The sequence below is a fragment of the Lepus europaeus genome, unplaced genomic scaffold, assembly GCF_033115175.1.
Source record: "Lepus europaeus isolate LE1 unplaced genomic scaffold, mLepTim1.pri SCAFFOLD_247, whole genome shotgun sequence".
Classification (NCBI taxonomy): domain Eukaryota; kingdom Metazoa; phylum Chordata; class Mammalia; order Lagomorpha; family Leporidae; genus Lepus; species Lepus europaeus.
The window spans coordinates 2,318-146,496 of record NW_026909130.1 but is presented as its reverse complement, the minus strand read 5'-3'; the positions used below and the strand labels follow the sequence as shown (position 1 = coordinate 146,496).

The 144,179-nt window shown below is 42.5% G+C and overlaps 1 protein-coding gene and 1 pseudogene across 1 annotated transcript; one reads left to right on the top strand and one right to left on the bottom strand.

Moving 5' to 3' along the window:
* Positions 1–80,688: 80,688 nt before the first annotated feature.
* Positions 80,689–83,986, bottom strand: LOC133754622 (Fanconi anemia core complex-associated protein 24-like; annotated as a pseudogene).
* Positions 83,701–143,327, top strand: LOC133754620 (centrosomal protein of 89 kDa-like). Its single transcript, XM_062185041.1, has 13 exons — positions 83,701–83,807; positions 83,898–84,120; positions 84,275–84,370; positions 87,119–87,225; positions 101,908–102,066; positions 106,247–106,427; positions 117,194–117,299; positions 124,431–124,459; positions 125,962–126,004; positions 137,820–138,038; positions 140,536–140,678; positions 142,901–142,951; positions 143,114–143,327. Exons 1-13 carry the CDS (start codon positions 83,701–83,703, stop codon positions 143,297–143,299), a joined length of 1,650 nt encoding a protein of 549 aa, XP_062041025.1. The 3' UTR covers positions 143,300–143,327.
* Positions 143,328–144,179: the final 852 nt, after the last annotated feature.

Below are 144,179 nucleotides of genomic sequence, written 5' to 3'. Positions count from 1 at the left end.
ATCACTATATTCCTAAAGCTGTACCTATGAAAATGCATTCATTAAATAAACTTAAAAAAGTCAACTGTCAAATGAAGGCAATTGTTCCATGTGTCACACAATATGCTTTTATGCAAACCTCATGCTATTAATTCAGACTGCAATTAGTTCCAGGAAATAATGCCTCAGTATACCACCACTCTGATCCAGAATATATGTGTGTGTGTGTGTGTATCCATTTTTTTCGGTCTTAGCTACAAGAACAACAAGCTGCCTAAGTCACTGGCTCTTTCTGAGGTTATATCCTGAAGTGGGTGACATGACACACACCAGGCAGCTTGTTTTCAAATCCCAGTCATCTCTTAAGAGCTGCAAAATGGGTCTGCCACTAGCTTCTCTGTGCTTCAGCTTCCTCATAAGCCAAATGAAGTTAGCAATTCTACTACTTAAGATTTTTGCTAAGCTTAAAATTATGAACTGGTAAACACTTCAAACAGTGCCTTGTGCCTATGCCATATATTATCCAGGCCTTTGATAAGCATGGCCCATTATTAATTCTATTCTCAGAACAATTACAAATCTACTGTATTTTCTAATAGCCCCTTGACCTGAAAATTTTATAAGGCCTAAGTCCCTATCTAGGCTGCTCACCTTTGCTGATTCTAACAGAATATCTAATATATGGCATGTTTTTAAAAGATATGTGAACTAAACAAAATAATGGGGATATGCACTTCACCAATGCCTAAAGCATATGAAATTTGACCCTCAAATGTGAACTATATCTAGAGAAGAAATGAACTCATACCAAAGTGCAAAAAGTGTAGACCATAAATACCAGGGAAAGAGACTATCTACCATGTTTACATAGTACTTTCAGTTTAGAATTAGATAAGAGGGGATAAATGAGAGTTTTTTTACTTGACATTAAACTAAGAAAAATTACTAAATAACAATTTTTCACGGTGAGTGATGCAGGCTGCAAAACTAGAACAAAAATTTCCGTGCCTAACGTGGTCTATGTGAAGAAATGGGCCTCAATCCTCTGCCTCCTGGTGCTGACAGCCTCGTGTCTACAAGGAATGTAGAATCCAATTACTGGCTATGTTTTAGGTGCTTCTTAATAAATATATTATAAACAATATTGTACATGTTCTACTATAAGAATTTGACAGTTTAAGTTTAGAAGCATTTTTCTTGGATACATTGATCCAAAGTTCAAATTTATCTTTGTTAATATAAATCATGTCAGCTAACACCAGGGTGAATCAATGGGGTTTCTAAAATGCAAAGGAAAAACCACCTTAAACGGTACATTCTCTTGAGATTTGACATGAGAATCAAATTGTCCCAAAGTTTTCATAAGCCATTATTGTTTACGTAGACACCATGTACATAACATTTTGTCAAAAGTTGGAAATAAGGCTTGGGATAGTGTCAAAATTATGTCTTAGAAAGCAGTATGGTGTTTAAGTAATTGAAAACAATCTCACCTTCTGCCCAGAGACTCGGCTCAGTGTGCTGTGTGGCAGGCATTTGCAGAGGTGATCCCATTCTATGTAGTGGAACGGACGGTATGTAAAGTAATGATGGAAAAACCATCACAAAGAACTGCACTGTGAAGATGAACTCTCCAAACAGTGCTGCCTTTGAAGGAAGCCATCCAGACTACAGGACAGACACACTAGCTCTGTGGTCAATAGGCACTGAAGAAATCAGACGTTCCTGATTCCAGTTATGTCTTTCTAATGTTCTATGACATTATGAAACTTGGCTGTTCACGGCTATGTTACTACGCTCATGTCGTGTGTTAATTTCACTTCTCTCCATTTCTCTGTACTGATCATTTCTCAAATTATAGGGCTGGAAGAAGGTTTATTTTTCCACCACTTAGCTTTACTCTGTTAGCATTCCCAATTATGATGTGATTTTGAGGATCATTCCAAAGTGATACACCCGTGATCTGACAGTTTTAGATATCTGAACTTTACAAATTATATGTTTGTTGTTCTTTAACATGAAATGAGAATAATTGATCTTTGTGGATTTTTTTAAAAAATGAACTTCCTTTTCCTATTTGTTTAAGGGCAAAGTTTTCCTCCCTCCTAGCCCTTTTTGGGCTTTGTTTTTTAATCAATAAAGAAATTGAAGGCCAGCACCGCAGCTCACTTGGCTAATCCTCCGCCTGCAGTGCTGGCACTGCGGGTTCTAGTCCTGGTTGGGGCGCTGGATTCTGTCCCGGTTGCTCCTCTTCCAGTCCACTCTCTGCTGTGGCCCAGGAAGGCTGTGGAGGATGTGGAGGATGGCCCAAGTGCTTGGGCCCTGTACCCGCATGGGAGATTGGAAGGGGGCACCTGGCTCCTGGCTTTGGATTGGCGCAGCACACCAGTCATAGCAGCCATTTGTGGGGTGAACCAACGGAAGGAAGAACTTTCTCTCTGTCTCTCTCTCTCTCACTGTCTAACTCTGCCTGTCCAAAAAAAAAAATTGAAATTGCCTAATATATCTTTTGAAACTTAGATCAGTAAGAAGGGGGTGAGCAAACACTTATGTGTATGTGTGTGGTGTGTGTGTGTGTGTATATATAATATATATATATGGCTTTGATTCTATATTAGGCATATACATCTGAAGATGTATACCCACCCACCCACCCACCCACCCACACACTAACAAAGCTTTGGTTGAATGTTAGGTACTGTCTTAGGAACCTTGTAGTATATGATGTCCTCTATTTTTATAACTTCTGAGCTTTGTGCTATTATCCCTACTTTATAGACAGAGGAAGGAAGCCTCACAAATATTACGGGATGTACCCAAGGCCTGAAGCCAGCAAATGGCAAGCAGACTTCCCTTTCAATCCCTGAGCTACCAACTCCACATTAGGACTTCCCCAGCATTCCCAATGTGCAGAAACAGGTCATGAGACGAACTTCATCCTAATCTATACTCCATTAACCTGGTACCACCAAGGAAATGGCCATTCATCCCAGTCTTAAGTGATCACCACATGTAACTCTCGCTTATTCTGTCCTCAAGAGCGTTCCTCTAAAAGAAGTTCATATAAGAAAACTGCATCCAGCAAGAGCAAGCACGAGGAAAATGATCAGGAATGAAAATTTTCTGATTCAATTCTCTGATTAAAATCTATGATGAAGAAGGAAAATTGTAGGGGTAGACACTTGGTACAGTGGTTAAAATGCCACAAGGGACGCTGGCATCTCCTCCTCAGAGTGCCTGGGTTGGAGTCCCACTTCTGCTCACTATTCCAGCTTCCTGCTAATGCAAACCCTGGGAGACAGCAGCTAATGGTTCATGCACTTGGGTCTCTGCCACCTGGTTTGAGTTCCCAAATTGAGGTGGAGACTTGGATTAAGTTCTCAGAAACCAGGTTTGGCCTGGCATAGCCCTGTTATTGTGGGCATCTGAGGAGTGAATCAGCAGTTGACAGCTCTCTGTTTCTGCCTTTCAAAATGAATAAATAAAATGTAAGAAAGATTTGTAGTAGAAACAACCAATAATAGAACCTGGAGAATTTTTGTGTCTCAACATCTCATCTCCAGTTCAACTTGATCTGTATGCAGAGTGAGTAAATACCATTCAATTTATTCTTTACTAGGGACATGATTATCTGCATTTTTAAGGTTACGTCATGAAAACCAAAGTTTAAAATAATTCAATGCCTTGTCCAAGGTCACACAACTGACCCTGAACCATAGCACTGCAAACCCTTTGTTTGAATTCTAGCCCTTTACTTTCAGTTCCTAAATCATTTGTTCTTTCCATTTTCACACTGTCATCCCAGGAGTCCCTCTTCATACTTCGTTTCATGATCAAAAACCTACTAGCAACTGAAAGTCTGCCTGCTGATTTGTCTTATCTTGATCTGCTCAATGATTCCACCCAGTGCTTCCTCTATTGGAATCATCTAATTGAAGAACTCCTTAAATCCTTCTCTTCCATAAACATTTTCCATTCACATAAACTGAAACAAGGCATTTCACATATTCATTGTAATGTGTATTTTCTCATGCAAATAGCAATACAAATGACAGTTATGTCTTTATATATTAATCCAATAGTCTATCTCATATTTGAATATGTTACTCACTTTGTTATTTTTGAGTTAAAAGCTTCTTGAGGCCAACAATTGTTTCTGATAAGACAACATGGCTCGAAGCCCCTCATACCTCACAGGGCCCCCCTCTTATGTCAATGATTAATAAATATGCCAAATTGCAAACTATACCCCATTTATCTGATAGGTGGAGCCCCAATGACATTGATGCATTCATTAAACACACATTATTTGGCACCTATTGTGCTTACAATTCTGTGGCTAAGTGCTCATGTCCTCAAAGTGAAGCACTAATTAAACACCACATATTTATTTGCCCTGGTTCTTCTTTAAGCTGAATCTGACTGCAAATATGACCATTTACTCCTTACTTTCTTCTTTTAAGCTGTGATAGATAGAGGATTATCTATCTATTTGCAAAGTCCCTTCAAATTCTGTGGGTCCATGATTCAATATAGTTATATCACTTTATAAGTTGAGAAGCCATATCTCTTAACTTGCAAATTAGATATGGTTTAATCTTCATAGTTATATAATTTAAGCAAACTTCTTTAAAGTGATACATGAATAACAAGAACTATTTTGGATGCACTATGGATTTCTCTCAATGGTATTTGGACTTAAGTATAAATGGTTCATAAACATGAGGATTATATTTCTCCTAAAATAAACATGCCTAAAATCTCACATGATATTTTCTTGGCAATATGCACTTGGATTTTATTAAACCCAAGACATTTGAAAATCAGATGAGATGCTGAGAACAAGATATTCATGCAAGATCTATACCTATGAAATGAAGTAAATTAGGGCAATTTGTTGGGTATTTCAAGCTAAGGAGGTCTACTGCCCTTATTCCTCTGATAGTAAATTAGGGGCTATTTATAGTACATTTCAAGGTCCAAACCACAAAGGCCTAACTACTCCACACATCCATTGTATGGACCTTTTAATCCACACTTAAGTAAATTCTTCAACATAGCTTGCTTCTCTACGGGCCATATCTTTCAGATTAGATAATGGGCCATAGTTCCTTTCCATAAATTCTTGATGTCCTCTCAAGTATAGATGCTCTTTCTTCCACATACTAAATATTCAGCATTTGCAAACTATATGCAGCTCATGGCTTTCCATCTTCATATGAAGAGAGAGAGAGAGAGAGAGAGAGAGAGAGAGAGAGAGAATGAATCTATTCCCTTGAAGCTCTTGACAATTGACTAAACATTATTTAGCTATTCCTGAAATTATACCTTATCATCCTCTTAAAATTTTCCCCTGATTCAATATATCCTTTAGCACCTGCTCAAATCATTTATTTCCTGCTACTCTATCAAATGACTCATCCAACCCTGAACACAACAATCTTCAAGATGCTATCTGACTTCTCCTTTCCTTCCCTTATTAAACATCCTCTGGCCTCACCCAGAAATGCTCCACTTCTGAAATTAGGAATTCCTCCAGTCTGCTCTGAGACAACAGCAGCCTTCTCTTTCTGCTCACAAAATCTTCAGTTCCTCTAGACTTCAATGGCAGATCCTTGTACTTTCTCCTTCATCAGCCATTGTGTCCCTTTACCACCACAGCTATGATCCATTGCTTCAAAATTCTCCTTCCTTGATATTGTCTTTGCAAGCATCTCAGTCCTGAATGAAGTCAAACAGGTTGTGAACAATATTTGCTATATCCCATAGTTGGATACCACACCAATAGTTGAGCTCTCTCTTCCCTTAGTGATCTGCTAACAAGAAGAGAAGCAATTGAGTAGCATTCTAATATCAACCACTCCTTTTTCAAGCCATTATTCCCATACACCTCAACTCCTAAGATGTCTCAAAAGAGAAAATAAAATCTCTCACATTTTATGAAAGAATAGAGAATGAGATGATTCATTTATATTTAAATATTCAGAGTATTACAAGTCCACTCTCTTCTATGGAGAGTTGGGGCATAGCATTTGTTAATTATTGTTCATCAATTTCCTTAGAAGCCTGTAAGTCCTATATGGTAGAGGGCAATACTCTCTTGTTCCCCTTTGTAAATTTAGAACTCAAAACAATGAATAACATATATAAAGAGCTCAAGCAATATTAATTTAAATCAAAGATAAATGAATAATGATCAGAGAATTTTGGACAAATATATTTGTGACCTGAAATCTCTAACTAATTACTTCAGTTACTATACTTATGTGGAGATGCCATTTTCTAAAACCATTTTAATGGATCTTTGGTTTAAATGTAACTCAAAATATACAATGCCAAGTATATTTCTCCTTAGATTTTAAACATAAGATTCTTTCATGGGAAATTTAATCCTAATGTTTATGATTCATCTACACTTCAATCATCAAAACAGCACTGCAAGAATTCCACTTGGCTATTTAATTTTGTGATTCCCTAATTGGATAATTGTTTGTATATTTAAAATAAAATTATTATTTGTCCTTAGTTATATAGATAATTGTTTCAATTACACACTTTTCTGTCTTGTGTGCAGATAATCCATAAACAAACTAAAGGACATTCTGATTTCAATATACTTAGGTCTTTATATTTTGGGATAAAGTTTTTGTTGAAAAGAATTGATACAACAAATGCATATTTTAAAAGTGGTCTTTTAAATAGAGGCCTATTTAGTAATTAATGTATAATCCATATAAGTCATTCTTAATACAGAAAAATCCTCTGATTGGTTTAACAGTTTTCACTTATCCTGGACATTTTCAAGGAAAAAGGAGTCTAGAATTACAAAAAGAAAATCAAGTTAGGACACTGAAAATGGTTAAGACCTTAAACAGATGGAAAACTAAAGGAAGAAATTATTTTCCTAGAATTTTGTTTTTCTTATCCTTTAAAAAATATTTTGCTGTACCACTTAAACCTTTTTTTTTTTCATTTCTCCTCTCCCTCAGCTCTAAGCATATTAACTGACAATTAAAAGTCACTGCTTCCTCACTCCTGTGTCCGTTCTGTCTCCTGATGTCCTCCTCCAGATGGCTGGCTCACTTCATTTCAGTGTCTTTTCCTTTGAAGAGAGACCTTGCTAACTTAGCCTAGGCAAAGTCGTCTTTCTCCTACTTAATCATTGTCTTCTCACTGGGCTTCACTCTTTTCATGACTCTTATTGATAACCTCACCACTTGGATCTGTATAAGCTTATTCATTTAGCTGGATGATGGTCTTTCAGTAAGTTTGTGGAAAAGGAGTTAAACGATGAGCTGATTTTGGTAATAAAAATTTTGAAATCTATGTATAGTTTTTTCATAACATGTATTTTCCAGGAACTTTTTTAAGACTGCACGTGTATTGTTAGGTCTCCCTCAAAAGAACCAGGAAACAACTTCTTCATTGCCATGTTCCAATATTTGTTGAGTACATGAATAAATCTTCAGTGTTACTATTCGAATTGTTCTTTTGCCATTTCACCTTTCTGAGTTTGATGGTAGGCTAGAGGAAAACATACATTATGCCAACAGTTCTGTGACAGAAAGATAATGCTATGTAATTTTTACTCTAGTCTAAATGTACAGCTAATGTTTCTTTTATTTATTTATTTTATTTGAAAGAGAGTTACAGAGAGGTAGAGAGAGAGAGAGAGAGAAAGAAAGAGAGGGGGAGTGGTCTTCCATCCACTGATTTACTCCCCAGATGGTCGCAGTGGCCGTAGCTGCACTTATCCGAAACTAGGAACCAAGAGCTTCTTCTTGGCCTCCCATGCAGGCGCAGGGGCCCAAGGTCTTCTACTGCCTTCTCAAGCCATAGCAGAGAGCTGGATTGGAAGTGGAGCAGACAGGACTCAAAGCGGAGATCATATGGGATGCCAGCACTGCAGGTGGTGGCGCTACAGTGCCAGACCCCAGCTAACATTTCTTAATTCTGTTTCATGGGTAGTCTCAATATATTAAAAGGTTTGAGACTAGGCACAGCAAAACCTTAGATTTTGGTGGTTGTTTGATAGAGAAATAAGAAGTTGAATTGTTTACTATATAAAAATGGAATGTTCTGGTCTGGATATACATCAAAACTAAATGAAAATTAGTTTCTTATTAATGCATTCATAATACAATTGTGGTGTCAGCAAAGCAGTATTTTCATTTTAAAGTATAAATAATTTACTATTTCATTCTAAAATATACTCTTATTTTTCTAAAACACTACAAAAATGATGCTATAAAATGGCTGTGGATAGTGAGAGGAGGTTGCCAAGGCTGTTTTAACTAACACTTTTTCTTAAAATTTAATGCAAATCATTATTATATAATTTTTAATTCACATTTAAATAAAGAGGTGGAATAAAGTAGCTAGCTAGCTTGAACATTTATTAGGTTCTATGAACTGTGGGCTAAATTTTTTTTTGTACATTCCCTATTTAATTCTAATCAAAAAAGGAATCTACTGCTTAGAAGGTTTAAGTAATTTGTTCAAGTTTACCCTGATGACACTGAGTTGAACTGGCTTCTTGGCCATTCTACAGTGATGAACAACTACACATCAACCCTCCATCTGTTTCCATGCTTAGCTTGACACTAATGCACTCAGAGACAATATGAGCCAATGCTTTAACTCTTCAAAACAAAGTTTTCAAATGAAATATATACACTTTACTAGTGTATAAGTAATCTGCAAGTCTTAAAACTTATATTCCTACCTAAGGAATAGAGGATGCTTGCAATGAACAGAACGAAAAATAGATTGTGAAGAAGAAAAATCTTTCTTCTCTTAAGTTGAGATACAGCAGGAAAGGAGCAGGCCCAGGTCTTTCCAGAACCATCTGTAGGAGGGTGTTCAACCTCATGATCTATCCACAGTTTCCATTCTCACTGTGCCTATGATGGTTATGTGGAGACCTATGTGCTACCTCCTGTGATTGCAACATCTATAACACATGTACACCAAGACTTGACATTTCCAAACCTACAGATGGACATGTCTAAATTATGCTTTGGCTCACTAGATGGCTTTTGTTTCAAATGACATGATCCTGGTTATACCTGAGTATAGAAACTGAATCACTGTCTAAAAAATTATATATTGACTGATTGCGTTTCCAACTTAACCATACTGTTATCTATCTTTCTCCAAACAATAAAGTTTTTCTAGGATAAAAGTTATTTGTTTGGTTGATTGGTTTTTAAGATTTACTTTATGCTTTGAAACAGATACGGAGAGAAAAAAAGACAAAGAATGAGAGATCTTCCACCTATTGGTTCAGTCCCCAAATGGGTGTGATGGCCAGGGTTGGGCCAGGCTGAAGCCAGAAGCCAGGGACATGAACTGGCACTCAGATGTCACAGGGGTGCCAATGTCACAGGGGTCTGCTTTACCTGCTACACCACAACACTGGACCCTAGGCTTAAAGGTTTTTTAAATTTGTCCATTCTCCTTTCCTGTGCTGCTATGTGATGCCTCCCTACGTGATGTCACCTATACTAAGAAGATGAAGAAGAAACCAATAATCTGTCAAGTGAGGCTTCTGAGTAAAAAGGAAGCTGAAAAATTATTTATGAATAGTCTCTCCACGTAATGTCTGACTTTCTCAGCTTTCCAAAATTAGTATGGGAATGCCCTGGGAATTCCTGGCATTGGGAGGACAGACAGACTTTCTGGCTCCTGCCTTGTCAACCAGGGCTGTGTAAACAAGAAAAAGGAACAAAGTTCTATGAGGGATCATGTGGTTTTCAACAAGTCATTTAAATGCCAATACCTCAGTTACCTGCTCCTTGTAATGAACACAATAAAACCAATGTGGTGGAATGAGAAGGCCATGCCAAGGTGGCTGCTGGCAAGCGAGCATCAGTTATTCAGCAATGGCTTTGAAACCCACCTGGCAACGGAGCCTGCCTGGCAACAGGCTGTGATTGGATGGGTTTGAATCCCACCTGGCAATGGAGTCTGCCTGGCAACAAGCTGTGATTGGATGGCTTTGAAACCCACATGGCAAACGGAGCCTGCCAAGCAACAGGCTGTGATTGGATGGATTTGAAACCCACATGGCAAATGAAACTGCCTGGCAACAGGCTGTGATTGGTTGGGGCACAGACCGCCCCTTGACCAGATTGGCTGGTCTTGGCTGTATAAGATGTTGTACCAACTGAAATAAACGAGTCTGCGGGCTGCTCGCCTCAAGCCTGCTTTTACCCGACTCCCGGGGTCTGTGTGGTGACTCTGTGCCTCTTGCCCCCACCACGCTCCTCCTCTCAGAAATGAATCCACTGCAACATTGTTGAGAAATCAACTGCAACATCCCAGCATGATTCCTCACTTACTTTCTCAAAAACATTTTTAGGAAAACCAAAAATAGATGTTCTATATGAGTCTTTTCAATTTTTTTTAATTAAAACATAATGTATAGCAAAATGCATAGCTATTACTTTTGAATAAATGTTGAGAAATCTATGAAACCAGATGCATAAAAACTTTTTAAAAAATGTTTATTTATTTTTATTTAAAAGTCAGAGTTATACGGAGAGAGAAGGAAGCAGAAAGAGAGAGAGGGAGGACTTCCCTTCGCTAGTTCAGTGCCCAATTGGCCACAAATGCTGGAGCTGTGCCAATCCTAAGCCAAGAGCCAGGAGCTTCTTCTGGGTCTCCCATGCAGGTGCAGGGGTCTGAGAACTTGGGCCATCTTCCACTGCTTTCCCAGGAAATAGCAGAGAGTTGGATTGGAAGTGGAGCAGCTGGGACTTGAACTGGTGCCCATATGGGATGCTGGCACTATAGGCGATGGTTTTACCTATGCCACTGAGCTGGCCCCAATTATAGATTTTTTCAATCAGCCCAAAATGCTGCACTCCGTTCAATCCTGAGTATTACCATTTCCAAACCCCTAGTGCAAAGACCACCATCATTCTCATTTCTTTCCCAGAGGTTGATTTTGCTTGTTTTAGAAATACATAGAAATGCACTTCTAGAGTAGACACTCTTTTCTTCAGGTTGTTTTTTGAGATTCAGACATACTGTTGTATGTCCATTTTATTGCTCTTTAATACTCCATTTCTTAATTCCTATCCCTTATTCTGTTCTTATTATTCCTTAATGACCCATTGCATAAAATACTATCATTCATTTACTTGTTTTCCTGCTAATGGACAGTTCGGTGGTTTATAGCACTTGGAACTTATGAATAATGCTACTACAAACATTTGAGTACAGCCTTTTTGGGCAAATATGTTGTCTTCATCTTGAGCTGATTAGGAGTGCAATTGCTTAACATATTTAACTTTGGAGGAAAACTGACAGCTTTTTGGAGTGATTGTACTATTTTACTCTTTCGTCAATTATAAATTGAGAAACCTGGGTTTCTCCACACTATTGCCAAATTTGGTATTGTCATTCTTTTTCATTCTAGCCATTCTAGTGGGTCAGAATTCATTATGATATTAATTTGCATTTTCCTAATACCTAAAAAGATTGAAAGCTTTGATATAAGATGGTTGATGGCTTATATATCATCCTTTGTAAAATGTCTGAAGTACATTTTTCTTTTTTTTAATAAGCAACAATTTTTTAAGATTTATTTATATACTTGAGAAACATATTTAAAGGCTCTGTTTACATTTTTATTTTTGAGTTATAAAAATTCATATATAGATAACAAATATTTTCCATCTGAGGCTTATCTATTTTCTCAAAAGTATCTTTTATGAAGCAGAAGTTTTTGCATTAATGAAATCCAATTTAACATTCTTTCCTTTTATGTCTAGTGAGTTTTTTTTTTTTTTTTGGTTTGAAGAAATATGTATCTACTTCAAGGTTCAATGATATTCTCTTTTTTTCTAGCATAAACTTTATAGCTTTGACTTGTCTGTTTCTCTCTATTATACATTCCAAATTTGTTTGCTTCTAGGTTGAGTTAGGAACTAAAGTTCATTTCTTCCACAGAGATATCAAGTTACATCAGCTGCTTTTGTAGGAAAATTTTTCTTGTCCTCATTAAATTGATTTGAGGAGGTTGTCAAAAATGTACTATTTGACAATAAAATTATGAAGTTGACGGCCGGCGCCGTGGCTCAACAGGCTAATCCTCCGCCTTGCGGCGCCGGCACACCGGGTTCTAGTCCCGGTCGGGGCACCGATCCTGTCCCGGTTGCCCCTCTTCCAGGCCAGCTCTCTGCTGTGGCCAGGGAGTGCAGTGGAGGATGGCCCAAGTGTTTGGGCTCTGCACCCCATGGGAGACCAGGAGAAGCACCTGGCTCCTGCCATCGGAACAGCGCGGTGCGCCGGCCGCAGCGCACTACCGCGGCAGCCATTAGAGGGTGAACCAACGGCAAAGGAAGGCCTTTCTCTCTGTCTCTCTCTCTCTCTCTCTCTCACTGTCCACTCTGCCTGTCAAAAATAAAAAAAAATAAAAAAAAAATTATGAAGTTGACTAAAATGTCATGAGATACTATGGCTATCAACAGAAGGTTTGGGTTTGTTGTGTAGTCAGGGAAAGAATAACTAGAAGTTTCAGGTATGCTGTGGTATACATTTTTTGGAGGGGGGATATGGAATTTGATAGATTTCAAACAAATAGATATTGCCTAATAAAAGATTTTGTTAAAGACAGATAAAATAGAAAAAAAAAGTCTTCAATGTAAAATAATCAGTAAGAAAAAAGCAATAACATTCAGTATGGGAACTAGAAAACAAAATATTAATGTGTGTAAATAAATTTATTGATCAAGACATGGATTTCCCAGGGATGGATCTGTGGTACAGCGGGTTAAGCCACTCTCTGCAGTGCCAGCATCCTATATGGATAAGTCTGAGTTCTGGCTGTTCCACTTCCCATCCACCTCTCTACTAATGTGCCTTGGAGAGCAATGAAGAATGGTCCAAGTGCTTGAGCTGCAGCACCCACCTGGGAGACCTGGAAGAAGCTTCAGGCTCCTGGCTTCAGCCTGGCCCAACCCAACTGTTGCAGCCATTTAGAGTGAAACAAGGATGGAAGATCCCTCTCTCTGTGTGTGTGTCTCTCCCTCTCTTTCTGCAATTCTGACTTTCAAATAAGCAAATAAACCCTTCTTTTAAAAAAGGCATGTGTCTCCAAATGGGATTTAAAAAATAATTTAATAATATGACAGAAACGATAAGAAAGTGTGAAAGGAGCGGCCTCTCCTCAACCCTCTCCTCCCACCCAGGGAAGCTGTAATGGAGACAAAGACTTCACTGTTCGTGTTCAATCACCAACAGCCTTACAATTCATAGCATTTCTTTTCCCCCTTCCACTACAAGGAACAACACCTTGAAACCCCATCCTGGCTCTATCCTCAGTCACAGGAAAATCCTGAAACTTCCAATATTCCCTTCTTGTTTACCTGCCATCCGAATCTGAGCTCTTCCCTTTGGAGATCCATTTGATAGTTGCTGTGTGAATAATACACACCATTTCCTATTACATTGGTGTTCTGTGTCCTTCTTGCCATTTTCCATAAATCCTGTGGGTAAGAGGTGTGCTAGAGGATTGCTTGGGCTCTAGCAGGAAATTTTGACTATGCAAATAAAACACAGGCTTTCAGGAGTACACTATCTAAAATTTCAGCCTACTCCCTACTTCTCCTTGACTGCTTTATTTTTCATAGAACTTAGAACCAATCGACATACAATATGCTTTTGTTTCATCAGTGTTTCTTAATTTATTATATAGTCTTTCTACTAAAAGAAAAGCTCCCAACAAGTAGGATTATCAAGTATTTCTTTGTATCTGGAGCCTAGAACATTGCCTTACGTTGAATATTCAATATTTGTTCAATACAATAATGAAAAAAATAACAGATCAATGTAAATCAAGAGCCTTGGAAGCAATTTTAATGTTAAGGGAAATAGATGTTTAAGACAAAAAAAAAACATAAGAAATAAAATTGACATTTGTAAACTGATAGAAGATTGGACCAAGAAGATACATCATGATGTAATTATGTGTCATTAGATTTATGGTCCTGAAATTAAAAAAAAAAAAGAATGAATTGCTGAAATGAATAGATATTAGTACCTTCAGTGGGAAAAGGTAACACATCCCCTTAAAAACTAATATGTTGAGTAAACAAAACTCAGCAATGAAATTGAAAGTTTGAATAATACAATAATTGATCTATTTTATATAGAGAGAGAACATTTTTAAACTCTGCAGTAAAGAGTAAAACAAAATATAAGCAGATGTGCAGAATTTATAATAAAGCATCACATACACTGTACTTCTCCTTTTGGTCCATGTTGGAAATTATGAATAATTTGTTTTAAAAGATTTACTTATTTATTTGAAAATCAGAGTTACAGAGAAAGAGAGGCAGAGGCAGAGAGTTCTTCCATCCATTGGTTCACATGGCCACAAACAGCCAGGGTTGGACCAGGCCAAAGCCAGGAGTCATGAGGTTCTTCTGGGTCTGTCACATGGATGCAGGGGCCCAAAGACATGAGCCATCTTCCACTGCTTTCCGAGGCCATTAGCAGGGAGCTGAATCAGAAGTGGGGCAGCCAAGACTCAAACCAGCACCCAGGCACTGTGGTGGCAGCTTTAACATCTGAGCCATGGCACAAGCCCCAGAAATTACAAATATTGTAGAAATAACTATAAAATTATAGAAAATGATCTCATGTACCTGAAAACTCTACATCTACAAAGTACTTCATGGGTTGGGAATAAATTTAAAATCAAATATTTATAGATCCTTTAAAATACACATAAAAATATAGACTATAGCAAAATAGTATTTTTAAGGTAATGAGTTTTTATACATTTATTAAAAACAAGGCATATTGAAGACAAATGGTTAAATTATTCAAGTCAATAAGCTAGGAAAAAGGAAGATGATACATTCAAAGAAATAAGAAGGAACAAAAGCAACATGAACCATTTAAATTGTTTGAATTGTTTAATCTGTAGCTTTTATACTGTTAAAGTTTTTAAAGGACAAATTATCTTTAATTGTTAAATAATTTTTGTTACTCTTCCTAGAGCTGTTTTTCTACCCAAATCCTTGGTAACATTTGATCCTTTTTCATCTTTTCACTAAAATTTTAGCAATATAGTAGTGTGAGAAAAAAAAGTCTAGGGGCTGGCGCTGTGGCTCACTTGGTTAATCCTCCGCCTGCAGCACCGGCATCCCATATGGGCGCCGGGTTGTAATCCTGGTTGCTCCTCTTCCAGTCCAGCTCTCTGCTGTGGCCCAGGAGGGCAGTGGAGGATGGCCCAAGTGCTTGGGCCCCTGCACCTGCATGGGAGACCAGGAGGAAGCACCTGGCTCCTGGTTTCAGATCGGCTCAGTGCACCGGCCATAGCAGCCATTTAGGGGGTGAACCAATGGAAGGAAGATCTTTCTCTTTGTCTCTCTCCCTGTCTATCTGTCAAATAAAAAAAAAGAAGAAAAAGAAAAAAAAGTCTGAAAAGAATCTATGAGAAAACTCCAAATAAACTTTATTTAGAAATTCAGACACCAATATTTAAATATGGAAATTAATTTAATCAACAGATTTAACTTATACATAGACATAATTTTAATTTAAAATACCCTTTCAGCAATGATGAGGTTTTCTAGAATTAGAAAGCATATAAAAATAAAAATATTTCAATGATGATCTAGGTAAATAGCTTGTGTAACAAAAGGATTCTGATGGAGTAATAATTCTTAACTGAATGTGAGTAGAGAATCTGCATCCAAAAACTAAGTATTAATAAAATTAGATGAAAAAAATAAGCTAGCTGAAAGACAGCTCTGACATAAAAATAAGACTAAAGAACCTACCCTGATTTCATGGAGTTCAGTTTTCAATCAGGATTTAGGTCATTGGTCTCCAAGTTCATTTACTCTTGGAAAAATAAAGCTTTCTGTTTTAAGAGAAAGGGCTCATGTTAAAGACACTGAGAGAGTACTTTTACACTACAACATGTTAATGATTTAAGTATAAACGAATCACAAATATATGGATTAAGTTTCCTCACAAAATCACATGGCTTGTAACTTAAAGGAAAACCCCCTTAGGCTACATGTTTTACCAAACCTAGACCAAACTGCAATAGTTTTAAGATGTTAAATATTCCCAAACTTTGGCCCAAAGTATCCATCCTTGAATCAAACAAAACATTGTGATCTATTTATACAATTCAGAGGAGAATAGCATGGGAACTCCAACAATTACCAGATAGTAAAATATACTTCTTTAGGAAATTCTGAGGTTAGTTATTCTTCCAGATATAATATGTGTATTTATAACATATTTTAAAAACTTCATGAAAGCATCAACAAATAAAATGTACCCAGGCACACAAAAAGAAATCACTCCACAATATGGTAGTCCACTATGAAAGGTAGAGGAGACTTGGTTCAACTTTGCAAATGCATATGCAATAACTATTTCTTTTTATGTTTATTTATTCTTTTCTTTTATTTTGGCAGGCAGAGTTAGACAGTGAGAGAGAGAAAGAGACAGAGAGAAAGGTCTTCCTTTCCCATTGGTTCACCCCCAAAATGGCCGCCACGGCCGGTATGCTGTGCCCATCTGAAGCCAGGATCCAGGTGCTTCCTCCTGGTCTCCCACACGGGTGCAGGGCCCAAGCACTTGGGCCATCCTCCACTGCCTTCCCGGGCCACAGCAGGGAGCTGGACTGGAAGAGGAGCAACCGGGACAGAATCTGGCACCCCAACCGGGACTAGAACCCAGGGTGCTGGCACCGCAGGCGGAGGATTAACCAACTGAGCTGAGGCGCAGGCCTCTTTTTATGTTTATTAAAGTATTCTTTAATTTTTGATTAATATTTTCCTGGTTGCTAACTGTAAGCAGTAGAAACCTAATATTTACTGGATCAAAAAGCAATCCAGTGAAGTATCCAAACACCAGGGAAGGTAGGAAAACTGTGAACCAGAAATGAGATACCAACTGAACTTTCATTGATCTCTAAATTGCTTTACTCTCTGTTTCAACTTTGTCTCTCAAACTAAACTTTTGAGAAAAAAAAAAAAAAAGGAACTAACTCAAGAAAATACTAGAGTTCCAGGATCTATTCACTTAGGTATCTTCCCAGAAAAGAAAGGGGTCTTTGCTTCAGGGGTCTTTAAAAATATGTTGATGGAGACACTAATCAACTTCCATGCCTAAGGTTCAGAAGAGGAGAGGTGTTAAGTACTAGCTGGCATATTCTAGTAGAATGACGAAAATCACGAAAGAGATGTATTTCCTCAATAAGAAAAGTTTTGATTGTCAGGAGAAGGCGGGGTGAAAGGGAGGCACAGAATTTGGAAATAAAATGATAGATAGCACTGGGTTGAACTTTATCATGACGTGAAAATTTCCTTCAAGTTTTTGCTTATTTTCTCTTACATTCAGAAATGTGCCATTAAACATGACATCTAGAATGGTAGGAGTATACATGGAAGGTCTGAGTTTATGGAAACTGAGCTTACAAAGGTCTGAACTAATGTCTTTTGGGTTCTGTTGATAAACCCATCTTGTAAAAATATTTAATCAGTGTATAAATCAGGCCAAAGATGTGTGCTGATAAAATTTTGGTCAACATGATTCTGAGGAGAGGAAATATGCTTGATGACAGGATCCACATCTAAAAACATATCAAAGATCCAAATAATTTACCAGAGTTAATCAGTTGGAAATCAGAAGTGACTTATAGAAGGACTTTAATTTGTGCCAAAACCAACCAACCAACAAAAAACAACAAAGTTTAAAATAGAGAAGTATTTGCTTTGTGGCAGTACCATAAGAAATTTTTAGAAAGTATGTTTTTACATATATTCTCCTCCTTTTTTCCATTTCTAATCTGCTATCTTTCTCTCTTTATTCAAATTATGTGGTTTAGGTTGAATTTAAGATTTCTTAAAATGAGCTATGAACAAACTCATAGTGCAGCAATAGAAATAGGGTATCAAAATAAGAGTGAAGATTCTTCCCAACCCTTGATTCTATAACCCCTTTAGTGTGTAAATTAAGAAATAATTTTTATAATTTCATTTCTGTGTATATTGTAAGAAATTTATGGGGGAAATATTCATTAATTTTAAAGACTTTTAGAATATTTCATCTATTGGTTCCATATAATTTTTAATATTCTATGTACACTATGTCTATAAATACATAAATTAATGACAAACATTTGCAGAGTTAATTCTAGTCTTATACTATATTCAGTAGACTAATGATCACTGATTATAAATTCATAATTAAGCCTCTTCTATAAAGTTCATTGTGACTTTTCTTAGAAGACCCTTTTAGCATGAATGTTTATGGCCCAATGTGCAAAGTATATACATCAAAAAGGAAGTGTTATTAGAGTTCTCAAACTATGTTGAAATACAGAACTGAAAATATTTAAAATCTGTGACACAAAGTTGAGAAACAACCCCTAGAAGGAGAAATCATTTGTGTTCTGACATATGTTCTAGTTTATGCTGATTCTTATACCCTAAAAGATTACCTCACTACCATCTGCTCACAACTTTCAACTCTCACCTCTGACATTGTTCAATGAGGCAATGAGAACAGGCCTGGACTTCCCAGATTCTGTAAAACTGTTATAGTATTGAATCTTGTTTGTAGACAGACATATATTCCAGAGCTCAAATCTCATTGGAAAAAGACATCACTTCAGAATAGATCTTTGGCAGAGTTTAAGAAAAATCTGGGTGAATACAAGGTCAAAGAGATAGCTACATATGTTAAGTAATAGAGCTTGAAATGAATATGAAGTTAAATATTACAATGAAACATGAGAGACATAGTCAAGGAATGATAATAAATGGAATAAATTGAAAAAGCAAAATGTAGACAGTATAATAATGATTAAGAGCTAATGATGCTATGAGAAACCTGAATGCCAGCAAGACTGAGCATTGTTATTAAATGATAGAGTTGAAGATAACATTGAACTGTGGAATAACATTATCTGCTTCTGAAGTTTTCTGCTGTGTTCTTTTGTTAAATTTCAATGTGATTCCCTCATTGTCCATTGATGCATTTCTGCTACATCATTTATTGTGTATCTGGGAAAACATAACTAACAGGAAGTAGAAGAAATAGAAAGCATAGTCAACATATTCTATGATATTCTACAATCTGGCATATGCATGTGTAACAATGTAACATAGTGTTCCCATAAATGCCAAAAAGACAAACATTAGACAATACGTGCTCTGGGAGTTCAAAGGAAGGGCATTTCATTAATTCATTTTCTGATACTATAACAAAATATCTGAGGGAGGTTGGGTAACATATAAACAAAGAGGTTTATTTGGCTCACAGTTTTGGGGGCTAAAAGTTGAAACAATATGGTACTGACTTGGGGGGCTAAAAGTTGAAACAATATGATATTGACTGTATCATGTCATCATGGCAGGAACACATATGAGAACGAGAAATTACATCATGAGACAGGAAGCCAGGGGTGTTTCAAAGCCACACTCACTCTTTCATAACAACCCTTGCGTGAAAACTAACCAGAGGTCCTGTGAGAACTACTTTAATCCCTTCTAAGAGCAGTGCCTCCAATTACCTAATTACTTTCCACTCATTTCCGCCTCTTACAGATACTACCACCTCTCATATTCCCACATTGCAGACCTAGTTCCAAGCACATGAATGCTTAGGGGATACACTTAAATGATATCAAAACAATAGCAGGCATTTTTGTAAATTTAACCCACAGAGGAAGGTACCATGGATGGTTAAGATATGACCTTGCCCCTAAAGAAAACGCATGCTGTGAATTTGTGATGGAATGGGTGTCAAACATTAAATCAGAAGTCCTCCAAAAGGAAAGAAATAGTTTCCCTGCAGACAGAGAGATGCTCCTAGACTCTTCCCAGCTTCCTTACCTCACACATCTTTTCAAGCAGAGTCCTGTTGATTTCATGTTGTAAACATGTCTGTGCTCACTTGTCTCTAGCCTTCATTTGTGTGAATCATTGAACCAACCCCCAAAGGTTCATTCTTCCAGTGTTCTCTCTATCATCAGCACCTTGGCTAGAGTGAGTATCCAAAAATAATGATCTGAAGAGAGCATAACTTCTTCAATTTCAGTGGTTTTCCTTTATGGTTTACAAGACTTTCTACCTAATCAATTTGTCCATGCCTCAATTTTTTGTCTCATTGTGCTTCCTCTACAGTCATATAATCATGTTCCAGTTGTTCACACCCATTCTCTATTTTGCCCCCAGGCATTTAGGGTAGAATCTATCTCTGCTTGCCATACCCCTACTGGTCTCAAATCTAAATACAAGCTCACCCTTCCCATTCCCTCTTAAGCATTACTTTCAAGGAAGACTACTCTTAACCTTAAAATATATGAGGTCCTTCTGTTAGGTGAATCTATGGTTCTCTGTTCTTTCCTGTAATAATACTACTCACAATATCTTGTTACTCATTCATAGTCTGTCTTCCTGGAAGATCATAAGCTCTATGAGGGCCAACTTTTATTTTTCATCACCACCTCCAATATTTTGCATGTTTACAATTTAATGGGTTCTCAATAATGACTTACACAATGAATGAATATGTGAGATCAATCTAACTGGAACAAGGGACTAATATTATGGATTTCTGGAAGCAGCCTCAGGTAAGTATGATGCACTCAGATAATGGAAAAGAGTATGCACTAGACAAAGGAGTTCAGATTTTATTCTTGTTTGAGAAAGAGATAAGGACATGCGTAATTTATGAAGATATATCATGTGCTGATCTATGAAATGGGTAGGGATAGAATGAACTAAGAAAAAACAGTTGTGAAATTTTTACATTAATTAACTTACGAGAAACTTGGAATCTAAACTAGGGTAGGGACTATGAGAATAAAAATAAAGGGTTAAATAAAAGACCAAATAAGATGTGTAGACCAAATGTATAAAATAAAAACTTAAAAGCATAAAAAATTCAGGTAAAGGAAAGGAAATTTTTAAAGAATATTAGATTATAAAGATAGAATACTATATTTTGTACTAAAACTGAGCTTATAATGGAGTTCTGCCTAAATACATCCTTTGGCCACGAGGAAATGGATTTGGAAGTATGGAATTAAAATATTAGAAAATAAAGGTGAACATTTATAGTAGGTATCAACATAGGCTAGATGTGGCCCTCCACTACCTGTTTTCATAAATTTTTTAACCCTGTCTATGGTTATTTTCATTCTACAATGGCAAAAATGAATAGTATCACAGAAAATGTTTTTGTACAGGTGAGCAGTTGCTGTAATGGTCTTTTAGGTTATATGCCTAAACTCTTCACTGTCTAACCCTTAGCAGAATATGTTTACTGAATTATAGTAATGGATCAGCTGCATAAATGATGGTAATGATCTTAAATGTAAATAAATGAATCATACTTGCATATTAATCTAGATCCACATACATATATAAAACTAACTTATTTATCCAAATTTATAAGAAATGATAAATAAGTAATAGCAGGAGACAGAGAAAAAGCAGGAAAAGAAAAATCTCCCTTGATTTTTTCCCTTGAAAGATGTGTGAATGTAAAAGTCACAGTGTAATATCATTGGCATGTTCCTTAAAGAAAAGCAAATTACATTTTCCTCTGTTTAAGAAATTACTAGTGACAAAAACAATGGCAGCCTGGGAGTTGAGCTGATTCTAACCATAATTGTGTTTATAATTTTTGTCTGCTTCATACTTTATGACAGCAAGGCCTTTTAGAGGAGCAGAAAATCCATGAACTTTATCTCATCATCAGAGTTTTGCATGCTGGATGATTATTTACCAGATAAAGCTAGCTTTTGACTTAACAGAACTTCTGCTGTCATTAAATTCACCACAAGAGAAAATTAAGCCTGGCAGTTCATCTTCAAAAACACCATCCATGCCCAATGGCCTAAAGAAATATAGGAAGTAGAAACTGCAGGGTATTTTGGGCATATAAAAAGTATTCATTACTTTCTTAAGGCAAATCATATGGTTTTGACTTTTACACACATGTTCAGATGAGGTGGAGGAAGGCATTTGATCACATCAGCATAGCAGTTGTAAGAGCACTTCAGTTGCAAGTAACAGGTATGGAAGTGGACTAGGGTTACCAAAAAAAAAAAAAGGATTTTGTTGACAAACATGACAAAATTTCATAAAGACAGGTGTGGAAACCGCCTCAGAGATGACAGACTTGAGTGCTAAAACCTGTAGGATCCTTGTTACATCTCTTTCCACTGTTGTCTTTGTGTGCTTAATTTTATGGACTATTTACTTTTTCTCTTTTTTATTTCACTTTATGGAATATTTTCTCCAAAAGGGAATTTCATAGCTTTATAATGTCAATTATAGAATAAAGGTTTATTCTCCTCTATACAGCATTAGGTTGGGAAATCCTGGGAACTTGATTGATCAATTCCTTGTACCAAAACAAGTAGCTATGATCAGCTGTGGCCAAGGGTGAGAAACTTAATGTATTGTTTTATGAAGAGAAGTGTAGAAGTGGTCACCACCTTCATCCAAATATCAAAAGCTATTTCAGATATCAAATATTTCTTTTCCTATGATTATCAATGGGCAACTTACTTGGTAACATTATTATGAACTAAATTGTGCCCCCCCCCAAATTTATATGTTGATGTACTAGCTTCTAATGCATTAGAATATGACACTGTTCGGAGATAGGGTCTTTAGAGAAATAATTATATTTCATTGAGTTCTCTTGGGTGGGCTTGAATACAATATGGCTGACATTCTTATAAGAAGAGGAGATTAGGACAGAGTTAAACCAAGATTAATGTGTCTGTAGTAATAACAAATGTCTGGTGAAACATTTTCCAATTTTCTCAGATTTGTCTAAGAACCCAAATGAGAGTAAATGTGCCAATTACCCCCACGTTATCAATCATAGATCTTTAAATGAGTGGAGCAAACCACCTTTCTACATAGCCTCCTGAGAGATGCCAGTTCAGTAATACTTGCCAAAAGTTAACTGTCCCCAAGTCAACTTCCAAGTTCATGTGAGAGTGAGACTAGGAATGGGGATGTTAACTTTTAGGGACACACAGCGGTCAGCAAGAGTGGTTGTTCTCACCCTGCCTTCCTGAATATCAAGGATGTCAAGACCCTCAAATGAATGCCTTCTAAAGAGGAGGTCCCCATAAGAAGGAAATACTAGTGTTTAAATCTGCCAACCTCTGCTTACCAAGGAAAAGAAAGCAAACCTGCCAAAAGTGGCAAATAATTTAGATTATTAGGAAGTTTCTCTAAACCTACCCATCCAATCTTTCTAAAATGTAAATACAGTTTCCACTTGGATAGATTTTAAGTCTGAGCTGCTTAGGTCACTGCTCTCTGTGTGGACCAGCAGTTTAAGCAGTGACTACTTTTGACCATTTTTATCCTTGTCATCACCATGTAGGTTAATTCATTGAAAATTATTTGCAGCTTCCATTAGAGCCAATATTTTGGCCTCCAATTCTGGAGAGACAGGCTCTAAAATAAGATATATAAACTCAGAGTAATTACATACTTAATACCAAATGAGAACAGAGCAGTCTGAACCGATGTTCCTTTCAAAGTGGGGAAGTATGAATGGACCCCAAACTCTCCTCAGTTTTATTCACATGCTGAATATTTCAGATCATTTTAATTGGCCCTACTACTTCCTGCTTTACTATTGAAAAGAGATTTTAATATGTATTTTATATTTGCTCATGACAAGGTTTATTTGTTTTGTTTATTTGTTTATTGGTTACGGTTGACTTTGTAGACAGATTTTCCTTCAATCTAGTTCTTCTAGGTCCTGTCCAAAAGAAGGTTTCATATCTAGGCAAAGCGAACCAAACCATCATTTTGGAGAACCATTTCTGTATACTGATTTGTTTAAAAAAAGATTTTAAATGAGTTAATTGCTATATGAGAGAAGATAGCTTGAAAACATATGTATTGCCTTGCACTTACTTTGCAAGGAAAACAAGTTTTGGATCTGTCTCACAGACATTTATATTGCAAATATTGTCAGAAAGCAAAGCCTAAAACACTTTGCACCTAACAACTAGTCAAAATAATCATTGAGACAAATCATTTATTTTAAATTTGCCTAGAGGTCATACAATGCATCGTTTTCTCTTGATAGTCTTTTTTTTTTTTCAGATTAGATAAGAATCCACACATTTAGGCATTGTATCATCCAGTATTCCCTCTACATTAAGGCAGCTCTAGTAGGTAGGCTGAATAACCACCTCCCAAAAGTATACATACTTTTATTCCCAAAAATATTGCATAATATGGCAAAAGGGACATGGGGATCTTGTGATGAGGAAAATCTCCTAGATCATCCTGGTGAGCCTGATTTAACTACAAGCAATCCCTATAAAACTGAGAGGAAACTTTCACTCGGAGAAGGAGCCCTAATGATGGAAGCAGAGGCCATAGAAATAGCTAGTAACCAGGAAATACAAGCAGGCTCTAGAAACTGGAAAATACAAGGAACACATTTTTCCCTAGAGCACAAAAAGAATCACATTGACTCTTGGTTTTTGATTTGACGCCTTGATTTTAGCACCGTAAGACTCATCTCAGATTTCTAACCTCTAGAATTCTTCAATAATAGATACATATTCTTTTAAGTCATTAAGTTTTTTTTTAAGTTGGTATAATAGCAATGTTGTTATATTAACAAGAAACTAATGGATAATGCTGAAAGAAAATAATATGTTAAACTTGTTTTGGTTCTGATTGAAATAGTATTGTTGAGTATGTTGTTCATTCAAGCATTGTCTTCTTTTCAGAGTTGCTCAAGGAAAATATTCTTTTGATGTCAGTACACAAATAACTGTGCTTATTGAGCTAATAAAATCCGTAGATGTGTCTCTGATTTTCTTTCTCATGAGGTCTTCACTACTAGAAAATTCCAACCCAACTCATTATTATGGGCATTAACGTCATCCCTGGTTCAGCTTTACCTTTCTGTCTTTGCTTTGTCTTTACCTTTGTTCTCATTGAAAAACCATCTTGATTTAGATGCATTTTTATGAAATTTCAAATCATATTCTGATGATGAGTACAAAAAAATCAACCATTAAGCAAATAAATTCTTAAACATTTTGTTAATTTCCTTATGCTTACATGAAGTCCTTTCCATGCAAATTGAAATATAGAGCCTACAAAGAGAGGGAATTTGAGAGGGTATTTTGTTAAAAATGTGCCCAGAGTCTCACTGATTTTCAACTTAGATTAACAGATGACATTTTCACTTTGACAGATTCAAGGTATGCCACCTCAAAATACAACATGTTGGCATTTGAGAAAACAGCAGATGCAAGATGGTATCTCCAGCCTCTGTTTTCCTCCCCTGAAGCAGGCCATAAAACAATTCTATGACCTTCCTCTAAAGTAGGTCATCAAACCATTATTCCTGAAGGGTCCTCCTTATACCCAGAGGAAAGGAATGAAGACAGAGGGACCCAGGGAAAAATCTGAACAAACAGGCTTTGCTGAGTTTCCCTCACCCCACCCAGTTCATTATCACTGAGTCATACCCATGAAAATATACTGTTTACTCATTTCCTTTGGGTCTATATTTCTGAAGGATCCTGTGTCAAGTAAAACTTATATTATATACATTGTATACCTTTTCTCTTGTTCATCTTTTATTTAAACATCTCAGCCATGAGCTCAGAAACAGGTGGAAAAACTCTTCTCCCCTGAAGGTTTATAAGCTTTTAGAAAACATCCATTGACATAAAATCTATTACACAGCCTGCATTCTGAAAGCAAAGTCATTGATTGTGTGACTTTTAAAACAATATAATTAACAATTATATTTATTTTCTACCTAGCTAACTTATAATTTTTATGTTTCTTCACATATGGTGATGATAGACTAATATTGGCCATTTTTAATAGCGTGTATCAAAATGGTTGGTTGTGTTTGACTAAATTGTCCTTTACAATTTGACAACAATAGCTCATTCTTTGGTTAAACCTACACAATCAGTAATATTGGCTTTCCCTGTTTGGAGAGCTCTTGTGTAAAGATGAAAAGCTGGTCTTCTCCCTTCTTCACCCAGTGACCCATGACTTTGAAATAACCTACTTCATTTGTCTGTTACAGAAATATCCTCATTTAGTAGTTGTCACAGGTCTCTGTTTGTTTGAGGAGTTCCACTTAGCTGTTACTCCATGTATACATTTCCTATAGTTAATGCTGATATTGGGGAATTAACCTTTCATGCCTCTTTCCATTTGATCCTACCTGTTGACATTTGTATGCCAAAAAAAGAATATGTCAGTGGCATGACAAAGAGGAGATATGAAGTTCCAAAGTGCTTGTCTGCCAAGCAGACAGGTTTAGCTAAGGAAGGTGACTGGGAAGAGTGTGAAGATCATGCCAGACACTGAGATATATGTTTAGAAACAGAAAAAAAACTAGTGGTAAAAGCTGGTGGGAGCAAAATTTCTGGGAAGTAGGCAGATAATGGAAGGTGACAAAGTGGACCACAAAGAGGTGAATAGAGGGGGATAATTCATAGAGATGCCTGCAGTCCTCAGCATGAACACTGGACAGCTGCACAGAGACAGCAGCCCAGTTGGTCAAAAGAACTTACGGGTTTGATTTTTCATGTCTTGTTATTGAGTGAGAATGTCTGCGGTCATGTGAGAAAGTCAGCAAAGCCAATGCTTAGAACACTCAAGGGAGCTTATGAGGAGAACGTGGGTGCCACCAAATTAGAAGATTATATTCATAGTTCTGTGGAGCCAACTATCAGAAAGCTCTCTCCAGGTAATGAATATCTGTGTTTTCTTATAGAAGGAATAGGAGAAAAAGATGCTTCTCCATGTATCTGTATTTGATGAAACACGTTGATAGTCATCTTATTTTCTAGCCCTCTATAATTATATGAGAGTACCTCAAAAAGTCCATAGAAAAATGGAATAATGCAAAAACATTTTTAAATCCATGCATAGTTTTTTCATGATATGCATTTTCCATGAACTTTTTAGATACCCCTCATATTTCATTCTTTGTTTTTTTTAAACATCTGTTGCCTTCAATGGGCTATGTGCTCCAAGAAGACAGGAATCATGTATTCATTATCCAGCAACAAGCACAATGCCTATAACACAGCAGGCACTTAGTATACATTTATAAAATAAATGAATGCATCCATAAATTAGCAAAACTCAATTTATACAGATGCCTATTAGTGTGTGTCCAATTAGATTGGTTTCTAGTTTGAAAACCATGAGTATGCTTGAAACATTCAAATAAGCATTTCTTTTTTCAGCCAATTGTTTCTCATTCCATATGCTGTATGAAAGAGCTCTTTTCTGGCTCTGGACAAGAAAAAAAAAAAAACTCTAAGTAGAGTTAGAGCCCACTTTTGGACTTTGGCTTTCTATTTTTTTTTAATTTCTAGAATGCATAGAAACTATGAAAAATATTAAACATTAAAAAGATAGAGAATTTAGATTAGTTTTACCATTAAACAGTAGCTTTAGTCTATCCTTCCTTTGGTCGTCAAGTCTCTAAATTCATGTTTAGAAGATGTTTGAATCTATTTGCCATTCCTTTCTGTTGATGTTTAGATTTGAAAACTAGATAGCACTTGGATAATAATGTGATTCAATTTAACCAGTGTCATATTTTAAGGAAGCAGTGAGATATATATAACTTTTACCCCCTGGAGTTAAAATGACCTCAGTATGTGCAATCTGTTAGCTTCTTTTCCTGGAAGAGACTCTAAACAAAACTTCTTTTATGGTGCTTTCGAAAGCAATGTGTTCCTTATTCACCAATGATGCTTGTCATGTCATACAAAAAACAGGTGCCCATGCATAAAGCTATCTGAGCTCAGAAGGTTCTGCTGAATCCTGTCCTTTTGTTGGCAACCCATACAAGGGATCTTCAAAAGTTTATGGAAAATGCATATTATAAAAAACTATGCAAGGATTTCATTTAATTTTTCAACAAGGTAAATCCAATTTAAATCCAATTTTGCATGAAATTTTTGAAGTGCCTATTGTACAGTTCCAATCACAGAAAGGAAATTTTGTGGAAAAACTTCCAAGTTCAAACCCAGGAGTAATCAAACACCAAACATAACTATAACACTACAGGTAAGGAAAATATAGAAAACGAGAGAACTTTGGAGGCACTGGCTACTCTGCAGTTCCTTTTTGGCAATCTCAAGCTCAAACTCTCACTGTAATTTACTTTCCAGACCAGGAAAAATAGACTTGAGCTCATTAAAGACTGAATATAGATCTTATTTTCAGAAATCTTCAATTGATTATAAGTGCTCTTGAAAAGAGCCTTTGGCCAAAGCCAAGATTCCTCTGCTTAGATTATGACCTTGTGTGGTGGGAACAAAGAGAGGAAGCCTGCAGAAAACCATGTTCTCTTCTAGGGAAGCAAGCCCTGCAGGACAACGACCAAGTCAGCAACCAGAGCTATTACCAAGCAGGCTATTTTATTAGACAAAATATTTTATTAGACAAAAGTGTCTGCTTTTTGTCAATGCTGGAAACTGATCTCCACTTCATTTATTGTTGTGTTTGCTCTTTTTTCTTCTAAGAGGTCATATCTATAAACAGTAAAAAGATTTAATTATGTATAAAGAAGCAGCAGCAGCACAGTGAGAGAGAGAGAGGAGAGACAGGCTGTTAAGGATTGGTGTAGTGCCACCTCCTCTATTTGTTACTGCTCAGGAAAAACATAAATACGGTATTAGCCTCAGCTTTGCTGAATGCAGGCTTGTGATGAAGATGCTGAGCTTTAAATTAGATACCCAGAGTTTAGGTCCACACCCACAAATTGATACACACTGATATAAGCAAGTTATTAAACTTTTCTAAATTTAATCTTAAAATGGTAATCTACTTTTCATATTATGTGAGTTTTTAGGATGATGGTGGTGTACACTTGATAAAAATTGCTAACAATTATTATCATTATTAACATTTGTTCTGAATGATGGTGTCTTTAAAAATTATTTGGCAGTAGAACATAAAGAACTATGTAAATACTTTTAAATGTGTGTGTGTGTGTGTTAGATTAATTTTGGGTTCACAGCAAAATTGTATGCCAGGTACAAAGGTTTCCCACACATCTCTCACCCTGCACATATGCTGCCTCCCCCAATCTCTTGCAGCAGAGTGTGCATTTGTTACAATTAATGAACCTGTGTTGGCACACCATCATCAGCTGAAGTCCACGTTTCACCTCTGGGTAGTATAATCTACAGGTTTGCATGTAAATTATTTTTTATTCCAAAATGCTGAGGAATGGTACATTACTGTAACTGTAATAAGGGCATCTTCCTTTCCCTTTTCATATTTTCACTAACAAAAACCAACTCCTAACATTGTGAATTTTCCATGACTAGTCTTGTTGGTTTCTTTAGTTGGAAAGAGCACATTTTGAATTGAGAGATAGCTCTTTTCCCAAGACTGACAATTTCTTGAAATAAACTCTTACTTTCACTCATCTACTGAATTGTCTATTCAGCATCCAGCAGCAAGAACCTACTACTAGTATATTTAATAATTCAGCAACAATGAAACAACTATTCTTTCATTAAAATGTGGCCAACTGGTATACAAGAAAAGTGCACTGAAAGACATATCTTTGACTGCAAAGATTTTGGTATTCTATTGGAATATAGTGGAACAGGGGACAGCAATGAAAGTAACTTAAATGTACATTCTGTCCAGAGTTTAAATCCTAGTCAAATAAAAAAAGCATGCACCTAAATAGTTACAACTGAAAGATAAAAGTGGCAAAAAGATGTGATTGAGAATTATTGGAACTCAAAGAAGGCAGAGATATTGCCTAATAACTGAGTTGTTTTAGTAACAGTTTTTGAACAAAGGCTATTAAATAAATCCATTTATTTATGGATAAGACAAGAAAAACCAAAGATAACAAGTCACGGGGAAGGGCCATCTATTCATTTCATCAACTCAGCATTATTTGGTTTATCCAGTGCCTATTAGAAGTCAGCCACTGTTGTTGGTGCTGGGGACAGAGCAGCAAAGAAAGGAGACCAGATCCTGTCTTTGATGTGTGCTCCATTGCAGGGAAGGAAAATTTCAGTTTGGTGTGAGCAAAGGGGACAAAAAACATTAGTTAGAGGGAGGAGAGGCAGAAACTATTTGGGTAGGTGCAATGGGCCGGGTCACAGAACATTTGGAAGGTCAAGCCAGAAAGGCTGACTTTTGTTGTTTAGATTTAGGTAAGCCATTAAATCTCTTTGAGCTGCAAAATATCCTAATCAGATCTGAACTTCAGGAAGATTAATTAGGTATCTAATTTGTAAGATAAAATCAAGAAGAGCAGAGTGGGTAGAAGGCAGAGCAGTTCTGAAAGAAATACCACAGCCCCACCGGTCAGGGGAGAGGTAAGTCAGGTGCTGGAGGAGGTACAGGAGTCGCAGGATGTGAAGCCAAACTCCCAAGGGCCAACAAGCGCATCTTCCAAATAAGGCAAGAAAGGCGGTTCTGCCCAGGAAAGATTAAGTTAGGGCAGCACCCACCGTTTGCTCTGGCAGGTGAATTCTCTTCCAAGTGGTCACCCGCTTTCCAAACACTTCCTTCTTTAGCTGTAAGCAGTGATCGCTGCGGTAGAAATGCATTGGCTCCAGAGAAGGGAACAGACCTCCCATCCCTGAAAGTCTTTATTCTGAGGATTTGGGAGAAAGGGGCCTTTTTGTTGGAGTTTAATCTTATTGTATTCCTGGTCACTCAGCTGATTAGCAAATGAAGAACGAAGTAAATGACCAGGAGGAATGAAAGGCGCAGGGAAATGTGCAGGCATTGTAACCTTAGGCCAATTCACAATTGTCTCCAACATGAGCTTGATGCCTATTTCCCTGGTCTTTAAACCTCTGCCTTTATTCTGGGGTTTTCTTTATTTTGCATTTGTTCTCACCAATGTACTGTGAGTGAATGGATAGCTGGCAGTGAGAGGGCCAAAGAGCTATGTATAACATTCCCAGCTCTGATCTACCAAAGTGAGATTTTCAAATAGTACCAAGATGGCTTACGAAAGTGACAGACACAAGCATCTCAGGATCCCAGGATAAAGCACAACTGTTTGAGCTCACAGGAAAATGGGAAAACACATTCATATAAGCACCAATGTACCCATATGCACAGCACACATACAGACACACACAGTACATCCCTTGGGCCATAATGGAAGAGAAAGGATATATTTGTCACCTAAATACTTTGTATATGATCTGCCCTACCCTGCCATGCATATGTCCCTACCTTTCACCTCCATCTCATCCCAAACCCATTGACAGCCTTATTCTAAGAATAAGAAAAAACAAATTATGGACCTAGGCACAAATTCATTTCACCATGTATGTTCTGTTTCCTTAGGCATTTTTTCTCACAGGTTCAAAGCCTCAATTTTCTCACCTGAAAACAGGACAAAGAATAGCACCTGTTCCTAGGCTGCAGTGTGCAGACATTGTAGACAGGTGATGAAAATGCTGGGTAATTAATGAGAATCAATAAATGACATTTACCACTTTATTATCATTGTCATTAGTGGTAAACCTCTTAGATAAAGATGCTTCATAAAGAAAAGGCACAATTCCTTGGACATATACTGCAATCAAAATCCCAACATGTCCAACAGGTCTTCAAAGTGCAAATTCACTTAAAACCCAGGCCTCCTAGGTCACCTACTATCACCCCTAAGAAAGGTGAGATACTTACAACTCCAAAGCCTAAAATAGCTCTGAAGTGTTGGCAAAGATATTCTGGTTGCAAAGGTACAGAAAGTGCCCTTGGTGAATTTCACTCCCCAAGTGTTAACTGACAAACAGCATGCAGCACTTGACAGTCTCATTCAAAAGCAGTTTACAAGAAAGTGCCTGAAATACAGAGAATTTGGCTGCTCATTATAGATACCACTTTGGCAAACATCATGTTGAGGCATCAAAGCTTTGCTAACATTGGAGGACCTAACTCAGACTCAGATAAGCAAAGCTGATAAACTGTCCCTGATTCCAGAGTACATCTGGTTAATATAATTGTTCTTACCAGCTGACATTACAGGCTGTATAAAAATTAATTTAAATTGTTCAAAGAGAAAATTTGTTTTTAAAAATTTCTGTGCGATTTCTTTTGTGCCTGGGTCATTTTGGAGTGGGAAGTGTGAACGTGGAAGGTTGTCACTGACAGAGCCAAGCTCTCCCCTGATGTGGGACCCCCTCTATTGATTGCAGCTTTCTTAGGAGTTCCTTACCTCCTAGCCTACTTGAGGAGTCAGCTCTAATATTGTGATAGGACAAAGGCTCTATTTTTCCTTGCAATGATGCGGGTTCTGTCTCTACTACTAAAATGAAGAGGAGAGGCAGCAGGCTAAGTGACAGCTTGAGATGCTTACATCCCATGTCAGAGTTCCTGGGTACAGTTCCTCACCACTTTCTAGCCATCTTCTTGCTAATGTGTAGCCTGGGAGACAGCAGCTCATGACTCAAGTCCTTGGGTTGCTGCCACTGACTTGGGTGATCTGGATGGGGTTCCTGGCTCCTGGCTTTGACCTGGCTTAATCCTGACTGTTGAGGGCATTTAGGGAATGAACCAGCTGATGGAAAACCTCTCTTTCTCTTTCTCTCTGTCACTCTGCTTTTCAAACAAGTGAAATAATAAATAAATACACATTTAAAATGAAAACAAGTCTCTACCAAAAACATAAAACTGTGCATGAGAAGTATCCTAAAGTTTCTTGAGTGCGTTATAAATGCATGGATCCATCAGTCGAGATCTATAGGTATGTTTCAGATACAGTGAGCTGTAGGACATGGATCCTTTTCTGAATAAGCATGCAGTACCTTCCCCTTTATGCAAGCTCACCATGGGGGCATCCTCCCTGGGAATCCCACTCCTGATTGCTGCGGCAGGAGGTTTCTCACTTAAACAAATCTTGCATTGCTAACAAAATAAAATAAAAGAGTTGAAAAAGCTTACCATGATGCCTATCAAGAGCAGAAATGTTCTGGGAAGGAGGTCTCGCTAGCTATCAATCAGACAATTCACTGGATTACTTAAAGCTGCTTTCCTCAGGACTGGTTTCAAGAAATCCTTTTCTCCTCTATAAATAACTCAAACTTTTCAAGCCCATGAATTTAGCAAACATTTAGAGCATTAGCTGTGTTCAGGCTCAGGACAAAACGCCAAGCCCTTCTGGTCCCTACTCCTGAGGAGCACACCGGCTCTGCAACATGATGAAAATATACACAGACTGTTTCCTGTGGTGCCAGAGATCCCACTACACAGACCAACTGAGGTTGGGCTGGGATGAAAGTGGAGCATGAGAGGAGAAATTCTTCATTTGGGAATAAGCATGGTGGGAAGTCTTCCTGTAGCAATGATACCAGTGCTGAGGATGCGAATAAATCAGGCCCTCTGCAGGGAGTGGAATGAGGGTAATATGTGGAGAGAAAGTGCAGCCTGAGGCAGAGAAGAGCAAGGCCAGAAGCCAGAGAAAGCGAGCTCCAGCAACACGGTCCTAAGCGGTTCAGAGTGCCTGGGGGACAGAATATCTGAAACATGGGATTCTCTTCCCCTAGACATTTGACTGGGTATTTTAAGTTGGAAATTGGAGATAGCAGAGTTGGACTAATCCCCATCTTGCCTTCAAGGCAGGCTGAAGACTTTGGACTACTTTAATTGCAACAGGAAGCTCTATTAGTCTCCCATTGCTAGAGTAACAAATTACCACAAGCTTACTGGTGTAAAACAACATGAATGTTATTATTTTATGGATTTCAAGTTCAGAAGTCCAACATGGGTTATCAGAGGTGGGCTCCTTTCAGAGGCCCAAGGGGAGAATCTGTTTCCCTACCTTTTTTCAGCTTCTAAGGATCACCCACATTTCTCAGCACATGGCCCTGACGAAAATCCCGCATTCCAGCCTTCTCCCTCATGCACTCATTAGGAACCCTGTGATGACACTGGGTCCACCCAGCTACAAGAGAATAATCGCCTCATATGCAAATCACATCGGCCAACTCCCTTCTACCAAGCAAGGTAACAAGAGCACAAGATTCTGGGCTTAGAAGGTGGACATCTTTGGAGCAGGTGCATTATCCATTCTGCCAAAGGGACTATTTCTGGTCATGAGCTGGAAACAGAAAGACCTGGGTTAGCATAAAGTTACTTGAGAATCAAGGGCATATTAGAACTCATAAGCATTCGAGCAACATGATGTCATCATCTTATAAAATACCTCACTCTTAGATATTTGATCATCTTATATCCAGTAGGTCTCTTTTCTTCTCTCTCTTCTCTGGTCAGGTGTGTGTGTGTGTGTGTGCGTGTGTCTGTGTGCGTGTAATCTACAGGGCCGATAACAAACACAAGAAAGTTTACGGGGATGTAGGCATCCATATAGCTTTAAAAAAATCATAGATGATTAATAAATGCATTTTGGCTCCATAACTCTAATCAATATTTCTGGCTATAACAAGTCAAAAGCAGGCCAGATCTGGATATGATTTTTTACCACATAATAGGTGTATGATCCTTAGACAAACAGCCTGAGGTTTTGTTGGCACCTGTTCTTCATCTGTTAGAGTGGCATAATGATGACTGAGAGTTTTGGAGAGAATTACATCATATATTTAAATATTGGCAGGTGATCTAAGTGGGAATATCATATGGAGACAATAACACACATAATACCTTGGCAGGAATATTTTGACATTGTGGCATTCAGTTTTTATGATGGAAAAGGTACCATATCCACATCCTTATTCCATAGCACCTTACTTCCCAAATACAGAAACTAGTCATAAATAATAGAAGCCATATATTTCAATGTGTGACAAAAACACCAGATAGAATTTCTCACATTGAGACTAACCAGACGAAATACTGAGCTTTTTAAGTAGATATGACTGTTACAATAATCAGCAATTCACAGACAAAAAAAGAACTGTGACATGTTTTCATCAGGGTTATTTTACCAAGTTGCCTTCAAATTAGCAATTTGGTGGGAGCCACCACTGGCCTGGAGCTGCCCAGTGCGTGTCCTCTCCCAAGTTGGCATCCTGGTTCTTCTTGTGATCATTATTCACAGCTGGTGAAGAATGGAAAGCAGTAGCATTCAAGCTCCCGGGTCCCAATTTCCAATGTTTTCTTCTTCCTCTAAGTTGTGGTTACCACAAGAGTCTGGGTACACAAGATATTGAAAAAGCTGTGCAACACCTTTTCCTTGAAATCCTGAAATGGTTTTCAGCACACACCAGCATTCAAGACGTTAAGAGGGTGTGTACCAAAAGCAAATGCCCAGGACAAGCAAAGGTAGGTTCTCGCTAAGAACAGATTTGGAGATGCTCATCTCATGGCACATATACAAATGAAGCAGCTTTTAGCAGTTGGGCATGAAACCACACCGGGCCTGAAGTCAGACGGCATTAGTGTTAATCCTGCAGCTGGAAGGGCATATCCAAGTCATTTATTCCATCTCCCTCATGCTGCTGATGCCTTCGCTCAGAAAGCACTCATCTAGGCCCTACCGTGTGCCAGGCACTGGCGCAGGCATCATCTAGGAAAAAATGAGCAAAGCAGGAAGTGGGCATGAAGCTAAGGAGACGCTCAAAGTACAGGTCCCATTTGTGACATAAATTCTTTTCTGCACTTTTTATTGGACTCCTTCATTCCAAGGTTGGTGAAATAATATGTTTTTAGAAAAAGATTTTCCAATATGTACAGAAATGAATAATAAAAATTACTTAAGTGTTTCTCCTTTGCTTTTATAGCTTAAAAGACCTTACTGATATCAACGAATCAAATGTTCATCTGTAACATCTTTCATAAAATTAAATATTTTATATTAGCTATTTGCTCCTTCAAGGTAAATTCTGCTTACTGAGAGGAAAAGAACAATATTGCACTATTCTGCAAATAATCTATAAATTAATAAGTGATTTTTTAATCAATTTTTTAAAAAAACATTTATTTTCACTTTATTTGAAAGGTAGACAGATGAAGGGAGCTATGAAGAGAAAGTAACCTTCCATCTGCTGGTTTACTCCTCAAATGCTCATAACAGCTGGAGCTGGGCCAAGCCAAGACAGGAGACTTGAACTCAACTTTGTCTCCCATGCAGGTGACAGAGACCCAAGCAGTTGGACTATTATCTGCATCCCAAGGTACACAGCAGCAGGAATCTGGATTCAAGAAGGGAGACAGGGTTCAAAGCAGGCACTCTGTCTGATACAGGATGGTTAAGATTCCAAAGCACCACCAAACACCAGTACCAATTCTTGTTCATTTTTTAAAAATCATTAGTTAACTATCCTATGTTTACCCTTTTCTATCACTGTCGTAGCATGCCTTTTGAGCCTAATACCTATCCACATCATTGTAAGTATCTTAATTAAAAAAAAAAAAAAAAAACTTGTGCTCAGTAAAATGAAGTCCTCTCTCTTCTGTTTTCTTGTATCTTGTGTCTTGTGAGCATTTAGCCCAGGTATCAGCCTTTGTTATGGATTGAGGGGAGCTTAGCTCTCCAAACTCCTGCAGCTGGTTAAATCAGTCTTATGTTAACAGTTAATGAATCAGTGCTTACAGTCCATGGATTAGGGTGGAGGTTTGATCTAATTACAGCGGCTAGGAGGTGGGGCCAAGGGCAGGTCTTCAGGTCACTGGGGGCTTGTCCTTGAAAGGGTGGGCTTTTAAGCCGAGCTTCCCTCGTCCCTCTCTCTGGCTCCTGGCTCACTCCATGATCAGTCCTCTGCATCTCCTCTGCCATTGCCAGCCTCCACGAGATGCCAGACCAGCGAAGCCACCTGGTTTAAACCGTGACCCTCCAAATGTAAGCTGGAATAACCCTTGTCTGTCTTGGGTACTTAAAGTAACAAATGGCTGATTATTACAGCCTGCCTAGGAGATTTTCAGCAGAGAGTTTTGATTATCTGTCATGTTTATTATAAATGCTGGTCTTATATTCAAACATCCAAAGTTCTGATAACTGGTCGTTTCTTTTCTACATAAAATCTATTGACCAGGGTTTTATGAGAAAGAGCTGACTTTTGGGTTGTATCACGACAAGAACAAGAAGGCACAACAATGTTGGAAAAACCCTTATTTTGCAATTATTCCGGTAAAGATTCAACCAGGAAAGAAATGTCACTAACGTCAATAAAAATGTCAGTAGAAGTCAATAATCCAGGGGAATATTTTTCTGAGGGGAGGATATTTTAGAGCCTTAAGATATCTTCCTACTTATTAGTTAGAAGGGGGGAAAGCAGTCATTACAAAGTAGAGAAACTGCTTGATGTCTTTCCCAAGTGATCAACATTAGTAGCTCCAATGAGCACCAGGTGTACATGACGTACTTCCAGAGCAGAGAGACTGCAACGGCCAGACCATCACGTGTGCCATGCTCTTTGGAGAATGCTTAGCCTGAATCAAATCAGGAGGCAACCCCAGACACTCAGGGTGAGGACTGTTCCAAATAAATGGTAATGGAGGGCACTGAGTTCTGTGGAAAATTCCAAGTTGAAATAGTTGAAAGAGACTTGACATCCAAATGCATTACCTGAGCCTAGGTTGAATCTTGTACTGGAAAACAGGGTGTGTGTACTATAGGAGACATCGTGATAATTGGTTTAATTGACAAAAATACAAGTGGTAGTATAGATAACATTGTTTCATCAATATTAACTTTACTCAAATTGATAACTGCTAGAGTCACATGAAAGAAAATTCTTTTTCTTGAGAAATGCACTCTAAACTAAGGTTAAAGGCCTCTAATGAATGGACCCTTAAATAACTCAGAAAAAACAATTCTGCAGAAGACAGATAAATTTGGGAAACGAATGAAAAAGAAAATGGCAGATGATACTGGCATTATGCAAATCTGAGAAGGAATTCTCTGCTACACCTGTGTTTGTACTACTATTTTTGCAGTTTTCCTGTTAGTATTTCAAACAAAAGTTTTAAATAACAACAAATGCATAAAGTGAAAGAGTGAGGAAAGTTAAATATCTCTCCTTTAGACCATCTTATCAATGTAAATTTCCCATTATTTTCTGCTGTTTCACCCTGCTAATTTCTTATGTGGTATTTAGGCAGTTTGTAGTCATCCACTTATGCATTATTTGCTGAGTATCTCCCTGAGCAACATTCCCTGAGCAGAGGACTAATGTTTGTTGTGGTCACTGCCATCCTAGCATCTAGTACAATGTGTGAAACAGTATTAGATAGGAGAAAACAAGAATTTTTATATAGTTAGTGTAATATTTTAGCACTTTCTATTTTATCTTTTGTTTCCAATTTTTCATAATGGGACATGTGGCACTTTCCATTGCACAGATGAGTGGAGTAAGGAATACATACAGTTAGTTAATTTACTATATATATACTGTACTGTGCAGCGTATTATAGAGTGTTATTAAAAGAATGTGATCTGCATTCAAAGAGCTTACAATTTAGTCAAGAATAAAACAGATTATTTATGTATTATGAGCTCTAGAATTAAAAACTTGGCCCAAAACTATACAATATTTATTAATCTCAGTAAATGAAAATGCTGAAGTAAAATGAAACTTGTATAAATACTTCTGGCTTAGTATCTCTATCCACACATATGGATTTTGAAGGACAGTGATATAATGAATCAATTACAGAGTTAAGAACCTGGAAATCCTCATTTTTAGAATAAATATTGAAATTATGACAGTTCTTTAAACATTCCAGTGGAATAGCAAATTTGAAACTTTAGAAAGAGAAATAAACCATTTAAAAATGACAGCATTACCCAAGCTATACTAATAATGACCTCACCTAATTTCTAGTGAATGACTTTAACATGTGGTTACTTGTAGTTATTCATCAGTTAATTCTGCCTCTCAAATATTACAAATATATCCATGGACATATCCATGGAAGATAATACATTTTTCAATGGTTTCATTTAATAACAGTAAAATGTATAACAATCTAGTTCTGATGTAAAGTTCTGAACAAGCAAACAAAAAAAAGTAGAAGAAAAAGTTGCTACTTATAAAAAAGCCAACCATTTAAACACCAGAATTACTTTAGATAAAAAATATTATAAAAGTAGGTTGTTTCCAACTTTCAGCCAAAGAGAAATCCAAATACAAAGTTGAACAAAACCGTCAAAAACTAGCATTTAACTTTGTTGATGCCACCAGAATGGGCTCCCTGGCTAGGAAGTGTTGACAGATGAAGTGACAATCTTGGTGGCTAGCAAAGAATCTCAACTAGTCTGAGGTTACAGTCCAGTATGAGGCGAGCAAAACCCTGGCAAATTAGCCAGAGATTTGATAGTTAGTTCTAGAAAATGAGACAGTCACAGGGGGCTTGAGTAATCAAAATTAACATTACCAACCTTAAACCGCCTATTAGTCACGACTCTAGAGTATCAGAATCTCAACCATCGCTTTTATAGAAATTGGTAAGCTTCTCCTTGAGATGCCCACGTCTCATATCAGAGCGCTGGTTGGAGTTCTGGCTACTCTGCTTCCAATCTGGGTTCTAGTTTATAAACACCCTGGGAGGTAGCCAATTATGGCTCCGGTGTTTGGGCCTTGACACCCACATGGGAGACGTTGGATGGATGAAGTTTTAGGTTCAGGCTGGTCCAGCCCTGGTTGTTGTAGACATTTGGGGGGTGAATCAGCAGACAGAAAATCAATCAATCTCGTTCTCTCACTTTCAAGTAAATGAAAAACATTTTTTAGGAAAGAAAATCAGAATGACATTTTTAAAACAATAAATTGATATGAAAATGCAAAGGACACAAAACAGCCAAAACAAGTTTTAAAAAGAATAAAGTGAGTGAAAATTACATGACTTGATTTCAAAATTTACACTAAAACTATAATTATTATTATTATTTTTTTTTTTATTTTTGACAGGCAGAGTGGATAGTGAGAGAGAGAGAGAGACAGAGAGAAAGGTCTTCCTTTTTGCCGTTGGTTCACCCTCCAATGGCCGCCGCAGTAGCGCGCTGCGGCCCGTGCACCGCGCTGATCCGATGGCAGGAGCCAGGTGCTTCTCCTGGTCTCCCATGGGGTGCAGGGCCCAAGCACTTGGGCCTCCTCCACTGCACTCCCTGGCCACAGCAGAGAGCTGGCCTGGAAGAGGGGCAACCGGGACAGGATCGGTGCCCCGACCGGGACTAGAACCCGGTGTGCCGGCGCCGCAAGGCGGAGGATTAGCCTAGTGAGCCGCGGCGCCGGCCTAAAACTATAATTATTAACAAAGTGTGATATTGGCTTAATTGTAGGCAGACAAAATAGATAAATGGAATGAACTTTATAGTCTGAACCTTATATTTAAGATCGATTTGTTTTCCACAAAGTTTCCAAGTTGGTTTAATGTGTGAAAGGACAATGTTTTCAAGAAAATGGTGCAGGGACAATTGTAGATTCATTAGCAAAAACCCTATGTATTCATCATCTTTTCATCACTGTTTTATTTTTTCATTTATTAAACTTTTATTTAATGAATATAAATTGTTAATAAAATACTTAAGCTACATACAGAGGAAGGAAGTTTATTTGGATCCACAGCTCTGTAGGTTCACAGCCCCAGGGGCTAGCCTCTGGGGATGGAGTTCCTGATGGCATGGTCCCTAGGCATGCAGAGCGCCTCAATGCAAGAAGGAGCACAAGTGGAGGGAGAAACACATTGCAAGCCAGGAAGCAAAGAGAGAATGGTTCACCTACATGAGCTGACTGAAGTTTATATAATCAGCCTTCTGGTGAGAACAACCTCCCCAGAGAACACTCCCAAAACTCTAGGACCTCCAACTAAGCCCACCTCCTAAGTCCCATAATTGGGTTAAGTTTCTTTCTCTTGGTACCATTCATTTTTTTGTATTGTTGTGGCTTCCTACCCCCCCCCCCCGCCAACCTCCCTCCCTCCTGTGGCCCTCCCCTCTCCCTCTCCTATCCCGCCCTTTATCGAGTTTCATTTTCAATTACTTTCATATACTTAGTATATACTAAGCAAGGATTTCAACAGGCTGCACTCACACAACCACACAAGGTATAGGGTATTGTTTGACTAGTAGTGTTTTTAGGTTTCATAGTAAAACACATTAAGAACAGAGATCCTACATGGGGAGCATGTACCCAGTGACTCCCATTGTTGATTTAACAATTGGCACTCTTATATATGACATCAGCAATCACCCGAGACTCTTGCTATGAGCTGTCTAGGCTAAGAAGTCCCTTGAGTTCACCGACTCTGAACTTGTTTAGTCAAGGCCGTGTCACAGTGGAGGTTCCTTCCTCCCTTCAGAGAAAGGCGCCTCTCTCCTTGATGGCCTGTTCCTTCTGCTGGGGTCTTGTTCACCAGGGTCTTTCATTTAGATTGTTTTTTGCCACCGTGTCATGGCTTTCCATGCCTGTGAGACTCTCATGGACCTTTTAGCCAGATCCGAATGTCCCAAGGGTTGATTCTGAGGCAGGAGAGCTGTTTTGTGTGTTTGCCATTCTATGAGTCTGCTGTGTGTCCTGCTTCCCCCGCAGGATCATTCTCTCCCTTTTAATTCTATCCTTCATTATTTGCTTACATTGGTCTTATTTGTGAAATCTCTTCGACACATACCCTATCTTTTTGATCGGTTGTGTATTTATACTTATCACTTTACCAAGTGCGCTGGCATTGGTACCTGCCTCCTTGGTAAGATTGATTTGAAATCCCCTGGCACATTTCTAGTTCCACCATTGGAGGTAAGTCCGAGTGAGCATGTGCCAACCTATATATCTCCTCCCACTCTTATTCCCACTCCTATGTTTAACATAGATCACTTTTCTGTTAATTTTAAATGCCTAAGAATGATTGTGCATTGATTACAGAGTTCAACCAGTGGTCTTATGTAGAACAAACAGAGCAACAACAACAACAACCACAACAAAAATACTAAAAGGAATAAAATAGTAAGTTGTTCCTCAACAGTCTAGACAAGGGCTGATCATGCCATTGTCTCTCATAGTGTCCATTTCACTTCAATGGGTATCATTTTAGATGCTTGTTTAGTTGCCATCGATCAGGGAGAACATATGATATTTGTCCCTTTTGGACTGGCTTATTTCACTCAGCATGATGTTTTCCGGCTTCCTCCATTTTGTTGTAAATGCCCGGATTTCATTGTTTTTGACTGCTGTATAGTGTTCCATAGAGTACATATCCCATAGTTTCTTTATCCAGTCATCTGTTGATGGACATTTATGTTGATTCCATGTCTTAGCTATTGTGAATTGAGCTGCAACAAATATCGAGGTGCAAATGGCTCTTTTTTTCTCCCCTTTAATTCCATTTGGGTAAATTCCAAGGAGTGGGATGGCTGGGTCCTGTGGTAGTGCTACATTCAGGTTTCTGAAGACTCTCCAAACTGTCTTCCATAGTGGCTTTACCAGTTTGCATTCCCACCAACAGTGGATTAGTGTCCCTTTTTCCCCACATCCTCGCCAGCATCTGTTGTTGGTTGATTTCTGTATGTAAGCCAATCTGACCGGGGTGAGGTGAAACCTCATTGTGGTTTTGATCTGCATTTCCCTGATGGCTAGGGATCCTGAGCATTTTTTCATATGTCTGTTGGCCATTTGGATTTCCTCTTTTGAAAAATGTCTGTTAAGGTCCTTGGCCCATTTTTTATTGGGTTGTTTGTTTTGATTCTGTGGTGTTTTTTGATCATTTTGTAGATTCTAGTTGTTAATCCTTTATCTGTTGTGTAATCTGCGAATAACGTCTCCCATTCTGTTGGTTGCCTCTTCACTTTCCTGACTGTTTCCTTCGCTGTAAAGAAACTCTTCAATTTGAGGTAATCCCATTTGTTTACTTTATCTCTGATTACCCGTGCCTCTGGGGTCTTCTCCAGGAATTCTTCACCTGTTCCAATATCTTGAAGGGTTTCCCCTATGCTCTCAATTAGTTTCATGGTGTCGCAGCGCATCTCTAGTTCTTTGATCGATGTTGAATGGATTTTTGTATAAGGTGTAAGATAGGGGCCTTGCTTCATACTTTGACATGTGGACATCCAGTTTTCCCAGCACCATTTATTGAAGAGGCTGTCCTTGTTCCAGGGGTTGGTTTTAGGTCCTTTGTCGAATATGAGTTGGTTATAGATGTTTGGATTGATCTCCAGTGTTTCTATTCTGTTCCATTGGTCTATCCCTCTGTTTTTGTACCATTACCAGGCTGTTTTGATTATAACTGCCCTGTAGTATGTCTTAAAGTCTGGAATTGTGATGCCTCCGACCTTATTTTTATTGTACCATTCATTTATGACTTTGGGAGTTTAAACATCCCTAAGTTACAAGAGCCAAATCTGTTCAAGTCATAACTATGCTATATCTCTCCATAGACAAACATTGCATCAAAACAGGTCAGAGACGCTGTAGGGCCTCAGGGTGCAGGGAGGACCTGCAGGTGTAGGCAGCTGTGGCCTAGAAATCTCAGGAAGTGCAGTAGCACAGCAAACTCAGCATCTGCCAAGACCACCTACAAACTGTTGCTCATCCAGCCGGAGAGCGCTTGGAATGCGGAGAACCGCTTGGACAGTAGTGCAGCCCTGAGTCTGTCTGAGAGAGAGGTGGTGCACAGGCAGGCAGATGCTGTCAGATGCTGGCTGTTAGTTTAACATCAGCTTCACTGCAGTGCAGAAGGGAGTGATTTGGACCCTCTACCACCCAGAAGTGACTGCCAGTCGTGGAGGTTTGGAGCCTCAGTGAGTGGTACTGTTGGGTCTGACCAGCCTTCACAAAGCAGATTGCACCCAATGAAGCAGACTGGTGCCAAGAATGGTACCAAGGCTTAAGTGGAGGTCTGGAGGTGCTCCTCTGATTTTAACACCAGCCCTGATGAAGCGAGCGCGACCATGCCTTCTACGGCAACATCAGGAAGGATTGCAGGTGGATATACTTCACTGAAGATAAGCTGCTCTCCTGTGAGAGTGTCATGGTCACTGTGGCCAGGGCTCTGCCCTTTTACAATGAACAGATCATTACCCATACCAAGAAGAGCTGTGCTGATGCAGCCCAGGCCACACCTTGAGAGCACTGTGAAACATCCAGAGAGTCTCTTTGCAGGAGCCATCAGGGAGCTGAACACACCCACTGGTATTACCATGGTCTATGAATTGAACAAGAACCTGAAGCCCATCCCTTCCAAGAAGTTTCTAGGGGCGGAAGACACTTTGTGTGAAGCAATGACTGCCCAGTGCAAGGCCATGAAGTGAAGACACACAGGCTTGATACCATCCAAGGGCCATCCTTCCTAGGCAAACAGTATTGCTAGGACCACTGTTGCCAGGCCAGCATTATCCAGGAATCACCTAACCCACGCAGAAATTATGCAAGAAACAGCCTCTCCCTGGCATCCACTCCTTAGCCCCTCTTCCCTGCACATGTCGCCCTGATCCCATCTGTGGGCATCTTAAATTGGAGCTACAGATGGGGCCCAGTGGCCCCATTTTCATGTGACCATTTTATCTACTTTATGCTTGTCCCAGAACCTAGGGAGAACAGTCCCTCCTGGGAGTGGGCTCAGCTCCTCTTATCCACGAGAGTCCAGAGGTTTTTGACTTGTGCTTTGTTTACTAAGGATCTGTTTGAGCAGAGGATAGGCAGGAGCCACCCTAAGGCCTGGCCAATAAGCAGTTGCAGCGGGTTCCAGGAGCCAACCCTGTACTCTGCTGTGTTCATGTTACTCTTGTTGGGGGGCAGGGAGGGGAGAAGCGGTGGGGTCCAGTCATTCCAGTGCAAGTTGAAAGTAAACTACATGGTGATTAAAAAACAAAAAACTGCTTCCTCCCTGACCCCCGGAGCAGCTGGCCACAGGGATCAATCCTGAGTTAAGTTTATGTGTTGCATTTACTTTTACAATGTATATATATAAACAAAAAAACCCTTCTGAGGTTTCTAGTGGCAGGAGAAATAGTCCCACATGTGGTCAACAGAAAATAAGCCATTTCTCAACCCAATAAAATATAAACTTCTTGATTTCTAAAGGGTAGGAGTGCATCCTGCTGTTTATTTTAGAATCCCACCCCCACCTTGTTTTGTGGCAGGGAAACACATGCTGACCATGTCCCAGGGTATCTTTCACTGTGTCCCATTTCAGAATCTTGTTCCAGTTCCTTGGCCTTGACACTTGGGCCAGTATGCATCTTAAGCACAAATGTCCTAAATCTTTTTTCTAGATCAGTATAATAAAGGAATATTGTGTAATTTTTTTATAAAAAGGATCATAAATTGAAATATAAGAACTAAAACTCAAAACTGTTAGAAACAAATACATTATGATAATTTTTGTAACCTTGGGTTAGGGCAAGTTCCAAGGGCAGGCAAAGTTCCTCAGATATGACAGGAAGTGTATAAGCCGTCTTAAAAATCCTGGCAAATTGGACTTCATCAAAATTAAAAACTTTTGTACTTCCAGGGGCATCATTATGAAATGGAAAGTATAAGCCACAAACTGAGAAAATATTTGAAAACTATATATGTGATAAAACTTGTACCCAGATGTATAAAAATTTCACACAAGTCAATAACCAAAAACAACCCTATTTAAAAAGTGGGCACAAGGAACCGGCGCTATGTCATAGTAGACTAGGCCTCCGCCTGTGGCACTGGCATCCTATATGGCCACTGGTTCACGTCCCAGCTGTTCCTCTTCCGATACAATTCCCTGCTGATGGCCCAAGTGCTTAGACCCTCATACCCCCATAGGAGACCTAGAGGAAGCTCCTGGCTCCTGGCTTCAGATTGGCCCAGCTCTGGCCATTGTGACCATTTGAGGAGTGAACCAGCAAATGGAGAACCTTTCTTTCTGTCTCTTCCTCTCTTTCTGTGTAGCTCTGTCTCTCAAATAGATGAATCTTTAAAAAATAAAAATACGCAAAAGGGCATATATTTCACCAAAAAAGATATATTGATTGCTAAATGAAGATTTTCAATGTCCTAAATAATTAGAGAAATGTTAATTAAAATCATTATAATAAAGTAAAATGATTATAATTAAAAGACAAACAATATCAATTGTTCACAAGCATGTGAAAATACTAGGGTCTCATGCATCCTGGGAGGAATATAAAGTGTTATAGCATCAGTGTAAAAATAGTTTAATCTTAAAATGCTACCAATAAATCTAACATATGAACTAGCAAGAAATCTAATGGGGAATCTACCCCAAAGAAATGAAAACATACATCCACAATAACACATCTATGTGAACATTCATAGGGTCTTATTTAACATAGCCAAATCTGAATTCAAATATCTTTCAACCAATTAATGGGAAAACGTGGTCTGTGATTCTATAAAATGGAATACCGGAATATAGTACAAACATATGCAGCAACATGAATGAACCTCAACAATGTTAGCCTCAGTGAAAGAAACTAGATGTAAGAGGCTAGGTATTATATGACTTAGGATATGGGGTATAGGAAATATCCTGAACGGGCAAGTTTATAGAGACAGAAAGCAGATCAGTATTTGACCAGTGCTGGGGTGGAAGCCAAGATTGGCTGCACAAAGGCTTTTGAGAATGTTTTGAGAGTGATGGAAAAATTCTAAACCAAAATTGTGCTGTAATTGTACAACTATATCAATTTACTAGAAATCATATAACTGTGTACTTATAATGGGTATATTGTATGTATGTAAATTACAGCATGAATTAACACATTGGAAAATGATCTTGAAATATTTTTTAAAAAAATATAACATATCTACCTGCATATACCCATCACCCACATGTTCATAAACTTACATTTCACATTTTAACCTTTCCCCATTAAAGTATATCATGAGGCAGCCATTTGCTTAGGGTAGGGTTATTTTAAAAAGTGTTGATAGGAAGAAATCTTACTGCCCACTAAACTTCACAATATACTTCTGAGACAACTAGGAAGGTATAATAACTTTGAGGATGTTCTCTCAAAAGGGATCTACTCCCTTCATACCTCACTCCACCTTGCCCTCTAGTCTGAACCAGGGGGGAGGGCAGCTGGGAAAATAAACCTGTGATGCTTTCTGTGAATTTAAGTGTCCGGGAACACTTAGCTCTCATACTTGGCATTTTGTTTTGTTTCTGTAGTGATTTGACTTGGTTTGTTTAACAGAGAGATAGAATGATGGGTAGATAGGCAGAGAGAAGGGTCTGGCACCATGGCTCACTTGGTTAATCCTCGCCCTGCGGTGCCGGCATCACATATGGTCGCCGGTTCTAGTCCTGGCTGCTCCTCTTCTAGTCCAGCTCTCTGCTGTGGCCTGGGAAGGCAGTGGAGGATGGCCCAAGTGCTTGGGCGCCTGCACCTGCATGGGAGACCAGGAGGAGGCGCCTGGCTCCTGGCTTCGGATCGCTCAGTTCTGGCCGTAGCGGTCATTTGGGAGGTGAACCAATGGAAGGAAGACCTTTCTCTCTGTCTCTCTCTCACTGTCTATAACTCTACCTGTCAAATAAATTTTTAAAAATTTGAAAAAAAGATAGGCAGAAAGAAATCTCCTATCCACTGGTTCACTTTTGAAACCATCCTGGGTCCTGTATTTGGATATAGTCAAGAAGAGGAGCAAAATCTTTGAATTCCTCAGTTCTAAAAAGGTATACCCAGTAAAATTGAGAGAGGCTCTGGGCTCCAGAGGAGCAGGGAAGTAGCCTATTTTAATCTGTGCACTAACAAGAGGTGGGGCAGCGGCTAAGAGTGAGGGCCAGCTCCACAGAGGTCCTGGAAATCAGTCTCGCTCCATTAGCTTCCCAGGCCACAGCTGTGACTCAGTGGGGGAAGCAGGATGGTGAGACCCTGAACTGGCTTAGATTGCGTGCATTCCTTCTGGCAGAATGGGAGCATGAGATAAAAACCAAGTTTGCTTACAGAAGAGAGAGAAACAAGACAATTACATTTCATCTGCACGAAATTTGTCAGCTGAGACTTACCCCTGCTCTGAACTGCTCTAAGACAGTGTTTCTCAAGCTGTTTCAGGTTTTATTATCCCGGTGAAGGTGTCTTTTTGGACATTGTTCCCTAGTTGTCCCCACTTCCCTACCCTCCAAAAGTGTAGCATCACAGCTATATTGCATGTATCTTTAAGTGCTGTGTTTTCTGTACATGTTATATTTATTTATATCTGTGTTTAGAGTAAGGGTTTATTTTGCCTCCACTATGAACCAATTTTTTTTTCTTGCATGGGAGTAATATTAACCTTGTTGGAAATACATGCTATAAAATTCCACTTACTAGGGAAGAGAAAATAAAGGCACAAGATGATTGATTATATTAATTTATGGATTGCATTTTGCCAAATACTTTCTTTCAACACATCTCCCTTGGCCCTGTATACAAACTTGTGAAATTATCATCCTCATTTTCACAGAAAGCTAGATGGCTTCGCTGCTAGGAAATAGTGGAGCTGGACTTGGGAGCCAGATATTCCAACTCAGATCCTATGTTGTTCTTACTTGATGCTGCATTAGAAAATATTTTCTCTTGAGAAAAGTTAGGAAATTTGTTTCCTTTAAATCATACAACTGTTATGAGATGAAATACTAGAAAATGTACCAAAAAGAATCACCTAATATGGTAGGTATGCAAGCCAAATGGCTCTTGGTTTGTTCATTTTTAGCTACCAGCATTTTATTGGAGTAGCTGAAGAAGTATTACATATGTAAAATTCAATATGAAAAATGCTGTTCAAATCACTAGGAATCTGTGATGGATTTATCTTCCTATTACTGACATTTCCATAAAACTCTAGATATGGATATTGGCATTTTCAGCACGGAGAGTCTGGCAGCTGATATAAAGACACATACAAGAGACTAATTCAAAAGTTTTTGCTGAAAGAAGACTGAACATACATATGCAAACACACACAGATAAAAGGAGATTAGTATATATTCAGTGGAATTTATTGTTATTAGTGAATGACATCCTAGCCCACAAAACTGATTCTAAAACTAAATCCATAGTTTATTTATCATCTTTAAGGTACATATTAAAATTTGTAAGCGCTATTTAATGATAATGATATTGACGATCAGAATCTATGTATGTAAACCAAGTATTTTGTCATAGATGATGTTTAAACATTCCTTGCCAAATCCTTATGCCAGTGTTTATAAAGGAATCACTGCTGCACTGTTTCCCTAATCCTTAAGATTACCAAAGGATGCTACTCTCTGAGCTGTAATATATGATACACTGTTAGGGCTGGTTTTGAGGCACTCTTCCAGCCTTAGCCATGTGAACAAGCAACCCTTCCAGCTGTCTATATTACCACTGAAGACAGAAAACAAATTGCACAGCAGGTTTTGGCCAGCTGGTTAAGACACTACTTGAGATTCCCACATCCCATATCAGATTTCTGGGTTCACGTCTGGGTCCTGATTCTGGCTAACTGCTAATAGGCACCGTGCTGAAGTCCCTGCCACTTATGTAGAAGACCCCGATTGAGTTCCGGGATCCTGGCTTCAGCTTGGCCCAGCACAGGCTCTTGCAAGCATATGCACTTGAACCAGTAGAGGAAAGAGTTCTGTTTTTCATAAGAATAAATTTTTTAAAAAAGCAGATTGAGGAGCAAATAGCAGATGTCCTAGGAAAAACATCTCTACCAGTATGGATGTTTGTGCAAACAGTAAGGAAATTAGACCCAGGATTCCTCCTCTTCTAGCAATCTGAAACCTCTAGATACAAATCATGGTGAAACTCAGTCCTGGTAATCTTGAACATTGTGGGTTGAGCCTACACTTCAGGTGACAAAAGAGGGCCTCATTAGAGAAAATATGGTGAAAACTCCAAGGAGAAGGGCAGTAAAAGACCCCCTGGAGGGGCCCACAATCTGGCATAGTAGGTTAAGCCTCCGCCCATAGTGCCTGCATCCCATACAGGCCCCTATTTGAGTTGCAGCTACTCCACTCTCAGTCCAGCTCTCTGCTAATGGCCTGGGAAAAAGGTGGAATATGGCCCAAGTGATTGGGCCCCTGCACTCATGTGGGAGACCCAGAGGAAGCTCCTGGATCCTGGCTTCAGATAGGCTCATCTCCGGCCATTGTGGCCATTTGGGGAGTGAACCAGCAGATGGAAGACCTTTCTCTCTGTCTCTCCCCCTCTCTGTCTGTAACTCTGCCTCTCAAATTAAAAAAAAAATGATCCCCATAGAAGAGAAGATTCTGTACATTCTCAGAATCAAGAGAACTCCAATATGCTATCAGTCCTGTTTGGGTTGGCAGGACTATTCTTTGTGGAAATAATGTGACATATTTTAATTACTATGGTATTTCTGTTTCTTTTTGATGTAATACAAATGATGAAAAAATAATCAATAAATGGCAGTGATTAGTAACCAAAAAATAGTAGAGAAAAACATGTGGATGGTAGTATACCAGCTTTAGATCTATGCAAGTTGTTAGGTACACAGAGCTGACATACCGAAACACCTCTAAGTTCTAACTCCTTTCAGAGCAGAAGGCATAATCCATCACAATCCTTCAAATTCAGGAAATTCTAATATAACTGTGGTTTAGAGGGGTGTTTTAAACTTACTTGATTTTTAAAACAATGTTTTTCTTTAATATCATGAGGAAACATTTAGATTAGAAGATGGTGACCCAACTCTTTCCAAAATATATAGAAGAATGCACTGAATTTGAGGGAATAGTATTGAGATACAGTGGCAAATCAATGTGACGACAGTCCAATATTTTCAAATGTTATACTTTACCTGGATGAAGGAAAATTAGATTATCTACCTACATGTTACTGAATGTCGCTGTCATCTGAAGTCTAAACAAGGCCTAAATCAAACGTCTGTGGTCAGTTTGCATTTAATATAGTCTTCACATACTCTACCTTACCAAATTGTGTAAATTAAGTAGGAGAGCTGCCTTGGTGTGCATAGCAAGAAGCCAAAACTATTGAATAAATTCTAAGAATCACAGAAAATTATTGTCAAAAATTGATTATAAATAAAAATGTCTCAAAATGTTAGTGAATATGTACTATCAATAAAAATAACAAATTATTAAATATACAGAATCAAATACAAAAGAATAAAACACAAATTAAAATGTCATTCTCAGGTTATGGTGTCATTAGAGAGGGGGGAAAGCTTTGTTAATGTAGAAGTCTAACACTTTTTTTAAAAACTTTAATGAATATAAATTTTCAAAGTACAACTTCTGGATTATAGAGGCTTTTTCCCCCATAACCTCCCTCCTACCCACAACCATCCCATCCCCCACTCCCTCTCCCATCCCATTCACATCAAGATTCATTTTCAATTTTCTTTATATACAGAAGATCAACTTGGTATATACCAAGTAAAGATTTCAACAGTTTGCACCCACACAGATACACAAAGTATAAAGTACTGTTTGAGTACTAGTTATAGCATTAATTCACATTGTACAACACATTAAGGATAGAGATCCTACACGGGGAGTAAGTGCACAGTGACTCCTGTTTTTGATTTAACAATTGACACTCTTGTTTATGGCGTCAGTAATCACCTGAGGCTCTTGTCATGAGCTGCCAAGGCTGTGGAAGCCTCTTGAGTTCACCAACTCCGATCTTATTTAGACAAGGCCATAGTCAAAGTGGAAGTTCTCTCCTCCCTTCAGACAAAGGTACCTCCTTCTTTTTTGGCCCATTCTTTCCACTGGGATCTCACTCGCAGAGACCTTTCATTTAGGTCTTTTTTTTTTTCCCCCAGAGTGTCTTGGCTTTCCATGCCTGAGAAACTCTCATGGGCTTTTTAGCCAGATCTGAATGCCTTAAGGGCTGATCCTGAGGCAAGAGGTCTAACACATTTTTATATAAAGGATCTAGAGTGAATATTTCAAACTTTGTAGGCCTTATATAATCTCTTGAACATATTTTATAAAATAGCATTTAAAAATATAAAAGTCATTCTTGGTTAAAAACAAGGAATAGGTGGGGTTTTTTTGTAAAAGATTTATTTTATTTATTTGAAAGACAGAGAGAGAGAGAGGTCTTCCATCTGCTGGTTCACTCCCCAGACGGCTGCAATGGCCAGAGCTGAGCTGATCCAAAGCCAGGAGTCAGGACCTTCTGCATTTTCCACATGAGTGCAGGGGCCTAATCACTTGGGCAATCTTCCACAGCTCATGCAGGCCATAAGTAGAGAGCCGGATCAGTAGAACACAAACCCACACCCATAAGGGATGCCAGCTCTGCAGGCTGGGGCTTTAACCCACTGCATCACAATGCTGGCCTCAGGGCTTATTTTTATACCCCACCTAGTTAGTGATGTACCACAAGTGCACAAATGGATTGAGAGATGATGGGCCTAGTTTGCCACTTATTTGAGTAATGAAACTGTCAAAATCAAGAGTACCTTTGCAAAGGCTTAAAAAGAGGAACATTTTCCTGAATAATCTTCCCAGTACAGACACTTGTATAAGTTGATTCCTCAATTCTGCCATTTTTTTCGGCAAAGTACTTCATCAAACACAAATCTTGACTACATTAATCTGACCACTATGCAGAGTGACAATATGCTTTGAAAAAATTCTAGCAAAATCTCCAACCTAAAGCTGTCTCTGGTAACTACCTTAGCTGAATGATGGCTGTGGCTTCGAGTTAGCCAGACATTGCCCACGTCTTTGTGCATCCCTTCATCTCCTCTCTATGAAATGCCAAGGATGCCCTAAATTGCCTAGGTTGAAGGACAGTTTGAACCAGGTATAGGATTAAGAAAAATATTTAAGCCTGAAAACCTGGTTTATTTCCCTGTCTGTGAAATGGGATGAACAGAGAACGGAGGGGAGTTGATGGAGCAGTTTATATTATCCTACCTATTCCTTGGTTTATTATTGGGAGAAAGAGATAGTACCACAATAAACAGCCCTCCCAGAAAACTAAGAAAAATTCTAGCAACTATGCCTTAACTGCAGTTGCTTAAAGCAACACTGATAGTATGTTAATTCACTGTTGGTGGGAATGCAAATTGGTACAACCAGTATGGAGTTAGTATGGAGATTCCTCAGAAAACTAAAAATGGACCTACAATATGACCCAGCTAGCCCACTCCTAGGAATATAGCCATAGTGAAATCAGCATATGAAAGAGATATCTGCACTTGCATGTATATAGCAGCTCAATTCTCAATAGCAAAGATGTGAAATCAATCTAGATGTCCATCAACTGATGATTAGATAAACAAAATGTGGTACACATGCATGATGAAATACTACTCTGCCATTAAAAAGAATGAAATCCTGACATTTGCAACAAAATGGATGAAACTGGAGATCATTGTGCTAAGTGACATAAACCAAACCCAGAGGGGCAAACGTCACATGTTTTCTCTTACTTGTGAAAGTTATATGCAGAGTACCAAAATTGTGTGGTTATCATATCATAGAGTTAGAAATATTGCTTCACTGAATCATTCCATGTACGTGAAAGTACACCCCTTTCTCCCATGTTATGATCATTGTCTTGAATCCCTCAATGTATATTAATATCTCAGCTTTCAAGAAAAATAATATACATATGTATGTATATAATGTCTACATATAATGTGAATGTGGCAACATGTTAAAAATTATTACATTTTAAAACCAAAAAATAAACTTATCAAATGAAAAAAGAAATCAAAGAAAAAAGCAAGACCTACAGATCTACGCAGTGAGAGTTGTAAATGATAAGGGCAAAGAAATATCCAGGCTTAAAAGGACCAGGGCTATTTAATTTTCTTTGAAACTAAAGATGATGCAGAGGAGAATCTTAAATTCTTTGTGGGCTTAAAAGAAGTTATATACATAAGCTGTGCCAAGAAGGACTTTGGCATGAATGACATGGAAGATGGAGAAGAAAGGCAAAGGACCTTTCATACCACCACATTCCATGAAGGCTCAGGTGGGCACCCCAACTCCCCAGTACGACACACCTACCACCAGCATTGCAGTCACTTCTCCTGGGAGGGCATTAACAACTGGTCGCCATCAAGTTCCGTCTCAGCAGGAACCGGCATAAGCTACCTCCGGGACTGTTTGAATTCCTTCAAATGGGCAATTATATACTCGGAATCCCTTCCTCTCTCCCACTAACTCCTAATGCTTCCAGCATCTTAAGAAATGAGAATCGGGAAGAAGTCATCAAAAAGCCTTGGAGGAAAAAGAATCTTAATGTGTATGAATAGAGTTTTGTACTGAACCATAATACCTAAATCTGTTTCAAGAAATTTTCGTATCAATCTAAATAGTTCTAGAATAATTTGAGCTAGATAGTACAGGGAACTTCTCTTAGGACAGTTCCATAGTTACAAAATGAGAGTTTTATTTTTGCTTCATCAACTTTTATGAATTACCATGGCCATGAGGCATTCCATCAGAAACATAGAAAAATGAAATGATTTTATTCTCAAATTGTACAAAATTAGAATACCAAAAGCTTCCCAAATCTATAAGAAAATGCAAATGTTTAGAAATGCAGGGACTTAGAGATAAACAAGAAATGTGAAGAGCAGATGGGACAATGATTTTCTGCTGAAAAATGAGAACAACAAGTCTAAGGATGCCCCTATAGAGTATGAGGATGTCTCTGATAGAATAAATTCAAGTTAATTATTTTTCTTAAAAAAAAAAAAAGATTTACTTATTTATCTGAAAAGCAGAGTTGGGGAGAAGGGAAGGAGGGAGGGGGGGAAAGAGGGAAGGAGGGAGAGGTCTTCCAAATGCTAGTTCACTCCCCAGGTGGCCATAGCAGGTAGAGCTATGCCAATTGGAAGTCAGGAGCCAGGAGTTAGAGTTTCTTCTGGGTCTCCCAGGTGGGTGCAAGGAGTTGGGCTATCCTCTACTGCTTTTCCAGGCCATAGCAGAGAGCTGGATCAGAAGTGGAGCATCCAGGCAGGAACTGACGCTCATGTGCAATGCTGGCACTGCAGGCGGTAACTTTACCTACTATGCTACAGAACCAGCCCTCAAATTAATTCTTAAAGAGTAAACATATAGATTTTGATGGAGACCAAATCAATTTTTCTCTCAGACAAAAACTACGGAACTATGCACAGTTAAGACATGACATGTGGGGAAGCTTCAGGAATACTTCAAACTGATAAATGAAGGATTAATAAATTAGCTGAAATAGCAGACAGCAAATATTAGACTATCAGAAATATCAGGGATGTATAGTGGACAACAAGTTCAATTATGTATCAACAGTCTAATGAAGATGGCCCAAATCAAGTACAAAGTAATATTAAAAAGAAGATATGATTAAGACTGTATCTAGAGGTTCATGGAGTACTTTCAGAAGGGCCACTCAGCATATGATGGCATAATAAGCATGTGTGGCAGATGGGGGAACCAAAGGCCTGGAGTCTGAGAAGGCTAAGATTTTGTACTGTATGTGACATCTGACTCTGTTTTCCAATAACCAAAGGCTTCTTGCAAGGTTACCTGGAAGAAAAATCACATAGACTTATCCTCCATGACTTCATAGGTGTCTGAAATCAGAACTGGCATTCAAGAACAGAATTCATTGCAGCTGGTGTGCAGTTTCTAATGGCATTTTCTCTAAGATGGTTCAAAGGTCTAACAACAGCGGCCACTCAGTAAAGGTGTCTCGTGTGGTAAGGAGCACTGCATCACTGAAAGCATTGCAAAGAATCCGCACTCAACGAAACAACTGAGACAAAACATATCTCTGGACTTAGGATGGATGGGATTATACGTCCTTCACTTCTAAGAATTCTCGGTTTCGTTATACTGTACAGACTTCTGGAGATAAAATTTTGAGTGTGGAATGTTGGAAAATGATTGCTTGATTTCTCATTTCCTTTTGTCTAAAATGTCAAGACTTTGTTTTCAACTTTCTGAATTTTATAACTAAGAGTACTCTTGAAATAGAGAAGTTAGCCAAGGATGAAATTATAGGGAAACCAATGATCTAAACTCTTTCCTTAAGAAAGAGATCTCAAACCCAAAGGCCTACAAGAGGTCAAGTAAGGATCGCAAATTATTGATGTGGGCAGGTGATTCTCTCTTCCACTTTTGAAACATACTAGCTTCTTGAATAATCATTTATTTTCCCCAGGTGTGGCTGAAGACATGATGTCTTACCTAAATTACTGCTAAATCTCAATTCAACAATCCTCTGCATGTGTTCATTTTCAAGAGATGCCTTTCTGGGGCTGGTGTTGTGGCATAGTGGGTAAAACCACAACCTGCAATGCCAGCATCCCATATGTGCACCAGTCCATGTCCCAGCTGCTCCACTTCCAGTCTGGCTCCCTGTGAATGGCCCAGGAAAAGCAGTGAAAGATGGCAAAAATGTTTAGGTCCCTGCCACCCAAATGAAGCTCCTGGCTCCTGGCTTTGGCCTGGCCCGGAGCTGGCTGTTGCAGCCATCTAGGGAGTGAACCAGTACATGAAATATTGATCCCCTCCCTGCCCCCGTCAGTCTCTGTCTCTTCCTTCCTCTCTGTAACACTGACTTTCATATAAATAAATCTTAAAAAAAAAGAGAGAGAGTGATGTCTTTCTCCCACATGGAACTCAAAGATCCAGTTTCCCTCCACATGTGGTTCTTAGATACTCCAATTCAGGCTTTAAAAGCAGGAAAAAGAGTGAGGGACTCTTTCAAAAATCTACTGTATGCAGTGCTGGCATCCCATATGTTGTACCAGTGTGAGTCCCAGTGGTTCTTCCAATGAGCTCCCTGCTAGTGCACCTGGGAGGGCAACAGAGGATGGCTCAAGGGCTTGGGCCTCTGCACCCACTTGGGAGACCCAGAGAAAGCTCCTGGCTGCAGATCGGCATAGCTCTGGCCATTGTGGCCATCTGGGTAGTAGGCCAGCAGATGGAAGATTTCTGTCTCTCCCACTCTTTCTCTCTGTGACTCTGCCTTTCAAATAAATAAATCATTCTTTTAAAAAAAAATGAGATCCATTACCTATGCTCACTTTCCATGAGTGAGAATTTGTTACATCACCTGGATAAAAAGGAGACTGTAAAATGTAGTGCCTGGTTGAGAAGGCAGTTTATAATTTTAAGTTCACTCTATGAAAGAACACAAGTAATTATTGGACAGCTAAGCTATTTGCCACATGTTGATCCAAAGATTTTTTTTATCTCTGTTATGAGAAAATCAACTGGCAAGAGTGGTGAGCACCAGCTACTAAGATGAGGTCTTGGTGAAGTGGTTTAGATTGTGTTACATGGGGATCATTCAGAGCCATCTTCAAGGGTATGGCTGCTGCCAGGTTCTGGGGCACCACCTCTGTGTAGCATCTGACACAGATCAGGCCGGAAAGAGTTGTAGATTAGCAGTCTTTATATACTTTTTCAAGAGATGTCAAGAATTTAAATTTTTCTGTAGAACCTAGTGAATTTCAAATTTTGGACCAAGTTGTTTTTAAGTTCTTGCTAGATAAACAAAACACTTTTGTGCCAATTTTGTAACATGGGCATCTCATTTTCAAGTTCTGTATAACAGATAGCAGAGAGCTTTGCAAAAATGCTCCCAACATATTCAAATGATTTACTCTATTGAAGAGATAATATTTTCTAAAGAGATTAGAAATGTTGGTTCATTTAAAAACACTTTTCCTAAGAATGTACAATCCTCATGGTTAAGAGTTCAGAACATTGTCTTCCAGACATAAAACTTGCTTAGGTATAATTTTAGATCCTGATGGGGATAAAAAAAAAGAATATAAACCAGAAAATATGGCTTCCCAGTTTAATTTTATGCTTGATTAAAGATGATGGAGGTATTGGAAAGACAGGGGAAACCAAATGAAATAGAAATGAACAAGAGACTGCAAAGTGTCCATGGGCGATTTGACTTTGGCACAGATCCGTGGGTCTTGTTCACCAGTTCTTGCTTGTTTGTTTTACCAATGGGAAAGATTGCTGGTTTCGCTCTGAACATTTTGCACAAGTTAAATTTGACATTTTCTTTCTCCTCTAATGCTGTTTCATCATATTGTTTCTGAACCAGTGATATCCCTAATGCTTTTTCCAAAAATGGAAGCTGTGGAACTAATTATTTTAAACATCAGTCATGAGAGTTGCTTCTCTTTGCTTTTTCTTGAAGATAGCTGGCTCCACGCAGTGCACTGAATTTAATATTAATTCTGTCCTCACTTAACATTCAGGTTTGGCCCAAATTGGTCTAAATACATAGCGTACTACATACAGCTCAACCAGATTCTTGCTTTCTATAGAGGAAAAAAATGGGGGTCTGGCTAGAACTTTTCAGTCACACATAAATGACCACACAAAAAAAGTTAATTAAAGCAGATAAAGTGGATTATATATAGTTCTGAAGGATCCAAGTTAATTTTTTCTAAAATACTGATCAAGCTTTCATTTCCCTAAATGTTTATCTGGGCATCTAAGCAAGATATTGGTACATTCTGATAAGGAATTTATTACTTTTCAACTTTGCTTCAACTAGTACCAGTAAGAGTCTGCTGATGCTTCCAACACTGTCTGTTGTGTGGGCAAAACTCTACCCTTAATAGACAACAGCTCTTACACCATTGCCTCATGACAGGGTCAAACACTGATCTGATAATAGCCTGATAGTAGCTCTGATGGGGGTTTAGCAGGCTCAGGAGCACCAAGATGCACCATGAAAATCCCAGTCAATGATGCTCCTTCTTAATGGCAGACCAGATAAAGATCTGTGTGAAAAAAGGATGGAAAGGGATAGCAATAACTGCAACAAGCTTCCAGATACACCACAGAAGACTTCCAACTACTGATAGAGGGACTTGTAATCTAATCTATTCATTTTAGAAGAAAATTGCTTTTTAAATATTTACTTATTTTTGAAAGGCAGGGTTACAGAGAGAGAAGGAGACACACACACACACACAAAGAGAGAGAGAGAGAAGAGAGAGATCTTCCATCTGCTGGTTCACTCCTCAAATGACTGTAATGACCAGGCTAGGCCAGGTCAAAGTCAGGAGCCAGGAGCTTCTTCTGGGTCTCCCACATAGATGTCAGGGGACCAAGCACTTGAGCCATCCTCTGCTGCTTTCCCAGGCACATTAGCAGGGAGCCAGATTGGAAGTGGAGCAGCTGGGACTTGATCAGGTGCACCTATGGGATGCCAGCATTACAGGCCATGGCTTTACCTGCTGCACCACCATGCCAGCCCTGAGGATGCTTTCTAATATTGACTTATATGCCTACTACTCTTGTCTCTTTCCACATATTTTCTCATCTCCTGAGGTTCCAAGCTAGAGATAATCATCCTCTCCCTTGGACTTTCCAGTGAAATTTATCTTTTCCCATCAAATCTGAGATGTCACCCATTGGGACAATCCTGAATTCAGAGATATTAAAATCAGGTGGCAGGGACAGAATGATATTACTTTCTGACTTGAGTTTGAGCTATATACGTGTTATCTTAACCACCCTCAGTACAAATGCTAATCATTTTGTACTGTCTGTTGTAAAATCTTAGCACTTTCTTTTTGGTGGCATTCAAAACATACTTAAAAATGAATGGCCAGTTCTTCAGGTTGACCTGATAGGAGACCAAGTTTTCTGAATCTCAATATAGTGCTCTTTCTGCCAAATAATGTCATAAATTCTTACTAAGCAGACATTAGAAACTCTAATACAAAATAATAATAATGAAAGAGCTTACAGTTAGAGAGCTAGTAAGAGTTGGGGCAGGAATTGCAATCCACTCATTTATTGATTTGTACAATAAAAGTGCATTGAAGGCCGGCGCCGCGGCTCACTAGGCTAATCCTCTGCCTTGCGGTGCCGGCACACCGGGTTCTAGTCCCGGTCGGGGCACCGATCCTGTCCCAGTTGCCCCTCTTCCAGGCCAGCTCTCTGCTGTGGCCAGGGAGTGCAGTGGAGGATGGCCCAAGTACTTGGGTCCTGCACCCCATGGGAGACCAGGAGAAGCACCTGGCTCCTGCCATCGGATCAGCGTGGTGCGCCGGCCGCAGCACACCTACCACGGCGGCCATTGGAGGGTGAACCAACGGCAAAAGGAAGACCTTTCTCTCTGTCTCTCTCTCACTGTCCACTCTGCCTGTCAAAAAAAAAAAAAAGTGCATTGAGCACTTAAGTTTTACCAAGCAATGTTCTGGCTACTAGGGATACAGTCTAGGCTCCTGCCTTAATTCAGATAATATAAAAAATGAGGATCTGTACAATTCAAATATGAAAATCACTAGGTATGAATACTTTGTGACAACCAGAGGGAGATGACAGTGACCAGATCTGTGAGAAGTTCATGCAGGATGACAAGGCACATAGAAGTGTCTTCATCTTGCCACTACTGACTCTTGGGAGCCAATGATTCCTTTTGTAGAGTTTGCCTTAAGCGTTGTAGCATGTTCACTAGTGTTGTTGGACTTTGCCCACCAGATTTCAGCAGCTTCTCCAAGACATGACAATTAGAATGTCTCCAGACAGTGCTAAATGTATCTGAAGATAAGATTGTCCCTGATTAAACACCCCTCACCTAGAGTAACGTTGCCCCTTGTTAAAGACCTCTGAAGTAGCAAGTGGAATCAGGCTTGAAAGCAAAAGAAGTTCCTGGTGAATAAGGAGAAGAAGCTAAAAATGAGCCTATAGAGTGAAGCTCACCCCACCCCTAACCCCCATGCACGGATTTTACGGCCAGGAAAGATTTCTGGCTTTATTGTGAGACTCCCAGAGGGCCGGCGGAAGAAGCAGTTTCAGCATGATGTGACCTTACCTGCATCACCCAAGGGTTACTCTGAATTCTGTGTAGAGTATGATTCAGGAGGAAACTAGAAAAGAGAGGGTGAGCTCACATACGAAGCTACTGCAGTAGTCCAGGCAGCAGAAGATAATGGCTTAGAAGAAAATGACTGGGATGGAAGCAGAAAACAAGAGACAGATTCAGAGGAAGTGTTGGAGCAGAGCTGATAGGAATTACTGACCAATTAGGTGTGGGAGATAAGGGAAAGAGAGGTTTAAGGGTGAATCCTTGGTCATGACTAGAACATATGGAGGAATGGTGGCGACATTAGCAGGAGAAGCAGGTGTGGAAGGCAGGGAGAGAAATCCAGACTTCCAGCTGCTCCACAGCCCACATTCCTGTTTGCCACACTGCCTCCCTGGAACTTCCCCTCTTAGCTCCTTGGGAGTTTAGTCACAGAGGATTTCCTCTTTCAGAGTTTGCTTATACTTAATCTCTCTAAGCCTTTGTTTCATGGTTTGACAAATGGAGTTAGTAAACATTGTAGTGAGAACCCACCTCGCTTAGACCAATGAGGTGGAGATCCAATAAATAAGAGTTTCTAGTACTATTTCCCAATTTTGAGGTGGAAGCACTCATTCTTCATTTGACTGTTAGAACTGAGTGTGTAAGGGGAGCTGAGAAGCCAGAGTGTTGTGGCCAGTGTGAATATGGAGGCAGGCTGACTAGACTGTGGCACCTAAGCCGAAGCCATGGTCCCTGATTTCCCTTCCTTGGATGGTGCTAGGTTAGGTCAGCCACAAGAGGAGTCTGCAGGCAAGGTGGAAGGCAGAAGTGAGGTAGCAGCCCTAACACACTCTGAAGTTAGGTGTAGGACAGGTGTTGTGATTGCCCATCTATATTGTCTCTGAACTGCAGGTTCCCCTTGTTTGCAAGGGCCACACCTTATCCTGCCTGTTTATGGGTTCCTCTGAACTCATCCCCCATCTCATCTGATTCCTAGACTGGGAACCAGTGCAGTTCTATAGAGCAGTATGCCAGCTCTTCCAGCAGGACACCTGTATCACTGACAACGTGGCTTGAAAGGATAAGAGAGGCGATTTCTAGACTTTTCTTTGTTCCCCCTCCCCTGCTTCATATTCATCTTCCCTTCTGAATACTGACCCTGCTAACTTTTGGCCTCAAGCCCATTACAGAGGTAGCATAATGACTATGTTGCTTTAACCAGTACCCATATAAACTGAGTAAGATGATCACTGTGATAAATTCCTTTCTGTACATTGCCTAGAGTGGTTCTGCACTCCCTGTCACATACAGTCGTACTGATATAGTAGGTGTTATGTCAACCGTCTGCGTTTTATTGTGCATGTGTCAATGATGCAAACCTCCATCATCAATCACATTTAGATAGTATATACTATGTGTCAACACTGTTCAATGTGTTTTACATGAACTCATATAATCCTCAGAGTACCACACTCACACTTCTCTGTATTATTCCCATTGGATAATGAGTACACTGAGATCTTGAAATCTGGCCTAAATATGCCTCTGTACTTTGTTTTTTAAAGTTTTATTTACTTAGGAGAGCGAGCATGAGAGAGCTCTCCCAACTCCTAGTTCACTCACCAGATGCCCTTAACAACCTAGGGCCGGGCCAGGTGAAAGCCAGAAGCCAGAAACTCAACCTGAGTCTCCTTGACATGGGGTGACAGAATTCCAAGTACTTGAGCCATCATCTGCTACCTCCCAGGGTATAGTTTAGCAGGAAGCTGGAATTAGGAACAGATCTGGGACTCAAACCCGGGCACTCTGATATGGCATCTCAAACAGCATCTTAACTCACCTCTGCTTCTGTAATTTTGAATTCTTACATAAAGAACTGCAACCTAACTTAGTATGCAAACACATTGCCACCTCACTAAGAGTGTATCCTGGTAACCAGTGGCTGCGTCCCAGCCAATCACAGCAGCCAACTTCAGCCAGTCACAGACTTCGCACTGAGCGGATGATATCTTTGCAAGGCAAATGCTGAGCTGTAGCCAATCAAGCTGTTGTGTGTATCATTTCCTTTTTCTGTCTATACATATTGCCTGCTACATGGCTGGGCAGAACCCTCTGAACCTCTCCTGGCTCAAGGTGCTGCCTGATTCATGAGTCATTCTTTGCTCAGATAAATTCTGCTTATTTTAATTTATCTAAAGTTCTTTGGAAAAAAAAAAAAGCGACCCAGAGAGATAAGTCGCTTTATTAAGATCCCATAGGAAGAAGACATCCATGATGCAAACAGATAGTCTGACCTCACAGACTGCTTGTACCTGCTCTGCCAGGCTGCCCTTGACTGGGCTGATTAGAAAATGCTGTTGTTGTTGTTCAATAGCCACTGATACTCTCTTCCTCTTTGTTTTCCAAGAGGTCTTAACCTTCAAGCCTTTCCATCCTTCACCCAGCGTCTCACGCTCTCCAAGTTTCCTGTGCCGCCCTCGCCGGTCCTGTGTTGCTTTCTCTCCCAAGTTCCTGGGGTTTGGCACTTCAGTTGCTCATGAGTCTTTTCCCGCCTTGATGTCTTGTCCCTCTGGCTCTTTGCCTGGAACACAATGTCCTGTCCTTCCCTCCTGGAAAAGTCCTAGTCACGCTTCAAGGGCTAGTTCAAGTATCTGCCTCTCCAGGGTGTCTTCCTCAACTCCTTCCTGCAGACAACTAGCGTAGTACATATGCTAGTGCACTATGCTTTGCTTTTTTTTGTCATCAGAATCAAATTCTTCACCCCATATGTAACTTCCCCAAGGGTGTGAGCCAAATCTTATTCACTTTTGATTTTCCAATGACTACCGGGTGCCTCACATGGATGTACAAGACATCTAATAAATGCTTTTATTCTTCAGCCAAAATATATTTTACTGAGGTTGAAGTTTCTTCCAAACATCACTCCTTCAGAAAAATTCTTGCTGTACTTCTAACATCTTTGAGAGATATAGAATTCAAGTCTTTTTTTTTCTTTGTTAAATATTGGCTGATATATTTTTTTTCCTGTACAAAACGAACAGATCTTGGCAGTACCTACACACACACTCAAGTTTAAACAGAAAATAAGTTGTACTTGTTGTAGGTTAGTCCCCCAAGACGGCTACCTAGCATATAGTAGACTTTTAGTTTTATGCTGAGTGGACCTAGATCAAAGGGCAAAAGTCATAAAACTGAGGATTGCAGGCATTGAGAGGGAGCTGAGCAACTGATAAGATTCAACTCCTCTTGTCCCACGCTGTGTGCATTAGAACCTGTCCTCCCTGTGAGGATTTAGCATCCAGTCATCTGGAGACAAAGATCAAGGGCTTTATAAGCCACAGGTCTCATAAAATCTCCTCTCACAATACATTGTTTTAATAAATGCTCTCAAAGCCAATGGTGCTGATTTTATGATGTGTATTCAGATAGTCAAGGAAAAGGCTGAGGAAAGAAAAAGCAACAATAAAAATCCACCCCTTGATGAGTCAAATTGTAAGCAATGTGCAGCATTGTAAACTTGGAGTGAAAGTGAGTATTGGACTAGCAAAAAGGATGCTTACAAATCAAATCTGATCCAAATCAGAACAAGCTTCTCATTTCACTTGGGACCAGGTTTTGAACCTTGTGGGTATTCAATAAACAGCTGTTAACTATACGAACCTATCAGTGGTACTTTGCCACTCACCTGTGGTCCTAATAGTAAAATATCTGCTAAGTTTAATTTTATACTTTTCACTCAATTCACAGGTGGTTTGTTTTCTTGTTTTTTTCTTGTTTATTTTTTGGCAAAAAGCAACAAATCCAGGCAGCAATGTTAGTAATCCATCCTAGAGAAAAAATGCAAGCAGAGTGTGTGGTAAACTTAGCCGTGTAATGAGACCATTAGAAAGGATTTTTCAGTTCCCCTTTCCTTCATTCTTTGGCTTTACACAAGTTTGTGACTCAAGAACTGACATGGACAGGGCAGAGCGGGTGTAAGCCTCTCTTTGGAGTGCTTGCCAGCGAGAATGAAAGGGCTAAAAGGAATCCAGAACGCTGCTCTGCCCACATTCTCTTAGCTACCTCTCATCAGAGTCACCATCATCACAAACGATTTATTGCAACTGATCCTAGGAACGCCGCAGGAAGGTCCTTTTTCAAAATGATTCTAGCTGCTGCTGTGTTGTTTTTTTTCTAACAATGCATAAATTTACCTAAAAAAAAGTACTGATTCAACCAGGCCTATTTTATCTTCTCAAACTTGGAAGCACATAATCAGAGATGGATTAGAGTTAGGTTAGGAAATTCTGTCTTTTTTTTATTAAAAACTTTTATTTAATGAATATAAATTTCCAAAGTACAGCTTATGAATTACATTGGCTTCCCCCCTCCTATAACTTCCCTCCCACCCGCAACCCTCCCCTTTAAAATAAGAAGAGTGAATTGGAAGGACTGGATTCTTATTTTCTTTGAAAAGAAAACTAAGGGCTTTTCCTTTTAAAAACAAAGACATCCAAGTTCCACTAATTAGTGTTAGATGTGTTTTTGATTTATTTCCTCTTTTCCCTAACCTTCCCAACTGTTTGAGTTGCAGTGTGCCTCCAGCCACGTGATTAAATAGGACGCACATATATGAACAGATTGTGCATCAGAGATCTCAGAGATCTCCAAAAGCTTTGGGAAAGCTATCGCCACCCTTGTAGAGCATTAGCCAGTGTCAACGTCGAATCCAGGTGCTGATCCATGCAAATGAAATGAGCTGCTCCACGGGATTTAGGGATGTGTAATACAGGCAATATTTCGCACAGCCCTAGTTAATAAAATATTACTTGTTTGCGTTGATGAACTCAATAAACATAGAATTTAAGGCTTCTTTTGCTTACATGATCTTAGCCTTTCCTTCCTTTTTCATTTTCCCCATCCTATCAGTCCCCAAGTTTGTGGCAGATTATGGTTTCTTAAGATGACCACCATAATCTCCTGTCCTGCATTTCTTTTAAAAATCTTACCACTCTCTTTACCAAGATACAGATTTTATGCTGCCTTCCCTTGAACCTAAGTTGACCTTTTCATTGCCTCAACCAATACAGTAGAAACCATGTTGTGTGTTGCTGAGGTTGTGTTATAAATATTTAATTCTTGGAAGTTAGACACCATACCATAAGGAAGCCCAAGCAGCCTGTGGATAGGGCCATTGTAAGTGGAACTGAAATCTCAGATACTCAGCCTTAGCTAAGCTTCAAAGTTACAGCCAATACCCAGTTAACAGTCATGCAGGTGAGCCATCTTAAAAATGGATGGACCCTGGCCGGCGCCGTGGCTTAACAGGCTAATCCTCCGCCTTGTGGTGCCGGCACACAGGGTTCTAGTCCCGGTTGGGGCGCCGGATTCTATCCCGGTTGCCCCTCTTCCAGGCCAGCTCTCTGCTATGGCCTGGGAAGGCAGTGGAGGATGGCCAAAGTCCTTGGGCCCTGCACCCGCATGGGAGACCAGGAGAAGCACCTGGCTCCTGGCTTCAGATCGGCGAGATGCACCGACCGCAGCGGCCATTGGAGGGTGAACCAGCGGCAAAAAGGAAGACCTTTCTCTCTGTCTCTCTCTCTCACCATCTACTCTGCCTGTCAAAAAAAAAAAAAAAAAAAAACAAAAAAAAACAAAAAAAAAAAACGATGGACCCTTTGGAATTGCACCAGATATTTCCATATTGGGTATAAACAAGTCAATTCTACTGATGCGCAACCAAATTGCAAATTTACAGGCAACGCAAATAAAGAGTTGTTGCTGATTTATTCTACTACATTTTGAGATGGTTTGTTTGGCAACTATAGGTAACTGATACATTCCCCTAGTGTCTGTATAAATATAGCTGTCTATTCTCATCACCAGTGTTCTAAATTTAGGTTCTCATCACCAGCCTAGAGTATTGCAAAGGATCACTTTTTGCTTTCTCTCTAGTCTCTCCCTGGTTTGTTTGCATTTCCACAATCCATCCTCTATCTTACCATTTTACATCTGTGTCTCAAAAATACAGAAAAGTTCAAACTGTGGTCTTACAAAAATTTTTCAACAACTATTGGTGATTCTCAATTCTGGCTCCCATTAAAATTGTCCAAGAGTTTATGAAATCAAGGCTCAAACTCCAACCTAGAGATTCCTATTCAGTTGGTCTAAGGTGGAAACTAGTCTTCGGTATCTTTAAAGCTCTCCAGATATCCTAAAGGGCAGCCAAAGTGAGAACAATTGAAGCTGTTGGGGGAAGAAAATAACATAGGAGAATGAGTACAGTGAGGACAGGGCCAACATCACTGTTCAAAATATAAATAAAGGTGAAGAGAGGACTGATTTATAGTTTTCAAAGTAGGAGGAAAACAGATCAAATTGTCAAGCAAAGGAAATGATGGGGAATAGAAAGGAAAACCTCAAAAAGATATTGAATACAGACTCCATCAATTTCTCTTTACCTAATTAAAAGCAAATTAGTATGGAGACCAGACATGAAGAATCCCTGAAGAGACAAATCAATAGGTCCCATAAGTGACTTCAACCTTGTTTGATTTGCAAACATTGAGAAATGTAAAACTATACTTGTGCCATTGGCCATTTCTTGCAAAGGCCTATTTTAAAGAAAAATTAAATTAAATTCAACCAAATCAGCAGATGCCAAGTAACTTACACTTTTGTAACTGCAGACTTTCCAGCAGGATAAACCACATAAGACAACTGTATAACTATACTATAACCAGCCACATTTTTCCCTTGTTTTTCTTCTCTGTTCATCTTGGAAAAGTCTTGCCTTTGAGTTTTCTTGTTGGAACCCCAAAACCATTTCTAATTTGGAGCTGCCTAACTGAAAATTGAATTGTTTGCTCAAATAAATTCCTCTTTTTTAGAGATTTATCTATTTATTTGAAAGACAGTTACAGAGAGATCTTCCATCCACTGGTTCACTCCCTATATGACTGCAATAGCCAGAGCTGGGCCAAGCTGAAGCAGGAAGCTGGAACTCCTATCTGGGTCTCCCACTTGGATGGCAGGGGCCCAAGCATTTGAGTCATCTTCTGCTGTTTCCCAGGTATATTAGCAGGGAGCTGGATCAGAAGTGGAGCAGCCAGGATTCAAAGTAGCCCCCATATGAGATACCAGCTTCACAGGCATCAGCATAACCTGCTGTGCCACGACACCAACTCTACAATTTTGTTTTAGCCGCTTACTATAATAAAATTATGCACATGGTCCTGATAGACTATGCAAATTACAGTTAACAGAAGACCAAATGAGCCCATGAGGACATGATTTCATTTCACACTTCATCATATTCCCCAACCTTGTCACAATCTGTTCACTGGCTTCACAAATAAAATATTGAGTGTCTGATGTTTATCATACATGGTGCTGGGGATATACAGGAAATGATATCAGACCAAGTTCTTGCCCTCATAGACTTTGCATTCTAATTGAATGTGGTAGACAACAAGTATAAGGGAGTGGAGTAAACACCTGAAGTTGTTAATAATATAAGGAAAAATAAAGCAGGAAAGGGGATAACTGGGGCAGTTGGACAGGAAGTAGGGATGGCACATGAGACAGAAAAGATTTTCCTGGTAAGATTTTCTCTGGGCACAGACCTGGCAGTAGTGAGTAGGCTGGTCATGTGATAGATGCCTGTGAGTGTTGAAAGAAGAACTAAAAGCAAGTGCGAACATGTTGAAGTTTAAAAAGTGCGCAAAGAGGCTGGTGTGACTTGGGTGGCGGGTCATAGGAGATGAGGTCCAGGAGATAACAAGGGCCAGAAGGAAGGGGGACTCAGGGTGGGGGTGGGGGTCCATAGAATTCTATGAATTTGCTCTGGGAGGGATGAAAAACTATACAATGTTCGCAATGAGAGAAGAAGCAAGATCAATATTCTAATTTGCTCACTCTAGCAGCTCTAAGTGAACCACCTTTTTTGTTTTTTTCAAAGTAAAAGTATAAAAGGAAAAGAGCTACTTCTCAAAAATTAATGAAGTTGTTTAATAAAGACTGACTTTGCTGACAAGGGGAATCTGTAGTATGCTTTGGAGAATGGACTGCAAGGAGCAAGGACTGATTCAGACCATGTATTTTTTTTTAAAGTTTTATTATAAAAATACATACTTATAAAAAAATTCAAATACAGAAATAAAAGCATAATATCCCACCTGGTATACAGACAAGCACATAAATCCCCTTCCCTCCAATCTCATTCCCCAGAGGTTATCACTGCGAACAAATTAATGTGTATCCTTTCAGACATTTTCCTTTGCATATACATGTATATATAAACACACATAAATACACACACATGATTTTTTGTCTTTTACAAAAATGAAATCACGTAAGTCTGTTACATATGATTCTTCAATTTTTTTTTGTTCATTCATTCAATATACGGAAAATTCCTAAAACACATTTATGTTCCAGTCATTTCTATACTGGAATGGCTAAAGATGAGACTAAGAGATGGGCAGGACATATATAATCAAGAGCTTTGCATTTGATGCTAATTAATATGAATTTTATATTATGGAAAATGAACTCAAGAGGATTTCTATTTGAACATTTTCTGTAATGAAAATGTGTAGTTTTCATATAAACACAATTTATCATTTAACACATTAAAATAAATTGAAAGAATATTTATTAACAAACAATATTCCATTCTATTAAAAATCTATTCCTTTAGACTTGTTTCTCAAGGAAAGATACTCATATGGGCAATGGATTGTGTATTATTTTGCTAGGGCTATCATAATAAAGTATCCACAACCAAGCTGCTTAAACAGCAGACATGTGTTATTGTCTCACAATTCCTGATGGTAAAATCCTCAATTCCAGAATCGGTAGAGCCATGCTCCCCCCAGCCTCCTGGCAGAATCCTCCCTTGCCTCTTCATAGCCTCTCGTGGTGGACAGCAATCACTGATGTTCTTTCCCTTGCAACCACATCAGTCCATGCCCTGTTTCTGTCATCACAGGGCTTTCTTCACATCATCTTCCCTCTGTGTGCCTTTGTCCAACTTTCAATTTGTAAAGGACAATGGTTATTGAATTAAAGCTCACTTTGATCACTTCACCTCAAGTCTGCAAAGACATTATTTCCCAGTAAGGTCACATTCTGATATTATATACTAACATCTTTATGCAAGCAACAATGCACAAAGAATAACATAGGAATTTTGTGCAAAACGTAAGATTATTGAATTATGGGTGGCTACCCTGGGAAATGAAATTTATGACATGTTTTTTATTCTCTCATTTTTCCAACTCCAGCAGACATTGCCCAGAGAATGACTCCAAACTCCATGAAAAAGACCTGGTTACTTTTTAAAACTATCATGCATGCATCTGTGGGTTTACATTTAAGACTGGATCCTTTCACCTTTACGGCCCCATAACTCCTAATGCAGGTTTCTTGGCATTCGAGAGGCACTTCCATCTTTCAAACTGGCTTCACAGTTCCAGGGGAGTGTGGATTACGCTTTTAATTATTAGGTCTGAGAGAGAATGGGCATCAGGCTATAAACATGTTTAAAACAAATCTAACTTGTTGAAGAACCTAGTTTTGTCTAATGAGGGTTTTTGTTTTCTGCCTCAGAATGAAAATTGCTAGACTGACAGATGAACTTTATTGAGCAGCTCAACTTGGTTGAACGCTGGGCTTGAGAGCCAATAACAAATCCCATAAAGAAAAATGTAAGCAACACACAATGCTTAGCTTCAAGATATCCTGCAGGCAAAGTACATTCTTATCAAAAAGGCCACTAGTGACCCAAGTACTGAAGTCTAACTGAAATTTATGTGTTGGCACACATGCTGTACAAAGAAAGTGAGCATTCTGTAATGGGACAGAAAGCAAAAGAAGATGAAAAACAAACACCTACTTCTTGATATATTATCAAACATCATGTTTGGAATTGCTCTGAAAATACACACAGTGAAGTATAAACTGCGTTTGACCCATCTATTATCTGGAAGTTAAATATCTCCAAATTCATTTATTTCCTCTAATCAGCTGCTACACATTTTCCCCCAGCTTCTGCCATCTGCTTTTAATTACCAGAACAATTCACAGTCCAAACTGAAATGATAAATAGTTAATCATCACAGACTTTCAGTTTACAGGTGCAATCAAAACTAAATGAAATATGCAGATTTATTTAATTTTAAAGAGAGTCAAACTTAAATGCAACCAGAACATTGTGAAAATTACCTTGTTTCTTTGACATTTTTGAGAGTTCATAAACAAAACCCACTCTAAGTAAACAGCCATAAATAAATTTTGATGAACAAGATTAACAAATAGTGTTATTTTGGGCAGGATGCTTGAAATCGAGGTTGAAAGACCCAGACTAGTAGATTTCATGGAAAGGAGTAAAAAATGATGAAGAAAAATAGCACCCCCTCCAATAACAACAACAAAAGCTCTGGGCATCTGAAATTAGAGGGCCTAAGTGTTTCAACAACTGGTAAGCTGGGGCTCGGACACAGGCACGCCAATCAGATAACCTCTCCACGTGTGAGAGAGGCTTCTGATATTTCAGCGGATTTCCTTTGGCCCTCATAAAACCCCCCCTGTAAGGCAATCTGTGTTCTGGGCATGGCTATTACGGAAGTTCTCTGTCTCTCGATGCACGGGCCTGGGGCATAACATGCTTCCCAATTGCAGTAGTCACATGTGATGTGAGGGATTCACAGTGAGAAGTGGGTTTGCCAAGTCACCTGCAGCAATAGCTTTCTGTCCCCCACAGCACCTCCCTGGCAGGCTCAGGCCCACCCTAACCACAAGGCCATCGGTGTCTAACAAAGGTACCCAGCACCGGCAGACTACACAGGAACGGCAGTACAGAAAGGAAACCTTGGAGAGGATGAGTGGCACCAACAAGACAGATCATAGCCCTCGACCTACAAGACGACCCTATGGCTTCTTCTATTGTTATTTTTTTAAGGTTTATTTATTTGAGAGGCAGAGTTACAGAGAGAGGGAGAGACACAGAGAGAAAGGTCTTCTATCCGCTGGTTCACTCCCCAGATGGCCGCAATGGCTGGAGCTGAGCTGATCTAAAGCCAGGAGCCAGAGGTTTCTTCCAGGTCTCCCACGTCGGTGCAGGGGCCCAAAGACTTGGGTCATCTTCCACTGATTTCTCAGGCCATTGCAGAGAGCTGAATCGGAAGTGGAGCAGCTGGGTCTCGAACTGGCGCCCATATGGGATGCCAGCACTGCAGACGGTGGCTTTTTTTTATTAAGATTTATTTATTTATTTGAGAGGTAGGGTTGCAGAAAGAGAGAAGGAAAGAAAGGTTTTCCATCCACTGGTTCACTCCCCAACTGGTTGCAACAGCCGGAGCTGGGCCAGTCCAAAGCCAGGAGTCAGCTACTTCTCCTGGGTCTCCCCCACGAGTGTAGGGGCCCAAGGACTTGGGCCATCTGCTACTGGTTTTCCAGGCCATAGCAGAGAGCTGGATGGGCAGTGGAACAGCCAGGACTCAAACCAGTGCCCATATGGAATGCTAGCGCCGCAGGCAGAAACTTAGCCCACTGTGCCACAGTACCAGCTCCGTGGCTGTGATTTTGATGGGCGCATTAAGGAAAGGAAAAAGTGATGTAGTAGGATACCTGGGTCGGAATGGTGAGGAGGAAGGAGCCTACTGAAGAGGGCCCAGGAGTGCATCCTGGGCAGTGGCACTGAGAGACCTTGGGGCAGGAGTAAGCTTCTGCTGGAGATGGGGAAAGGAGGGCTTCCAGGGAGGGCTGCAGGAGGGAGGTGAGAGGAAGGCAGGGTGTCGCCAGCAGTGCTGGGGTTGGAGGCCATTGAACTGTATAAGAACTGGGGCTGACGCTGTGGCATACTGGTAGGGCCACTGGCTGTACTGACACCATCCCATGTGGGTGCCTGTTCAAATCCTGGCTGCTCCACTTCCAATCCAGCTCTCTGCTATGGCCTGGGAAAGCACTAGAAGATGGCCCAAGTGCTTGGGGCCCTGCCAGGAGACCTGCAAGTGGCTCCTGGCTTCAGCCTGGCCCAGTCCTGGTCATTGCAGCCATTTGAGGAGTGAAGAGGGTAGAAGAACTCTCTCTCTCTCTCTCTGCCTCTGCCTCTGCCTCTGCCTCTCTGTAACTCTGCCTTTCAAATAAATAAACCTCTAAAAAAGAAAAAAAAAAAAAAAAAGGAAACAGGGGTCGGCTGTGTGGAGGCTGGCTGTGAGGTTGTCCAGGCCAGTGCTCTTGAAGGCTTAGAGTAGGAGTGGCAGAGAGAGCCGGATGCACCCGGATGCACCTGAGACATTTTGGGAGGGATTCACGGTGGGGATTTATGAATGCCTCACGCAAAAGGGTGGTAAACAGGGAGAGGCTGCCCCAATACTTGGCTTGAACCCCTGCGTGGGTGGTGGCATTTGTTCATAATGGGAGGGGGGTGTGGGGGTGCAGACCAAAGGGGGAAGAAGGTGAAGGAGAGAGCGCTTTGGGTATTTCAGGTGCCATCAACCCTGAAATACCAGACGTCAATGTAAAGTGGGCAGTGGGGCATTCAGGGGAAGTTGAGAGGTAGAAATACGTATTTGAGAGTCATCAACATAGAGATATTTAAAGCTGGGAGACTAAATGGAATCACCTACTAGGGGCTGAGGGCCCAGTACTGATCCCTGAGGCGCTCTCAGCTGGAAGAGGAGCGGTTCAGAGAGGTCAGCTACGAGCTACTGAAATGAAGACCCTTCTGCAGCAAGAGTGGTCACGTGTGTTGTATCCGGTGACCGGGTGGAGGAGGAGGGAGGCCATAGCTGGCAGCAGGACCAAAGGACACTTTTCAGGTAGAATTAGCACCAGAGAGCAGGTTAGAGAGGGCTGGGGAGTGAACAGGTTGCAGGATTCGATTCCATGGACAGAAAAGGCCCAGAATAGGCAAATCCACAGAGACAGATAGCAGATGGGTGATTGCCAAGGGCTGGGGCCCGGGGAATAGCATGTAGGGAATAGCTGAATGGAAGTGCTTTGGAATTAAGTAGTGGTCAGGGTTGCACAACTTAGAAAATTGAATTGTAGAACGTGGTTATTTTCTGATATATGAATTATATATCTCAATTTAAAAAAGATTTGTTTTAATTTTTTTTAAAGATTTTATTTATTTGAGAGATACAATTACAGAAAAAGAGAGAGAGAGAAAGGTCTTCCATCCAATGGTTCACTCCCCAATTGGCTGCAACAGCTGGAGCTGTGCAGAGCCAGAGCCAGAGCCAGGAGCCAGGAGCATCCTCCAGGTCTCCCACACAGGTGCAGGGCCCAAGGACTTGGGCCATCTTCCACAGCTTTCCCGGGCCATAGCAGAGAGTTGGATTGGAAGAGGAACAGCCAGGACTCAAACCAGTGCCCATATGGGATGCTGGCGCTTCAGGCCAGGACGTTAACCCACCGTGCCACAGTGCCGGCCCGTTTTATTTATTTATTTTAAAAGATTTATTTATTTATTTGAGAATCAGGGTTACATAGTGAGAAGGAGAGGCAGAAAGAGAGATCTTCCATCTGCTGGTTTACTCCCTAATTGGCTGCAACAGCCGGAGCCATGTCGATCTGAAGCCAGGAGCCAGGAGCTTCTTCCAGGTCTCCCACATGGGTGCAGGGGTCCAAGGACTTGGGCCATCTTCTACTGCTTTCTCAGGTCATAGCAGAGAGCTGGATTGGAAGTGGAGCAGCCAGGTCTTGAACTGGTGCCCATATGGGATGCCTTCACTGCAGGCAGCGGCTTTACCCGCTATGCCACAGTGGTGGCCCCTGTTTGTTTATTTTAAAGGCAGAGTTACAGAGAGAGGGAGTTGTTCTGTCTGCTGGTTCACTCCCCAGATGGCCTCAATGACTGGGGTTGGGCCAGATCAAAACCAGGAGCCAGGATCTTCATCTGAGTCTCCCAAGTGGGTGGCAAGTGCCCAAACACTTTGGATATCTTTTCCTGCTTTCCCAGGCATGTTAGCTGGGAGCTGGTTTGGAAGAGGAGCAGCTGGGATTAGAACCAGCACCCACATGGGTTACTGTCATTGCAGGAAGTGGCTTAACCTCCTATGCCACAATATTTGTCCCCTATATCTCAATTTTTTTAAAAAAAAGAAAAGAAGATACAGAGGCTGAGGAACATGCAAAGCACCTTGGGAGAAAGGATCATAAGAAATGGTATTTTTGAGAGCATAATTAATGGAGTGTCCGGACTAGTGATTCATGGTCCCAGCCAGAAAGGGAAAAGTTTGGATGGATGGATGGAGGTTAAATAGAAGAGCTCTGTGTGGCCCGATGGGCTCCGCACAGGGCACAGCCAGGGACAGGCTCCCTTCACAGAGCAGCCTCTGGCCTGCAGAGATCCGCAGCTGTCTGTCCTGGAACCAGGCCAGCATGGAGGAGTCTACGCTCGCACTGCCTGGATTTGAACCCTGGCTTTCCATGTGGTGTGACCCTGGGCAAGTGTTGGGCAGCTCTGCTCAGGGAAACCGGGACAACCATACCTGTCTCCCAGGGATGTCACCAGGGTGCACGGAGCTGTTTATGAAAAGCCCTTCCACCCGCGCCTGGCACGGAATACGTTTGGAATTCGTGTGAAACGTTATCATCATGATTGTTGTGGTTATCCTTTTCTTCTTTCTTTTTTTTTTTTTTTTTGACAGGCAGAGTGGACAGTGAGAGAGAAAGAGACAGAGAGAAAGGTCTTCCTTTTGCCGTTGGTTCACCCTCCAATGGCCGCTGTGGCTGGTGTGCTGTGGCCAGCGCATCGCGCTGATCCGAAGCCAGGAGCCAGGTGCTTATCCTGGTCTCCCATGGGGTGCAGGGCCCAAAGACTTGGGCCATCCTCCACTGCACTCCCAGGCCACAGCAGAGAGCTGGCCTGGAAGAGGGGCAACCGGGACAGGATCGGTGCCCCGACCGGGACTAGAACCCAGTGTGCTGGTGCTGCAGGCAGAGGATTAGCCTATTGAGCTGTGGAGCCAGCAGTTATCCTTTTAACCCAGGTGATTTCGATTGTGATGATTGAGGGCTGTTTTTAGCTGCTGGATGCTTTTCTTCAGGCATAGTCGAGTCGTGAGACCAAGTGCAGCCCAGTGCCCTGGCTGAATGCTTGACCTGCTGCCCCTCCCTGTCTTAACTTCGGTGCAACCCCTGGTACCCAACCACGGCTCATATTTTGCAAACTCCTGGAATTGGGCCCTGGCTGCCATTAACAAGCCGTGTGTGACCTTCAGCAGGTTCATACCATCCCAGGCCCTTGGTTTCCTTATCCACGGAGTTTTAAGAGCTGGATTAGTGCCGTAGTCTGGGCCTGGCTCCCTGAAGCCCTTAGAATTCCAGAGAGGTGCCCCAAGAAGATACAAGGACTGGCTAGGTGTTGGGAGCACAAGTGAAGGGAGGGAAAGAAGGGAAGATTTCACGAAGGGGAGCAGAAGCCGTGGGAGGACCACGAGGGTCCTGGGAGGCAGAGGAGGATGAAGGCAGGCAGGCTTTTCACAGGAGGTGGGGTGGCCTGTGTGCATAGTGCCTGCGTAGGGACCACAGCAAGCTGTGTGTTGCTGGGAATGTCTGTGAGGCGGGAATGCAGGAGTGGGGTGGGGAGAGGAAATAGAATCAGGCATGTAGGAGGGAGGGCTTGGTCTTGGGGGTGGATGTGATGAAGCAGGAGGCCAGGACGGCAGGAGAAAATGTGGCAGCTTGGGAAGTGAGAGTCCAAGGCCAGCAGCTGGGCAGAGAGGAATCGCTTACAGGGGAGACGCAGGAGTGCCAGGTAGTGGGGTGCCTGGTAAGAGGTTAGAAGTCAGGGTTAGAATTGGAAGGGAAGCCGTAAATATCCTGGAGCCATGAGCTGCTATTTGCAACAGGTGCAGGGCAGGAGAGGCACAGGACAGGGTTTAACTGGAGTTGACATCTTGCCAGCAGAATATGGCAGGGAATTGAGGGTGTTTTCAAAGGAGTGGTTCTTTTTTTTTTTTTTAATTTTTTTATTTTTGACAGGTAGAGTGGACAGTGAGAGAGAGAGAGAGACAGAGAGACAGAGAGAAAGGTCTTCCTTTTGCCGTTGGTTCACCCTCCAATGGCCGCCTTGGTAGGTGCGCTGCGGCCGGCGCACCACGCTGATCCGATGGCAGGAGCCAGGTGCTTCTCCTGGTTTCCCATGGGGTGCAGGACCCAAGCACTTGGGCCATCCTCCACTGCACTCCCTGGCCACAGCAGAGAGCTGGCCTGGAAGAGGGGCAACCGGGACAGAATCCAGAGCCCCGACCGGGACTAGAACCCGGTGTGCCGGCGCCGCAAGGCGGAGGATTAGCCTGTTGAGCCACGGTGCCGGCCTAAAGGAGTGGTTCTAATGACACACAACAGACACTGAGCAGGTTAAGGCTGGAACATCTACCTGCTCAGATCTCCCTCCAGGATGGTTTATTCTTGGTTTCAGTGAAGGTGTGTGTGCCCTGGGAAGCAAGGTGGGATTAAGGGTCAGTTTTGCAGGAAAGGGAGGGTCGTCTTCATGCAGAGGAACCAAACTCTAAGGGGCATCACAACGGATAACCCCTCCTTTGTTGTCGTGTAGCTTCAATTCCTCCTCTGGAGATGTATGTTGGGAACGATGTAGCCCACCACTTGGGATATATCCTATATATGTTCTATAAACTGCCTGATCTTACTGCTTAATAAACATTTGGTGAAGGAAACAATCTCAATGCTAGTCCAATAATAGAAGCAAATTATAACTTCACAAGGAAGTGTTTAAAACTCAGGTTTTCTCAGATTTCCCATTTGAGCCCCACGTCCATAATTCTTTCCGAGTTTGCAGAGAATATTGAGTGGGGGTACTTCCAGTTGGGGAAGATGAAAGTTCTGTAGATAGTGCTAGTGCTTGCACAGCAGTGTGCATGTGCTTAAATGCTGCTGAACTGTGCCCTGAAAACAGCTAAAATGCCAAGTTTCATGCATTTTGTCACAACTATTTTTACAAAAGGGGGAAAAGTTAATATCTGCACCATGGCGCTGTATTATCTTTAAAGAGAATGAACTTGGGGCTGGCGTTGCAGTGTAGCACCTAAAGCCACTGCCTGCGATGGTGCACCAGTTCCTATCCTGGCTGCTCCACTTCTGACCCAGCTCTGCTAATGGCCTGGGAAAAGCACTGGAAGATGGCCCAAGTGTTTGGGCCAGTGCCACCCACGTGGAAGACCTGGGTGAAGCTCCTGGCCTCAGCCTGGGCCTGCATTTTCTCTTGCTGCCATTTGGGGAGTGAATCCAACAGATGGAAGATCTCTTTTTCTCTCTGCCACTCTGCCTTTCAAATCAATCAATCAATCAATCGATCTTTATAAAAGAGGAAGACAAATGGTCTTTCTACTTATATACTTATGTTCTTGTATATGCCTATTATCTCTAGAACTAACACAGCTGTTGTTAGAAGGGCCTGGAAGCAACGGTGGGCAGGGCACTGCTGTCCACTGTGTTTTCATTACTATATATGGACATACTTCACAGCATTCATGGGAAATGGAATTAAAAGTTTGTTTTGGTGTAAAAGTTTTGGAGCCATGCAGTTTTTTCCTAGGATGCGTCTTTCAGGACATTTTTAAAGGCCTGTTCTACTTGGGTTTCAAAATGTTTTGCACCAAAACAACCATCTTTTAATCCCATTTAAAAAAAAAAAGATTTGAAAGTCAGTAACACAGAGAGCGCGAGTGTGCTTCCATCCACTGGTTCCCTCCCCAAATGGCTGCAGAGGCTGGGGCTGGGCCAGGAGTCTGGAACTCCCTCTTGATCACCCACATAGGTGCAGGAGCCCTAGCACTTGGGCCATCCTCTGCTGCTTTCCCAGGCACATCAGCAGGGAGTGGGACAGGAAGTGAAACAGCCAGGGCTTGAACCGGTGCAGCTTCACCTAGTATGCCACAGCACTGGCCCTTTTAATCCCATTTTACACAAAATTTTTTTTTTTTTTTGACAGAGTGGATAGTGAGAGAGAGAGACAGAGAGAAAGGTCTTCCTTTTGCCGTTGGTTCACCCTCCAATGGCCGCTGTGGCTGGCGCATCGTGCTGATCCAAAGCCAGGAGCCAGGTGCTTCTCCTGGTCTCCCTTGCAGGTGCAGGGCCCAAGCACTTGGGCCATCCTCCACTGCCTTCCCAGGCCATAGCAGAGAGCTGGCCTGGAAGAGGGGCAACCGGGATAGAGTCCGGCGCCTCAACCTGGGCTAGAACCCGGTGTGCCGGTGCCGCAAGGCGGAGGATTAGCCTGTTAAGCCATGGCGCCGGCCTAATTTTTTGAAGTCCTAAAATGTAAGTAACAACCACTTGAGTTCCAGAATTAGCTCCACCTAATTTATAAGAGGGTCCTGTAAGCGTAGAACGTGAGTCTGCGATGACGTATTGGGTAGCCTGGAGTCATCCAATGCCCTCTTTCTCCCTTTTCTATGTGCAGCATAGTAAATGTGCCACATACTCGGTGGGAATGCAGAAGACTTACTCCATGATCTGCTTAGCCATAGAGGATGACGATAAAACTGACAAAACCAAGAAAATCTCAAAGAAGCTTTCCTTTTTGAGTTGGGGCACCAACAAGAACAGACAGAAGTCAGCCAGCACCCTGTGCCTCCCGTCCGTTGGGGTCGCCAGGCCTCAAAGCAAGAAGAAGCTCCCCGCTCCCTTCAGCCTCCTCAACTCCGACAGCTTTCTCTACTAATGCAGGGAAATCAGGCGGCAGACCCAAAGCGTCTCCAGCGCCGACGCGGCCTTCAAATCAGTGCCATGACAGAAAATGTCAGAATGTTCTCGAATCTCATTTTTCTGTGTAAACTTGCATTGGACGTGTTTTTATGAAGGAAGGTAACAAGAAACCTCTAGAAATTCGTGGAAAACAAACTTATTTGACAAACATTATTATATTGCTGCAAGTTATTTATTATGTTTTGTACATAGGCTAGTGTTGAGATTATGGCTGTTTTTATGGTTACAGTTAAGACTCGTGGTCCCTGTCAGTTGGGTTGGGGTTACCTGTGTTAGCACTGTTTGCCACGCTTTCCACGTTTGGGTAATAATCATTCCTCAACCTAGAACTCAGATGACCCCTGACTGAAGGTAGGTCAAAGGACTCTAGCGATAGACTAAATGAGTGGTTACTAAAAGCTGTTCCAATGAGCTGCTTAATTGGTCATCATTAACCTAAAATGACAGATGTTACTGTAATTTTACATTATATGAATGCTATTTCCAGATACTCTAGTGCCAAATTTGTCTAGTTAAATATAAAATTTAGGAACGGCTTTTCTTCTAAAGTTCGGTGTCATTCAAGAGTTGCTAACACAGTGGCAGTGTTAGGTGAAGATACTGTCTACAAGGTAGATAATATACTGTTTGATACTCAAAACATTCTTCATTTTGTTTAAAGTAGAAAGTACATAATTGTATATTTTAAGTGTTGGGTAAAAAAATAGTTTTGCATTTTATAAGGTAAAGATGTAAATGATTCAAGTGTAAAGCTCTATTTGGCTTTTAAACATGACATTCTTACCCACTGATTTCTCTTGCTATACGTTGGATGATACTGTGACTCTAGTAAGATTCACTGTTGACATAGTACAACTTACCTAGGTAAAAAATATAACATTGAAATCCAACTTTAAGAATGAGGATTTAAATATTTTCTGTTGTGCAATATCTTAAGGGAAGTAGCTGCCTTTGGGCAAGTGCAGCCATGGCTCCTGGGTCGTGTTTGTGTAAGTATTTAAATAAACACATTCATTTACCTAAGTGAACATTTGACTTTTACTTTACTTTCTCTGCTTGTTTCAAATCGTTTCTATCCTAAAGCACACAAAGCAAATGAGCTTTGAAGTTATGTCATCTTTAATTTTTTGAAGGGGAAATTGTACCATCTGATCCCTAGCCCAGGGGTTCCCTCACTGGACACAGCTGGCTCTGTTTCTTGTGTATTCTCCCTCTGGCAGGCCATGCATAAACACACATTCTTTTTTTCTTCACACACATCAATTTTGCATCTTTAAATGGGAACTCCAAGTTTTCTGTGTTCAGAAGACATGCCCAGTGATTATTAAAAAAAAAAAAAAAAAAAAAAAAACAGGGAGGAGGGAGCTGTTGTACAATTGTTTATTTATATTGGCAGCAGCCCCCAGAGCCCTGGACAGGAGCTGTGACACAGGAACCAGAGACTGGCAGTACACAGTGCTCCACTGTAGGTTTCTTTCCTCTTAGCTGGTCACACCCACCACCTGAACTTTCCAGAAGACTTTTCCGTGATAGATGCAGGTCAAGGTCACTCATTACAATCTGCCCTAATTGATTTTTTTGCTGAGCATGCAAGTCCCTGACTCTCTTAGGAAACTCAGGCCCCTTTGGTCTTAGTACAAAGAGGGCAGTGCCAGCTCTGGCCCACTGACATGCCTGAGCCGACAGCAAAGGCAGGACACTTCACAGGCTCGCTCCAGCTGTTTATTTCTTTGAAAGGCTGAGGAAGAGAGACCTTGCATCTGCTGGTCCACTCTCCCAAATACCTGGCAATAGCCAGGGTTGGGCCAGGCTAAAGCCAAGAGCCAGGAACTCCATGTGGGTGACCCAAGTACATGGGCCATCTTCTGCCTCCCAGGCACAATGGTATGGAGTAGCTGGGACTCACACCACGCATTCCAGTATAAGATTTGGGCCTCCTAAGTGCAGGCTTAACCTGCTATGCCACAACGCCTGCCCCTTCCTCTTGGTTTTTAAATATGAAAACAAGATCCCATTCTTCGTGATCTAAAGGATTAAACTTGGCCAGCTGTCACCTGGCCTGTGTGAAGAAGGCGTGGATCTGCTGTGCTACGGCTGGTCCGACGACTGGCTCCAGTTCTGGGATGGAAGCATTACTCAGCTGTTGGAGGGTTGGAAACTTCTGAAGCAGAAGGGGAGCTTTGACCTTTCCAACTCCTGGGATCTGCTGCACAGTTCGGAGGAGGTACGGCTCAGAGAACTGAGTCCGTTTCTTCCTAAGAAAAGGGTTCTTACTGGGCTCTTTGGTTTGCTCTTGAACCTGAATCGGAAATTAAAATAAAAGCACATGAGCGCCCTCTGGAAGGCTGGCAGTTTATTCTTAAAGTCTGGTTCAGCTAGACCTAAACCAGTTAAGGCTTGACTATTCTTATAGACCAAGTTCTCAGACATCAGCAAAAGTGTTGAAAGATCAGGCATATGACTACACAAAGAACAAGATAAAAATGGGTAGTTTAAAAAAAAAAACCCTAAGTTATCACAATGTTTAGAATAAAACTACTCTGAGGAATGCAAACATTTTCCTATGGATCATTTGGGTTATGCAAGATAAATGGATAAATACTTGAACTCGATCTGCTTCATGGAGGGCCTGCAAGAAACTGCCAAAAGAGAAACTGTTCTCAGGGAGTGGTGGTTACACGAAGGCTGATAAAGCTATTTTATTTAGGGACGGAAGGAACCGTGAAGCAAGGGGCATGGTGGGGAGGGATCTGTGAGCCATGCAGGGTTGCCTGCATTTCCAGTTTGATTTCCAACTCAAGCTGCACACCAGAGGGGGAAATTTAAAACACACAACTGATATTCAGGTTGTCCCTACCTCCTCTGCTGTTCTAATTTTTTAATTGGCCAGAAAGGAAGGCTCATTTATCATGGCTCAGTGGGTTAAAGCCCTAGCCTGAAGCACCGGCATTCCATATGGGCGCCGGTTCTAGTCCTGGCTGCTCCTCTTCTGATCCAGCTCCCTGCTATGGCCTGGGAAAGCAGTAGAAGATGGTCCAAGTCCTTGGGCCCCTGCACCCACGTGGGAGACCTGGAAGAAGTTCCTGGCTCCTGCCTCCTGGCTTTGGATTGGTGCAGCTCGGGCTGTTGCGGCCAACTGGGGAGTGAACCAGAGGAATGGAAGACCTCTCTCTCTGTAACTCTGTCTTTCAAATAAATAAAACAAATCTTAAAAAAAAAAAAAGCTCCCCAGGAAATTCTAATGTGTGAAAAATGAGGCAATCAGAGAACCAGTTTTTTTTTTGTTCGTTGACGTTCAATGAAGGACATGTGGGGATGAGGCAAAGTAGCTGCCAGGGGACATTTTCACCAGCCTAACAGCAGGACGGTGAATCATGGCAGTAATCAGGGTCTGGGAGTCTAAAGCAGGTTAACTCGTCTGCTCTGTGACACTTCCCTTGGCGGGGGTGGGGGTGTGTGCAAGGCCAGCTGGCCACAGAGGCAGCTTCTGAGCTTCCAAGTCCTCAAAGCGATTTTAGACGCTAGCGTGGCGGATGCCATGGGCTGGATTGATGGGTTGCAACTATAGCAGAGGCAGAGCTAGCGTATAGGTGAGCTGAGAATCTGCAGGACAGAGGGCAGCAACAAAGGAGCAGGAAGGGGTACTTACTAACTGGACAATGAGGCAGGACGCTTCCACCTGGCTGGCCACGGGAAGCAACACCATCCCAAGGTCCAGCACAGTAAACTTCTGTATGGCCGAGAAGTACTGTTCGCTCATCTGTGTTTTCTCAACTATCACAATCCCTTGTAGGTTATTGGACTGCAAAGAAAAAAAAAAAAAAAAAAAAAGCAGTCCACTTTGTAACAAGATGCCTTCTGAGGTGGAGAAAGCTATGGTTTTGTGTTTGGATTGGCCAGTGGTTTCATAGCAATTATTCCAAGGGATGGAGGGGTAAGCGTACAAATGAAATGTTCAGTTTCTTCCAGTTCAGTACTTACATTTCTAACCCGAACAAGCCTCTTTCTGTAGCCGTTTCCTGCCACCAAATCAGCTTCGGTGATATAAAGAATGCAAGATCTGTTAGACAGGTAAAAATCTACCGGTGCCAGGCCATCCTCAAAAACGAGCTTAATTTTCCCTTAAAATACAGACCAGAAAATGAGTTCCATGAAGTCTGGGAGAAAAGGCGCAACAGGGTGCAGCGCGCTCCAGCGCGTGGGGAGCCCACTCACCTTGCACCTCCTGCGCCAGCTGCGACCCCCGCCACTTCTCGCTACCACGTGCCCAAGTGGCACGTGCACGGGGCCTGGGCCGCCGGGGGGCTTCCCTTCCATCGATGGTCTCTAACGACGGCAATGCAGGTGGCACTTAGGCGCACACAGCCCCGCGTCCCGTTGAACGCCAAGCCCTCTGTGGCAAGATCTCCTCTGCAGAGTATTCTTTCAAAACCTGAATTATTAGCGTAAGAGCCAACAAATTCCTGCCCCAGTGCCCGCCTTTCTCACTTTTGTGACTTGCCTGGCCCCGGACGCGCCTCCGATCTCCATTCTAGTCCAGGGCCGGTGCGGAGCCGGCAGGACCCGCCTCCGCCTCCCAGTCTGGGGGTTCCTGTACCACCTGAGGCCGCGCCACTTCCGTGTACGTCAGCAGCGCGCGCCCAGTTTTTCATCCTGCCCGCCCTCCGCCCCCTGCAGCGTGGGATAGGCTGTGGCGTCAGGGATGGACACCTGCGCCGGCCAATTAGAGAGCAGACAGTTCAGCCGCCTCCCGCACTGGTGGGATTTGAACGGGACGCGCTGGTTGCCCAGAGCGACGGGTGTGGGAGTAACCCGGGAGCTGATTGGTTGAGGAGGAAACAGAGCCATTGGCCGACGGGGTTTCTGCGAGGTCTGTCGTGAAGAAAAAGCGTTGGGAGCTTGGCTGGAGTAGCGCGGGCTCCTGGCTGCGGAGGGACGAGGGACTTCTCTCGTAGGCTCAGCCCCGCAGCAGGCATGTTCCCGGGATTTCGGCCGCCAGGACCAGTTTGTGAGTAAATCCTCGCGCGTCCCGCGCGGGGCCGGGAACTGAGGAGCGGTTGGGATGAGGCCTGTGATGGAGGCCAGGCGGCGGCTGAGGAGAGAGGGGTTTTCAGTCGGGAAGCCCTGAGTTCGCGTGGGCCGCGGTCGCACGGGAATCCCTCTGTCTGCCCGGAGAGCTCGCTCCCGCTGCGCTGCTCGGTATCCCTGCTGGGCAGTCGCTCGTGGTTCCTTCCCCTGCCGCCCGCCACGTCCACCCCTCGAGCGGCTCCACCCTGGCCTCCAGCAGCTCCCTGGATTGGGTTCTTAGCGCCTCGCTAGTTCACGTTCTGCAGACGGCGCCAAAGGCGTCCTTTCATGTGCGGATCTGACCGCGCTGCCCTAGCGCGCAGTGTCGCCAGCATCAGCACCGCCACACACGTACCCCGCAGCCACTTGTACTCCCAGCCCCACTCCCTGAGCACTGCTCCTTTCCTACCCTTTGATGCAGGGGGCTGACTTCAGAAACCCGTTAACTTCCTCCCCTGCCACCTGCTGAGCCTGCCAGTCTTTTTAACCACCCGTGAATCCCTCGACCCTAACTTAGGCACACAGCACGCTGTCGAACATCACTTGGGCACCTTTTGGGGAGCTGTGGTTTGCTGCTGCCGCCCAGCATCTCCGGGAAGGATCTTAACAGCGTATCGCTAGCCTTGGAAAATACCAAAATTCAGATTTTGAAGTACTGCTTCTACTGACTAGGTGTTGCCTTTACAACACTGTTGAAAAGTCAGAGGGCAGGCATTTCTTCTAGTGGTTAGGACGCCAGTGGGGTCCCACAGCAGAATGCCTGAGTTCGATGCTCATCTCTGGACTCCAGCTTCACGCTAATGTGGATCCAGGGAGGCAGCAGGGATGGCTCGAGTGATTATGTTCCTGCTGCCTGCGTGGGAGACCTGGGTTGGGTTCCTGACTCTCAGCTTTTGCCCTAACTAGGGGCTATTTAGGGAGTAGGCCAGGAGATGGGAGCGCTTTCCCTCCCTCCCTCTCTCCCATTCTGCTTCACAAATAAATGAATTAATCATTTTTTAAAAGATGCATTTAAAAACATATATCCTAAGTTGAACCATTGTAAGCGGGTTCCATCTGTAATTACTGGGGAGTTGGCCAGAGGATTAGCTTTATTTATTTATTTATTTTTTTGACAGGCAGAGTTAGACAGAGACAAAGGTCTTCCTTCCATTGGTTCACTCCCCAAATGGCCGCCACGGCCAGCGTGCTGTGCTGATCCAAAGCCAGGAGCCAGGTGCCAAGTGCTTCTCCTGGTCTCCCATGTGGGTGCAGGGCCCAAGCACTTGGGCCATCCTCCACTGCACTCCCAGGCCACAGCAGAGAGCTGGCCTGGAAGAGGGGCAACCAGGACAGAATCTGGCGCCCCAACCGGGACTAGAACCCGGGGTGCTGGCGCCGCAGGCAGAGGATTAGCCTAGTGAGCCACGGCACTGGCCCAGAGGATTAGCTTTTGGGGATTAAGTACAGAAAGAGAATTTCAGCTGGAGAGTACAGCATATACTGAGGCCTGGTAAAGAATGAATTATTTGCTTTTAAGAAAAGGATGGCAATTCTGAGTGCTAAGGCATAGGGAATATGTGCAGGAATAAAGAGGGGAGCAAGAGAAGACTGTGGATCCATTGGTGGGAAGCAACCAGTGGAGACTTTCTGTGACATGCCGGACCATTTACCTGTCATCAGGGAGTGATGCTGCCCACTCTGGAATCAGAGCCCTTCAGATGGAGTCGTCTTTAGCCCGTCATTCTGGCTGCCCCTCCCAGATGTGTCTGCACTCCAGGACGCTGGAGTGGGTGCTACCTCCAGGAGCGCTGCCACCAGCGTCTTGCTCCATTCCGTTCTTCATGTTATTCCTTCTTCTTGGAGTACTTTTCCATCACATTTCCAAGTGAGAGCAGTGGTTGTCTTGGAAAACCCAGTCTAAGTGCCTGTGGGCTTTCCTCCAAGGTGAACATTTGAGGTCTCCTTGCTGGTCCCCAGATACGAAGGAGCCCTCCCCGCCTTCGACAACCTCAACATTTTGTTTTTACCGCTCCTTTGGCACTTCCCAGAATTCCGTGCTCCATTTGGGCGGTTTTCCCCAGGACTCTACCTCAAGGGTGAGGGCTGGCTTTCTTCATGATTCTCATGGTGTTCTGCCTCTAGTGGGGTGAAGAATGCTTGGTGCGCAGAAGATGAAGATTGGGCTAGCCTCAGAAACCTCCAAGAGCCTCCCAGTGCTCTAAAGCAGTGTGCTGTGCTGTGCCTCCCATTGTGTGCAGGAGCTAGTTTTCATTGCCTGCATCCTTGAGAATCTTGATGAAGTCTCTGCCAGGTGTGGGTTAGGGTGTCAGGACTGAGTTCCAGGGCTAGCAACTGAAGAAAGCAGCCTGCTTCTCAGGAAGTCTCCCTGCCCTGCAGAGGGAGGCACATGAGAGATCACTGGGGACGGTACTGGGGGATGAGTGGACGGGCTAGAGGGTGACCCTAGGGAGTGGTCAGGGAAGCTGCTCCGCGCATGGAGGGCCAAAAGGGGCCCCACAATGCTGCTCGCTGGGTGGCTGTGCTTGTCTGGCCAGATGGGGATTGAGGGTGTTAGGGAAGAGTGGGGCTCCTCAGATGGCTGGATCCCTGAGTGGACAGTGCAGTGATCCTGGGGGAGGGGTGGTGGTGGCAGGACCCAGGTGATTCCTCTTCATCCCAATGACCTCTGCTAATTTCATCTGTGCAGAAACACATCATCCATGGCCTTCTCCCTGCAGCCAGCATCGCCCCAAAGCCAGCTGTGCCCCGCACACCTCCTCCCCGCAGCCCCAACCCGTCTCCAGAGAGACAAAGGTGAGTCCCAGAGGAGCAGCACTGTACCTGCCGCCAAGCCCTGGATCCTGGAACTGTTTGAACTGTCTACACAGTCACGAGTGGGGGGGTTAGAATCCTGTGCATTGAGTTTTGTACCACAGTCCTGTAATGTACACTTACATGGGTATGAGATTCTCACATTGCACAATTGAATGTAATTAATATGTTTCAAAATATGAGCAGTCAGGCCCAAGTGTTCAGGTTAATAGTGCTTTAAAGTGAATTTTGAGTTGGTGCACGTAATTTTCTTTAAATACAAGTCTACCTTTTCCAGGAACTGCTTTGGGCAGGGAGAAAGAGCCCCTTCACTGCTCTCACCTGGATTCCCCATCCTCAGGTGCTCCCAACCCACCACCAGCTGACTTTCATTCCTAGATGCACCTGAGAGCCCTGCTGTGCCTTCCATGACTTTAGACACAGGAGAATTTTAGACTATTTTTAAGCCATTAAACGTTGGACAATGGGCAGACATTCAGCCTATTGGTTAAGACCCCCACATGCCACATTGAAGTGCCTGGATTTAATTCCCAGACCCTGCTCCTGCCTCTAGCTTCCTGCCAGCAGAGACCCTAGGAGGCAGTGATGTGTGGCTCAAGTAGTGGGTTCCTGCTGCCCCCATGGGAAACCGGACTGTACTTCCTGCTCCCAGGAGCAGTTGCAGACATTTGAAGAGTGAACCAGCAGATTTCCAAAATAAATTTTTTAAAAAATTAAAAAATTTTTAAAAGCTTAAACATTGCCAACAGTGAATGAGAGCTAACTTCATTTAGGGATGATGCCTCCTTGCCTGTGTTCTTTGGTGCTAGACCCTTGTATGCCTTCTGATAACACTCTGAAATACCTTGGTGTTTTGTTTCTTTCTTCAGTAGGAGCTTGGTAACTGGAAGAGCTGTTTGGGGATGTTTATTTTGTGTGAAGTACTCTGGAACCTGCTTAAGAAACATTGTTTCATTTCATCCTCTCAGTGACCCCATGGGAGAACTCCTCTTGTCACCTCTGTTTTGAGTCACGTGTGAGACTCAAGTGTTAGTAACTGGTCCCCAGTGGCCTTGCTGTGACCCAAATATGAGTCTATCCAGCAATTCAGTGTTTGTGTGAGCAACTTTTTGTTTTGTTTTTCAGATTTATTTATTTGAAAGACAGAGTAAGAGAGAGAGAGAGAGAGAGAGAGAGAGAGAGAGAGAGAGAGAGAGAGAGGTCCTCTATCTGCTGGTTCACTCCCCAAATGGCCACAACTGCCAGGTCTGGGCCAGGCTGAAGCCAGGAGCCAGGAACTCCATCCTGGTTTCCCATGTGAATGGTGAGGGCTCAAGTGCTTCAGACATCTTCCACTGCTTTCCTGGAAGTGGAGCAAGCCGGACTCACACTGGCAGGCTTCACAAGCAGTGGCTTAACCTGCACCGCCACATCGGCTCCTACTGTTGTCGTTGGTTTTAATTCTGTATGTAGAAACTCCATAATATGCTGTTATTGTTTGTGCATTAGTTAGTCACTTATCATTCTAAAAGTAGTTTTAGTGAGGTAACATATGTATAATTAACTATTTAAAGTGCATAATTTGACAAGTTTTGATGTATCCTTATACCTTTGAAACTATTATCACAATCAAGATATTAAATGTATCCATTGCTCCCAAAAGATTCCTTGTGCCTTTTGGCAGTTCTTTCCTTCCACCTTTCTCTGCCATTTCACTTTCACCTGATTTCCATCGCTGTATATTAGTTTGTATTTTCTAGAATTTTATGTAACTGATAATTATTGCTATGGCCTACATTGTGGTGCAGTAGGTTAAGCCACCACTTGTGACAGCAGCATCCCATATCAGAGTACTGGTTCAAGTCCTAGTTTGCTTTGATCCAGCTTTCTGATAATGTGCCTGGGAAAGTAGTAGACAGTGGCTCCAGTACTTGGGTCCCTGGCAGCCATGTGGGAAACCTGGATGGAATTTTTAGCTCCTGGCTTTGGCCTGGCTGTTGCAGCCATTTGGAATGAAAGATGAAAGATATCTCTCCCTCTCTCCCATCCTCCCTCCACTGCCTGCCTTTCAAATAAATAAATAAATCTTTTTAAAAAATTATTGCTGGTTTCTTTCACTCGGCATAATCCATTTTGTAAAAGTCCACACGTCCTTTTTATTGCTGAATAATATTGCATTATATGAGTAGGCCATCATTGTTTATCCATCCACTTGCTGATGAGATTTGGATTGTTTCCAACTTTTGGTTACTGGAATAAAGCTGCTGTGAGCATGTATGCACAAATCCTTGGATGCACGCTTCCATTTGTCTTGGATAAATATTTAGGAATGGAGTAGCTGGATCATACGCTAGGTGGGTACTTAATTTAATAAGAAACCGGTGAACTGTTTTCTGTAGTTGCTGATCTACTCATGTTTACTCCAGCAGACATGTTCCTTCATATCCTCACCAGCCACTTGGGTGGGGCAGTCCGTGTGTGTGTGTGTGTGTGTGTGTTTAAATATTTTATTTACTTGAGTTACAGAGAGAGGTAAAGCCAGAGAGAGAGGTTCTTCCATTCCATTGGCTCACTCCCCAAATGACCGCAATGGCCAGAGCTGAGCCGATTTGAAGCCAGGAGCTTCTTCCGGGTCTCCCATGCGGGTGCAAGGGCCCAAGAACTTGGGCCATCTTCTAACTGCTTTCCCAGGCCATAGCAGAAAGCTGAATTGGAAGAGGAGCAGCCAGGACTCAAACTGGTGCCTATATGGGATGCCGGCTCTGCAAGCTGGAGTTTTAACCTGCTGCACCACAGCGCTGGCCCCGTATTGTGTGGTTAACTTTATTTGACAATCAGTGGTTAGTTAACTTTTTTCTCTGATGACTCTCTGTATACAGATTCTTGAAAGTGGTGACAGGTGCACAGGTAGCCAGTGTTTAGTGCTTCTTGGGTGAACCTTCATCTTTTTTTGTGCTTTCTGTATATGTATGTGGGGTATGGAATATTCCTTTGGCAGCAACAGCTTTGTTGGGCCTCATGTCCATGTGCACACCCAGAGTTCCCATCGTCACGTTGAAGTACACTTGATGGACGTGCTTGTATGTGTCGATGGTGTCCCTGGTCCATGTTGACTTTCTCACCACCCTTCACTGTGGGAGTCATTCTTCCTGCCAAGGCCCAGGTTGAGAAGGAAGAGTACAGAGGCATAGTCTTGGCCAGGTTTTAAATTTTTAGACATGTAATGGGTGTGTAGTTCTGAGAGTATAGAAAAAAACAAACTCACTTTCTCCTATACTCTCATCCAACAGCAATCAACACAGCTCGTCTCTGACTCAAAATGTATGGAATTTTTTTTTTTTTCTGCTAGCAAGCAAATAATCAGTTCTGCACAGGACAGCAGTTAGGTGTCTTCCAGTTTGCTTCTGACACTGTCTACCTGAGGATAGCATCAAACCCCATAGTTTTAGGGCTCAGTTCTCAAGACTGCCCATGTCCCCCTTCAGATGCCAGTCACAAGCCATTTGTTTGACCTGCATTTCTGGCTGGCTGGCTGTAAATCAGGATCCCCACAGTCTCCTTTCTAGGTTTGAATAATTTGCTAGAGTGGCTCACAGATCTCAGGGAAACATGCTTATCTACATATTATAAAGAGTATCTAAAGGATACAAATCAGACAGGCAGCCAGATGAACAGCTCTGTAGGGCGAGGTCTGGATGGGCACTGAGCACGCGAGTGCTCCCTGTGGAGTTGGGGTTCTCCACCCTCCTGACACATGGGCATCTTGTGTTCATCTTCCTGGAATCTTTGATGTGTTCAGCTGTTTGCAAGCTCTCTGGACACAGTGTTTTTGGATTTTTATGGAAGCGTTATTACATCAGCATGATTGATTAAGCCATTGGCTAACAGTGATCAACTTAACCTTTTTTTTTTTTTAACTTTTATTTAATGAATATAAATTTCCAGTGTACAGCTTATGGATTACATGGCTTCCCCCTCCCATAACTTCCCTCCCACCCACAACCCTCCCCTCTCCCGCTCCCTCTCCCCTTCCATTCACATCAAGATTCATTTTCAATTCTCTTTATATACAGAAGATCAATTTAGTATAAAGATTTCAACAGTTTGCACCCACATAGAAACACAAAGTAAAACATACTGTTTGAGTACTAGTTATAGCATTAAATCAAAATGTACAGCACATTAAGGACAGAGATCCCACATGAGGAGCAAGTGCACAGTGGCTCTTGTTGTTGACCCAACAAATTGACATTCTAGTTTATGGCGCCAGTAACCACCCTAGGCTGTCGTCATGAGTTGCCAAGGCTATGGAAGCCTTCCAAGTTCGCCGACTCTGATCATATTTAGACAGGGTCATAAAAGACAGAGTGAGGATAGTAACCAATGATCCTAAGAGTGGCATTTACCAGGTTTGAACAATTATACAGCATTAAGTGGGGAAGAGGACCATCAGTACACACAGGTTGGGAGTAGAGCCATTGGTGGTAGAGTAGAGGTTATGATTACAAAGGAATGAGGCCCAAGTGTGCTAGACAGGGTCTAGAACAAAGGACAGAGTCATTATTAGGTGTGCTAAGAAAGGTGCTGTCTAAGCTACAATTAAGTTTTCTGATTGAGAGGCAAATAGAACCTGATAGAAGGGGCTTGATAATAATCTGGTGGGCTTTAGGCCTTGTAAGTTAAGAGGCCCAGACCTATCTATCTCTTCACATGGGGTATATCCTAAGGGAGGTGTGAACCTCCTAGGGGAAGGCACTCTGTTGACTTTCATTACTTGGCTGGGCTGGGAGGAGAGCTGGCCAGGTAAAGGCAGGGGGCATCTCTAACAAGAAATTTACAGTTCTGCCTGCAATGTTGCATACCCTACTTGACCATCCTCTCAGCTGCAGTGGTCACTTTGGAAGTTGGGCTGAGTGAAGGGCTTTTCAGCTTAGAGCCAATAAGATCTGTGGCTCTGACCTGGGCATCCTTCAACACCAGGGCAGGTCCATTTCCAGTGATCCAACTCTTGGCAGAGCTGCCAGGGCTCTTCACAAGCTGACTTCTGCTGAAGCCCAGGCTTACCACATTGAAAGCCACTGCAGTGGACTGGCCTGTTGGGTCTCCTTGAGGGCAGATCACTGTCCAGCCATTAATAAGCCTGCCACCCATTGCTTCTGATGCCGAGCTTTCTTTTCCTCCTGGTTTGTGTTAAAGCAGACCAGAGGATGCAAGTCAAGGGAGTGCCCATATCCCATCTCTAATCTTCGGTGGCCTGAACTACAAGTCTATAGTCACAGGCATGTTCTGTAGTAGTTTTTCTAAGGTAGACAATGCCCATGAGGAAATTATATTCTCACTTTAAAACTTTCTTTCCCCTTGGTCTGAAAGGGAGGCCTTTTCTACTTACTGTATACTTCGTGATGGCGAAGTGAATCTAGCTGTGAGATTATCATTTAAGTTCTTATTTTGGCTATGCTATTACAGAAAAATGTTAGCCATCTCTTTTATAAGGTCTAAAGATTAAATTGTGCATCCTACAGATTCCTTCATAATAGAATTAGTTTCCTACCTTGAAGAGAATAGAGAAATGAAAGAATAAGTTGGGCTTAGAATAGAGAAATGAGGGAGCAAGTCCTAGATCGCTTGCTGACAACAGCAATATTACATGAATACTTAGCTAACCGTTTCAACCATTAGATAACAACTTAAGAAAACATTTACCAGAAGGTCCAATGCCTTCTATAAATTTTAAGAATCATGTATTTGAAAACACCTCTTAAATATCTAACCTGGTGTAGTCCGTTCAACCAGTAAACTTAAGCACAACCATATAAAATGTTTTCAGTTTCTTTCTACCAACAAGTTTAAAACACATGATACACAGATTCAGGTCACACAAATTAAAATGTATCTTTGATTGATTTTAGCAGCTCAAATCTATGGACAATCTTATCTATAAGCCATTCAAAATAAAATTCTCAATAAAATTTCCTATGTGGACATACAATATGTACACACATATAACACAGCATAATAGACCAATATAGCAATCCCAATAATAGCCTTCAAAATCTTCAACTCTTTTTGTAGATTGCCAATTGATTTGAATTGCTTTTTGTTTTTAGATTACTTTAACACATTGCTTTAACAGAGCATCAGAGTTTAATTCTATGTCAAAGAGAAATTGAGCTTCCTGTGATCTTTTGCTGTGAGGTTTCCTTCCTTTACCTTCTTTCATATTGGTGACCATGTTTCTGTGTTTCTGTGTGTAACACATCTTTAAGCATCTTTTGCAGGGCAGGATGAGTGGCAACAAATTCTTTCAGTTTCTGTTTGCTATGAAAAGTCTTAATTTCACCTTCATTCACAAATGAGAGCTTTGCAGGATATAATATTCTGGGCTGACAGTTTTTCTCTCTTAGTGCCTGGGCTATGTCTCGCCATTCCCTTCTAGCTTGTAGGGTTTCTGATGAGAAGTCTGCTGTGAGTCTAATTGGAGATCCTCTAAGAGTAATCTGACGTTTCTCTCTTGCACCTTTTAGAATCTTTTCTTTGTGTTTCACTGTGATGAGTTTGATTACAACATGTCGTGGTGAGGATCTCTTTTGGTCATGTTTATTAGGGGTTCTATAAGCTTCCTGTACTAAGATGCCTCTGTCCTTCTCCAAACCTGGGGAATTTTCTGCTAGTATCTCACTGAAAATGCCTTCTAATCCTTTCTTCCTCTCCATGCCTTCAGGAACTCCTAGAACCCGAATATTAGGTTTTTTAATAGTATCCTGTAGATTCCCGACAATATTTTTTAGATTTCTAATTTCTTCTTCTTTTCTTTGGTTTGCCTGTTTCCTTTCCTGTTCTCTGTCTTCTAAGTCTGATATTCTCTCTTCTGCTTTGCCCATTCTGTTTTTAAGGCTCTCTAATGTGTTTGTCATTTGATCTATTGAGTTCTTCATTTCATTGTGGTTTTTTGTCACTATCACAGTTTCATGTTCTACTAGTTGTTTCATTTCATTTTGATTCCTCCTTAATATTTCATTTTCACGAGAGAGATTTTCTATCTTGTCCACTAAGGATTTCTGTAGTTCAAGAATTTGTTTTTGAGAACTTCTTAATGTTCTTATCAATTTTTTGAGATCTGCTTCTTGCATTTCTTTGATCTCATCATCTTCATAATCTCGAATTGGGGTGTCTTTTTCATTTGGGGGCGTCATAGTGTCTTCCTTGTTCTTGTTACCTCGGTTTTTGCGTTTGTTGTATGGCATGTTGGAGATATTTGGTTTCTTCACTGTGGTGTTTTTTCTTGTTACGCTATGGCTCTATATTAAGTGGACTGTCTGCTTTCGGTGGAGCCTTAGAGGCTTGAGATAAGTGTGGACTGAGAGCTGGGTTTGGTTCCTCAGGGTTGAGGGTGTGTCAAAGATGACACTCCCAGGTTAGGCGTGGTAAATCTCTCTTTCTTTTTTCTTTCTCTTTTTTTTTTTTTTTTGCTTCAAAAGGGAAGTAATTCCACACAGCTGAATGTAATTGGAGGTAGTTAGCAGGCAAATGATATACCCACAGGAGCCAGAGATCGGAAGCTCTTTCCCATTGACCACACAGGGAATCTCTGCTGCCCTCGGTGTGGGCTCCAATTCTCCTGCAGTCTCCCACTGGGTTGCCAAGTTAGATCCTAATCTCCTGTTATTTCACCCCTCCCCCCAGAGTCAGGTTTTTCTGCTAGGCTCAGGGCCGGTGCAGACCTGAGGTTGCCCTGCTTATGACGTATGTCCAAAATGGCGCCTGCTCTTTGTCTTGCTCCCCTTTGAGGGGTGAGTGGAGGGAGAGAAACTTGTGTCCGTATCGGTCACTTTTTTTCTTTTTTTTCCTCTCTCTCTTCTAGTTAGCCTGGTGAACTTTTCCCCACGGAGTTTCAAGCCTCGTTCCCTCTAGTCTCCTCTTTCTGCTTGCCCGCTGGTGTCTCGGGCTATGGAGGTTCGGCTCACCTCGCGTTCCAGCGCTGGTGCGTTGAGTCTGCCGCTGGTGTCCCGAACTTGGGCTCCCACGCTCTCCACGCAGGTCCACTGTGAATCACTAGTTCCGGAAGAGTTTCCTCTGCTGTTTCTTCCCCTACTCTTCCTTGACCCTGCAGTATCTCCACTTTTATTAACCTGTGTGTCTTGCTGAACTATCAATGTGCTCCCTTCCTATTCCGCCATCTTGCCGCTCCCGATCAACTTAACCTTTAGCCTCTCTCCCTTCCCCAGAATTTAAGGTTTAGGGCTGAAAATTCCTGACCTCTGCATGCCTGGCTGGATCCCCAGACAAGCGGGTCCCTATCCTGTGGTTATCTGTGAAGTTTCCAACAATCACTTGACGAAAACTCAGTTCTGAAGCTGTTCCAGGGCTACTCTGGAACCAAGGAGAAAAAGGCCGAAAAGTTGAACAAAAGATGCTCTTGCTGCTGTAATCACTTAAGAAATAGCAAGGGTTATGGGAGCCGTGAGCCAGGACAGAAATCTGTGTATATCATAATTTTGTTACTATCCAGATTGTCGGCCCACTTCCTATTGGGTTCAATCAAGAAATGCACCAGAGGCCGGCGCCGCGGCTGACTAGGCTAATCCTCCGCCTTGCGGCGCCGGCACACCGGGTTCTAGTCCCGGTCGGGGCACCAATCCTGTCCCGGTTGCCCCTCTTCCAGGCCAGCTCTCTGCTGTGGCCAGGGAGTGCAGTGGAGGATGGCCCAAGTGCTTGGGCCCTGCACCCCATGGGAGACCAGGATAAACACCTGGCTCCTGCCATCGGATCAGCGCGGTGCGCCGGCCGCAGCGCGCCTACCGCGGTGGCCATTGGAGGGTGAACCAACGGCAAAGGAAGACCTTTCTCTCTGTCTCTCTCTCACTGTCCACTCTGCCTGTCAAAAATAAAAAAATAAAAAAATTAAAAAAAAAAAAAAGAAAAGAAATGCACCAGAAGGAGCTGTCATGCAAATAATTGATTTAGAGCAAATGCAGAGAACCCTGGGCATAATGCCCAAAGCTCCCAAGCTGTGACTCCCAGAGTAGAGGAAATAGTTTATCTTTTATTTTAGAGGGAAATGAATATGGAAGAAGGAGGGTTCCTGTCATCACATGTAGGCGTGGTGCAAGCTCATGGCAGGCACAGTTCAGAAACATGCTCCAACACAAGTTACATGTTACGGTAATAAGGTGTAAGCTTCTCCTGGGGCAGAGATCTTAGTATTAAAAAGAAGCAAAAGGGGGCCTTTGGCTACTCTTTGACCCATCTCCACAGGTGTTGCTCTTACAGCAGGGTCTGGGCTGGTCCAGTGGCTGGGGATTGCATCTCTCATGGAATGTGACAGAAAACCTAGAAGGAAACTTGGGAGAACATCAGGTGCTTTTAAAGTCTTGAAACAGAAATGAGTCATAGTAAGGACTGAGCTGATTGGGCATCAACCTGTGCTAATCTCACAGTAGTTGTGTTTCCTGGTGGTTTTATTTTGCATTAAAAAAGATTTATTTATTTGAAAGGCAGAGAAACAGAGACATCTTCATCTGCTGGTTTATTCACAAAACGGCCAGTTGGGCCTGTGCCAGGCCAAAACCAGGAGCCCAGAATTCCACCCAGGTCTCCCATGTGGATGGCAGGGACTCAACTGCTTGGGCCATCATCCACTGCTTTCCTAGGTGTGTTAGCAGGGAGCTGGATCAGAAGCAGAGTAGCCAGTACTCAAACTGGGACTCTAATGTGTGATGCAGGCGTCAAAAGTGGAGGCTTAACCTGTTGTACTGTGTAGGCCCCTATTTTATATTTTTCTAATAACTAATGGTGCCAGGGACTTTTGCTTGTTTGTCATGTGTATACTTTTCTTATTTACAATTTTAATTTTTTTATATCAAGTTTTTTTTAATCATCTGTATAGTTTCTGAAGCAAAGTCATCTGTTCAAATCTTTCCTAAATTTTAAAAATTGGGTTGTGGAGCTGGCACTGTGGTGTAGAAGGTTAAGCTTTTTCTTGCATTGCTGGCATCCCTTATGGGTGCCGGTTTGAGTCCCGGCCACTCCATTTCTGATCCAGCTCCCTGCTGTTTGCCTGGGAAAACAGTGGAAGGTGGCCAAGTGTTTGGGCCCCTGCACCTACATGGAGACCCAGATGAAGCTCCTGGCTCTTGGCTTCAGCCTGCCCCAGCCCTGGCCGTTGTGGCCATTTGGGGAGTGAACCAGCAGATGGAAGCTATCTCTCTCTCCTTTTCTCTCTGTATTTCTACCTTTAAAATAATTTTTTTTTTAAAAAGTTGGGTTCTTTGTCTTTTATTGTATTCTGAATGTTCTTTATATGTTCTGGATACAAGTCTCTTATGAAATATGTGAAATGCAAACATTTTCAAACCAGCGCCCATATGGGATGCTGGTGCTGCAGGTCCCTTTATAGTGTCTTTGAAAGAGCAGAAATTCTTGATTTGTTGGAAATCTAATTTATAAATTTTTTGTCATAACTAAGAAATCTTTATCTACCCCAGGGTCACAAAGCCATTCTCCATATTTTCCTCTAGAAATGTCACAGTTTTAGGCTTTATATTAAGATGTGTGATCTACTTGGAGTTAAATGTGGGAGGTATATATCCAAGTTTGCTTGTTTTCCATGTGGAAATTCAGTTGTTCCAGCACTATTTTGTTGTGTGCATGGATGTGTGTGTGTATATATATATATATATATATATTTTTTAAGATTTATTTATTTACTTGATAGGATGACAGAGACAGAGCAAGAGAGAACACAAGAGAGATCTTCAATCTGCTGGTTCATTCCCCAAATGGCCACAATGGCCAGGGCTGAGGCAGGCCAAAGCCAAGAGCCTGGAGCTTCATCTGGATCTCCTATGTGGGTGGCAGGGACTCAAATACTTGCACATTCTTCTGCAGTTTTTTCCAAGCCATCAGCAAGTAGTTGGATCAGAAGTGGAACAGCCCAGACATGAACTGGCACCCATATGGGATGCTGGTATTATAGGCAGCAATGGTCTTACCCACTATGCCACAATGCGGGCCCTGGGCATGGCTATATACTAATCTTTTTCTAGGTCTTTGAAGATAAGAATTAAATGCAGACATTTATAAGGTGCACCAAGTTATAAGATTTATTCAAAAGATAAGAAAGTGAGCACATGTACACATGTGAGTATGGGTTGCTGCACACAGAGAAATATCCCTTATGAGTGGGCCAGAGGATTGCTGCAAAGGAAAAGGCGCGAAAGGGGAAGAGAGAGCACCCGAGTAGCACCTCCATCCTTGCTCCAAGGCAAAAGAGAGCTCTCCTCAGTTGCTGGCCTCTTTTGTGAGGTAGGGGGTGGTACCTCTACATGCATGAAACCACCTGGGAATTTTATGATACCTCCATGAATTCTATGTGGACCTTAATATCCATGTTTTTATGGCGTTCTCCCTTCCCGCTTCAATGTCCCAAGGTGCATCCTGGGAAAGGGTGCATTTTGATTGACAGGTAGAGGGATAGCATTATATTGGGGGCTTGCAAGGACTTCCAGTTATCTCAGACCTAAACTAGCCACCTAGTTACACCACATCAGTGTGGTGAGATATACTAATTATATATTGCTATGTAATAAAGTATGCCAAAACTTGGTGGTTTATAACATGAAACAATAGCATTCCAATTCCACTGATTTTTTTTTCCTATGCAGTATGCAATCTGATGTTAATCTTAGTGTATTTTTCATGACTGATATTGTTATTTTCATCTCCTGAAGTTCAGGTCTTTTTTTTTTTTTTTTTTAAGATTTATTTATTTACTTGAAATTCAGAGTTACACAGAGAGAGAGGGAGAGAGGAGAGAGGGAGAGGGAGAGAGAGGTCTTTCATCTGCTGGTTCACTCCCCAGATGGCTACAACGGCTGGAGCTGAGCTGATCAGGAGCCAGGAGCTTCTTCCGGGTCTCCCATGTGGGTGCAGGAGCCCAAGGACTTGGGCTATCTTCTACTGCTTTCCCAGGCCATAGCAGAAAGCTGGATCGGAAGTGGAGCAGCTGGGTCTCGAACCAGTGCCCATATGGGATGCCGTCGCTGCAGGCGGCAACTTTACCCACTACACCACATCGCCGGCCCCTGAAGTTCAGGTCTTTATAAAAAATTTTCCATATCTCTATGTAGCTTTTTGAACATATAAAATACCATTATAATAGCTGTCTCAGTGTCTTCTCCAAAAATTCTAACGTGTGTGTGTAATTTGGAATAGGTTTCAGTTGATTGATAGTCTCTTTATTATGAATGATGAAAGAAAAAATTCTGTGGCAGTTATTGTAGTACAGTGGGTTAACCCACATCCCATATCTCAGTGCCTAGGGTTAAGTCCTATCTCCACTGCAAACAAGCTTCCTGCTAATGAACCTGGGAGGCAGAGCTGATGGCTTGAGTACTAGGCTCCCTGCCACCTGGATACTGTTCCTGGCTGTGGTCTGGCCTAGCCTCTAGTGTCGTGGGTACTTGGAGAATGAATCTGAAGGTGGAAGATTGATCTCTCTCTCTCTCTCTCTCTCTCCCCCCAACCCCCACTTTCAAATAAATAAACAAATCCTGAAAAGTTCTGTGATGTCCTAAATTTAATTAACTCCCAGTATGTATGTAGAAATCTTGATTTAAATCCCATCCCTGCCCACCAGGGCCACTGCTTCGTGCTTAAAATTAATTTGTGGAACTGTTAACCTCAGTCAACCGAGATGCAACACATACTTCTCTTATCCCAAAGGCCCTTCACCCTTCTTGTTTTCCTGCCCCTTTTAGCTGAAGCTAATACAGGTTCAATGTAAATAACTTAGCTTTCTCCAAAGTTCATAAAAACACTCTCAGCTGTAGGCCTGGACATGTTTCCAACCCATCTGTAATGGTTCAGTGAACCCTCTTATTTCAAACATCTCAGTCTCAAGAGCTCTGGTTTAACATGGGTCATGTTTTCCTGACTCTGCGTGCTTCGTTATCTTGAATTGGTTATAAGGTGTTGTGAATTTTAGCTTGCTGAGTGCTAGATATTTTTGTATTCCTATAAATCTTCTTGGACTTTGTTCTGGGATGCGGTTAAAGGAAATAGTGTGACTGTCTGAGTCTTGTCCTTAGGACCTGTTCCATGGGATCTGGAGTGGTGCTCAGCCAGGGTGAATTTTCCCCCACTGTTCTGAGCCCTGTGCTCTATGTCCTGTGAGTGGTAAGTTTTAAAACATTTCTGTCTCGGCCAGCACTGTGGCTCAATAGGCTAATCCTCCGCCTGCAGCACCAGCACCCTGGGTTCTAGTCCCGGTCGGGGCACCAGATTCTGTCCCAGTTGCTCCTCTTCCAGTCCAGCTCTCTGCTGTGGCCCAGGAGTGCAGTAGAGGATGGCCCAAGTGCCTGGGCCCTGCACCCGCATGGGAGACCAGGAGAGGCACCTGGCTCCTGGCTTCGGATCAGCGCGGTGCGCCGGCCACAGCGGCCATTGGGGGGTAAAGCAACGGAAAAAGGAAGACCTTCTCTCTCTCTCTCTCTCTCTCTCTCTCTCTCTCTCATTCTCACTCTCACTCTCACTGTCCACTCTGCCTGTCCAAAAAAATAAATAAAGATTTAAAAAAAAACATTTCTGTCTGGTGGCAACAGGCACCGTTTAGACCATATGTAAGCACCTGTGCCTCTACTCCTTTCGGATGTTTTTCCCCTGAGCTCGGGTCATTTTCTCATATGTGTATACCAAGGAATGTTCTGCTGAACACCCGTGGGGACCTTCTGCAGATCTCCTGGGTTCTGTTTGCCACTCCTTCTCTAATACCCCTTCCTGCAAATTCTATCTGCCTGGGTGTCCCCAGACTGTCACCTCCATCTCCCTACCTCAGGGAGACTTCCTGAATCCACTTCATCTCTTGTCTCTTGCTGTGACCTGGAAATTGTCCAGGCAGTAAGTTGGGACAGTTGTGTTTTTGTTTTGTTTTGTTTTGTTTTTAAGATTTATTTATTTGAAAGGCAGAGTTTCAGAGAGAGAGGGAGGGAGGGAGGGAGAGATAGAGATCTCCCATCTTCTGGTTCACTCCCCAAATGGTTCCAACAACCAGATATGGGTCAGTCCAAAGCCAGCAGCCAGGAGGTTCTTCTAGGTCTCCTACATGGGTACAGGGGCCCAAGCACTTAGACCCTCATCTTCGGCTTTTCCAGGCCATTATTAAGGAGCCGAATTTGAAGAGGAGCAGCCAGGACTCAACTGGCACCCATATGGGATTCTGGCATTGCAGGCCGTGGTTTAACCCACTGTGCCACAATGCCAGCCCTGTTTTGCTCTTTTTTAGGCAGGAGGTAAATCTGTTGCTTTGTCTTCACTATGTTTTTGGAAAATTTTCAAGGGTTTTGAAATTCTTTTATTTTCTCTCTTTTTTTAAAATTTTCTATTCTGACTTTTTAACACAGTACTTGAATAAAGGCTCTAGAGTCGGACTGCCTGAATTAGAGACCTGGTTCCACTATCTGTTGGCTAGGAAATCTTTACAAGTCATTGGATTTCCATGAAAAATGAGACACCAGTAGTAAGTGCTGATGTAAGTGATGTGAGAATCAGATGAGGTTTTCTGATGGCACATAGACTGTGGGCACAGAGTCAGGGCAGGAGGCAAACCTCGAGTGATGCATATGTGTGGCTTCAGCCTTCCCCCACGGCGTTCACGGTTCACTGTCTCAATGATGTTTTTGTGCCTAGGTCTGCTCTGGCTGCAGCCATCCTGGCAACAACGTTGACTGGGCGGACAGTCGCCATTCCTCAGCCTCGCCAGAGATCCCAATCTGAGAACAACACGATCTGCGCTGAAAAGGACAGCTTCATTGAGCCCTATGCCACCTCCTCGGAGCAGAGACTTCGGTAGGGATGGGACCCCTGGCTCTGCTTCCTGTCAGGGCACAAGAGGAGCAGCCCAGCATGGTTTCTGTGTGTGTGTGTGTGTGTGCGCGCACATGTGCGTGTGTCTATGGCTAGAGGTCAGGTTTGCACCACCAGTGTCAAAGGGGCACTGTCCAGGGACCTTAGTTACTCTCAGATCAAAATTTTCTCCAGAGTGGATCTTGTTCAATTATGACTTGTTTTAAAAACATTGGTGCTTTTCATGGCTGCACAGAGCCAGTGATTTGAGTTACTTTATCCCTTAGAAGGATTCTGTGGGTCGCACCTCAACAGAGTTGTCACTCATCACCTCTCACATGGCTGTCCTCTGGATATAACTTACTAATTTTTCTTTCCTTGCCATCTGTCCTAAGCCTTTTTTCTTTAACATTTTTCCTTTTCAAGCTGGGTTGAGCTGACACAGGGCCAGGGGGCCAGGAAGGCTCCCTCCTGAGGAAGAGAAGGCCGAGGGGAGAGCTTGGGGGTGCAGGAATCAACCAGGGGAAGCTCGAGGGTTGCAGGAGGTCAGTGTGGGGCTGGGATGAGCACTACAGTTGGAGAAGAGAGGATATGACATAGGAGCAACTGCAGGAAGATCTTTGCATATGGGAGAACCCCCGTGAGCTGGAGAATGCCTGAAGATTGGGGTGGAGGACAGCACTGAGATGAGGGTGCCCTGGGCACCTTGAAAGGGTTGGTGTCTCCTTTATGAGTGGCGGCAAGATGCTGAAGGGCTTTTGGTGTTTGTGGGGTAGGAGCAGGGAATATCAAATTTGCCTTTTTTTTTTTTTTTAAGATTGATATATTTATTTATTTGAAAGGCAGAGTTACAGAGAGGCAGAGAAAGAGAGAGAGAGAGGTCCTCCATCTGCTGCTTTACTCCCCAATTGGCCGCAATGTCTGGAGCTGTGCCTACCTGAAGCCAGGAGCCAGGAGATTCTTACAGGTCTCCCACGTGGGTGCAGGGGCCCAAGGACTTGGGCCATCTTCTACTACTTTCCCAGGCCATAGAAGAGAGCTGGATTGGAAGTGGAGCAACCAGGACTAGAACCAGTGCCCATATGGGATACTGGCACTGCAGGCAGCAGTTTTGCACACTATCACAGCACCAGCCCCCAAATTTGCCTTTCTTAACTGTCGTGTGTGTGTGTATAATATATATATATATATATATGTATATATATATATAAAGGTAGGGCTTTAACCTGCTGTGCCACAGCACCAGCCCCATTTCTTTCTTTTTTTTTTTTTAAATCCATGCATATGATGGGTCTTTTTAAAGTTCATGGAAGAATGTGTATTATGAAAAATATAAGCATGATTTTTAATTTTTTGTGCCAAAAACATATTCTTTTTTCATAAACTTTTTTTTTTTTTTTTTTTTTTGACAGGCAGAGTGGATAGAGAGAGAGACAGAGAGAAAGGTCTTCCTTTTTTTTTTTTTTTTTTTTGCCGTTGGTTCACCCTCCAATGGCCGGCTGCGGCCGGCGCATCACGCTGATCCGAAGCCAGGAGCCAGGTGCTTCTCCTGGTCTCCCATGCGGGTGCAGGGCCCAAGCACCTGGGCCATCCTCCACTGCCTTCCCAGGCCATAGCAGAGAGCTGGCCTGGAAGAGGGGCAACCGGGATAGAATCCGGCGCCCCAACCGGGACTAGAACCTGGTGTGCCGGTGCCGCAAGGCGGAGGATTAGCCTGTTAAGCCACAGCGCCGGCCTTTTTTTTCATAAACTTTTAAAAATACCCCTATTCTTAATGCATTTTCTTTTAGGCCCTGTTTTGATTTTTATTTCTTACATTTAAGTCCTTGTTCCTTATTGTGATATTTGAATGTGGCCCATTTTTCTTCAGTTAAGAATTATGCTTAGCTGAACATGAACTAAAGATGAGGAGTGGGCATTTGACCTAGCAGTTACGACGCCCCCATCCCACGTCTGAGTACCTGGGGGCATTTCCCAGCTGCTGTTCCTTACTCTAGCTTCCCACCAGTACTGACCCTGCGTAGCAGCAATAATGACTCAAGAAGTTGAATTCCTGCCTCCCATGTGGAAGACTTGGATTGCATTCCAAGTTTCTGGTTCCAAACCCAGATTGTTGGCTATTGCAGGCATTACATTACACCTCTCGGAAAAAAAAAAAAAAAAAGAAAAGAAAAAGTAAGGAAATGGTCCAAAAATTCACCCAAAAGAATAAGCAAATAAAACTTTCAGAAAATCTGAAGGCCGGCGCCACAGCTTACTAGGCTAATCCTCCACCTGCGCCGCCGGCACCCCAGGTTCTAGTCCCAGTTGGGGCGCCAGATTCTGTCCCGGTTGCTCCTCTTCCAGTCCAGCTCTCTGCTGTGGCCCAGGAGTGCAGTGGAGTTTGGCCAAGGTCCTTGGGCCCCTGCACCCACATGGGAGACCAGGAGGAAGCACCTGGCTCCTGGCTTCAGATTGACACAGCCTTAGCGGCCATTTGGGGAGTGAACCAACGGAAGGAAGACTTTTCTCTCTGTCTCTCTCTCTCTCACTGTCTAACTCTGCCTGTGGGGGGAAAAAAAAAAGAAAATCTGGAAAGAATATTAGTTCCCTTGTATTTCAAAACATATTACAGAAGTGGAAAGAAGTACAAGTTCTAGGGCCAGCACTATGGTGCAACAGGTTAAAGCCCTGGCCTATAGTGCCAGCATCCCATATGGGCGCCGAGTCCCAGCTGCTCCACTTCTGATTCAGCTCTCTGCTAGGGCCTGGGAAAGCAGTGGAAGATGGCCCAAGTCCTTGGGACCTGAACCCATGTGGGAGACCCGGAAGAAGCTCCTGGCTCCGGATCAGCTCAGCTCTGGCTGTTGCTGTAATTTGGGAGGGAACTAGTGGATGGAAGACCTCTTTCTCTCTGTTTCTACCTCTCTCTGTAACACTTTCAAATAAATAAATAAATAAAATTGCAAGTTCTGGTGCAGTGGCAGCAAGGTGCCCTGGAATGCCCTAGAGTAAGCCCAGTGTGTACAGCATACTGCATCCATGATAAGATCAAAGGGGAAGGAAAGAATTCAGCAGTGCTGATCAGTGGTATTAAGAAACAACTCAGCTTCCAGCCTTGCCTAAGTCATACACCAGTATAAATTCCCATTGAATGACAAAGTTAGGTATGTACACACAGATAAGACCATAAATTCCAGTATCCAGTTTTAACAAATTTTCATGGCATGATGACTGCTATTTACTTCTAAGAATTTAGAAGGTTAAAAAAAGGAGTCGGGGGCCGGGTGCTGTGTCATAGTGGGTAAAGCCACCGACTGAGACACAGGCATCCTATGTAGGCACTGGTTCAAGTCCCGGCTGCTCCACTTCCAATCCTGCTCCCTGCTAAAGCACCTGAGAAATCAGCGGAAGATGGCCCAAGTGTTTGGGCCCCTGCACCCACATGGGAGACCCAGAAGTAGCTCCTGGCTCTGGATTGGCCCAGTTCCTGCCTTTGTAGCCATTTGGGGAATGAACCAGTGAGTGGAAGATCTCGCTGTCTCTCTCTCTGTGACTGCCTTTCAAATAAGTAAATATTTTTTTAAAAGAAAGGCATCTTAAAAAAAAAAAAAAAAGATTTACTTATTTGAAAGGCAGAGTGACAGAGAGAGGGAGGGAGATCCTCCATCCACTGATTAACTTCCCAACTCCCCAAAGAGCCACAACAGCTAGGGCTACACCAGGCCTACACCAGGAGCCAGGATCTGTGTCTCCCACCTGTATGGCAGGAACCCAAGTACTTGGGCCATTTTCCAGTCCTTTCTCAGGCACATTAGCAGGGAGCTGGAATTGAAAGTGGGGCAGCCACGACTAGAACCAGTACTCCAATACTGGAAGCCAGCATTACAAGCAGTGACTTAACCTGCTATGCCAACGACAGCCTCTCTATTTGATTCTTACCCTTTAAAATGTTGACTACGAAGGCAAATTATATCAAAAACAGAGATAACTATAAAAACAAACAAGAAAAACTACAAATGCTGAGTATACAAAGAGGAGTGACAGTGGGTGCTGCAGTCTTTTTGCTCCTGTATATGTTGTAGCACCTTACAGTACTTTTATGTTGAGGGTCCGGAGGCATGGCATTTGACACGTGTGTATACATGTTGATGTCAAGTTATGAATGGCTTGTTTTGCTTTACTGTTTCATGTTCTAACACAGGCAAAGTTGGCAGAGTGAAAGGAGAACTTCTTTACCATCCTTTGAGATGCTGAGCTGTGGAGAGGAAGAGGATGATGAAACAGAGCTCTCCTCCAGCTCCGAGGAGGTGGGAGATGGCAGTGCCCAGAAAGAAGAGGGAGGTTGCCATGATGCCGAGTATGCGAAGCCACACAAAAATCAGGTGATTTGCGCATGCCAGAGTTTCTTCTTTACATGTACCCTGATGGAGTAAGGATTTTCTTTTCTCTATTCTGCATTTGATGGCTTTTGCTCCAGTATTTAGTATCATTTTAACCTGGCTATTCTAAAATTTAAACTTCTTTCCTTTATGTTTCAAAGACAAAGAAAAAAAATCTTCATATTCTTACTGTAGATTTCCCTCAGAAGTTCATAATACTGTCCTTTTTTTTTTTTTTTTTTTAAGATTTATTTATTATTTATTTGAAAACCAGAGTTACAGGGAGGCAGAGCCCGAGGTCTTCCATCCACTGATTCACTCCCCAAATGGCTGCAACAGCCAGTGCTGGGGCAGGCTGAAGCTGGGAGCCAGGAGCTTCTTCCAGGTCTCCCATGCGAGTGCAGGGGCCCAAGGATTTGGTGCTTTCCCAGGCCATAGCAGAGAGCTGAATTGGAAGTGGAGCAGCTGGGACTTGCACCAGCGCCCATATGTGATGATGGCACTATGGGTGGCAGCTTTACCCACTATGCCACAGCGCTGGCTCCCTGTCCTTTTCTTTGACCCTCTAAACTAGTTTTCCTATCCCTTATCCAAGATCAGTCTGCACATTGAAACCTTTCTTCAAATTCTTGCCTGAGAAGGGGAATGTCACCCCATGTCTCTCAATAGTAGCTGACATTTTTTGATGCCTACTAGAAATGTGCAACTCCATCTGTAGCCCTAGGTGAGTTTAACTAAGCTGGCCTCTAAGTGTGAGGGGTTCCATTCATTGCCCTTATGATGCATGGAAACCCAAGGCACAGAGCGGTTGAAGGAGCTGCACTTTTCCATTGTTAGCCGCTCCACTAATCCTACATTGTTGTTTTTTATTTATTGTTTTAAATTAAAAACAGAGAGAGGTCTTCTATCTGCTGATTTACTTTTTTTTCTTGTTAAAGATTTTATTTATTTATTTATTGACAGACAGAGTGGACAGTGAGAGAGAGAGACAGAGAGAAAGGTCTTCCTTTGCCGTTGGTTCACCCTCCAATGGCCACCGCGGCCTGTGCGCTGTGGCCGGCGCACCGCATTGATCCGAAGGCAGGAGCCAGGTGCTTCTCCTGGTCTCCCATGGGGTGCAGGGCCCAGGCACTTGGGCCATCCTCCACTGCACTCCCTGGCCACAGCAGAGAGCTGGCCTGGAAGAGGGGCAACCGGGACAGAATCCGGCGCCCCGACCAGGACTAGAACCCGGTGTGCCGGCGCCGCAAGGTGGAGGATTAGCCTATTGAGCCACAGCGCCAGCTTTTTAATTTATTTGAAAGTCAGAGTTACACGGAGAGAGAAGGAAAGGCAGAGAGAGAGAAAGAGAGAGAGAGGTCTTGAAGCCGCTGGTTCACTCACCAGTTGACTGCAACAGCCGGAGCTGGGCTGATCTGAAGCCAGGAGCCAGGAGCTTCTTCCGGGTCTCCCATGTGGAGAACCTGGACCATCTTCAGTTGCTTTCCCAGGCCATAACAGAAAGCTGGATTGAAAGTAGAGCAGCCGGGACTCAAACCAGCACCCATATGGGATGCTGGCGCTGCAGGCTGCGGCTTTACTTGCTACGCCACAGCGCCAGCCCCTGATTCACTTCTAAATCCTTGTAACAGTTAGGGCTGGACCTGGCCAAAACAAGGGTCCAGGAACTCAGTCTGGGTCTCCCATTTGAGTGTCAGGGACCAAACTACTTGAATCATTACTGCTGCCTCCATGGTCCTCATTAGCTGGAAAGGAAGTAGAGCTGGGACTTGGATCCCAGCACTGTGATACGACATATGGGGCAGCCCAAGTAGTGTCTTGACCACTGCACCAGATGCTCAAACCCTATTCCTGAGTTTTAAGCTATGCGCCTATGGTTTTGGAAACTGGATAATGCCATTTCTTTAATAGCAGGAGGTAGTACCTTAATCTTTCTTCTTTTTTCACCTTCGTATATCATGTGTTATCCATCATGACTGGACATGCAGACTTCCTACATTAATATTATTTATGGACATGAGATGTTTATAAACTATATATTTTATATTGTATATTATATACACAATATATGTAATACATTAATATGATATAGGAATTTTATATATTATATTTTGTAAATATATTGTTATATATTCATACATAAACTACATTAATATATTGATTATCCTCTACTGCATTCAGTCATATTTTAAGGAATATGTATATTTCATAAATGAACTACTAATTTCCTTTTTTTAAGATTTAGTTATTTATTTGAAAGGCAGAGTGACGGAGTTGGAGGGCGGTGGGGGTGGAGGAGCTCAGTTGTCCATCCTCTGGTTTTCTCCAGGCTGACCAGGTTGAGTCAGGAGCCTGGAATTTCATCTGCATCTCCATGTGGATGTTGGGGCCATCGTCCACTGCTTTTCCAGGCACATTAGCACAGAGCTGGATTGGAGGCAGAGCAGCCAGGACTTGAACTGGTGCTCTGATATGGGATGCTGGCGTCATGGTTGGCAGCTTAACCTGCCAGCTCCTAAACTGTTAATTCTGCACATTAAAGTCTGTATATGTTAGAATGAAGTCTGTCTACACAAGGAGTGCCAGAACAAATTCTGCCCAGAGCACTGAGAGTGCTGCTGCACGGCTCTGGAACGCCTGGGTGAAGTCCTGCTGTTCCTTAGCTGTGTAGTTTCTGGCCATAACTTTGAACCAATGTCACACTGAGAGAAGAAAGATGTAGGATTGGCCCTACAGAGCCTCCTTTGTCATTCAAAGTACCAACTTTTTTTTTTTAAGATTTATTTATTTTTTTATTTATTTTTAAAGGCAGAATTGTGGAGGCAGAGAGAGGTCTTCCATCTGCTGGTTCACTCCCCAAATGGCCGTGACAGCTGGAGCTGGGCCGATCCAAAGCTTCTTCCAGGTTGCCCATGCGGGTGCAGGGGCCCGAGGACTTGGGCCATCTTGTACTGCTTTTCCAGGCCATAGCAGCGAGCTGCCTCAGAAGTGGAGCAGCTATGACTTGAACTGGCTCCCATATGGATGCTGGCACTGCAGGTGGTGGCTTTACCCGCTATGCCACAGTACCAGCCCCACAAACCTTTTTTTTTTTTTTTTTTCTTTTAAGGCAAATCTGTCATAGTTATTTTAAAATTTTGGAAGTAGAAAGTGATGTGAGGGTACTTAAGGGGACAGCGTTGTGGCACAGTGGGTTCAGCCACTGCTTGTAATGCAGGCATCCCATGTTGGAGAACAAGTTTGAGTCTCCAGATGCTTGGCTTCCAATCCAGCTCTCTGCTAATGCTGCTGGGAAGTGGTACGTACTGGTTCCTGTTGCCTTCCTGGAGACCAGGATAGAATTCCAGGCTCCTGGCTTGTTGTGGCCATTTGAGGAGTGAACCAACAGATGGAAGATCTCTCTGTCACTCTGCCTTTCAAATAAATAAATAGTAAAAAAGAAAGTTTGTGGGGATGAGGGGAGCTGGCATTTGGCTGGTGTTTAAGAGCAGTTGGCATAAAAGGAAGGAAGGTCTCTTTAGGTCCTATATCTCATACCAGAGTCCCTGTGTTCTAGTCCTGGCTTTGCTTCCAATTCCAGCTCCCTGTTAATGTACACCTGGGAAGCAGCAGGTGATGCCGCAAGTAATTGGATTCCTGTCAACCACATGGGGGACCCAGATTGAGTTCTGGGCTGCTGACTTTGCTCTAGCCCAGTCCTTGCAGTTATAGGTGTATGGGGAGAGAACTAGCAAATGGAAGATCTATTGTCTGTCTCTCCGCATTTCAAATAAAAATTTTTAAAGTTCGTGTACAATGGAATTAGAAATATGAATTTTGGTGCAAAACCATTTTGAAATCTGCAGTTTTTCATGTTTTTTTTTTTCATGAACTTTTTGAAGACCTCTTATGAAACATTAGTGTTTTCTTTCTCCAGAATGAATATTGACATTTTTCATTCTCTTTTTTATTATTGTTAAATAGAACATCACAGATTAGGTTAAAATCTTTATTTTTCACCCTGAACCTCCCTTGCCCCTTAAAAGCCATCTTCTCTTGGATTTGGAGTACATTCTAGAAGTCTATGTTTATTTTCTCTTATAACAAGTAAGTGTAAGTAAACAACAGTCCTGTATTTTTAAATTCTATAAAGGTCACTTTACTGAACCAATGATTCCACTTCTTTGCATTTTCTCTTAGCATTCCTGTTTTGACATCAATCCTTAATTTATTGACCTACTCACGTATTGATGGACACTTAGGTTGTTTCCTTGTGTGTGTCTGATGCATGTACCAGGGTGTGTTGGACCACGCTGGATGTTGCCAAATTGTCCTAAAAAGAATTGTTCCAATGTACTGTCAGTGTGTGTATGCTAATCTCCATGTTTCTCTACTACTACCCAGACAAAAGGAAAGTCCATCCCCCTGTATAGCCCAGGATCCAAAGGTTGAGTTGCACTGATTGACAGCCATTGAAAGATTTCATTATCACCTGCACATTATCCTTGCCAAGAACAGCTGGCATGAATGAAGATAGAAGGGGATTTCAGTTTGCCACAGTCTTGGTGTTTTTTGGTGGAGGAGATAATAGGAGAAAATGTGTTTATGCTATGTGAAGCAGTTTATATGTACCATCTCATCCACTCCACATACCTGAGACATGTATGTAAAGAATCAGGATGATTGACTCATCCAGCATCAGCCAACCAAGCATCCAGTGGCAGAGACAAGATTCAGACCAGGATGACCAGTGTCCCTGTTGAGAATTAAAATTTGTGTTTGTAGTTCTCAGGTCTAGCAAGAATATTTCTTAGACTTAAGTCTTTCATTTTTAATTGACCAAGTATCCCTGAGTTTGCTAGGGTATTCAAAAAGTTAATGGAACATGGAATTAAAAAATAATGTAGGGGTTGGCATTGTGGCACAATGGGCTTGGTTGCTGCTTGTGATACTGGCATCCCATATGAGAGTGCTGGTTCAGGTCCTGGCTCCCCCACCCCCAATCCAGCTTCCTGTTAATGTGCTTAAGAAGGCAATAGAAGATGGCCCAAGTACTCAGGCCCCTGCCAGCCCAGGGGGAGACCCAGATGGAGTTCCTGGATCCTGGCTTCAGCCCAGCCCATCCCTGGGTATTGCAACTATTTGGGGAGTAAGCTAGTGAATGGAAGATCTTTCTCTCCCTCTCCCTCTGTCATTCTGGCTTTTAAATAAATAAATACATCTCTTTTAAAAAGGTAATGAAAAATTTCCACGAACTTTTTGAAGCCCTTGATATAATATTATTTAAAATATATATCACTGGGGCCAGGTTGTGGTGCAGCAGGTTAAGCTGCCCCCTGTGATGCCAGCATCCCATATAAGCAACAGTTTGAGTCCCGGCTGCTCCACTTCCAATCCAGCTCCCTACTAATATGCATAGGAAAGCAGCAAAAGGTGGCCTGAGTGCTTGGGCCCCTGTACCCATGTGGGAGACCTGGGTAGAATTCCAGGCTCCTAGCTTTGGCCAAGCTGAGCCCTGGCTTTGTGGCCATTTAGGTAGTGAATCAGTGGATCAAAGATCTCACTGTCTGTCTCTTCTTTTCTCTCTGTCACTATGCTTTTCAAATAAAATAGAATAGAATAAAATAAAATAAAAATATAAAACATTAAATAAAATAATCCCTAAATATATCTTTGAAAAGGTTGATGTGTGGAGCATAAAAAGAACGGTATTTAATCACTAATCAATAGTACCAGCTCTGAAAGTGATGTTGCCCATGGAGGTTCATTTTAATTTCTTAAAAAATATGAGATTGTCTTTCTTATATTTATTGCAGATATTCTGTATTCTGAAGTAATTTATACTTTTAGCCTTTTTGTGAGGTCATTCATACTTCTCTGAAGCAGACAATTATTTACTATTAAGATAAGCAAAACTATATTAAGGAAATAGACCAACCATTCAGAGCCTGAGTTCATGTCCCACCTTCTCTACCTCTCAGACGTGTGGCTTAGGGAAATCAGGTAACCTCTCTGCACCTCAGTTTCTTCAACCCGTGAAGGACTATATCTGGGAGGAGCTGTCTGGGCAGATAGATAGCTCAGTATGTATTAATTGAGTGTCTAAGTGAGAACCAGGCATTGTAGTAGGTGCTGGAGACTCTGTGTGAGCCACACAGAATCCAGTTACATGAATGATCAAACTTTTTTTAAAGATTTATTTATTTGAAAGGCAGAGTTCTAGGGAAAGAGGGAAAGACAGAGACAGAGAGAGCCTCCATCTGCAGCCAAAAGCCTGGAACTCCATTCATGTCTCCCATGTGGGTGGCAGGGTCCCAAGGACTTAAGGCCATCTCTGCTGCTTTCCCAAGTGCATTAGCAGGGAGGTGGATCAGAAGTGGAGCAGCTGGGACTTGAACTGGCTGTGTATGGGATGCCAGTGTGTCAGGAAGTGGGTTAGCTCACTGTGCCACAGTACAGGCCCAGCAAGGATCGCAGGTATTAGAAAGGAAAGGCACAGGGTGATGTGGGACCATGCAGCAGGGACCCCACCCTTTTTAGGAGGCCGAGAGTGTACCAGTGAAAGGATAGGAAGTAGTTGTGGCCTGATCTTGTTCCCTCTTAGGTGACTTGATTATTGTACCTGACACTTTTCTAGGTTTTATTTTGTATCCTCTTAGGTTCAGTAACTTCACCAGAATTTATTGTGGTATTTATTATTTTTTATCCATTTTCCTCCTGAAATTTGTCTGTAATTTAATTCTGCAGACATAGATTTATCTCCCATTTTTGTTTTGAGGGGATTTCTTTCCCTATTTTATCTTTGCATAACTGAATAATTACATTATTTATTCTGTTCTCCTTTGGGAATATTAGTTGGATTGTCTTAATTTGTCTTCTATATGTCTAATATTTTCTTTGATAACTTGTCCCTCTTTTTTCTATGTCACTTTAAAAAAAAAGATTTATTTGAAAGAGTTACACAGAGAGCTCTTGCATCCCCTGGTTCACTGTCCAAATGACCTCAGCTGCAGTAGCTGGGCCAGGCCGAAGCCAGGAGCCAGGAGCTTCTTCTGGATCTCCTATGTGGGTGGCATGAGCCCAAACACTTGGGCTATATTGTGCTGCTTTCCCAGGCATGTTAGCAGGGATCTGGATTGGAAATACAGAGCTGGGGCTCTGCTGTGCCACAACACTGGCCCATTTATGTCACTTCTTGTGATTTTTTTTTTTTTGGGGGGGGAGGGTGTGTGTGTACTTCCTGCATTTCTCTCTGAGCACTTTGCTCACTGCATTTTATTGTTTCTAGTAACTCGTCCTTCTGTATTGATTGCACTTTTCCTTTTTTTAAAAAAATTTATTTTATTTATTTAAAGACAGTTACAGAGAGAGGTAGAGACAGAGAGAGAGGTCTTCCATCCGCTGGTTCACTCCCCAGATGGCTGCAACAGCCAGAGCTGCGCCGATCTGAAGCCAGGAGCCAGGAGCTTCTTCCAGGTCTCCCACGCAGGTGCAGGGGCCCAAGGACTTGGGCTGTCTTCTTTTTGTTACACAAGTAATACATGGATACACATTTCTTTTTCTTTTTTCTTTTTTCTTTTTGACAGGCAGAGTGGATAGTGAGAGAGAGAGACAGAAAGATCTTCCTTTTTGCCGTTGGTTCACCTTCCAATGGCCGCTGCGGCCTGCGCATCGCGCTGATCCGAAGCCAGGAGCCAGGTGCCTCTCCTGGTCTCCCATGCGGGTGCAGGGCCCAAGCACTTGGGCATCCTCCACTGCCTTCCCGGGCCATAGCAGAGAGCTGGCCTGGAAGAGGGGCAACTGGGATAGAATCCGGCGCCCCAACCAGGACTAGAACCCGGTGTGCTGGCACCGCAAGGCAGAGGATTAGCCTGTTAAGCCACGGCGCCGGCCAGATACATATTTCTTATAGAACCTTTGATACTGTACATAAACAAAAGTCCTTCCTGAAACTCTGTCCTCTCTATTCCAGTCCTCCCCTCTCCTGGAGAAGCCTCTGTTGTCAGTGTGATATCTGTTTTATTATTACTCTTTTTTTTTTTTTGGGCTGCAAGTAATGGAATAGATAAACATAAGGATTCAATAGTAGACATTTAACTCTCTGCCATCATAAAGCCAAGAGGCAGAGGACTAGAAAATTGTTTGAGCTGCTTCTGAAGCCTGGCATTGTAAAGTCCTTTGGCCTCCTCTTCAGGGTCACAGGTGTTTACCGCAGTTCCTGGCCCCAGAGCAGAAAGGAAGAGGTGGGGGAGGGTCTTCTCATCAGGCTGCTCTGTTTTTATTGTGATTGTGAGAAACATTTTTCCTGGAAACATCCCAGCATGCGGTTCACTGGGCACACTCCCATCCCTTAAACAACCATTGGCTTAAGGGGATAGAATTACCATGAATCAAGCGCTGAGGCTGTGCCCATTTGTAGTGAACAAAATCAGGATCTCTTAGCAGGAAACCAAGGAGGGAGCTGGTTGCTGGGAGGGCAGTGTAGCAGTGGCAGCCACAGCATGCATTCTTCTGCAATCTCTCCATCTGCATTTATATACCTACAAACATACATACGTGTGCAGGTAGAAGTTTCCACTGTCGGTTTATTCTACCAGTGTGAACATCTCTGTGTGAACTTGGCCCCCACTGGGAGCAATAGAAGGCCAGGATAGCAGGCGACGCATCAGGCTGTCACTCCAGCCAATGTATAATGACTTCTAACTTCTAGTGCTAGGGTCTCCTGGGCAGCAGGTGAGGAGGTGTGGATGCACAAACCCAGCTTATGCATCCTAATGTGACCAAGTCAGGGGGGAGGTCTCGCATGTCCTTGGACGTAAGAAGTTCCCAGTGCAGGCCCCAGCAGTCCCTCTGCCTTATGGATCAAAACCGCTCCTTGTAGACTTGGTCCTTGGTTCGGTTCGCTGCCCGTACTTCTTGGAAACTTTCCCCACAGTGGAGCCAGAGCCTTGTGTGCTACATCTCTAGTGACTGTGCAGTGGATTGTGTGTGGGAGGGGGGGGAGGCAGGTATCTGGAAAGGTGCTGTGCAGTTCTGGGCTGGATCCTGTGCGTCACTGGAGTTAATCACTCGGTGGCCTTACAGTCACATCACACATACAGTCACAAGATTCTGGACTCTGTAGCCTCTGTAGCGTCCTTGCATTTTTGTCAGGTTTCCCAGCATCTTGTTTTCATTTCCAAGTAATAGAAGGCTTCTGATATCAGATTGGCTTTATAAGCTCTTGAACTTTAAATGTGTGAAGTTATAGAATACATAGCCTTTTGCTTCTATGTTGTCAGTAGCATATGATTTAAAATACATACTATTGTCCTGAGTCCAGGAATAGATTCAGACTCTATAAGTGAGCTTAATTAATTTTGCCTATTCTGAAAAGGAGATGAATTTAATCAGAGTATGCATTCTTTGGGGTTCTAGAGAGTCTTCAGTTTCATGTGTAGCCATGTTGATTCATTTGTGTTTCTGTGTAATATCCCATTTTGCAACTATACCATTCAATTATTTGCCTCTGACAGATACTTGGTTTCCAGTTATAGGCTCTCAGGAGTAGTGCTACTGAGGACTTTGATGGATGTGTCCTTTGATGTCCATACTTCTGGTGGTGTACACTGAGGGTTGGGATATACATGAGCTACCTCAGTACCAGTAGGTTCTACCAAGTAGTTTTCCATACAGGGTGTCTTCAGGATGCCATTTGAGTCTCTGATCAGTGTTACATTTCCTCAATGATAGTGAACAGCTTAATATGTCTTTGACAGGGTGAGCAGGGAGTTTGTTTCTGAAAGATAAAAAGCCAGGGGTCATTTGTTTTCTTCCTTCAAATGATGACTAGATTGACAGACCTGTCTGCTGCTCCTGAGTGGGGTCACCTTGAAGGCCATGTGTGCAGGGCTTGGTGGACCTCGTGGCCTTAGCTGTTGGCTCTGAAATACCCCCTCTCACAGTTATATTGCTGGTGGTTGCCACTACCTTCCTGCCAGCCCGTGGGGTGGCCCTCCATTGCCTGTAGCACAGTGTAGTAAGCTAAGCAGATTGCGGAAGCAAGATTTTACCAAAGATTCAGGGTGGCAGACAGGAAGCCAACCCCAAGAGCTCTGATCCTAGTTTACCCTGATCTTCCTCTTGGGCAGCCTCTATCCCTGCTCCTTGCTGTTAGAAGTGTTCTTCCTTGTCAGTGACAGACCCATTCCTGCCCGGGGTCTCTGAGGGACACCTCTGTGGCTGTTACCATTTCCGACTCCCACATGGGAGTAGCTCACAGAGAGAGGGGTTCTGTTCCCAGGAAGCCACATGTACAGTAGACTCACCTGGTCAGCACACGTGATAGGCCTTGAGCCACACAAGTGCCTGGATGAAGCTTCTCCCAGCAGGTCAGCCATTCTTGTCCCATGGACAAGTGAGTAACAGTGTCAGTAGCACTGATCAGGTATTACTGGTCACTACTGCACCAGGTAAGATGGTGTTGGGTGCTGTGCTGAGCTCCCCAGCAGGAATGAGGAAGGGAAGCTTCCCCGGGCAGCAGGGGTGGGATGTGAAGCCTTGTACGGCCTCAGCAAAAGCTGGATGGCAATGCCTTTGCCAGCCAATCAGGCTTTTCCCAGGCCTGAAGGCTCATCTGGCCCCACCAGTGTAGGCTTTTGTGTCTCAAGGAGGAAAACACCTTAGTTGCTTAGGGCTAGGGATAGCAGTAGAAAGAATGTGAAAGAAGACCTTTGAGTTTGTTAGGAGGACATTTTATACTGGTGACATTTGCCATGTATTTACTCCTCCTTTGTCTTTTGTAATAACAGAAGGTGCTTTTGTCACAGTGGGTGGACAGTGACGACGATGAAAATCCGTGTGAGCCAGATGGATTTCCAGGCTCACCTCCTGCACCACAGTATGCACAACGGAAAGGTAAGCAACCAACCAAAAAGCAAATAACTTCAAAACGTAAGAGCAGTTTGTTGCCATAAGCAATGGTGACTTTGGGGGGATGCAGGCATCTCCCCTCCATACTGTGGCTCTATGATGTTTTAACTAGGATTATATTTTAAAATTTATTTTCATTGAAAATAAGCACTCAGTCAGTTGCCCCAAGTACAGGGTGCTCACAGCCCCTGTTGTCTGCTCCCTGAGCTGTGAGGGGACCCATGACCAGGGTGGGGGGAAGAGGGTTCCTGGCTCTGCCATGAAGCTCTGCCTGTACCTTTCCTCGGCTTCCTGGTGCCTGGTGCTCCCTGGAATGAGTGGATAAGATCATCTGTCCAGTCTTCCATGCTGGGCCCAGGGCGAGGGCTGTTAGGTGAGTGGGTGGGTGGAGGTATTTCCAATTCAGTTCTGTACGTGAGCATTACCAGTCCTTATGTATTTTATTTGGCACAATGAGAGAGAGAAGGCAGCACATTATGGCATGGTAGGACACAGTTTTCAGTTTCCCAAGAGGTACCTTACATCTAGGAAGTGAGAGAGCCTGACACATAGTGAGCAAAAGGAAACTCCTTTATCAGGGCCCTTGGAGCTGCCTGGGCTCCAGAAACTCTTAGACTTTGTGACTGGAAGACAGAATGCTAGCCTAGTAACACTGGAATATTGAATCCATGTAAAAAGTGTATCTCTTCTTTAATTAGAGAAGAAATATCTGTCTTTGCAAAAAAAAAAAAATCGAATACAAATCTTATACTCCCATAGATGATGATTTTTAGCAGTTTTAAGTATGTGTATATAAGATACATACTATTTTGTTACCTGCCTTTTTTCTTCTCTTCTTTTTCTTCCTTCCTCCCCCCCCCCCCTCTCTCATTTATATATTTGAAAGGCATAGTGACAGAAAACAGAAAAAGATCTTCCATCCACAGGTTCACTCCACAATGACCACAATGGCTAGGTGGTGGGCCAGGCTGAAACCAGGAGTCTGAAATGCCATCCAGGTCTCCCACATGGGTGGCAGGGGCCCAAGCACCTGAGCCATCTCATGCTGCCTTCCCAGGTGCAGATGCGTTAGCCAGAAGATAGATTGTAAGCAGAATAGCCAGGAATCAATTCAGCACTCTGATATAAGATGCAGGTGTCCCAAGTGATGGTTTAACTGACCCACTGTGCCACACAGTATCCCCTGTCTCTTTCATCTCACAGTGCATCCTAAAGATCTTCCTATGTCTGTGTGGCCTCTTCCTCTGTTTTCTTTCTTTCTTTTTTTTTTTTTTTAAGATTTATTTATTTATTTGAAAGAGTTATACAGAGAGAGGAGAGGCAGAGAGAGAGAGGTCTTCCATCCGCTGGTCCATTTCCAATTGGCCACAATGGCTGGAGCTGCGCTGATCCAAAGCCAGGAGCCTCTTTGTCTCCCATGCGGGTGCAGGGGCCCAAGGACTTGGGCCATCTTCCACTGCTTTCTTAGGCCATAGCAGAGAGCTGGATCAGAAGTGGAGCAGCAGGACTAGAACCAGCATATAGGATGCCGACACTGCAGGTGGGGTTTTACCCACTACACCACAGCACCGGCCCCCCTCTGTTTTATGACATCTCTGCTAGGTGGCCTGATGTGTCACCTATAAATCAGGATCCAGTCAAGAGACAGAACTCAAAAGTAACTAAAGAGAGAAAATTTAATGTAGGAAATCTTCAAAAAGTTCATGAAAACTGGACGTTAGGCTAAAACTCACAAGGATTTTAACTTTATTGCACCAAAATAAACTTATCTTTTAATTCAGTTTTCTGTGGATTTTTAAAGAATATTTATTTTAATTTTATTTGAAAGAGAGGCAGAGACACATCTTCATCTGCCCATTTACTCCCCAGATACTTGCAACAGCCAGGACTGGGCCAGGCCAGTGCTAGGAGCCTGGAAGTCCATCCAGGTCTCCCACATGGATGACAGATACCCAAGGACTTGGGCCGTGTTCCGCTGCCTCCCAGAGGGCAGGCACACATTAGCAGGAAGCTGGATCAGAAGCAGAGGAGCCAGGAGTCCAACCAGGCACTCTGATGAGGGATGAGGGCGTTCCAGTGGCGACTAATCCCTGTGTCAGCCATTCATGTCTTTGAACTTTGTGAAGCCTCCTCCAATAAAGAATTATTGATTACAGCAGGATTGCCTACTGAGAGGTAAAGAGAACACTCAAGAACGCAGCACCAGCAGCTGCTCCCTAGGCTGCTGATGCAGTCTCTGAGAGGAGAGAAACCCGGGAGAGCCTTACCCAGAGCTGGTGTCCAGACCTTGTTGGAGAGAGGGTAGCCATGGCCTGCCACAGGCAGTTAAGGTGCTGTCCTCTCAGGTAGGGTGTGTCAAGGGAAGCCACCCATGGGCAGCTGCTGCGGTTGCTGGCCACCAAAAAAAAAAAAAAAAAAAAAAAAAAAGCACAGGGAAAAGAAGTCTAATCCTGAGGCAAATTCTTCTCTCCTGTGTCTCTCCAGCGCCCTCTACCGATGAAGCGTCTGATGCCTCTGGCAGGGATAAAATGTTGTAACAAGCAGGCAGTGACAGGTGGATCCTGAAACATGAGCTTGGAGCACAGGTGCTGGCTGTGCGGGATTGCAGCTCTTGCAGTGGTCCTTGGTTTGTGGAAGGCATTGAAAGGCTCTGGTCACTGGTGGAAAATCTCCATATGTCAAATTCTAATTCTGTGGCCCCGGGCCAGGCCCTCAGCTGTCTTTGCAGCAAGTGCCTGGGGAGTCTGATGTGGGTGATCCACAGACAACATGTCAGGAACCTTTCTGTGGCTCTCAGTGTTCCAGTTTTCCCCTCTGTCATTTCCGGGTGACAAGAAGCATAGTGAAGTGACTGCACCCTTCTTCGACACCGTCTGGGACGGTCTCTCTTGTCAGGTTACAGTAAGGATAAGTGGAATGACACGTGTGTATCCCAGTGCCTTCCCTTAGTCTTCATCCACTCTGTCTTGGCACATGAATACAGAGCTAGATTGGAAGCAGAGTAGCTGGGACTTGAATCAGCACTCCAGTGTGGGACCAGGCATCCCAAGGGTGGCTTAACCTGTGTCACAGTGCCCACCCCCATTAAAACTTTTGACAACAGGAATGTATTTCTGTAAAGGTTGGGACGGTCCCTAGCATGATAATCTTTGCAATAGGATGCCCATGTGGAAGACTTGTGTTGTTTTAATTGTGTGTACTCCTAGCCCATGATAGCATTGCAGAAGGGAAGACTGTGGAAATCTGTGACGGATGAAATAAGGAAATGGGGAAGAAATGTGTACATCAGTCAAAGGAGCAGCACAGACGCACCATACCAAAGAGAACTTGGGTGATGGAAAGCGTAGCTTTGATTTCCATCATATTCTTTTTCTGATAAGTGATAACTAAGATACTAGAGAAATTATTAGTTTCTTGGGGAAAATATTTGAATTTTCCTTTTAAACCGTTTATTATAATTTTGAACATGGACAAAAGTAGAGAGAAGACTGGAATGAACTCCCACCTGCTTATCACCCAGCTTCTGGAACTGCCAGAATTTTCTCTCAATTTTTTTTAAAAGATTTATTTTTATTTATTTGAAAAAGAGTTACAGAGAGGGGTAGAGACAGAGAGAGAGTGGTCCTCCATCTGCTGGTTCACTCCCCAATTGGCTGCAATGGTCAGAGCTGAGCCGATCTGAAGCCAGGAGCTTCTTCTAGGTCTCCGACATGGATGTAGTGGCCCAAGGACTTGGCCATCCTCCACTTCTTTCCCAGGCGCATTAGTGGGGAGCTGGATCAGAAGTGGAGCAGTCAGGAATTGAACCGGCACCCTTATGGGATGCTGGTGCTGCAGACTGATGCTTACCCCACTGCACCACAGCACCAGCCTCAGCATTTTCTCTTTCTTCTTAATTTATTTCCATATTGGCACCACTCTATTTTGTGAAGAATTTAAAGAGGACCTAGAAAACTCCATTAAATTTATAGAAGCAATAAGACCCAATGTAGCATTGTAGGGGATGGTATCAAAACTGTTTTAAGGATGTTATTTATTTTAAGGATGTGAATGTATTATTTATCACTTGAAATGTTCACTCATCAGAAATTATTTAGCGTCCCTACTGTGTATCAGAGATGACAGAGCCATAGGCTCTTCCCCCCACATTCCAATAGTGGAGGAGGGTATGTTCAGCGGACTGTTCTCTGGAACACCAAGGAGTGGAGGTGGGCACAAAGACCAGGGGAGCAGTTAGTGTTGTTTGCCTTAGAGAAGGCGGCAAGGAGAGGAGGTTTCACTGTGCTGGATGTGGAAGAAAAGGGTAGGGTTTTACCAGTTGACAGTCTAAGTTGTCCCGGGACATTTGACCTGATAACAGTTTGCTTAAAAGCAGTTCATCAGGGCTGGCATGGTGGCACCGCAGCAGGTTAGATGCCACTTAGGACACCGTTATCCCATGTGGGCACTGGGTCGAGTCCCAGCTGCTCTGCTTCTGATCCAGCTCTCTGCTAATGCACCTGGGAAAGCAGAGGAAGATGGTCTAAGTACTTGGGCCCCTGCCACCCACATGAGAGACTTGGATGCAGTTTTGGGCTCCTAGCTTCAGCCTGGCCCAGCCTTGGTGGTTGTGGCCATTTGGAGAGTGAAGCAGAGAATGGGAGAGCTCTCTCTGTCTCTGTCTGTTTCTCCCTCTCTACTGTCACTGTGCCTTTCAAATCTTTTATTTTTAAGGATTTATTTATGTATTTGAAAGGCAGAGTTACAGAGAGGCAGAAGCAGAGAGAGAGAGAGAGAGAGAGAGAGAGAGAGAGGTCTTCAAGGACTTGGGCCGTCTTCCACTGCTTTGCCAGGCGATAGCAGAGAGCTGGATCAAAAGTGGAGCAGCTGAGACCCAAACAAGCCAAATAAGCTCCCATATGGGATGTGGGCACTGCAGGCTGGGGCTTTAACCCACTGTGCCACAGTGCTGGTCCAATTTTTTTTTTTTTTTTTAAGATTTGTTTATTTATTTGAAAGAGTTACAGAGGCAGAGGCAGCGAGAGAGAGAGGTCTTCTATATGCTGTTTCATTCCCCAAATGGCTTCAACAGCTGGAGTTGAGCCGATCCAAAGCCAGGAGCCTGGAGTCTGCTCCAGGTCTCCCATGCTGGTTCAGGGGCTCAAGAACTTGGGCCATCTTCTGCTGCCTTCCCAGGTGGTAGCAGAGTGCTGGATCAGAAGTGGAGCAGATGGGACTCCAACCAGAGTCCATATGGGATGCTGGCGCTGCAAGTGGTGCCCCAATAAATGAGTCTTTAAAAAAATCATATTTTAGTAAAAACAAAACAAAAAAAGCTCTTTAATGATTAACTGTTCAACTCTTGGTAATTGTAACAAATAAGGAAGTAGATTTAGAATTTTCATGTGTCTTTAATCATTTTTGCTTTTTTTGTGAATTTTTAAAAAAGATTTATTTATTTGAAAGGCAGAGTTACAGAGAGAGAAGAAGAGGCAGAGAGAGAGAGAGAGAGAGAGTCTTCTGTCTACTGGTTCACTCCCCAATTGGCTGCAATGGCCAGAGCTGCACCAATCCAAAGCCAGGAGCTTCTTCCAGGTCACCCATGCAGGTGCAGGGTCCCAAGGACTTGGGCCATCTCCTACTGCTTTCCCAGGCCTTAGCGGAGAGCTGGATTGGAAGTGGAGCAGCTGGGACTCAAACTGGCGTCCATATGGGATGCTGGCACTGCAGGCGGCAGCTTTACCTGCTACACCACAGTGCCAACCCCTGTTTTGTGAATTCTGTAGAGATTGTGCCCTTTGTATTTGGTACATTGGTTTCTAATGTATTTTCAGCCAGTTATTATGCTTTGTAAGCTAACAGTAGAAAGTTAAAGTCACGTCCAGCATTTCAGTGCAACAGAGTATACATCACCTTCATCATTTGAGCAGTTTTTTTCAAGGAACAATGATGAGGGGACTTCCAAAAGTTAAATGAAAAGTATTATTAAAAAAAATTGTTTTGGGCCGTCATTATGGCATAGCTGGTAAAACTTCTGTCTGTGACACTGACATCCCATATGGGCATCAGTTCAGTGTCCCAGGTGCTTCAATCCAGCTCTCTGCTATGGCCTGGGAAAGCAGTTGAAGATGGCCAAAGGGCTTGGGCCCCTGCACCCTGTGGGAGACCCAGAAGAAGCTGCTGGCTCCTGCCTTTGGCCTGGCACAGCCCCAGCCGTTGTGACTGTTTGGGGAGTGAACCAGTGGGTGTGGGATCTATCTCTCTCCCTTTGTGACTCTGACTTCCAAATAAATAAAGGAATCTTTAAAAAAAATTTTTTTAAGAAACACAACTATGGGCTGGCGCCGCTGCTCACCAGGCTAATCCTCCACCTGTGGCGCCGGCACACCAGGTTCTAGTCCCGGTTGGGGCGCCGGATTCTGTCCCGGTTGTTCCTCTTCCAGTCCAGCTCTCTGCTGTGGCCCGGGAAGGCAGTGGAGGATGGCCCAAGTCCTTGGGCCCTGCACCCGCATGGGAGACCAGGGGGAAACACCTGGCTCCTGGCTTCAGATCGGCACAGCGCGCCAGCTGTAGCAGCCACTTGGGGGGTGAACCAATGGCAAAGGAAGACCTTTCTCTCTGTCTCTCTCTCTCTCTCACTGTCCACTCTGCCTGTCAAAAAAAAAAAAAAAAAAAAGAAACACAACTATGTGGATTTCAGATTTTTCTTTCTTTTTTTGCACTGCAATAGACTTTAATTCATTTTCCATGAACTCTTTGAAATCCCATCCTATTTTTCTGGCCCAGTTGGATGCTACTTCTAAGCAGAGCCATGAGAGGAGTCAGCCTGAGCCCATCTGAACAACAGTAGGTGGATGTGTGGCGAGCACAGGGGGAGGGGCCCAGCACGGCAAGGACTCAGGGTTCCCGGTGACGTTTGGCCTTGGTTCCACAATCACGTGTGCCACCAGAGGTGCACGTGAACAAGCATTGTGAAGAGCCATGGGCAAAGCAGAGGCAGGCTCCCTGCCTCACCCGTTCCCCGCTCGCCACACCCATGTCCTCCTTGGTGCAGAAGCTGAGTTTCTGTGATTTAAGTCTTCTGAGCTGTCTGATTTATCTGCTTTTAAAAGTTTTTTTCCTTTTTTTCTTACTCAGATGATACACATGTGGTTCTAAATTTAAAGGTAAGATTTTTAAAAAACCTGATATTCTCAGTAGATAGAATTTCCTCCATAATTTTTAAGCATCTCCTATGATTGTGGGGGGAAGAAAATCTTCCCTTAAGTGTCCTTTCTTCTTGAATGTTTCTTTTAAATACTTTTAAGTCAACGAGGAAACTTTTGTTTTCCATACTTTAATAATGAAAGCAAAGTACTGAAAGGTTTAAAATCACATAATTTCTAGAATGAATACACAGTAACTACCTTGAAAACATGGAAATAGTTGCAATTTAAGTTTTTAATAATGTGATGTCATACTAATTTAAAAATTGAACATTTCTAGTAGAACTTATACACTTATCTGCTTTTTCAGCAGAAATTTTAAGCTTCCTGTAATACTAATGTGTAATGGAAAAATCAACAAAAGTTTAAAGGCTTCCTCTTCCTCTAAGTGTGGATTGAGAAGCAAGGTTTTTTATATTCTTTTGTCAGCATTTTTAAAACTTGCCTCACTGCATTTGGTGGGGTCCTTTTTGCACATGGCAAAAATGTGAAATGGCCCATTTGGCGTCTGCCTTGCGCATCTCTGCTCTGCGTTTGAGCCATATCATGCGCTTTGTTTGTTTGTTTGTTTGTTTTAGCAGCAGAGAGAGCAATCGAGAGGGAGATCCCATCTGCTAGTTCCCTCTACACATGCCTGCAACAGGCTGGGCTGGGCCGGGCCAGGATGAGGCTGGGAGTTGGGAACTCAGTCCAGGTCACATGTGTAGCGGGAACCCACTTACTTGAGCCACTGCTGCCTCCCAGGGTCCGTGTCAGTGGGAGTTGGAGTTAGGAGCTGGATCCAGGCACTGAACCCAGGTATTCTGATGGTGGGATGTGGGTGTCTTAACTGCTAGGCCAAGGGCCTCCTCTCACATGTTTTGGAAAGTAAACGGATGGCCTGTTGCTCCTATGACTGTGTGAAAGGACCCAGTCACTGAACTCACAGGCAAAAAGGCAGGTGGAGGGTGCAGATAGGACTTCCCTCGCTGCCTCAGAGAACCCACCAGGAAGAAAGACCCTGCAGGTTTGAGTCACTTATATAAAGCAGTAGAGGTATGGGAATCTGGCCTGGTGGTTAAGATGCATGGGTTTGATGCCTGACTCCAGCTTCCTGCTACTGCAGACCATGGAACATAGTGGCCGTAACTCAAGTGATTGGGTTCCTGACAACCCTGGAGGAGATCCAGATTCCATTCCTGGCTCCCAGCTTCAGCCCAACTCAGTCCCAGCTGATGCTGGTGTCTGGGGTGTGAATCAGCAGGTGGGAGTTCTCTGTTGGGCTCTCAAAAACAAAAGCAAAAAAACATTGGACACTCAAGTTTCTAAAGCAAAAACAAAAACAAAAACACACCAAACCACAGGAGGCAAAATGAAGGGGGAGGTGTGCTGATAACACCTGAAGAGTGACGTCCCAGTTGCCCGTGTCCACTTTTGGGAGGTGGGAAGCTCTGTGTTCATACTCTTGCGTTTTTCCTTCCTAGGATGAAGAGGTGTCGTTGTGTGAAAAGCTTTCACCCTCCCCAGGTATTGGCCTTTTGAATGTTGTTATGATTGAAGAGCTTACTTTTTTTTTTTTTTTAAAGATTTATTTATTTGAAAGAGTTACAGAGAGAGGGAGAAATAGAAATATCTTCCATCCTCTGGTTCACTCCTCAGATGGCCTTAATGGCCAGGACGAAGCAGGAGCTTCATCTGAGTCTCCCACGTGGGTGGCGGAGGCCCAAACAGTTGGGCCATCTTCCACTGCTTTCCCCAGGCCATTAGTAGGGACCCGGATCACAAGCGGAGCCTCTGACACATGAACCGGCATCCCATGTGGGATACCTGAATACCTGAGCCTGGATCACGCATAAAGCAAAGAGGCTGATTTAGCTCATAGTTTTGGAGGATAACAGTCTAAAGTCAAGTGGCCTGCTTTGTTCAACCTCTGGTCAGGGCTATGTGGCAGGCAGCATGTGAGGGAGTGGGAGCGGGGGACATGTGTGAGAGGAATCACACGGTGAAACAGGACATCAGAGGGCTTCTGCGGTCAGGCTCACTCTTCTGTAACAGCTCGCTCTCGCAGGAGCTGCCCGGGGCTCCTGTAGGAATTCTCTTGATCGCTTCCAAGGACGACAGCCATCCCCCCCCCCTTCACCACTTAAAGGCCCCACCACCTTTTCATATGATCACACTGGGGACCACGCCTCTGTCACGTGAGCCTTTGAGAGACAAACCCAAACCCTGTCTATACCCCCACCGTTCATCCTCCAGGTCAGATTGGAGTGATTTTCACCCTCTGTCTTAACATCTTTAGGGCCATACTCTGGGAGACCGCCAGAACTCTGGCTTCTGGTCCATAAGTTAGGTCCATTCTATGTTACAGGTATTCTGCTGTCTAGCCCATGACTTGAATTTATGTTATTAATCAAAATGTTGACTCTGGTGCGATACTGACTTGTATCTCTGAGAATCCTACTACACTCATTCCGGTGTTACTGTCTGGGCTGCAGCCCCTCTTTCCTTTCTTGTTTGACTTTGGTGCATCTCTTGGCTCAGTTACTTGATGCTTTATGGTGTAGGCACATCCTGGTCCCTAGAGGCCTGTCTAGGATGTTGTGTGTCCACTACAGGCTGCTTGGAGAGGGGAGACCAGCCAGACTGCCAGGTGTGCAGCTTGTCTCCTGTGACTGACAGGCAGGGGCAGGATGTACAATCAGCCAGGCGATGTGGGATCCCTCTCTTCCTCCTGGGCTTCTACAGACCCCTGACCTACCTTGCGTCTCTGACCTCAGATTCTGAATGTCCTGCCCGGGGAGGGGCCCACATTTTACTGGTGCTGCCCGGCCCAGGGAGGTGATTCCCTTGCTACTTCTGCTCTTGTGCTGTAACTAGCCCTGCCTCAGCTCTTTGCAGGCTGTGTGGTGTCACTGCTCCTACCAGGTCAAGGTGTATCCCTGCAACCACTCCCCTTTTTGTGACTCACCTCTTGTACTTTGTAGGCCGTGGCTTTGTCTTCAATCTAATCTCCTCTGTTTTCCCTCTGGAATTCCTTGTGGTTCCGTTCTTGTGTCCAGTGTAACTGTGGGATTACCCATTTCTTAGCCTGTCCTTTCGTGTTCTAGGGACTGGGTGTATGTATGTTGGGTCAGGAGAGGCTCTCTGAAGCCCCCAGCTCTCCCACTCTTGTCTGTTCACGGGACATCTGCCTCTACCTCTACTGGGAGGTGTGCCCTCCTTTTGATGTGGGAGAAGTAGGGTTTAATTTTATTAATCTAGGTCCTTAGCTCTTACTTAAAAAGTATTTCAAGCACAGGCACATATATAGTGCACAAGGTGATAAAGTTTATTCAGAAGGTAAGAAAGCAAACACACACACAGGCGTAGTTAGAGTGGGCCAAAGAGAGAAGAGGATGAGGGAGAGGAAGTAGAGAAGGAACACCCTCAACACCTTCTCTCTTTGGAAGAGAGCAAGCACGTTCCAGTGCCTTCTTTTATGAGGTAGTGTCATCACCCGGGAGTTTGTGACACCTCCCTGAAATTTCACGTGGAGCTTAATATGCATTTTTACTTGGCAGCCCTTCCTCAGGTCCCAGATGAAAATTGGGTATCCTTGGAAAGGGTCTGACAGACAAATAGGATAGAATTGCAGAGGGCAGGGCCATGTGGTTTATGACCTCCTGCACAGCTAACTATTTTACTCCATATTTAGAATGAGTGTCTCTCCATAGAATACCTATCTCTGTTGTCCTCCAACTTTTATTGCTATTCCTACTTTTAAAATTTTTTAAAGGATTTATTTATTTATTTATTTATTTATTTGAAAGGCAGAGTTACACACAGAGAGAGGCAGAGTCAGAGAGAGAAGTCTTCCATCATTGGTTCACTCCCCAAATGGCCCCAGTGGCCAGAGCTTGGCCAGGCCATAGCCAGGAGCCAGGCCAGGAACTTCATCCGAGACTCCCACCGGGGTGCAGGGGCCCAAGTACTTGTGCCATCTTCTGCTGCTTTCCCAGGTGCATTAGCAGGGAGCTGGATTGGAAGTGGAACAGCTGGGACTCAAACTCACTTGCATATGGGATGCCAGCACTGCAGGTGGCAGTTTAACCCACTGTGCCACAACACTGGCCTCTTAATTTTGTTTTTAATTTATTTGAAAGGCAGAGAGAGATAGTTCACTTCCCAAATACCAACAAGAGCTGGGGTGAAGCCAGGCTAAAGTCAGGAGCCCAGAACTCATTCTGGGTCTCCCAAGTGGATGGTGGGGACCCAAGTACTTAGGCCATCAGCAGCTGCCTTCCAGAGTGTGCAATAGCATCAATTCCTTGTTCAAATCCTTTCTGACTCTGTTTCTCTTCTGGTGCTGACAGCTCCTCACTGACTCTCTCCAGCTGAGGTTGCCCTTGGAGCTCTGGGCCCACATCGTAACCCGAGTTGCCTGCTCCTCTCCCTTCCATCCCCACTCTTCTCCTTCACTTTGTGTTCCTTGTCAGGGTCAGTGTCAAAGGACCAAATTACAACACCTTTAACTAAAAATCTTTTTTTTTTTTTAACTTTTATTTAATGAATATAAATTTCCATAGTACAGCTCATGGGTTACAATGGCTTCCCCCTCCCAAAACTTCCCTCCCACCCCCAACCCTCCCCTTTCCCGCTCCCTCTCCCCTTCCAATCACATCATGATTCATTTTCAATTCTCTTTATATACAAAAGATCAGTTTAGTGGAAATTAGGTAACGATTTCAACAGTTTGCCCCCATATAGCAACACAGATTGAAAAAAAAAAAAAATACTGTTGGAGTACTAGTTATAGCATTAAATAAGAGTGTACAGCACATTAAAGGCAGAGATCCTACATATTATTTTTTTAACAATTAATTAATTTTCTATGCCATTTCCAATTTAACACCAGGGTTTTTTTTTTTTTTTCATTTCCAATTATCTTTATATACAGAAGATCACTTCAGTATATAATTAGTAAAGATCTCATCAGTTTGTACCCACGCAGAAACACCAAGTGTAAAAATACTGTTTCAGTACTAGTTATAGCATTACTGCACATTAGACAACACATTAAGGACAGATCCCACATGGGATGTAAGTACACAGTGACTCCTGTTGCTGACTTAACAATTTGACACTCTTGTTCATGGCGTCAGTAATCTCCCTAGGCTCTAGACATGAGTTGCCAGGGCTATGGAAGCCTTTAGGGTTCGCTGACTTTGATCTTATTCCGATAGGGTCACAGTCAAAGTGGAAGTTCTCTCCTCCCTTCAGAGAAGGGTACCTCCTTCTTTGATGGCCCCGTTCTTTCCACTGGGATCTCACTCACAGAGATCTTTCATTTAGGTCTTCTTCTTTTTTTCTTTTCCATGGTATCTTGGCTCTCCATGCCTACAATGCTCTCATGGGCTCTTCAGCCAGATCCGAATGCCTTAAGGGCTGATTCTGAGGCCAGAGTGTTGTTTAGGACATCTGCCATTCTATGAGTCTGCTGTGTATCCCACTTCCCATGCTGGATTTTTCTCTCCCTTTTTGATTCTATCAGTTAGTATTAGCAGACACTTGTTTGTGTGATCCCTTTGTTTCTTAGACCTATCCATGCCATCGAATGTGAACTGAAATTGATCACTTGGACTAGTGAGATGGCATTGGTACATGCCACCTTGATGGGATTGTATTAGAATCCCCTGGCACATTACTAACTCCATCCTTTGGGGCAAGACTAATTGTGCATGTCCCAAACTGTGCATCTCCTCCCTCTCTTTTCCCACTCTGAGATTTAACAGGGATCACTTTTCAGTTAAAATTTAAACACCTAAGAATAATTGTGTGTTAATTACAGAGTTCAACCAATAGTACTAGAACAACAACAACAACAACAAATACTAAAAAGGATAAAGTATTACATTGTATATCTATAGTCAGGACAAAAGCTGATCAGGTCGTTGTTTCTTATAGTGTCCATTTCACTTCAACAGGTTTCCCCTTTGGTGCTCAATTGTCGCCGATCAGGGAAAACAAATGGAATTTGTCTCTTTGGGACTGGCTTAATTCACTCAGCATGATGTTTTCCAGATCCCTCCATCTTGTTGCAAATGACTGGGTTTCATTGTTCCTTACTGCTGTATAGTATTCTATGGAGTACATGTCCCATAATTTCTTTATCCAGTCTACTGTTGATGGGCATTTGGGTTGGTTCCAGGTCTTAGCTATTGTGAATTGGGCTGCAATAAACATTAATGTGCAGATGGCTTTTTTTATTAGCCAAATTAATTTCCTTTGGGTAAATTCCAAGGAGTGGGATGGCTGGGTTGTATGGTAGGGTTATGTTCAGGTTTCTGAGGAATCTCCAGACTGACTTCCATAGTGGCCTAACCAGTTTGCATTCCCACCAACAGTGGGTTAGTGTCCCTTTTTCCCCACATCCTCTCCAGCATCTATTGTTGGTAGATTTCTGAATGTGAGCCATTCTCACCGGGGTGAGGTGAAACCTCATTGTGGTTTTGATTTGCATTTCTCTGATTGCTAGTGATCTTGAACATTTTTTCATGTGTCTGTTGGCCATTTGGATTTCCTCTTTTGAAAAATGACTATTGAGGTCCTTGGCCCATCTCTTCAGTGGGTTGTTTGTTCCGTTGTTGTGGTTTTTCTTGATTTCTATGTAGATTCTGGTTATCAACCCTTTATCTGTAGTATAGTTTGCAAATATTTTTTCCCATTCTGTCGGTTGCCTCTTCACTTTCCTGACTGTTTCTTTTGAAGTACAGAAACTTCTCAATTTGATGCAATCCCAAATGTTAATTTTGGTTTTGACTGCCTGTGCTCCTGGAGTCTTTTCCAAGAAGTCTTTGCCTGTACCTATATCTTGCAGGGTTTCTCCAATGCTCTCTAATAATTTGATGGTTTCTGGTCGTAGATTTAAGTCTTTAATCCACGTTGAGTGAATTTTTGTGTAAGGTGAAAGGTATGGGTCTTGCTTCAAGCTTCTGCACATGGAAATCCAATTTTCCCAGCACCATTTATTGAATAGACTGTCCTTATTCCAGGGATTAGTTTTGGATCTTTGATCAAATATAAGTTGGCTGTCAGTGTTTGGATTGATTTCTGGTGTTTCTATTCTGTTCCATTGGTCTATCCATCTGTTTCTGTACCAGTACCATGCTGTTTTGATAACAACTGCCCTGTAGTATGCCCTGAAATCTGGGATTGTGATGCCTCCGGCTTTGTTTTTGTTGTACAAGATTGCTTTGGCTATTCGAGGTCTTCTGTGTCTCCATATGAATTTCAGCATTATTTTTTCCAGATCTGAGAAGAATGTCTTCGGTATCTTGATTGGTATTGCATTGAATGTATAAATTGCTCTTGGGAGAATAGACATTTTGATGATATTGATTCTTCCAATCCATGAGCATGGAAGATTTCTCCATTTTTTGGTATCCTCTTCTATTTCTTTCTTTAAGGTTTTGTAGTTTTCATCGTAGAGATCTTTGACGTCCTTGGTTAAGTTTATTCCAAGGTATTTGATTGTTTTTGTAGCTATTGTGAATGGGATAGATCTTAGAAGTTCTTCCTCAGCCGTGGCATTGCCTGTGTATACAAAGGCTCTTGATTTTTGTGGATTGATTTTATATCCTGCTACTTTGCCAAACTCTTCAATGAGTTCCAGTAGTCTCTTAGTAGAGTTCTTTGGGTCCCCTAAATAAAGAATCATATCGTCTGCAAAGAGGGATAGTTTGAGTTCTTCCTTCCCGATTTGTATCCCTTTAATTTCTTTTTCTTGCCTAATAGCTCTGGCTAAAACTTCCAGAACTATATTGAATAGCAGTGGTGAGAGTGGGCATCCCTGTCTGGTACCAGATCTCAGCGGAAATGTTTCCAACTTTTCTCCATTCAATAGGATGTTGGCCGTGGGTTTTTCATATATTGCTTTGATTGTATTGAGGAATGTTCCTTCCATACCCAGTTTGCTTAGAGTTTTCATCATGAAAGGGTGTTGTATTTTATCAAATGCTTTCTCTGCGTCTATTGAGAGAATCATATGGTTTTTCTTCTGCAGTTTGTTAATGTAGTGTATTACGTTGATTGTTTTGCAGACGTTGAACCATCCTTGCATACCAGGGATAAATCCCACTTGGTCTGGGTGGATGATCTTTCTGATGTGTTGTTGCATTCTATTGGCCAGAATTTTATTGAGGATTTTTGCATCTATGTTCATCAGGGATATTGGTCTGTAATTCTCTTTCAATGCTGCATCTTTCTCCGGCTTAGGAATTAAGGTGATGCTGGCTTCATAGAAAGAATTTGGGAGGATTCCCTCTTTTTCGATTGTTCTGAATAGTTTGAGAAGAATTGGAGTTAGTTCTTCTCTAAATGTCTGGTAGAACTCAGCAGTGAATCCATCTGGTCCTGGGCTTTTCTTTGTTGGGAGGGCCTTTATTACTGTTTCAATTTCTGTGTCAGTTATGGGTCTGTTTAGGTTTTCTATGTCTTCCTGGCTCAATTTAGGTAGGTTGTATGTGTCCAAGAATCTGTCCATTTCTGATAGATTTCCCTGTTTGCTGGCATACAAGTCCTTGTAGTAATTTCTGATGATTCTTTTTATTTCTGTGGTGTCTGTTGTTACGTTTCCATTTTCATCTCTGATCCTATTGATTTGGGTCTTTTCTCTTCTTTTTTTAGTTAGTTGGGCCAATGGGGTGTCAATTTTGTTTATTTTTTCAAAGAACCAGCTCCTTGTTTGGCTGATTTTTTGTAATGTTTTTTTTGATTCAATCCTGTTGATTTCTTCTTTGATTTTAATTATTTCCCTTCTTCTACTGGGTTTGGGTTTGGTTTGCTGCAGATTTTCTAGATCCTTGAGGTGACTTGAAAGCTCATCTATTTGGTGTCTCTCCAATTTCTTGATGTAGGCACCTATTGATATAAACTTTCCTCTTAATACTGCTTTTGTTGTATCCCATAGGTTTTGGTATGTTGTGCTGTTATCCTCATTTACTTCCAGAAAGTTTTTGATTTCTCTTTTAATTTCTTCTATGACCCATTGTTCATTCAGGAGCATGTTGTTCAATCTCCATGTGTTCGAACGTGCTCTGGGGATTCCCGAGTTGCTAATTTCCAATTTCATTCCTTTGTGGTCTGAGAAGTTGCATGGTATGATTCTAATTCTCTTGAATTTGCTGAGACTTGCTTTATGGCCTAGTATGTGGTCAATCCTAGAGAAGGTTCCATGCACTGCTGAGAAGAATGTAAAGTCCTTAGATGTAGGATGAAATGTTCTGTAGATATCTGTTAGATCCATTTGGGCTATAGTGTCATTTAAATCTGCTGCCTCCTTGTTGATCTTCTGTCCTGTTGATCTGTCTATCTCTGAGAGTGGAGTATTGAAGTCCCCCAGTACTATTGTATTGGGGTCTAAGTCTCCCTTTAAGTCCCTTAACAAGTCTTTTAAATAAGCTGGTGCCCTGTGATTAGGTGCATATAAATTGACAATCCTTATATCTTCCTGTTGAATGGATCCCTTAATCATTAAATAGTGCCCCTCTTTGTCTCTCCTGACAGTTTTTGTGGTAAAGTTTATGTTGTCTGATATTAAGATGGCTACGCCCGCTCTTTTTTCATTTCTGTTGGCATGGTATATCTTTTTCCAGCCTTTCACTTTCAGTCTGTATGGATCATTGTTGGAAAGATGAGTTTCTTGTAAGCAGCAAAAAGATGGGTTTTGTTCCTTAACCCAGTCAGCCAATCGGTGTCTTTTAACTGGACAGTTCAAGCCATTAACATTCAATGTGACTATTGAGAAGGAGTAACTTTGCCCTGCCATTTGCCAAAGATATTTTCTAATATCTGGTTTGAGATTCTTGTGGTCTTTTGCTGTGAGGTTTCCTTCCTTTACCTTCCTTCATATTGGTTACCGTGTTTCTGTGTTTCTGTATGCAACACATCTTTAAGCATCTTTTGCAGGGCAGGACGAGTGGCGACAAATTCTTTCAATTTCTGTTTGCTGTGAAAGGTCTTTATTTCACCTTCATTCACAAATGAGAGCTTTGCAGGATATAATATTCTGGGCTGGCAGTTTTTCTCTCTTAGTACCTGGGCTATATCTCGCCATTCTCTCCTGGCTTGTAGGGTTTCTGATGAGAAGTCAGCTGTGAGTCTAATTGGAGATCCTCTGAGAGTAATCTGACGTTTCTCTCTTGCACATTTTAGGATCTTTTCTTTGTGTTTCACTGTGGTGAGTTTGATTACAACATGTCGTGGTGAGGTTCTCTTTTGGTCATGTTTATTAGGGGTTCTATGGGCTTCCTGTACTAGGATGTCTGTCCTTCTCCAAACCTGGGAAATTTTCTGCTAGTATCTCACTAAAAAGGCCTTCTAACCCTTTCTCCCTTTCCATGCCTTCAGGAACTCCTAGAACCCGAATGTTGGGTTTTTTAATAGTATCCTGTAGGTTCCTGACAGTATTTTTTAGATTTCTGATTTCTTCTTTTCTTTGATTTGACTGTTTCCTTTCCTGTTCTCTGTCTTCTAATTCCGAAATTCTCTCTTCTGCTTCGCCCATTCTGTTTTTAAGGCTCTCTAATGTGTTTGTCATTTGATCTATTGAGTTCTTCATTTCATTGTGGTTTTTTCTCACTATCTCAATTTCCTTTTCTACTAGTTGTTTCATTTCATTTTGATTCCTCCTTAATATTTCATTTTCACGGGAGAGATTTTCTATCTTGTCCATTAAGGATTTCTGTAGTTCAAGAATTTGTTTTTGAGAACTTCTTAATGTTCTTATCAATTTTTTGAGATCTGCTTCTTGCATTCCCTCTATCTCTTCCTCTTCATAATCTTGCATTGGCGTGCCTTGTTCACTAGGGGGCGTCATAGTGTTGCTCTTGTTACCTCGGCTTCTATGTTTGTTGTTTGTCATGTTGGAGATAATTTATGGTGGTTTTTTTTTATTTGCTGTGGTGTTTTTTTTTTTTCTCGTTATACTATTCCCCTAAGTGAGCTGACTGCTTTGTTGGAGCCTTAGGGGCTGTGATGGGTGTGGCCAGAGAGCTGTGCTTCAGGTAAACTCTTCAGGTTTAAGGCTGTGTAAAGAGCGTCCCAGATTGCTCACTCTCTTGCTCCTTGCTGGCTCGCTTTCTCTCTCTCTTTTTTTTTTTTTTTTGACTCAGTTGGGAGTGGAGTTGAGGGTAGTTGAAATCTGGCCTCTGTGAGTATTCGTTTGATCTACCCCTGGGACCACACACAGAGTTTACCTAGCCCTCAATGTGTTCTCCAGTTTCGCTAAAGTTACTGAGTTTGGCTGCGCTTTACATATGTAAAATCGCGGTGCTCTTTGTTTTGCTTGGTGAGTGAAGGGAGAGGCCTCTTTTCCCTCCCCCCAGTTTTTCGGGTTTCTGAGGTCTCTGTCTTACCCTCCTCGGTTCCCGCGCTGGCGAGAATCTGTGGCTCTGGCTCCTCTCCTGCCGCTCGGTCCGTCCTGGTCGGCTCTCTACGCGGTGGGCTCCCTGCAAGTCCTCCGTGTCCCATCCACAAGATCCGGAAGCGCCTCCTCTGCAGTTTTTTTCTTGAGTCTTTTCCTGAGGCTTTTTGTTCACTCTCCAAATGCCTACAAGGGCCAGCCAGGGCTGAACTGGGGCAACAGCCAGGAGTCAGGAACTCAATCCAGATCTCCCTTATGGTTGGCAGGAATCCAATCACTTAAGCCATCATCACTGCATCCCATGGTGTGCATTATCAACTAAAAATCTTAATTGGCTGTATTAATGATTGGAGAATGGGGCAATACTTCATTCTAAAGAAATAGATCGCTTCTCGGCCTTTTGGCTAAGATCAAGTGTAAAAAAATAGAATGAGGGTTCCAGTGAGCTGAGCAGAAAAGTTTGGCTTTATGGACAGAGAGGACTGAAGAAAGCAGAAACAATTACAAGTTACTATCCTTGGAAGGCAGGGCCAGGGAGACAGAACAATAGGAAAGTTAACTGATTAGTTAAGGTCGGGCTGCTTTTCATAAGGATTAGAGATTGTCAGGCCTATTTGAGAAATCTGGTTATTGTCTCTTTCTCCTCCCTGAGGTCAGGTAACAGCTTGCTCAGTTGAGTAACCCCACTTTCATGTTTAGTCTGCTCATACTATAGGGGTTAGTCCAAAACAGTGGCCTCCTATAGTTTTTTTAAAAGATTTATTTATTTATTTGAAAGAGAGAGAAGAAGCAGAAAGAGAAATCTTCCATCGCTGGATTACTCCCCAATTGGCTGCAATGGCTGGAGCTGCGCTGATCTGAAGCTAGCTGCCAGGAGCTTCCTCTAGGTCTTCCCATGCCAGTGCGGGGGCCCAAGGACTTGGGCCATCTTCTGCTTTCCCAGGCCGCAGCAGAGAGCTGGACAGGAAGTGGAGCAGCTGGGACTTGAACTGGCATCCGTATGGGATGCCGGCACTGCAGGCACGGCTTTACCCGCTACGCCACAGCGCTGGCCCCCTCCTATAATTTTTATCTTGACAGTGGTCATTCTTGAATTGCTCCCCCCCTTACTTCCCACACCAACCTAGTCCTGATCCCTGTCAGGTTTTTTCTGCTGACCTTCTGTCATACTTCCTTTCCTCTCTGTCTCCACTCTAGTGCTGACCCTTGGAGCCTCTCAGTTGGATCTCATTGCGATCCATTGTTCCAGTTTTCACACCTCTGCCTGTGTGACAGCAAGCCATAGTGACACCATATTGAGTCTCACCTTTCCATTCCGACCTCCCTCTCACCCTCAGAAGGACACTGCCCACCTGGCAGCCCAACCGGCCCCACTTTCCACCCATAAAGTTGCAGTCACCACAAGGCTGGCTGATAAGGTCTGCAAGCACAGCAGCATGCCCAAGGGGCTAGCTCCTACAGCGTAGTAAAGGGACGCTGTGCACGTGCTCCCACCCAGCTCCCTGCCAGCCCACACCTGTGTAGGACCTTGCCTCTCCCGTGGCAGTGCGGCCTCAGCACCCTCCCCGCTCTGGGATCCTGCATGTGTGATAGCGAGTCTCAGGATTCCTTCTCAGGTGGGGGTGGGGCGCATTAGGTGCTCGATTGACCTTCAGGTGTCACCTCAAACCCTTTCTGACTCCTGGTGACCTGCAGATGAAGCCTCCACGCTGTCTCACAAAGCACAGGGCTTGCTTTCAGCTCCCTTCTGCCATCTCTCTTGCGGCCATGCACATGCCTTTTCCTGGGCAGCCATTCGCTTTCCAGGGACAGAAGACCACAGCACCAGGCCTGGTAGGAAGTAGATGCTCACATGGTTTGTGCAATGAAACCTTAGGAGATTATGATGGAGAGGTATAAGTAGCAATTAATATGTTAAAGCTTTCTCTCATCCCATCTCAGATATAACTGGTGGAGCATGTCAGATATGTAAAAAAAAAGCCCGAGAAAAGTTCAAGGAATTAAGCGAAGAAAATTTGCTCCTGATCAATAAAAATCAAGAACTTATCCTTGAACTGCATGTAATGAAAGAAGCGATGAGAGAACTGCATTTAAAATGCAAGAGGCTGGAAGACGACAGCTGTGCGCTGCAGGAAGCCGAGAAAGCGTCCTCTCAGGGAGGTGAGCCAGGCGCGCGGTTGTTCCATTGCTAAGGAATACGTAACACTTCACTCCTTGTATTCTTGCCGTGTTGACATTGTACGTTGTACATATTGTTATTTTATATGTGATACTGAAGATTCTTTCATTAATATTATGCTTTTTGAAGTTTGGTTTCATCTGCTATGTCATTACTATTGTTTAGCTAAAGAAATTCTGATACTTCTCTTGGAACTTGATGCTTGGCATAGTACCTTTTAAACATTTTAAAAAATTATTATTTTGGCCGGCACCGTGGCTTAACAGGCTAATCCTCCACTTTGCGGCGCTGGCACACTGGGTTCTAGTCCCGGTTGGGGCGCCGGATTCTATCCCGGTTGCCCCTCTTCCAGGCCAGCTCTCTGCTATGGCCCGGGAAGGCAGTGGAGGATGGCCCAAGTGCTTGGGCCCTGCACCCCATGGGAGACCAGGAGAAGCACCTGGCTCCTGGCTTCGGATCAGCGAGATGCGCCGGCCGCAGCGGCCATTGGAGGGTGAACCAACGGCAAAAAGGAAGACCTTTCTCTCTGTCTCTCTCTCTCTCTCACTATCCACTCTCCCTGTCAAAAAAAATATATATATTATTTTAATAATTTGACTGGAAAGTGAGAATGAGACACACAGAGAAATCTTCTGTCCATTGGTTCACTTGCCAAATGCCCATACCATAAGCTGGGGCTGAACCAGGATGAAGCCGGGAGCCTCCAGAACACAATCTGGGTCTCCCGTGTGGGTGGCAGGAGTGGCAGGGACCCAAATACTTAACCCATCATGTTAACTTAACCCATGCCTGCCTCCCAGGTGCATATTAGCAGGAAGCTAGGTTGGAAGCAGAGGACCTAGGTCTTGAACCAGAAACTCTGATATGAGATGCAGGCATCCCAAGTGGCGTGTTAACTGCTGTTCTAAATGCCCTTCCCAGCATAATGTCTTACATGTATCTCATGTCAGTTTTTATCCCTGTGAGCATCATATAAAAGTGTCTCTTTTACCACATATTAACCAGCATTTTCCTTGCTAATTTGATAGACACAAAGAGAAAGAAATTATATTTTAGTTTGTATTTCTTTTATTATTGATGAGTTTGAATTTTTTTCATATCCTTACAGGTCATTTTCTTTCTCTTTCATAAACTTTCTACCTTTAAATTTATATACTTCAGGTTTTTCTTATTGATTTGTGGGAACTTTTTATATACTGAAGATTTTAGTCATTTGTCAACATATGTAATATTTTATTAGTTTAATGATAATACAACTAAATCTATAGGATTTTTTCTTTTGTTACTTTATACCTTGGTGTTAAATCATTTTTTAACTCTAAGCTTATATAAAATATTCACCAATTTTTTTTAATATGTCTGTAAGACTAATATTATGACCTAAGTTTTCTTCATGTAGACCCTGCATCTTTCTTGTCTTAGGCACATTTATTTCTAGATACCTACTGTTATTTGTGCTGTTACCCTGTGGGATCTGTTTACTATTATTTTTTCTAATAGGACAATGCTATTTGGGAAGATTATAAGTTCTAAAATTTCCATTATTTTTAAAGACTCATTTATTTGAAAGATAGAGTCACAAAGAGGCAGAGGCAGAGAGAGAGGTCTTCCATCCGCTGGTTCACTCCCCAAATGGCAGCAATGGCTGGAGCTGTGCCCATCCAGAGCCAGGAGCCAGGAGCTTCCTCCTGGTCTCCCACGCAGGTGCAGGGGCCCAAGGACCCAGGCCATCCTACACTGCTTTCCCAGGCCATAGCAGAGAGCTGGATGAGAAGTGGAGCAGCCGGGACTCAAACCGGTGCCCATATAGGATGCTGGCTGGCACTGTAGGCAGCAGCTTTACCCACTACACCACAGCACATGATTTTTCTAGGCAAATATTTTTCTTTTGTTTTCTTTTCCTTTCTTTCTTTTTTTCTTCTCCTTTTTTTTTTTTTTTTAAAGATTTATTTATTTATTTTAAAGGCAGAATTACAGAGAGGCAGAGGTAGAGAGAAATCTTCCATCCTTTGGCTTGCTCCCCAAATGGCTGCAATGGCTAGAGCTGAACTGATCTGAAGCCAGGAACCAGGAGTTTCTTCTGGGTCTCCTACACGGGTGCAGGGGCCCAAGGACTTGGGCCATCTTCTGCTTTCCCAGGCCATAGCAGAGAGCTGGATCGGAAGTGGAGTAGCCTGCCTCGAAACGTCACCCATATGGGATGCCGGCCCTGCAGGTGGCTACTTTATCTGCTACACCACAGTGCTGATCCCCAGTGCATACATTTTTCTATCATGTGACACAATGGCTATTTCTTTTCAATTTAAAATTTTATTTTACATTATTGTACATGTAAAAACTTTAAAAACAATTAACTATTCAATGTTAGTTACTTTATTTACCACACACATTTCACTGCCAATACAAGCCTAAAAGGATTAGCAATTATATAAAATTTTCATTAACTTCTTATAATATTAACTTAATTTTTTTTGGAAGTTGCTGAACCTGAATTACTTTATCTAAGGAAACAAGCTCAAGAATTGGTGGATGAAAACGACGGGTTGAAAATGACCATCCATCGTTTGAATGTAGAACTGAGTCGATATCAAACAAAATTTAGGCATTTGTCCAAGGAAGAGGTAATGTTTCCAATTATGAAAAACCAAGCTTCTCGGGTTTTCTTTTATCCCTTACTGATGAATTGATTCTCAACTCTCAGGCATTCTTGTTTATTATAGTCTGGTATAAAAAATAGATGCATCCAAAGCATAGTCTTTGTGAGGATCATTCCGTTGCCTGCCTTCCTTTCCCAAACACATCCAGTAGACACTCCATATGAAACAGTGGGCTGATGTAGAAACGTATAACGGACGAAAAGTCTGTCTGCTGCTCCATGCTCAGACCTGTTCTCAAGGTTACAGTTGGTGCTCGTCAGTGCACAAACTCAGAAAACAAACAAATGAGTTCTTACTTTTTGGGAATGACTGCAGAATTCAATTGCACAGACTTGCTGAGCAAGCTGCTCAGATGCTGTGAGGAGTACAAGAGAACCAGAACCTCAGGCCCTGTTCTCAGGGAACAGACTTCCCAGGTCCGAGCCTTCTGCAGGGCTATGGGGTGCTGTGCAAGCAGGCCCAGGGACAGCCCACCCGCCCCAGGCACTCCTTTTCTGCCCTGTGCAAATGCCACATTCTCTTTGAGAGTCTTCTCTGATCACTACAGCTGGAAGTGATATCTCTTAAACTATTGCAGGGTGTTTGTTGTTGTTGTTGTTTGTTGTGTTGGTCTTAAGAGATTGATAGCTTGCTGCCCTGTACACTTTCCTGTGTTTTATGTTCATGTATGTTGGAAGACTTATCTCTGTAATTAGTCCATAAAATCCTTAACAAGGATCGTTTCACAATGTCTGCAAGGACTTAATGAGTTTACAATGTTGACTGAATGCATGAGTGATGAGGTAGATGTTAAGGTGAACGCATTGGAAAGTTTTTGTTCAACAAGAAAGTATCCTGTCAGGGCCATTGCTTGCCTGTGAGATTTGCCCTCCTGCTATAAACAACTGAAGCACTAGGCAGACCGTAGGGAAGTGTGTCAGCCTCGTGCTGCAGGCAGCCCTGGGCTGCAGTTCCTGGGAGCAGGGGCATAGGTGGGCCTGTGATCACCTCTGCTTTCTGCTCGGAGGCAATGAACCCGAACAGCACAGCGATCTTGCTGGTTCACGGGATAGACTTGGAGAGGCTGAGGAGACTAGAATGTGCAGGGCTAGGCTACCAGAAAGGAGCTCTGGGGAGAGAGAAGTGTAGAAACCCACAGGAGATTGCTTGGAGGTGTTTGTTAAATACTAACCTATACATGTTTAGGTTGAAACTCTGAGGCTGGGCAGAAAACAAACAGGGAGCTGGGAGCTCCCGTGGCACTGGGAGACCAGCCACGTCATGGAGCCCTTGTTGAATGCTGTGCCGTTGAGCAAGGAGCCCAGAAGGGCCACACTTCAGTAGTATAGCTAACCTAGCCTTTCAGCAGAGATCACCCAGACCGCCATAACCAGAGGAGAAAGCAAGCCTCCAATTCATCAAGCCCATCCACTAGTAACTTAAGTGCCTGCACAGAGAAAAGTAAGCCAGCACCGTTTAAAGGAGGACAACAAAATCCGGGCACTCACCAAATACTCAAAAAGTGCAGCATCCCATAAAATGTTACTAGATGTGTTTCAGATTTTAAAAGATGAAAAAGACTGGACAGCTAAGTGTAACCAGTGTGGATTCTTTTTTTCCCCACAATTATTAAATTGCTTACTTGAAAGTAAGAGCAAAGTGAGAGCAAGAGAGAGAAATCTTCATCTGCTGGTTTACTCTCCAAGTGGCCATAACAGCCAGGTCTGGGCCAGATGGAAGTCAAGATCCGGGATCTCCATTGTGGTCTCCCTCCTGGGTGGTGGGGCCCTAGTACCTGGGCCATCATCTGTAACCTTCCCAGGCACATTGGTTAGGAAGCTGTATTAGACACAGAGTAGCAAGCACTGCAGAATGTGGAATGGTGGTGTCGCGAGCAGCAGCCTAATCCTGTGTGCCATGACGTGAGTTGGAAGATAGTCCCCTAGGTTAGAAAACAGTGTTAGAGCAATGTTTCTTGATTTTATGATAACACTATGGTGAAGTAAGTGAAAAGTTTTGTTCTTAGGAAATATACACTATTTAGAGGAAAGGGGGCCTTGTATTTATAAATTACTCTCAAACATTGCAGAAAAAGGGTTTTTTTAATCCGTTTAGGTGGATGATGCCCATTGTAGATTAATATGTAAGACCTGATACTTCAGAGGAGGTATAGCTTAATGTGTCTTCAATGTGTGCTTCCTTCTTAGAGTTTAACTATTGAAGGCCTCCCATCAAAGGGCCCTATACCACCCTGGTTGGTAAGTAAACATTATTCACTTTCATCCTCATATTTTCTAGACTATATATGCATGGCTATTAAACACTGTTCCAAAATAAATATATTTTCTTGCCTTTTTTTTTAAATTGCTGATTGTGTGTGTAAGAAATATAGTAATCACCTTTTGTTCCATTCTCTCCAGTTGGATATAAAGTACCTGTCTCCATTGTTGTTGGCTTATGAGGACAGAATGAAAGAGAAGGATGAGCTCAATGCCACCCTCGAGGTAGGTTGGCAGTATCTCAGGAGAGACAGGGTTTATAAGAAGTCAGATGGTTGCAAACTTGGAGGAAATGTGTTGGAGCTAGGTGTGCCCAACATGTGGTAGATACTCTAAAGGCTTGTTAAAGGACAGTCAGGAGGAAGTGAAGAAGGAGTGTGTTAGGAAATGAGGGAGGGAACAGAGGAGGAACGGAAGGAGTGATTGACAGAGCAGGGGCAGGGTGAGTAGGGATCATGGAAGGAGGGAGGGAGGGACCGAGTAGGGCTGCATTGCAGGCTGTGGTTTCCTGAACAGGCAGGACTGGGACCTTGGAGGGCAGAGGAAGCAGCAATGGGAAACATTTCTCTTCTGGGACTGTGCAGCTGCAACCAGCACCATTAAGAGGGAGATAATGGGCAGGCAGGGGAAGGTAATCAGTTGGGGATGATTTGGACAATCTTAGATGCTGTTCCCTCCCTCCTTTTTTTCTTTCTCTTTCTTTCTTTCTCTCTCTCTTTTAGAGAGAAATGAGAGCGAGAGAGAACTCTTATTCCCTGGCTCATTCTCCAAATGCTCCCTATGACTGGGACTGGGTCAGGACAGAGTGGGAAGCTAGAAACTCAGTTCAGGTCTCCCATGTGGGTGGCAGGGACTCAGGTACTTGAGCCATCACCTGCTGCCTCCCAGGGTACCCATTAGCAGGAAGCTGGACTCAGAAGCAAACCCAGGACTTGAACAAGCTACTCTGAAATGGGATGTGAGTATCGTAACCGCTGTAATAAATGCTTGTCCCCTTAGATGCTTCTTAATTCTAGAAGAGCTGATTCTAGGGAAGTCCAGGTATTGAACTGTTGGAAGTGGTTGGGGAGTGAGCTGTTTTGATTTATTTTTTGAGAGATGGAAATAGAGTACTCCCATCCACTGGTTCACTCCCCAAATGCCTGCAATGGCCAGGTGGTTGAAGCCAGGAGCCAGGAATGCAGTCCAGGTCTCCACAGTGGGTAGC

Bases quoted from the DNA above. Each gene is read 5' to 3' on its own strand.
- LOC133754620 (XM_062185041.1), top strand. From the start codon at position 83,701: ATGCAGGTGGCACTTAGGCGCACACAGCCCCGCGTCCCGTTGAACGCC. The intron at 87,226-101,907 runs GTGAGTCCCAGA...TTTTGTGCCTAG, and splicing joins CCGTCTCCAGAGAGACAAAG to GTCTGCTCTGGCTGCAGCCA. The intron at 117,300-124,430 runs GTAAGCAACCAA...TTTCTTACTCAG, and splicing joins ACAGTATGCACAACGGAAAG to ATGATACACATGTGGTTCTA.